Source organism: Oryza sativa, chromosome 12 (genome assembly GCF_034140825.1).
Source record: "Oryza sativa Japonica Group chromosome 12, ASM3414082v1".
In the NCBI taxonomy this organism is placed as follows: domain Eukaryota; kingdom Viridiplantae; phylum Streptophyta; class Magnoliopsida; order Poales; family Poaceae; genus Oryza; species Oryza sativa.
The window spans coordinates 26,542,912-26,676,344 of record NC_089046.1 but is presented as its reverse complement, the minus strand read 5'-3'; the positions used below and the strand labels follow the sequence as shown (position 1 = coordinate 26,676,344).

Here is a 133,433-nt window from a genome sequence, read left to right as displayed (position 1 = left end):
ATCCAGTTTTACATATCTTCTCCTTTCTCCTCTTACTCTAACGTAGGCACGTAGCACTGTAGCAGAAGAATTCGCATTGGTCACATTTAGGGGGGAATCGCGAGACGAATCTTCTGAGCCTAATTAGTCCATGATTAGTTATAAGTGCTATAGTAACCCATATATGCTAATGACGGATTAATTAGGCTCAAAATATTCGACTCGTGCTTTTCAGGCGAGTTATGAAATTAGTTTTTTCATTCGTATCCGAAAAGCCATTCCGATATACGGTCAAATATCCGATGTGACACCTAAAAATTCTCTTTTCGTGAACTAAACAGGCCATAAATGAAAAGGAGAAATTTGTGCTATTGGAATTTGGACCTGACGAGATCACGAGATGAAGAAACTGGACTTTTGTTGTGATAGCCTATTTGACCACATTTTCCTCTGATGTGCCGTAGCGTGGACCAAATTTTGTTATTGGGCCTCCAGGTTAGGTTTTGATCCTGCCGGGGCCTCAATGATGGGCCATACAGTTCATGGGCTCGTTATAATGGGCCAAGATGTTTGTAGACAGATGCTGAGCTTGAACTGTTCCTTTCTTCTTCTTTTTATTTTTTATTTTTTAAAAACAGCTTGAACTGTTTCAGGCTTGTGGTTTGTTTGATACTCTTTTTCTGGCAGAAGCTTTATTTCCAACTAGTTGTTTACCACTTTACCCACGCGCTTTGCGGCTGGTTAAATTGAAGATAGTCGCAATAATATTATGTTGCAGCTTTAATAATAATAATAATAATAATAATAATAATAATAATAATAATAATAATATTATTATTATTATTATTATTATTATTATTATTATTATTATTATTATTATTATTATTATTATTATTATTATTATTATTATTATGTTGCAAATCCTTGCATACCCTACTAGTAACAGATAACATAGAATGTGAGATACTTTTAGACAATAGAAACGTATTACATCCCCGACAGCATACCGCCAATAAGTTTATTTGACTGTAAATACAGGAAATATGATGACCGGGAACCCTTGTCATTGCATGCAATAAAATTAGCAAGAACCAATTCAAGGAATATAACTAGCTCAGTTTCTTTTTCATAATTCAGGTCCCATCGTATTGTAGAAATCTAATTTATATGTGGAAATCGAGGTTAACCAGACTCTCGGTCTGGATAAGAAAAAGACAGTGTTGGGTTAAATCCTCGTTCCTTTTTTCCCCCCTAAGAGAAGGCCCTTGCCCCCTTTTTTTTTTTAATATATTGATAGAGAAGGTCGTTCTCGTTCTTGGAATTCTATGGTGGATTGTTGGGTCACATAGTGCGTAGCTACTCTGCTGGAAGCTTGTGAGACTCTGTGTTGCGTGTAGTTAATGGTATGGTTTTGTAAAATTTTAGAACCGTGATACTCATATATCAAAAAATTTATGATTTTATACAACTTAGACTATAAATAGATCCAAATATTTACTAATCTCAGTTTATTTTTCACACATCCTACTATCCCACGCATACCAATAAAAAACAAAATACACATATTTTATCAAATCCCGATACAAATATTTCTCACTTTATGTACTCCCAGTAATTATTTTTTACTTTCACAAACCCCGATGCAATGATTGTGGTAAAATCTCCCTTTGTCCCATAATAAGTTCAGGCCTGGTTTAGTTTCCTAATTTTTTTTCCAAAAATATCCTATCGAATTTTTGGACACATGCATATAGCATTAATATATATTAAAAGAAACTAATTTCACAGTTGGGGGGGGGGGAAACCGCGAGACAAACCTTTTGAGCCTAATTAGTCCATGATTAGCATAAAATGCTACAGTAACCTACATGTACTAATGACGGATTAATTAGGCTCAAAAGATTCGTCTCGCGGTTTCCAGGCGAGTTATGAAATTAGTTTTTCATTCATGTCCAAAAACCCCTTTTGATATCCGGCCAAACATCCGATGTGACATCCAAAAAATTTCTTTTCACGAACTAAACAGGCCCTTAATTTATCTCCTTACATTTGTGCCGACACAAGTTCATTTTTAGAGTAATCATTGCATCAGAGTTTATAAAAATATGGAATATATTAAGAGTAGATAAAGTGAAAAATAGTTACATTGAGATTTGATAATTAAAGTATGTATTTTATATAGTCTTTTTGATTTTGTATTGGTATGTGTGAGATGTATGAAAAATAAATTTATTTTGAGACGGTGGCAGTACTCGCTCCATTCCATATTATAAGTTGTTTTGGTCTTTCTATCCCTCGTGTGGATTAACTATAAATTTAGACACATATATGAAGCACACACATAAATTAAATTCATGCATGAATCCATTAAAAATCCAAAACGTCTTGTAGTGTGAAACAAATAAAAAAAAGCATTGAATACTAAAACGATAAATATGACCAAAATTATACTCCCTTCGACTTATTTTAAGTGCGGTTGTGGAGGTTTTATGTCCAACGTTTAACTGCCGTCCCGTCTTATTTGAAAAAATTAAAAAGATAAGTTATACATAAAATACTATTAATGTTTTATTATCTAATAATAATATTATTATTATTAATCATAAAAAAAATCAAATAAGGCGGATCGTCAAACGTTGGATATAGAAACCCACAACTACACTTAGAATGAACGGGGAGTATAATTTACTTATATTATAATGATATAAATATATTTAGTAATAGTGAATTATGGGCCATTTTGACGGTTTCAAGTCATGAACAGTAGTAGTGACGTTAGGCAGGAGAGGGTGAGGTGTGCAAGAGGCCGGGAGAGACAGACACCTCGGCAGCCACACACGCGGATGCGCCCGGGCCCACCACTCCCAACGCGTGGGCCACATCCGGGCCATCCAATCCACCCCAGCCCATCCATCCGACGGCCCAGATCACGCGCGCTCCTCCGCTTTCCTTTTCCGAAACGAACCCAAAAGAAATAAAAACAAAAAAAAATAATTCCTCTCCTCTTCTCATCTCATCTCCCTCTCCTCTCCTCTCGCCGTCGCCGTCGCCGTCGCCGCCGCTCGCCGCCGGCGGGGATAGAGTTCGCCGGGATCGCCTCGCCGGGAGAGTTCCCTCACCATCCCGCACCTCCGCTCGCCTGGCCTCTTCCTCCCGGTCAGTAAGCCCGCCTTCTCCCTCTCGCTTTCTGTTCTGCTCTGCTCTGCTCCTTTTGCTTTTCTGGAGGGAGGAAGTTTGCGAGGAGAATTCCCGTTTCCCCCTCCGAATCCGTGAACCCACACTCGTTTCCCCACGGCGGCAAGAATTTCGGGTAGAATTCGACAAACAATATCTATCCCTGTGTTGTGCGGTTCTTGTTTGCGTTGGTGAGGTTTGGAAGGTGGGAGGTCAAAGGGCTAAGCAATCATCAGATAATCCTGTCTTGATATATCCGGTATTCGTTAATGATTTTCACACGAGTCTGAAAAAAATCTTCGCCTACCAATTGTCGCTGTACTTTTCACACCTACAATGAGACATTAATGTTAATGCAGTCTGAATAATTTTGTCGAAATTATAGATAATGGTGGAGGTTATGTGTCACTCATCACTGTGTTGCCTCAAGTCTCAAGACCTAGATATGCATGCACGATCCCTGCCTTTCTTAAAGGACTATTTTATCAGCTTTGTTGTAGTTTGAATGGAAGTTTTTTTTGTGTTTAGGATCAAATGATGCGGTTTATGTTGGTTCTTAGGATCACTGAAGCTTCAATTCAACTTTGTTCATTGGCAGGAAGTGTGGTGTGCTGCAAGCTCCTGTCTCTCCTACAAGGTTTCAAAACCAAAATATGCCTGAAGCACACGGAAAGCTGGGGTGATTAACGTCTGTTTCTTTTGACTACAATCATCCTGATTCTGCTTCTGTCTGCAAAAACAACCAAGCCATGACGTCTGTAGTTCATGATGTTTCAGGTATGTCTGTTTCATCCACCAATGTTTGCCTTGTATATTTACTCATGTTTAAATAGTGGGGTAGTGTCTGGTTATAAATTGTAATCACAACAATGATTGCTCAACTGTAAATTCCATTGGGAGTGTATTGAGCACGCATGACGGTTATGGATTTTTCCAAGCAAACAGTGGCATTTGTATTAGCAGACAGTGGCATTTACGTGGACAATTAGTAACCAGGTATAGAAGGCAATTTGAATTTATTAAGGTATATTATTATTCCAGATGCAGCCTGTCACACTGAATTTATAGCTGGTGGGATTATGGAAATATTAGTTGTTCCATTAAGTTGGCATACACTCTGCAGTGTTTAGATCAATTACTACATGTAAAAAGGACGTGCTGAAGTGTTGATGGAACATCCATCGATGCTTGCTAAGTGCTGGCAGATATAATTTCAGTTATTCCCCTTTTTAAAAATGGCAATACTTTAAGCCTTTTCATTTTTGTTTTCTTTCCTATGTAGGCAACCATGGAGCTGATGAGCGGCAAAAACAGCAAAGGCAAGGTGAACCTGAGGACCAGCAAGAAGCCTCAGTTACTAGTACAGATAGCCATACAATGGTAGCAACACCTTCAACAGATTATGCGACACCCTATGCCCATCACGATATGGCCCATGCAATGGTACATTACATGTATTTTTTCCCTTTTTTAGTTATGAGCAAGTAGTATAACTTCTGTTCTTTCAGTTTGAGCCCTAGTCTAAGGATATTTAGCCAACTGATCATAGTGAAATATGGGAGAAACATGGCAGGCTTGTAGAATCACTATGGAGATTCAAGTTTGAATTTGGATTTGGATTCTTGGGCTGATAACCACCTCTTCATACTAAAACTAACAGATATACAGAGAGAAAAACTCTTGCATAGTGGAGGACCAATTTACTTCCTTTTGAGGTGACCCTCTTATGAAAACCATGCATCACACCTTGATTGTCAAACAGGTGCACATGACTTCCATGACAGTTATACCATATCCCATTTATACTGCTATGCCACGTTTCCTTGATACGTTGTCAACAAATGTTCACCAGTCCATAACACAAGTCTCCACACGACCACAGATAGCCAAATTTCTTTGTTACTAACCTTAACCAAAGAGAGCGTTGGTGGTTGCACCATGAGTTGCTTCTTTGCTTGGATTTCCTGATCACAGTTCATGCATAACGCCAAATTCCATTTGTAATGTTTATTGTCTAATTCTGCATTTTTTTTCAGCAGGGCCAAATTGCTTACGCAAATATTGATCCATATTACGGAAGCCTTTATGCAGCTTATGGTGGACAGCCTATGGTAAGCTCTCATGTACAAATTATTATAGCTGCATGTACTTTGCGTGGGGAGGGTAGGCCAGTATCTCATAGCCTTTTATAACCTGATCCGTCGCATCCGGACAAAAAAAAACAATTACGTAATTCTGGGTCTTTGTATGCTACTTCCACTCTCTGTTAAAATGTTTTTGTGATGTTCCTTTTTTCAGATGCATCCACCATTGGTCGGGATGCATCCAGCTGGACTACCACTGCCTACCGATGCAATTGAAGAGCCTGTCTATGTTAATGCAAAACAGTACAATGCCATATTAAGGCGTCGACAATCTCGAGCCAAAGCTGAGTCTGAAAAGAAGCTTGTCAAGGGCCGTAAGGTAAATCTTATTAGCACCTTTTACGAAACCATATAACATGGAATATTAATTAGTTATCCTTTTCCTGATGCTTCATTATAGTTCGAGTTGGTCAGAAGCACAAGTGAACAACAACTTGCTTCAAGTAGTCGACTAAATTCTCCAATCTACATATCCCACTTCCATACTAAGATCAATCTGCTCTACTGTAAATCTTATGGTGAATATACATCCAATCTTTTATCATGTCTAGCATACCAAGTTTCCAATGTCTTCTGGCTATTGCTCATTGTAAAACATTAAGGATCTGGGAATTGGATACCACACAACAAGAAATTTGTGTCAAATATGGATGTGGGTTGATTTTGCTCTCTATTTCCATGTAAATTTGTAAGTTCAAGCTGTGCCTTTTTCACTTCTTTTTGTACCAAAATAATACAAACTCTTGTTACTTGGATCACTGCATTGGTTCTAATCTTGACAGAGTTTAAGGTTGGCACTTTCTGTCAGAAGTTAAGTTAGGACTTCCACAAAATTATACCATCTCTGGGTGTTCTTATAGGTGTTTCTCACTATCAGGAATGTACAGTTCTTGCAGCTGTCAAGTTCTTTGTACCTATGTTTCTGTATCTTCTAAAGATTTTGATTCGTCTGCACTGTGCAGCCATATCTCCATGAGTCACGGCATCAACATGCCCTGAAAAGGGCTAGGGGAGCTGGAGGCCGATTTCTTAATTCAAAATCGGATGACAAGGAAGAGCATTCTGATTCCAGTTCCAGAGATAAACAGGATGGAGTTGCACCCCGTGATAGTGGCCAACCGTCTACCTCTCCGTCTTCAAAGGGTGCATCATCAGCTAAACAAAATAAGAAGTCAAAAACCAGTAACTAAACGGGATTTAAGCACCTGGTGTGAAACATGGAAACAGTTTTGTACAGTACATGCTAGTGATCGACAAAGAATGGTGTCATTGGGTGTTGTAGGATAATGCTCCATAGAGAATATATAGACAGGGCAACAGATTTTGCAGCCTTTGGTTCGGTCTGCTCAGTTTCTTTACCTTCTTGTACAATGAGTAGTTTTCGTCAGTTGTGCTTTGTCATGGGGATAGCTGAATTTCTTCAGGAAGTCTTGTAGTTTTAAAGAGTTCATTAGCTTGCCAATTGTTTGCTTTGGATTGGATTGGTCTCTTACTGCCTTTGCATCATCATCTGCAGTGCACAGAATAAAACATTGGCTATGTGTATGTTCATGACAATAAACCTTAAATGTAGGACAAGCAGTGACTTCATCTGGAGCTTTATCTCTTCTGCACACACTCCAGATGCCAAATGATATTCCCATCTTTCTCTTGGAATATCATGTATTCATGTGATCTTAACAGCTGTTATGGCAATCCATGATCTTAGGTTATGTCTTCGCCTCTTTGGCTTGTTGATATGATGCTTGCATTGCATACCTGTAATGCATGTTCTCCATTGAGTTGCCTGATGATTATGTGAGACTAAGAACATATCTCTGAACCTGATTTTGATAGGCCTATTACAATCCAGGCATGTCTTCTCCATCATGTTGCCATTACATGAGCATATGCTTTTCTCGAGAAGATGGAAATTAGCAGCCATTACCAAGAAGAATATACTTTCTCGAGAACACTGAAACATTTTAATTTGTACCTTTTCTCGCACGAGCACATCTCGCTTTTTTGCTTAGAAAGACCACAAGGATAAAGGATAATACTGAGGAAGAAAGGATAATCTGAATCTCGACTTTCTTCAAAGGTTCTGAACTTACTTTGAATGGTAAGGGTTCTGAACTTAATGTGAACAATTCTGAACTTCTGAATCTCAACTTTCTTCAAAGGTTCTGAACTTCTTTGAATGGTAGGGTTCTGAACTTAATGTGAACAATTCTGAACTTCTGTTTGGCTTCTGGGAAGCTGGGCACAAAATTTCCTCTCGTTTTTCTAGAAAATAGTTTCTGAACTTTTTCTCTGAAGGATACAGTAGTTCTGAACTTCTTCTTTGACTGGTTGAGTTCTGAACTTTGTGTCATAAATCCAGCTAATCTCAAGCATGAGCTTTCTGAAAATCTGAACCAAAACTCGCATGCACACCCTCTCTGTAATTGAAAACTTTTGCAGACATTGGTGACCCACGTGATTATCTTAGGCAACACTCTGTGATTATGTCAGGTGCTTACCAAAGTCCAGACACAACACTGCCAAGTCACCATACTTCTTCTCCCTTAGCACACAAGTTACTAACAAAAGCATAGATCTCCTCATCCGAATCCTTAAACAAATCAGCTCACACATAAACATGGATATGAGATAGAGAGAGAGATGAACGAATTAATAATCAATTGAGGCAGAAAGCAAATGATAATGCTTGTTAATTGGGACCCTCTTCTGAAGAATTATGAGTGAGGCAGAGCAGGCATGCAGACAAGAACCCAGAGGGTATTTGCATATTTGCAGTTGCAGAATTGCCAGAATCCACACAGGTTCTGTGTGTACGTACCGAACATTAATCATGTATTCCTGCATGTAGTTATGGAATGCAAATTTAGGTCAATCTTATAATCATTTCTTGGCTAGATTGATCCATCTATTCAGATTTAAAAAGGGCACAAAAAAGGAACTTGATAAAGACTAGTTTTGGATGGCTAATTATTCCTCATGCATTAGTTTGAATCTGCCTGCACATGAAGCAGTTTTGGATGGCTAATTATTCTTCATCCATTAGCCTGAATCTGCCTGCACATGAAGCAATCTTTGTAACAATCTGTTCTTCAAAATGCAACTGACCAATCAGAAATTGGGTGATCAAGTGAAGTGAGCTTCAGTGTTGTTACTGAATCAAGATCTAGTTCATGTTAATCTTTTGATGGAACAGTGAGTGGGAGGATCAAGATGTTGATGACACCCCCCCTAAAAAGAACACAAAAAGGAGGAGGAGGCATGCATGAGCTACCTCCTCAGAGAACAGTGAAAGGGATGCTTGACATGCTTTGCTTGCACTACAAAGCCAGGCCCCATTCCTCCTCCATGGACAAGAATAGTTTTTATTTATACTACCATGCATCTCTCTACGGTGGGAAGCATATTTGTTGTTGTGAAGTTGTGCGTGCAGAGTTCAAATCTTGGTGCCCACAATTAAAAAGCTATCGTGCATCCGTAACCGGTGCAGAGGCTGGAAATTACTTTCATTATCTAAAAATGCGATCTATATGGTTCTCGGTATGATTCTATCACTTTGATGTAATCGGCTGAAATCAATAAAGCTTCATTTTATCTTAAAAATGCAATGTGACTTCTAACTGGTGCATTTTGTTTCCATTATCTAACTGGTGCATCTGTAAATTGTTGTGAAAGAACAAGCCATGCAAGAAGAAATTCAGGAGAGAAGGACATGGAGGGATGGCAAAAGTGACATGAGCTCTTATCATGCCATGGCAGGGGGACAGAAACACAACATTGGTGTAAGACAGACAGACAGGCCCTTTAGGCCCATTTGACCTCCCACACTTACCCAATATCCATCAGAATTTTTTTCGGTTTTAGATTTTTTTTTTTTAATATTTACAGAAATAATCTATCGACCAAAAAAATTGCAGAAATAGCCCCTGCCGCCCACCTCTGGGGCGGCAAGCTGACGTGGCAAACGGGGGAGGAACGGGTGGTGACGGCGGGAGGGTTTTTTTGCAGGAAAACCCTTGCCGCCCTCTGGTGGGGCGGCAAGGGGCCCGAATGCAAAAAAGCCAGTCGGGGCCGGCTATTTTGCAGGCGGCCCCTTGCCGCCCTCTGGCCGGGCGGCAGGCCTCGCTGCCTATAAAAGGCCTGCTGCCCAGCCCCCAGCCCTCATTCTTCTCTTCTCAATTCCAGTGAAAAAAAAAGAAGAGAGGGGAGGAGAAGAGAAGAAGGGGCGAAGCCCTGCCGGATTCAGACGCCGATTTCAGGTAATATTCATAGATCCTATATGTGACTATTGAGTTAAATAGTGTGTATTCTTTAAAAATTTGTTTGAATAAATGCATTATATTTTTAGGGTTTTAGTTGTACTAATCTAGAAGTGCGTATTGTTGATATCGGTAACTACGTAGATCTGCTAGTTTGGAATTAATACATTACCGTTGCATTGGCTTACACAAGAAGATATTACGTTGTAGATGTTTATTGCATGAAAGAGTAATATGATCTAGTTATTTCGTTGACAGATATGTCGAACAAACAAATATTCCAAGTTTACCATGGACCAAGAAACGTCCGTTACAGGCCAAGTGGGGTAGATCTGTCAGATTTTATTGTATCAGAAAGGGGAATTGATAGACCGGCTGAGAGGAGTGTACCTTCTATAAAAGGATGGTTAATGAGGGGCTTGAGAGTTGATCCACAGACAAGTGACATAACAATCAATGTTATAGTAAGTCGGGCAACTGAGGGTTTTTATTGGGAACTAATGCCAGTTCAAAACTCTCGAGTGTGGAGATGGTATTTGGAAAATGCATTGCAACGCGGGTGGCCTCTAGCTTTGGTTCCGTTTGTTCACCCGAAGGATCTAGGTGTGCAGACGAACATGGATGATGGCGAGGGACCAAGTGCTGAAGTAAACGAGACTTCTGTGGAGGAGGTCAACGCACGAGAGGACGGGGGCGTAGTAGCTCCAGTGGGCATTCAACCAGGTGGAGTGGCCGACGAGGGGGAGACTGTCGGTGCCATTGTGGATGAAATGGAGAGGGAGGATTCTGACAACGAACGTGTAGAAGAAGGTGATTCGTCAGATGATGAGACGGATATTAATCCAGCAGAATGGGCTAGTGAGGATTTTTCTGGGCTGATCGTCTCTGAAGAGGATAGTGTGAGATGGGAGTACAAAGAAAATGAGGTTATTCAGGGAGCGATTTATAGTAGAGCAGAAGATATGAAGGAGGCGGTAAAACATTTTGCAGTGTCACTTCATAGAGAGTTTTGGGTTGCCAAGTCGAACCGGTCGCAATATGAAGTTTGGTGTGTTAAGGAAAAAGATGGTTGTCCCTAGAGAGTGCACGCGTATAAGGGGAAATGGAAGGATTATTGGACAGTGTCAGTTGTTACCAAGCATACATGTTTTCTACCTGGTGTTCAGAAATACCATAGGAACATTACATGTGCATTTGTTGCATCTGAGATGTATGCGCATGTCATCGATAACCTCACATATGAACCAAGGTCAATAATCCGACACATTGAAGAGACATACAAGTATACTATTAGCTATGCCAAGGCCTGGAGGGCCAAACAGAAAATAATAGAGATGAGATTTGGAACTTACGAAGCCTCGTATGACAATTTGCCACGCCTGCTTGGTGTTATCGAGGAAAGAAACCCTGGGAGCTCTTACGAAGTGAAGAAATTCCCCTCAATTGAACATCCTGGCAAGAGTGTGCTGCAAAGGGCGTTCTTAGCTCTACATGCATGCAAGATGGCATTCGTAAACTGTCGTCCTGTTCTCTGCATTGATGGGACATTCTTGACAGGAAAGTATCGGGGCCAGATACTAACAGCAATAGGGGTAGATGGGAACAATCAGGTATTGCCCTTGGCATTTGCTTTTGTTGAGAGTGAGAATACCGACAGCTGGTACTGGTTCCTGAAATTGGTTAAAACAAAAGTTGTTGGTATGAGGCCAAATGTATGCCTGATACATGATAGGCACGCTGGCATTCTGCGAGCGATAGGAGAGTTGCAGTTTGGGAGTATGGAACGAGGATACCCCGGTGTTTGGGAAGATGTACAGAGTAGGTGGTGCATGCGTCATATGGGAGCTAATTTCTTCAAGCAATTCAAGAACAAGGAGCTCATGAACATGTTCAAGAGGCTGTGCAATCAGAACCAGGAGAAAAAATTCAATGAGCTTTGGAAGAGATTAGATGAGTTGACAGCCAAATGCAGTGATCAGCGTGCAGCAGCTCCATCGACCGCCGTTGCTGACCCTCCTCAAGCTCTTGGACCTCTCCCAACGGATAATCCAACATTGGTTAGAAGAACTGGATTGGAGATTCGGAAATTTTCTCAGTGGATTCTGCATGAACCAAAAGAGAAATGGGCCAAGGCGTATGACACAGGTGGTGCTAGATATGGAATAATGACAACAAATTTGGCAGAAGTTTACAACTGGGTGATGCGCGGTGCCCGTGGACTGCCACTAGTTGGCATAGTGGAGATCATTTTACATGGGACATGCAGGTATTTTAGGGATCGGTTCCAGGCAGTTCTTCCCTCTATGCCGAACAACAGCATTTTGTTTGGAGCTTTCATGCAGAAAAAGCTAGAGGAGTTGCGTAAAAAGGCCATGAAACATCGAGCTCTAGTGCAAGGTACCCAACAGCACAGGTTTGAGATACTATGTCAAGATAAGGCAGGCAGGGGTATCTACCACAAGAGAGTGAAGCAGGAGTGTGTTCTCAAAGCCGATGGCACATGTCATTGCTCTTGTGCAAAGCCGAAGCTGCTCCACAGGCCATGCACCCATGTCATTGCTGCCGCAGCGGAGTGTGGCATACCAGATGCAGTATATGTGTCACAGTACTTCAGTAAGCAAGCAATATATCATACATGGAGCGGCGAGATTTATGGGTTCGGCATAGCTGGGGAGTTCACAGAGACTAACGATGAAGTACTCAATATTCCTGACCCATCAAAGCTCCGAGGCAAGGCTGGAAGGAGGAGGACTCGTCACATCCGCAACGATATGGACGAGTCGGAGGCTGGCAGGGTGAAGCGTTGCAGCAAATGCGATGAACATGGGCACACCTACAAGCATTGTCCTAAAGACAAGGAGAAACCAAGTGCGGCGGAGGCAGGACTATCAGGATTAGCAGCAGATGGAGCTCGCCCTACGGGTGAAGGCACTACCTCCACTCGACCACGTCCTAGGCGTCGTCGTGCCACGTCTGGCTACGTGGTGTAGTTCTTATGTTCTATGTCGGCATGTGGATTTGCTTGTAATTCGTTTCGAACTTATCGATGTGTTTATGTTTCGTCGTGTAATGTCAGACTTCGGCATGTCATGTCTTTAGGTCTCGTGATGTAACGTCGGACTAAGGCGCCTAACGTCTTTAGGTATGCTGATGTATGTCGGACTTCGACACGTAATGTTATGTTATATTATTGAACTCTACATATATGTTAAATTGCACGTCATCGTTATGTACCATTAGTAACGTTTGCTATATTTAAATAGCCTGTACTCTTGTTGTACATAATTAATCTCATGATTTTATTACTATTTCATAATTTTGCAAGTTATCTTTTGTTTTACAGTACTATTTTTTGAATTGTTCTAACACGAAACACTATATTTTTCAGAGATGGCACGTCAGGATACACCTCAGTTGTTGGACCCGGCGATAGATCACCGACACCGGTCTCACCTTACTGCGGTGCAGGGGGCTCAGCTTGGGACGTTCCGGGCATGGACGTGCGGTGAGCTACTCACGGTTCACGACTCCTTTGTCGAGAGGTACGAACAGTATTTTACTATAAGTTAGTTGCACTGTAATATTTTTTATAATGACATATTAATTTGTTATTGCAGGCTACATAAGGCCGGCCTCCTACCGATGTGTCGGCTGGTGGAGGCTGCGGCTGGCGACGCGGACCCGGCCAGACGATGGACTGTGGACAGGTCCCTCCTAGCAGCTTTGGTCGATCGATGGAGGCCAGAGACGCACACTTTTCACTTGCCGTGCGGTGAGGTAGCCCCTACCCTACAGGACGTATCATACTTGTTGGGGCTACCGCTCGCGGGAGACGCTGTTGGGCCAGTGACCACGGCTGTGGACTGGCAGGACGATCTGACGGCACGTTTCGCACTAGTACAGCGCGCACCGCACCTCCCGCTCGAGCCGTTGGCACACCACCGCAACACCGGACCTACGAAGAGGTGGCTGCTTCAGTTCACCGTGAGTGTTTTTGTACCGAAATGACAATCGTATTACATATTTAGTCCGCAGTTAAGGTGCCTAACATTTTATCGACGGCTTGCAGGTTGAGCAGCTATAGGTGGAGGCCGACGAGTACTCCTACAGCCGATGTTTGGAGGCGTACTTGCTCTGGCTTTTTGGCTGGGTGATGTTCTGTGGCGGTCACGGGCACGCGGTCGACAAGGGACTCGTGCACTACGCCAGGAGCATCGCCGACGCCGCGGTAGGCGAGGTGCCTCAGTGGAGCTGGGGTTCCGCGTTGTTGGCGGCTCTGTACCGTGCACTTTGTGAGTCTTGCACGAAGACGGATCCCAGCGCGACCTTTGGTGGGTGCCCTCTCTTTCTTTCTATCTGGGCAGCTGAGAGGATTGCGATCGGCCGCCCTGAGGTGGACCAGCACGCGTACGAGGAGTCACTGTACGAGGAGCGACGAGAGGTCGACTACCCTACGATGGGTACTCTATGGTGCCGTCGTCAGGTACGTTGCATCGATCTTATCGTATTGTTAAGTTAATTGCTAAGTTCATTGTACATCACATCGATCGTCTCGTATTGCAGCGCCGATGGGCTCACGTCCAAGTTAGGCGGTCGTATCCTGAGTTTGTTATGGAGTTCGACCGCCTTCTGCCGACTGACGTCGTGTGGGAGCCCTACAGTGCAGCGGCTACCCAGGCTCGTGCGCCGTTGGGTCTGTCCACACTCTGCACCAGGGACCAGGCGTACTGGATGACTACGGTTCCGATGGTCTTCGACATCTGCGTTGAGCCTCACGCCCCTTTCCGCGTGATGCGGCAGTTCGGCTTCCGTCAGCCCTTTCCAGTACCGTTTCCGACCACCGTCCCAGCTGCTATTCACCGGTAAGATCTTGCACTATGCTTTCCGTTGTTGCATTAAAATCTGCCTGTTCACAATAATTTGTAACATCTGTCGTTTCACACTAATATTACACATTAATTCGCAGGTACTCGCGCAAGGGTCAGCAGTCAGCTGGCGACTGGCCCGCCAAGTTGGCGACTTTTGTTGAGGACTGGTTGCTCACAACCGAGGAGGTCGTGGACCACGAGGGAGAGCCACACACTGAGGAGTCGTACCAGGCCTACCTACGCTGGTACCAGCCACGCACCCGTACTAGGGTCACCTTCGCTCCCTTGGAGCAGCAGCCCCACGTTGCGAGCACTAGAGACCTCTATGCCAGGCACCGTGACCAGGACTTCGCTCGTGCTGTGAGTACCCTGCATCGCACCATTCCTTTATGTTTTCATGTCTTTCTCTTCGTCAAATTTTACGAATATTTACGAACAAATTAACCATGCAGGTCGACGACATCAACCGGGTCGTCGTTGACGGTTCAACGACGATCCAACGTTTAGGCGCGGGGATTCCGGTACCCGTAGAGGAGCACCTGACGACGTACACGCGGATGGTGGAGTCGATGCGCTCGATTCTCCGAGTTCTCACCTGTCGTGCAGACAACGTTGCTCGGGCAGACGCAGCTGTACAGCGGCCACCCGTACCGACTGGTCCCCGTCCAGCTGCGCACGTTCCTAGGCCGACTCCCCCTCCGCACGGAGGTAAGTATTTTTATTACTATTTCTGTACATGCCTCGCACATATAAGTGAGCCGTTTCACTTGCCGATTGCTTCAGGGTTTCGTGCACCGTTCAACACCCCGCCTTCCTCGGCTAGGCCTTCTGTTGTGCCCCTCACAGGTACTTAAAAAAACAACATTACTTCGACAATCAATTTACATACATTTTATGTCTTAGCTTACAAGGGTCCCGTTGTCGATGTGTAGGTTTCGCCCAGTTCGCTATGACGCAGGCCGCCCACTTCTCCCAGGCTGCAGGGTCAGCGTCTCAGGCAGCTGTGTCGACCTCGCACTCAGCGCAGTTCTGGCAGTACACCGGGACTTCGTCACAGGCAGCCGGCACGTCGAGTCAGGGTCCACCACTGGACCATGCTGGGACCTCGTCGGACCACTTGTTGCCTTCCACCTTCCTCTTCGACATCACTGACTTCGACTTCGCTTCAGGCTCGACAGAGGACGTCATCGGCCCCTCACAGCTGGGAGGCGCACCGCCGTTGCAGACGCAGGACCAGGCGCAGGCCACTCCTCCGCAGGACACTCGTGCTACCCGTGCTGTGCCACCGGATCGTTTCACCTACTCCCAGGACCACGTGCGAGCACAGGCCCGGAGGACCAAGCGTGGTCGCGGCGCGGGGCAGGGCCAGTAGAGCAGTCTTCTCTTTGTTTACTTGCTTCACTTTCCAGTACTGTATGCTTGTGTAATGACTACGTTGTTGTTATATGTGCACGATACCTTTCGGCGCATGCACTATACCTTTCGGCGCATGCACGACTACTTTCTGCCGCACCGATGCAGCCTCCTTTATTCGCGTGTGATACGAGTATTTGCCCACCATTTGGCGCATACGACCAATGTAACTTTCGGCGCCGATCATGCATGTATCTTTCGGCGCCAATCAGGCGTACCCACCATACCCCACCACGTTCACATGTCAGGGGTATCACTCGATTTTTTGCGCCTATATAAGTCGCCTTAACGAGTGAGGCCTCACAATCTTTCAGAACTCAATCACATTTAGTACTCTCTTCCCCACTTGCTTCATTACAAATCCGACCGGCTTTCGTCAATGGCTAGACGCCGAGGTGTTGAGGATCCAAACTGGCGTAGCGATCCTTGTGTATACCTACTACCAACTTGGTGCCAGCGTCCTCTCTGCCTATGCGGTGATCGATGCCAACTAATGGCTTCGAGGAATCCTGATATTCGAGGAAGGCGCTTTTTTAGGTGCCCTAACTATGACCGTGAGGTATTTTATTATCTGCATATGCTTATTCATTCCGTATGGGCAATCGCTTTATTCTTCGTAACACTACTCTATTCGGCAGACCCGCACTACGGCTTGCGCATACATCGAGTGGGTCGATACAGAAAATCCCGTTCTCGACCTAACCACTTGTTTACAAGAAGGTCGCTGGTATTTCACATCCGAAAGTACTGAGCAATACTTACAGAGAAAAGCGGCTTATGAACGACAATGTCGTGAACAACAGAGCGATTGGCGGGTGCTAACTACGGCACTCCCTCCATGGGAAGCCCGTCCAAGATGCAGGTGTAGTGATCGTTGTCAGGTTCTTCGTTCCATAAATCCTACAACATTGGGTCGAAGGTTCTTTGTTTGTCCAAATATTCTTGACGACGATTTCATGGTAAGAATATTTTGATTACATGAATCCTTATTTTCTCACAACATTTACTAACTTTGCTTGCTTTACATCTATTCTTTCCTCCCAGGAACCACCAAGCAGATGTCAATACAAAGAATGGATAGACACCAGAAGGGTTCTAACTCCACCTAGCCATGTTGTGCAGCTTGAACTACCAGAGCAATACAGGGTTACTAAAGCGCGGTTTGAGAGAGGAGAGGGATCCTCACGTAGGGGTTAGCTATTATCGGACAACTTGGCATATTGAAATTTCTACTGTCATGCTTCCTTGTCCCATTACTACATCGTCGTTGTGTTCAACTATTGCACTACCTCCTTCCTAGTTCGAATCTAATATCATCTATGTAACCGCAATGCAAATAGTTGTATCATGTTCAAATTGTACTACTATTTCTTCATGTTACATAATTCTCCTTGTTTAAGTCCATATAATGTTTCTACGACCCAGACTGCGATAGGCCTATATAAATTATCCGAGTACTAATACGTCGAATAAGGTACAAAATAATACATCACTTAACATATGAAATTGCGCAACAACCAACTTCAATACATTTTTATAACAATATTAACAAGTTTTACCAATAAATACTTCTTTATTTATTATTAACATAACATAGAAAAATCTTTTGGCCGTACTTTTTTCATCGGGCGGCAAGGGACCCAGATGAAAAAAGTACGGCCACAAGCTCTTTATGGGCGGCCAAAATTGCAATTAGCCCCTTGCCGCCCTCTGTACGGGCGGCAAGGGCCTAATCGCAATTTTGGCCGACGGCGGCAGACGGCGCGGTCGACCCACCGTCTGCCACGTCAGCTTGCCGCCCACCATTAGGGCGGCAGGGGCTATTTCTGCAATTTTTTTTTGTCGATAGATTATTTCTGTGAATATTAAAAAAAATCTAAAAACGAAAAAAATTCATATCCATCATGACCCATTAATTGTGTTGTTATGGTTGGTACTAGTTACCATTCTTGTTCTTTTCTTTCCTGCATCAATTAGATTAGTACTCCAAAGAGGCTCCTTTTTTTTTCTCCTCCCTTGTGCCTGCCATGTTCTTGCACTGCACTACTGCACCAGCACCTACAATTCCAACAGTGTCTCCATAGCCATCATTTAGTTTGACAACAATGAGACCAAACACCTTACAGTTAACTAATTAGTGAATATGTACAACACTCCTGTACCAATTAAAGTTGGTAGATTACAAATAAATTGTTAAACAATTTGACATGAAACATTTGTACTCCCTCTATTCCAAAAATAACTAACCTAGAACGGGAGGTAACATAATCTAGTACAATGAACCTGAATTGTAACATTTTATCCAGATTTACTGTACTAGTTTGTATTACATCCCCTCGTATGTAGGCATTAAAGCGGCTACAACATCTCTCTCAAGTCATGTCAATGCTAGTACCATTCTCCGGTGTTTATGTGGCTTTGGTCCTTCTCTGCTCCATGGTACTACTACACTCCATTGCAAGCAAACACATTTGTAAAAGCGACAAGACATGAGAGTATGTCTAGTACTGAGAAGAGCATGCATGATTGTCCCAACTATGGAAGAAAGAGGGGCAACAAAATACTGCAATTTTTTTTTTTTGGGGTTATGAAAGGCACAAAAAGCAAAGCCATGGTGTGCATGTCAACCTTAGAAAAGAAAAGAAAAAACTGAAAATGTTGCCCTCAAGCATGTATAGAAAGTATGGTGCTTTTCTTTCTCTCTCTAGTCCTATGTCCTTTTGATGAATGCATAAAGACAATGACAAGCTTGGGAGTGAAGGGAGATGGGTGGCCAACATCCTCACTTGTCACCCATGGAAGAGAAAAAATGAAAAAGAGATGGAAGATGAGAGTGAAAGAGAGGAGAAAGAAATTTATTGGAAAGTGAAGGTTGGTGCCTCACTCTCTTCATGCCAAGAAAGTGGCTTTCAGGACAAAGTAGGGGTCCTGCTAGGGTTTTTAGGGGTTAAGGCTGTTGATAGTACTCCATCACTAGCTTAGATCTGTGTGTGATCAACAAACACTGAAGAAATGTGATGTCCATTTGGCTGACTGCATGATCTTGACAAACTGCTTTTGCTCTGGATTTGAAAGGCTATGTTTGTAATGTAGTAGCAAGGTGCAGGAGTGCATGCTTTGCCTTTCTTTTTTTTCTCTTATTTTCATGCCACTCACTCAGCCAGCCAGTAGTCCCTCCTTTTTGTTACCCTCTAAGAAAAAGCTGACCACCCAAAAGCAACTCAATGAGTTCTCAAAAATAATAAAAAGACAGTGATATCTCTGAATGGGACTACACATGCCAATTGGTGGTTAACCAGTTGAAACTCAAGTCAATGAATAGCCTGCAACTCTTTGATCATGAATCTATCCTAAAACCCCAAAAAACATCAGGTGTTACTGTTTTGTTAGCATCATCTCAAAGTCTATAAAAAATTGCACATTTTCAACCCCTAGTACCCTGCATGTAGAGAGAGGAGTATATGCAGCAATGACAACCAATTGAATGCACTCTGTCACTCTGTCAGCCAGAAGCTTGCCATGCCATTTCAAACCCAGCAGAGGCACTTGAACTGCCTCACATCCATCTACACAATCTCATGAGTAATGCCATTAACTGCACCCAGGTGCTTAAATGCAGGATCTTGCACCCATCAGCTTTTACCACCCTTGCCTGCCATTCTGAAGCAACAAGAGCATGACACTTTCCATGGAAATTATTTCACCCTTAGCTCTTTTTATGTTCCAAGCAATCTCTTCTGTGAGGTACAGATGCAAAGAACAGATCTTTGGTCAATATAGATAATGCTTGTAGCATTTTGGAGAGCTGTTTCAATGCATATGCATCAACCTTTTGCAGAGATGAGCATTGCAAGTTTCTTCAGTGAGGAAACCTGATGAGGAGAAGATCTAAGAACAGTTTCCTGTTTTCTGTTCTTCCTAGATACTTCTTGATGCAATGCTAGATCTTGTCATCTTTGTAGTACAGCATAGAAATGTTTCTGTCTATTGTGCTGATGTAAATGCAAACAATTTTAAGATGGTGAAATCCACTGGCAACTGCATAATAGTATACTCCTTGTTTGTGTAGAAACAGCAAGAATTTCAGATCTGGATTGAATGTCCAAAGATTGCAGGAATCAGACAAGAGAGACAATTTTACGGCCACGGAGCATCAATTGTTCTGCTTGTGTAAAGATTTGAAAAAATTTTAGACAGGTTAATGATGTACAGGTACAGCAAGTCAGCAACAGTTATTACAGAAGTGTAAAAAATTTACTGTTCACAGTCATTTATCTTCAGGACAACGGTCAATTTCAGAGTAAAAATCTTCTACTACTGAATACATCACCAGAACAATTTTGACCTCACATTTCATTCCAACACTGAAAGAATAAACAGTGCAATTAAACTCATTCAACTGGCCAAAATCTTCTCCTTTAATTCCTTTTCCCATAAGCATATTTGGTGATCATGGGGTAAAGCCTGCATTTGTGGAGATAGTGGCATCACTTTGGATGCAAGGCACACCAGCAAAGCCCAATAGGAAGGTGCTAATGTATACTAATCTCTTTATTTAATCTCTCCCGATGAACATTATCTCACTAAACTCACTCATGTATCATGCATGCCATTGCCTTGCCCCTAACACCAGGGCAGTAGGCTGGGTGCTCCACTGACAACTGCAATGTGTGGATTAAAAACTATCATATCCCAAGAAGCACCCCACTAATTACCCCCATTTGGCACTTGAGGCTCTAATAAAAAGCTTGTTTTTTTTTCTCTCACCATTTCATCTTGGAATTTGTACAACTTTATGTATTCTAGTCTCATTTGCAATGCACACTGGATTTTGATAGGAAGACCAGAAGAACATCATCTCACTCAACGCTATAACAATTTGAGAAGTTTGGATGGTTTGTTTTTTTTTTCTCGAACACGTAGGAAAGCTACGCATCAATATAAGAAGTATGCTTTGTTGCTGAATGCTACCTAGATTGTAAGTTTGTAACTGAATAAATTGTGCACAAACAAGAGCAGGATGTGAGTAAAACAAAGAAAAAATGGATAGTAAAACAGAAACAGAAAATGACTGGGAGGAGCATGAAGGGAGGCAACCCCACAAGAAAGTATGCAAATATTCCTCTTGCCAAGTGGTCCTGAGCATGCCCATTCTGACATTCTGAAGTATTGCACATTTGCACCACACCACAGTCCACAAGAATAAAGGGATCAAAAGTCTGAAACCATATCGTCGCATACCACCAGCAAACACTATCTCTCTCTCTCTCTCTCTCTCTCTCTGAACTCTGGATAATCCATCCATACGGGCATTCACAGCCCCTCTCGCTGACACCATCAACAACAAGATCATATGCAGCAAAGGCACCGTTTCAAATGCAGGATTTATTTCCCGAAATTTGCTCTGAAACTGAACCAAAAATTTTCTGTTGAAGCTGAACTAAACTTTTTTCTGAGACTGAACTAAAAATTTCTGCTAAAATTGTACTAAAAATTTGTACTGAAACTGAACTAAGAATTTGTAGTGAAACTGAACTAGAAACTTGTGTTGAAACCTTAACTGAACTAAAATGTGTTCTGAAACTGAGTTACAAATTTCTGCTGATACTGAGCTGAAATCTTCTTAGGGCATCCACAATGTTAGGAAAAAGCAGGTATTAAGCAATATAATATTTCTATGATCTAGTAATAAGCATTGTGGAAGTGGGTAGTAACTAATGCTAGGTAGTAAGCTTATGACCCACTCATAAGAATAAAAAAACATTAAAATCTCTCTCACTCTCTCCTTCCAACACAAGATGTGCTACTACTGCATGCTGAGTTGGACAAAAAGCAACTAAAAAGCAGTATTTTTTTCCTCATGGGACCCACTTTCCAAAGACCTACTACTTAGCCCTGCTACTTATTACCTAGTTAAACAAGATACATTGGTGTTGCCCTTATGAAACTGAACTAAAATTTTCTGCTGAAACTGAACTTGCAGTAAAAAATCCTGCTGAAACTTCTGATGAGAATGAATTATCTTAACAAGGTAGTAACTACTACTCTATACTTCTGCTGAGAGTAGATTATTAGGTAGTACTACAAGAAATGGGCCGAGTTTAGTTCCAAACTTTTTCTTCAAACTCCCAACTTTTTCATCACATCAAAACTTTCCTACACACACAAACTTCTAACTTTTCCGTCACATCGTTTCAATTTCAATCAAATTTTCAATTTTACCGTGAACTAAACATACCCGTGGTATGAATCTCTTTTGCAAGATCCGAGCTGCAGAAATATGCAAAGTGGAAACAAAAACTGATGAGAGGAAGAAGAAGTGGATGGTGGGCGATGGATGGGACGTGGAGGGGGGAGATGCGGCGTGCGCTGCGACCTGTCGCCTGAGGCTGTAGCAAAGCCTGACCCCCGCCCGCCCGACGCACACACCTCTGCTCCAAAACCTCATCTCATCTGCATCTGGACCCTCTCGCCTCTCGATGCGCCTCTACTACATGCTGCTTGCTGCTACTGATCGATTCCAGCTACAGCTAGTACTACTAGCTTAAGCTAGCAGCAGTATCAGCTAGAGTTTCCCAAACCGCCGGAGCCGGGGTTACCGCGCCCCTGCGGTAAGCACGGTTACCGCGTGGTAACCGCGGTAACTGTGAAAAACCGTACAAAACCGTGCAAAATTCATCAAAAATTTAAATTATTTTTTAAATTTATTTAAATTTAAGGAGGTTACCGCGGTATTTACATTACCGTATCCCTGCGATAAGCCCGGTAACCGCAGTAACCGCGCGGATAACGGCGGTATGGCGAACCCTGGTATCAGCATCAGCAGCGAGCACGACACATGGTGGTGCTACCTCACCACTCCTCCCAACGCTAATGCTATAAAATGCCAAAGGGAGTCCAATTATCCAAGCATTGCCTGTAGCATCATCATCCTCTCTTCACTCTCTTTTCATTCTTCAGGCTACCATGGATTCTGTTTGGTGAACTTTACGATTTTAAGAAGCGGGTGATAGGTAGCCGGCTTTAGAAATCTGAAGAAGAAAGCATAACTCCTGACTTGTAGTTTATTTTTTGAAATTATGTAAGTCTAGCTTCTCGGAATATGAATAAAAAACCGAACTATTTTAGGCAGCTTTTGATTCTGGAAGAAACCGCATCTGCTAGAAACTCCCCAAACTTGCCTATAGCCGATTATAAACCGAAACAACTATTAGCGACTTAAAAAGGCAGTAATATAAATAAACTACGTTGAGCAAGAAACATCAGAATCAAATCTAAAATTAAGTTTTGAAATTTAAATTTTGGCTGTGGCGGATAAGCTGAAGAGCAAATGGAAAATTCAATTTTAGAATTTGGATTCTGGTTCATTGTCCAATTCAACCATGTCAAAAAAAAAAAGGTAATGACAATGAATGATGGTTCCATTTGCTTTGTTGCCAAAACAGGCTTTGCCAAAAATTTAGCAACCAAAACCAAGTAAAGCACACACATTTCAAAAATTTTGGCAAGAAATTAGAAATCAAATGATCAACCTTATCAATTTTTTGGCAGTGGCTAAACCTTTGCTATTGACAAAATTTTGGTATGGTTGAGTTTGGCAAAGAACAAAACACGCCCTTACTTACTGCTAATCACTGGTTACTGTCAGTATCATAGTGGAGAGAGACCAACAGTTAATTAGATTACCAAGCATGGAGTGAAATTTAGGTTGATGTTGTCTAGAGATGTGTAGAGTGAGATCTGTCTGTCTTTCTGTCTGTTGATGCATGTTCAGCTAAGCAGGAGCAGCACTGTAAAAATTAAGCTACGGAAAAGATCAATTAAGTGCTAGGGCACAGGCCGTGCATTGCTACTGCACGCTTAAGCATAGCCTAATTATGATGTAATGAGACCAACATGCAGGGATTATTGCTTGCTAGCTCTACATCCAAACAGCTAGCCCCGTCCTGACAGGCTTCTAATGCAGCAAAAAACTTTGTCACACTTTTTATGCATGTCGTATAGGAGTACCTCGTAACATTACCCAAAAAAATTACAGTACTTTGTATTACTATCTCCGTATTTAAATATATAATAATGCTGCTCACTTCATTTGGTCTATGGTGTGCAACTTCGATCACTATTTTCCTATTCGCATATAACGATAATATATAACAAAACTATTTGGTCTATTTAAGTACTAATATTCTATAATATTTTACAAGTACTTATGACTTCTGATTTAGATATACTGATGTTAAAGTTTCAAAAGTTCAACCGAATAGAGTTACCAGTTTCATGTACTTTCCTCTGTCCTAGAATATACTGGTAACCTATTGCAACTTTTGTTCAGAATTTTAAATTAATTTATTGTACTAGCTTATGTCTTACTAATACCTTTCATATTACTATAGTTTAGAATGGAGGGGTACTATTTTAATATAAGGGGAGTAGTATAATTCGGCCGAGTTTAGTTCCAAATTTTTTCTTCAAACTTCTAACTTTTTCATCACATCAAAACTTTCCTACACACACAAACTTCTAATTTTTCCGTCACATTGTTTCAATTTTAATCAAACTTTTAATTTTGGCGTGAACTAAACACACCCTTCAATGATCCAAACAGGACTTAATCTGTCGAGCAGTGTATATGCAGCTGCATGCTATACCAGCAATTGACCGATGAGTATAGCATACTGGAATGGCCCTGCAGCAGCGGGCTATGCATATGAATGCGTCGATCGTCCTCGATCAGGCCAGCCATTCAATGTGTACACAAGGATGAATCGATCACGAGACAGAAGCATATATTGATGGCATCGATCAGAATTCAGACAGCAGCAGAAGGGGGGGCAAAAGGGATGGAAGTTACAACGACGCAGGCACAAAAGCAGCTGCGAACAACAGAAGATTCAGATCAGAGCAGCCATGGCTCACTGCTATCATGCTATCCTATCTACTCCAACCTATCTATACGTCTGCATCGGAGTAGTAGCTGCATGAGCCAGCCATGGCTATGGCAGTGATCGAGCTCTTCGTCGTCGTCGTCGTCGTGTCTCCAGCCTGAAACAGATTGGCTCACGCGCGCATGCAGCTTAGCTATGGCTATGGCTATGGGTGGTGGTCAACATATCTGTTGCTACTTGTGAGTACGTTACTGTGCAGGCTTAACTCTGCTGCCTTTGCCTTGCCTTGCATGTAAGTAGTAGTAGTTACGCAGTGTTTAGTTCTAAAATTTTTCTTCAAACTTCCAATTTTTCCGTCACATCAAAATTTTCATACACACATAAACTTTCAACTTTTTCGTCACATCGTTCCAATTTCAACCAAACTTCTAATTTCGGTGTGAACTAAGGCTGTGTTTAGTTCACGCCAAAATTAAAAGTTTAGTTGAAATTGGAACGATATGACGGAAAAGTTGGAAGTTTATATGTGTAAAAAAGTTTTGATGTGATAGAAAAGTTAAAAGTTCGAAGAAAAACTTTGAAACTAAACACGGCCTAAACAAGTACTGTACAGTAAGTACTGTACAGTACTGACATGGAGCATCTCTCGAGTACCGTACAGTATATAGGAGTATTTCCTCAATTTTAAAATAAGATGCTGTTTGGAAAGCTTAATTTTTTTTGAGAAACAACCTCTTAAAACCGCTGTGAAAATCTGGGCTGTTTGGAGGAGTTTCTTAAAAACTGTGTGAAAATCTGGACTGTTTGGGGGAGTTTCTGGCAACGGTAGGTTTTAGAAGAATCTTCGGTTGTTGGAAACTCCCCCAAACAAGCTCTAAGTTAAGTTTTAACTTCGTCCGTTTATTTTAAAGTAAATCTATTTTTAAATAATTATTAATATCAGATTTAAAAAAGTAGATGATGAATGCAATGGAAGTAAATAAAACGAGGATTAATTGTATTATGATTGATAAAGTGGAAGTATTATGATTTTTTACTGTTATGTATAGGATGTATGGGTGAAAAATAAACTTTTTTTAACAGAAGGAGAACATTGGGCATGTTCACTTTGATGCCATTTTCAACCTTACCAAATTTTGGTTAAGTTACCAAAAAAGTGGCTACATTTAGTTTGCTGCCAAATTTTGGTAATTATATAAGAAATTCTGCCAAAATTTTTGGTAGTTGCCAAAATTTTAGCAACTATACTAAAATTTTGGCATTTGCCAAAATTTGGTAAAGTTTTTTTTTGCATCAAAGTGAACAGTCCCATTGTCTCTGACTTCAGTTCATGGAGAGGAGCAATAACTGAATATTGATGCTCCCTGTGATAATTCCTTCCTGTACATGGACTACCACAAGGTAGAGGCATGGCTCGCCCAATGTGTGGAGCCGAGGCACAAGGGGACCCCATAGAGCGATGCGCTCCCTCGTAAGGCCATGGTCCCGACTCGAAAAGGGGATCGGCTCCTACATGGAGAGCTAGGGACACTTCATATAGGAGAACTAAAGGAGAACTAAATTGGGTGCATAAGCCACATGTTTCATGCAAAAAAATTTCTATGCTAATTTTTCTCCGAATGTTTTTTCTAAAGCAACTTTCCTACTCATTTGTGCATATCCCCAGATTAATATTACTAGCTAACACAAAATCAGATTATCCATCAATGTCAGCTATATCAAACGGGACCTTGCTACATGAGGTCCCGTTTGATTATACTTATCAGCTGATAAATTAATACATGAATTTACTAAATATTATACTCCATGTTGTTGTTTTTTTGACGCTGGTTAGTTGAACATCTTAAAAAAAAGATAGAGGGAGTAGAATATAAAGTTAATTAATACAATTCTATAGACTATTGAGAAAATCATACGCATGTATGGCACAACAAATCCAAACATTCATTAGCAAAAAGAACGAATATTAACTACCATTATATCCTACGACATGTTTGATTGGCGCCCTGAGTAATGTCTGAGAAAAATGCAAGCCTGAGAATTCGATGATTTATGCCTAACCAGGCAAGCCTATGAGATCTGTGTTTGGTTGAAGTCCTGAGCCCGAGCAAAACATAAACTTTTCAACCGAGAAAACGTATTATCCATCAATTAATCTGCGATCTGATCTGAAGTTCTTTTGTATAGTACAATAGTAATATGCAGAATAAAAATGATGCTGTTGATTACTCGTGAGTGTAGATTAATCAGGGCTCACGGGCTATATATAGGTGGAGCACTACAATGCATATACATAGTAGGTTGACAAAACCGTACGATTATCATACGGTTACCACGTGCAGTAATATTTTCAATTTTTAGAACCATATCATATCTCGTGGTACCCATACGTTTTTTTTGGTAACCGCTTACCGTCAAACCGTGAGGTGATGGTAATCCCATCTAAAACGGTTTGGTGGAGTATATAAAATGAAATGTAGTATAGAGGACATACACTTGTAAACTTAAAATCTATCAAAGGATTAAAAAATTTAGATTTCTAAGATTTGTTAAGAGCACTCTTAATAATCTTAGATTTAATTATGAGTAGAAATTTTGCTAAGAGTAAAACCTAACAAAATTCTTAATTATAGTTACATGTGATATATACTTTTCATTATGTACATGGAGTACAGTCGTACTCCCTCCGTAAAAAAAAAAGACAAACCCTAGACTTTCGTGTCTAAAGTTTGACCGTCCATCTTATTTGAAAAAAAAATATAAAAAAAAGACAAGTCACGCATAAAGTATTAATCACGTATAAAATACTAATTATAAAAAATTTCATATAAGACGGACGTTCAAACGTTTGGACACGGAAAAACGCAGGTTTTGTTTTTTTACAGAGGGAGTACGAATCAAACCGCGAATCAGGATGGATGAGCCCACAGTAACAGTTCTCGTATACCCGAAATGATACGGCGGAGTGTGCAGTTGAATGTCACGTCAACAGACAGATGCAGTGCAATGCAAAAGCAGAGACGACATGGATACAGTGCTGTAATACTGTCTCTCATATGCTGCACAGTGCACTGCCACTGTACCAGTATTTCGCCGCTGCTACTTTTTATTTTGTTTTATTTCTTCATGTTCAACTTTGAAATTCATAGTACTATCAATCATCTGTTTCAAAGTATTTCATACAAAATTTCCTTGCAATATTAAATACTCCAAATTTCATACGCCTTATTTATAAATCAAAGAGAGCTTAAATGGATTAAAGAGGGAGTCAGGGAGAGAATAGAGACAAAGAGCCAAGTTATGTTGGTCTTTTTAATGGAGAACTAAAATGAAGTTGTATTTAGGTGACATGAAAGTATTTTTGATGATGTGATAAAAAAATAATAAAGTGTCATACCAGTATTTTTTTATGAAACCATGTTAACATTGTTTTCTTACAATTTATCTCTTACATGTACTACCTATGAAACAAAAAAAATGAAACAAGAAAGAAAAGATGACATTTTCAAAAATTTTCATATTCATATTCAAGTACCTATGAAAAATCATTTTCATATTAAATATCTTATTACCTAACACTTTTAAAAATATGAAAATGATTTCTTTCACTGGGCTACTCATGGAGCAAGAAAGAAAAGAAAAAAAAGAAATTTACTATGCATACGACCTAACTATCCAACTCACGTAGAATTGAATTTGATCAACGTTTGTAAACGGTTGCAGTGCATATGACATATTCTTCTTTAATTGATTTATGGTTTAGTACATATCTCTAATTATATATGGGTTATAAAATTGGATAGTACATACTATAACATTACTCCTACTTGAGAAAAAAAAATACTACTCCCTCCTAACTAATAATACTTGTCGTCTTAGATAAGAGTGATGTTAAACTTTAGAATCTTTGATTGTGAATCGTTTTTAAAATATTTATCTTTTAAATATTGTGACTACATGTATAGATTAGTCTTAAAAATACTTTAGTAAAATCATATATTTGTTAATATTATATATTTATTATAATAGAAAATAATGGTTAAAGTTATTTTTTAAAGAACGTATCGTTATTCAGAACGATAACAAGTATTATTAACAGGGGGAGTAGTGGGGAAAGGAAGAAAAGAGGAAAGCGACAGAGGAGATCCCGGCCGAGATCCGCCGTCGGGGAGGACGAATCGCGTCCCAGTTATTATTATCATATTAATTAATCCCCACACCAGGGCGGATCTGAACCGTCCATCCCTAACGGCCACGCTGATCCTGCGGCTCACGATCGGTCAATGCCCGATTGCCCGGTCCACGTAGCCCGTCTCTCTTCGACCGTACGGCGCACGCGCACTGCTGCCACTGTCACTGTTCTCCGGATCTTCTGTGGCTGCTCGGCAGCAGCAGCAACAGCTTCACATCCCAAAGACTTAAACCTTTTGCAAATATTCGACATTGTTTACTTTTGCGATGAATGGAAGCTTGATAGTTTGTCAAATTAGGCTGTGTTTGTATGTTGTGGATGGGAACTCATTCCCTTCGCACGAAAAACAGAGCGATCCATTAGCGCGTTATTAATTAAGTATTAACTATTTTTTTTAAAATGGATTAATTAGATTTTTTTAAGCAACTTTCGTGTAGAAACTTTTTGTAAAAAACATATTGTTTACAGTTTGAAAAGCGTGCGCGCGGAAAACAAGGGAGAGGGGGCTGAGAACAAGGGCATGCCAACAGACCCTTAGAATGTAGCAACACATTCTGATAAATGTTTTTTTTTGGCAAAAAGGTCACAAGTTGAAAGCGTTGTTTTTTGGACTGATCACCAGGGATTTTAGGAGTTAATTTCCACCTTATTTGATTGATATTAGGAGGGAAAATATAAGGTTCATTGATTTACGATAGAATTTCTTTATAGGAAGTAAACTACAATCCCGTCTGCTTATTTCGGACGCTACGGCTCATGTGTAGCATCATCTACATATTTGTTATTAGCCTTGTGGTCGACCGCTCCTACCGGTGGAAAACCATGTCATGACAATGAAATAGCCGTAGCGATGAGTATTTGCAGATGTACATTATAATGTGTTGGACAAACTTCAAATTTCTGATTTTATGTACGAAGCATATTTCATTTGTAAGGGCCCCTTTAAATCGTAGGAATAAAAAAAAGAGGAATAGAAAAAACACAGGATTCTGACAGGAATACAATTGTAAAACAGAGGATTGCAAAACACAGGAATAATCGTTTGATTGGATCACAGGAAAAACGCAGAAATCAGATGAGAGAGATAGACTCAGAGGAAATGTTCCAAGAGGTTAGATCTCTTGCTAATTTTCCTTCAAAATGTGCATAGGATTACCCATTCTATAGGAATTTTAAAGGATTGGATATGATTCAATCATTTGTTTCAAATGCTTTCATAGGATTTTCTTTTCCTAAATCATTCAAAATTTATATATTTTTCCTACAAATCAAGAGACCCTGAAAGAAAATGATATTGCAATGTTACTTCTACTACTAGTACGTACCAGTAGTAGGAGGAGTATATCTGATTGTAATGTTTGGATGCTTGTGTTTGGCAGCTTGGCTTGTGATGCTATCGACTTGGAGTATACTCCTGCTGCTGCTGCTACTCATTGCGGTGTATCAGACAGAACTCAGAAGATCTAGGTGAGCTGGTGAGGTGAGGCACAGTGAGAGAGAGAGAGAGAGACTGTTTGGATTTGCAAGCTGCACAGGAACAGTGACATGGACTAAAGTTGAGCTTGAGCGATCGGTGATGCAAGCTACCGCATCATTTGATTTTTCGTACTACCTCCGATTCGAAATAAATTCAGTCCATGTTTATTTGGTGAAAAGAAAATTTTTTGGTGTCACATCCGATATTTGACCGGATATCGGAAGGGGTTTTCGGATATGAATAAAAAACTAATTTCATAACTCGCCTGTAAACCACGAGACGAATTTATTAAGCCTAATTAATCCGTCATTAGCATACGTTGTTTTTACTGTAGCACTTATAGCTAATTATAAGACTAATTAGGCTCAAAAGATTCGTCTCGTGATTTCTATGCAAACTGTGCAATTAGTTTTTCTTTTTATCTATATTTAATGCTTTATGCATGTATCCAAAGATTCGTTATGATGTTTCTGGGAAAAAAAATAGAAACTACACAAGGCCTGATACGAAATATGATATATATCATATCAGCCTTTTGCTTTATTTTAAGATTGTTCGATTTATTTTGACATGGAGGACTTAGCTAGTGTGGTTTGCCTCTTCATCTTCAATGAGCCATTGTGCAAAAATGTTGTCTTAGTTGGCTTTATTATCTGCAGCCAAGGCTTAATTTTAAATAATTCAGACATAAAAAGGTTAAATATTATTTATTATCTGCAAACAGATTGCTTCATCGTTTGCTCTTCATCTTATCAACCATAACAAAATTAAAATTTAACTTAATTTTAGAGTTCATCATGGTAGTTTATTTTTAGCATTGGTTTTTAAGATGCTAAGAACGCTATGTCAAAGTTCTAGAGAAATTTTAAAAAATTGCTTTATCCTAAACGCTAATAAGTATTACTCTCTTCGTTTCACAATGTAAGTTATTCTAATATTTTTTACATTTATATTGATGTTAATGAATCTAGATGTGAGAAATGTTAGAATGATTTATATTGTGAAACGGATAAAGTACTATCTTCTCCAGCCTCTAGGGTGACACTGGACTGTATCCAGAGTATAATCGATCGTGGACGATGGGGTGACACTGGAGTGTACACAGAGTTTCATACACTATTCTACTACTAATATTCAAATATATCCTACTACTAATATTCAAATATTTTACCACCGACATCTTGTTCATTTACTGAGGGAGAAAATGACTGAAGATTGTGTAGATCTCTCTTTTTCAGTTATCTCTCAAGCTTTATTAGTCCGGAATTTTTGCAAACCAAGATAATTAAGTTTAGTTTGAAATGGCGATAAACTTTTCAACCACACGAGTACAGAGGAGCTGAGCTGAGCAGGTGGCAGGCCAGCTGCACCGCTGTATTTTCAGAGACAGTTCATGTAGGAGTATATCCAGCACTGAAAATAGTTTTTATAACAGAAAAAGCCACACACACAAACACTTGGAAAGAATAGAAACCATGCTTCAATCGAAAACTAAAAAAAAAAAATAACCTCACAGAGTTCTCAAAAGCAGCAGTACATTTCAGAGAAATAAAAAACTAATCTTGCATTGCCTCCACGCCTACAGTAGAATCTCTCTCTCTCTCGAGAGAGAGACAGCTTTACACTGTTCAAAGCTGCCACTTACCCCCAAAAAACCTTTCAGTTTTGGACAGCTCATCCCTGTTTTAAACCTAAAAAAGAGAGTGTGCATGCGCATTAGAAGTGCAGAAGTGATCTGTTCAAGATTAATGCAAAATCCTGCAAATTACTCAGTCAGTTCAAACTTGCTATAGCCAATTCTGAAAAAAAGTAGTACTATCATTTCAGAAAAGAGATTTGCTGTACCTTGCCAAGTCTGAAGAAAAAAAAAGAACTAAAAAAACAACCTTTTCTTTTTGCAAAGGGATTCAGAAAAAGAGACCGACCTCATTGTTTGACTTAATGCTTATACTTATATAAGTCAAAATTTAAATTTTACAGCTTAATCTGAATTTGACCTTTTGGTTTTCTGGTCGTAGTTTATTTTACCGTATCTGTCTTTTAGACACTAATGACACGTATATAAAAACTTCACCCACAAATAATCTTTTATATCGGGTGTGTTTAGTTCACGCAAAAATTGAAAGTTTGATTGAAATTGAAACAATGTGATGGAAAAGTTGAAAGTTTGTATGTGTAGGAAAGTTTTGATGTGATGGAAAAGTTGGAAATTTAAATAAAAAGTTTGAAACTAAGGCTGTGTTTAGATCCAAAGTTTTTCAGTCCTTTTTCCATCACAATGATCACATCAACCTGTCATACACACAATTTTTCAGTCACATCATCTCTAATTTTAAAAAAATCTAAACTTTACGCTGAATTAAACACAGCCTAAACTCGGCCATGATAATAAACGATTGGGATAAACATATAAATAAGAAACAACGAGACTCTTGATGTACCAAGCCGAGTCTGAAGAAGAGAAAAGAGAGAGAGTTCAGAAAAAGGAAACGACCCTATTCTGATCAGAAAAATTCAATCTTTCTCTCTCTTTCTCTCAGAAAAGGTCGAGAGAGAAAGTGGATGTCTTCATGTGAAGACCAGAGAGAAGACGAGAGGCGATCGCAGTGGAGTGGAGTGAAGTACTAGCAGTATTAAAACCAGCAGCAAGCGAGAGAGAGGCCACCAACCACTTCCTCCTCCAAGAAACCACCCCCACCACGAGCACGAGCACGAGCAACCATGGCGGTGGCAGAGGGAGCTGCGACTGCGAGCTACGGGCCATGACTGCGGCGAGTTCTTGCTGGGTTGTTGTTGTACAAGCAGCGACGAGGAGGAGGGGAGCAGAGGAGGAGGAGGCGGAGGGATGGCAGCGGCGGCGGTGGGGGGAAGGGGGGAGAGGCTGTCGTCCTCCTCCCCGACGGCGGCGGCGCCGCAGGTGGACGCCGGGAAGTACGTCCGGTACACGCCCGAGCAGGTGGAGGCGCTGGAGCGGGTGTACACCGAGTGCCCCAAGCCCAGCTCACTCCGCCGCCAGCAGCTCATCCGGGAGTGCCCCATCCTCAGCAACATCGAGCCCAAGCAGATCAAGGTCTGGTTTCAGAATCGCAGGTCAGTCTCATCTCCTTCTCTCTCTTCGATCTGTTTCTGCTCGGGTTTGTTCAGCAGCCATGGCGTGTGTTCTTCGGTTTCTTTTCTTGGTTTTGTGTAATGTGATGAGATTGATTGCTTTGTTGTTTGCAGTTTTTTTTCATGTTCTTGTGGGAATGGGGGATCCTTTGTGAGGAAGATTTGGGTTCTTGAGATGAGTTTTTTTTTTCTGTTTGATTTGTAGATGTCTGTAACTTTTTGGGTGTTGATTTTAGGGCTTGCAATGTGTTGGATTGGTGACGAGAAGGTTCATTTCTGGGATTTGCATCCTATATGATGGGTTTTGTTTTTTTAGTTCGTCTTGTGCAATAATGAAGCGCAATCTGTTTGCTTGAAATTTATCAGGATATTTTCTTTTATAAAACTTTGCGGCAATGATTTGAGTTCCTGTGCCCACACTGTTCTTCGCTGCATTATTCTGCTGGGTTGTGTGGTGGGTAGGGAGCGAAATGGCAGCATCATTCGTTGGTTTCCTCTTGGATTTTGTGGTGATGTGAATAGCCAAATATCCTGGATCTCTGTACAGACTTTACAGTTAATTTTGTTTGGTTTAAATTGTAAATATATGCTCTCTGATTGTTTTGTTGCTTGTGGTGACCAATGATTGGTTGGAGCAAAATTGCCTTAGGTCATTTCTTGTTTCCTGTGCTTGCCATTTTAAGGGCCATCTTTTTAACCCTGTGTTGTGGGCTGTGGTAGTGTTCATGTTTTCTTGCTATAGGCCTCCATAAGCATCACCTCCTGGTTATCATCTCGCTTTCTTTTTTCAGTGGATCACAAGTAGGGCAATAGTTTTGTCACTGGTGGTGTCACTGTGGAAGAATGTGAAGGGCAACATTTTGAGCAAGTTTGGTATATACTATTACTGTACTCATGAAGGCCAAATATAAATCAAGAATCCTTTTTAGGTAGAGGATGCTCTTGTTTAGAGTTGAGTTCACAGATGCAGACAGAAACATCACTGTCAATTAGGCAATGATTTTCACATATGGAATACTAACTGTTATTGCATAGTATATAGTCATTTGTCTCTTTTGCAAATGACCTTTTGCTTGTTCCTGTTCAATGATCCCCCTTTTAACCTTGGGGAATATTTGCTAAAATGCCTTTGCCTAACTTCCTTTGTGCTCATTTGGGCTGTGCCAATCAGTATCCATTAACAAGTATTGGAATCTTGTGTATTAGAAGACACCATCCTTTAGATAGTTTATTCATGTACTTTTGCCACTGAAATTGTGCCTTCCTTGTAATTGGCAGATGCCGGGAGAAGCAGCGCAAGGAGGCCTCCCGGCTGCAAACTGTGAACCGGAAGCTGAATGCGATGAACAAGCTGTTGATGGAGGAAAATGACCGGCTGCAGAAGCAGGTGTCCCGTCTCGTCTACGAGAACGGCTACATGCGGACTCAACTGCACAATGTGAGCTCCCTGTGCTTACAGGCTTTTGTTCTTACAATTGCTTCATATTTTGATCATCCTGTTTTCTTAATCAGTAATGTTTGTATGTACTTTGTAGCCTTCTGCAGCCACCACAGATACAAGCTGTGAGTCTGTGGTGACAAGTGGTCAGCACCATCAACAGCAAAACCCAGCAGTTCTGCATCCGCAAAGGGATGCGAACAACCCAGCAGGGTATCCACAAAACCTGGTCTATTTTCTTCTTTTGTTAGGCCGTGCTTTTTTGTATGAAAGATTGCTGAGATGATTTTATTTGCGCAGTCTTCTCGCTATTGCTGAGGAGACCTTGGCAGAGTTCATGTCGAAGGCGACAGGAACTGCTGTCGAATGGGTGCAAATGGTTGGGATGAAGGTAATGTATTCGTTGTACAAGAAAACTGTGCAGTATGTTGATTTTCTCTTTCCATTCATGTTTTTTTTGTTCAAATCAACTGAAATGAAAATTTGATTACAGCCTGGTCCGGATTCCATTGGAATCATCGCTGTTTCGCACAATTGCAGTGGCGTAGCAGCACGAGCTTGCGGCCTGGTGAGCCTTGAGCCCACAAAGGTATGATTTGTTTTCCTTGATATTGTGTTACATTTCCCATTAACTGGCATGCTACAGACCCTGATAAGCTTCATTTTAGGTTGCAGAGATCCTCAAGGATCGCCCCTCTTGGTACCGTGATTGCCGATGCGTAGATATCATCCATGTTATCCCTACGGGTAACGGCGGAACCATTGAGCTAATCTACATGCAGGTAAATATACCCAATCGTGACTCATGTGTTGCATTTTTCTCAAGCATCACTAGCTACTCTTTGTTTTTGGTAATAACCATTGCCCTTTTCAATTCCTTAGACATATGCACCGACAACTTTGGCGGCACCACGCGACTTTTGGACTCTCCGCTACACAAGTGGACTTGAAGATGGGAGTCTTGTGGTATTACTTTGATCTTTAATTGCATGCTGTCAGCTCATTAAACAAAATGCTTCCTTTCATTTTCTTGTATGGTCTATTCGTCATGTTATGATCGGACTTGTTCTGTTTGGATCATACCACATCATCATGGTTTTCAACTGAAGTGTAGTTTCTGTTGTATTAAATATTGTTTGACACCATTCCTGTTCTGTAGATCTGTGAAAGGTCATTGACTCAGTCCACTGGTGGCCCATCTGGGCCTAACACTCCGAATTTTATCAGAGCCGAGGTACTTCCCAGTGGTTATCTGATTCGACCATGTGAGGGAGGTGGCTCCATGATTTACATTGTTGATCATGTTGATTTGGATGTAAGTAACAATAGTGTTTTCACATTAACTAGTGTAATATTGAATAGTTTTGAGATACATATCTTATTAATCCTGTGTATTTTACAGGCTTGGAGTGTGCCTGAGGTTCTTCGACCGCTCTATGAATCTCCAAAGATCCTTGCACAGAAGATGACCATTGCAGTATGTGCACTGTTTTATTCTGTTGTTGAAGAGCACTTGGTCACCTCATGGTGATTGTGAGTGCATAACTTTTCTTATCACCAATGACATGGTTCATTCTGTTCAGGCATTGCGACACATTAGGCAAATTGCGCATGAGTCAAGCGGTGAAATCCCCTACGGTGCTGGTCGCCAGCCTGCTGTTTTCAGGACCTTCAGTCAAAGGCTCAGCAGGTCTGTAGCTATTTGAGGGTTCCCATGTATTAGAACCAATTGGCATACTGTCATATGACACAGTTCCATGCATGTCTCATTGCTCACGCATCTGAACTCCATACTCTAATTTGCAGAGGTTTCAATGATGCTGTTAGTGGATTTCCAGATGATGGGTGGTCTTTGTTGAGCAGTGATGGTAGTGAGGACATTACAATTTCAGTAAACTCGTCTCCAAACAAGCTTGTTGGATCCCATGTCAGCCCGAACCCTCTGTTTTCTACTGTTGGAGGTGGCATCTTGTGCGCAAAGGCATCAATGCTACTTCAGGTTGACATAGGCTCTATTTAGTTGCTCAGCTAATTATAGATTGTCTCTATCTTTGTTTCACTTTGACCAAAATTGTTCCAAATCAAAGAATTAAGCTTTACAAAATGTCATTTTTTTTATAATGTAGAATGTACCTCCTGCTCTACTTGTGCGATTTCTGAGGGAGCATCGTTCTGAATGGGCTGATCCTGGTGTTGATGCTTATTCTGCTGCTTCTTTGCGAGCCAGCCCATATGCAGTTCCAGGCTTAAGGACCAGCGGGTTTATGGGCAGTCAGGTTATACTACCCCTCGCTCATACCTTAGAGCATGAAGAGGTAATGTTGTAATTGAGTCCTTGTAGGCTTGTAGCTCCTTTTCCACAATGAATGGCAAATATTAATGCATCAACCTGGCATTCTGAATTGCAGTTCTTGGAGGTTATTAGGCTCGAAGGACATGGTTTCAGCCATGATGAGGTGCTTCTATCACGGGATATGTACCTTCTACAGGTATTGTGGACCATCCGAGTCAACTATTTATTCCTTTGCTGTTGGGCTGGACAAGTGGGCTTCGGTGGGAGGCATGCTGCTGTTCTTGGCCACCGTATGGGCCTAACCTTCTGCTCAGGGTTTCTGGTGGATCAGGTCCTCCTGCGCATGAATTATTTTTTATTTTTGTTCATAATAAAAGCTGAGATGTAAAAGGTTTAAGAGTCTTAGTTTAGGTTATGGTGCTTCGTTAAGTCTAGCAGGGTGTGCTGCAGCTCGAGGACGAGCTGCTCAAAAAGGGGGGAGTAATGTCATGGGCTTTGGGCCGGGCGTCCTAGGTCCATTGGATAGGATTAGGGTTTGTTAGGATTAGATAAGGTTTGTTAGGATTAGATTAAGGAGTCCTCCATCTATATAAGGAGGGATCCTATCTCAGGTCAATTAGGCATTAGATCAAGATTTATCTTAGTGCCCATCGGCCTGCCTTCTCAGTGCGACGGAGAGCGTCGCGCCGTTTAGGTTCAGGACCGTATTCCTTGTTATTTCATCTACTATAATCCAATCTATCCCCATTCATCCCGATTCTTCTCCACATAATCCTTGCTCATGACAATTGCCTTAAGTTGTACCTGTTTGTTGCATTTTCCTGGTTCTGAGAGATTGCTTTCTATGCAGCTTTGCAGCGGGGTTGATGAGAATGCTACTAGTGCATCTGCACAGCTTGTCTTTGCTCCTATTGACGAATCTTTTGCTGATGATGCACCACTTTTACCCTCAGGATTCCGTGTGATACCACTAGATACAAAAATGGTATGACTGGTCCATAATCTTATTCCAGAGGCCTTGTCTTTCCCATGTTGGCTCACCAATTAACCGTTATGCACTCAAACCTGCAGGATGGGCCATCTGCAACACGCACGCTCGACCTTGCATCCGCCCTTGAGGTTGGACCAGGTGGAGCTTCGCGTGCTTCAGTTGAAGCATCTGGCACATGTAACAGATCAGTCCTGACCATTGCTTTCCAATTCTCATACGAGAACCACCTTCGTGAGAGCGTGGCGGCAATGGCTAGGAGTTATGTCAGAGCTGTGATGGCATCCGTGCAGAGGGTGGCTGTGGCAATAGCTCCTTCTCGACTTGGACCCCAGATCGGAATGAAGCACCCTCCAGCCTCTCCTGAGGCGCTTACACTTGCTAGCTGGATTGGTAGGAGCTATAGGTAAGTAAAATACTTATTTTTAGCAAAAGTCTATCTCAGGTTCTTCATCATCAGAACCACCTACACATTGCCACATCTGAAGTTGTGATCAATGATGTTAATGCACTAGTTATTTCCGTGGATCTTTCAGGGCTCACACCGGAGCAGATATCCGTTGGTCTGATACCGAAGATGCCGATTCTCCCCTGGCGCTCCTGTGGAAGCACAGCGACGCAATACTGTGCTGTTCTCTGAAGGTTAGTAGTGCTGCCCACTAATTTTATGCTCATTTCATCACATGCATGTTCTGGAAACCTTGCTAATGGTCAGTTTGGTTATCTACTGGCAGCCTGCTCCTATGTTCACCTTCGCCAACAATGCCGGCCTCGACATCCTTGAGACGACGCTGGTCAACCTCCAGGACATCTCGCTCGAGATGATCCTGGATGACGAGGGCCGGAAGGCGCTGTGCTCGGAGTTCCCCAAGATCATGCAGCAGGTAAAACCACCGTGTCCCTGCCTCGCGACAATCGGTGACGCATCCATCAGAGTACTACCAGACCATGAGCAATGTTCCTGATCAAGCCTGTTTGGGGTCTGTCTATCTTCTTTCAGGGTTTCACCTATCTCCCTGGAGGCGTCTGCAAGTCGAGCATGGGGCGGCAGGCATCGTATGAGCAGGCGGTGGCGTGGAAGGTTCTTAGCGACGACGACGCGCCGCACTGCCTCGCCTTCATGCTCGTCAACTGGACCTTCATGTGATCCACCATCCATGGTTTCCAGCTTCCAGCTAGTGCTTTTGCTTTTGTGCCATTGTGGCAAACTGAACAAAGACCTGAATACCACCACCGTATTGTATTAAACATATGCGTCCATACATGCATGGTGCTTGCTTTATCCTAGCTAGTGCTAGCACCTGTGTGTATGGTCTCTCCATGTTTGAAGCTTAAAATTTTAGAACCCTGGTTTTTTTTTTTCTGCTGCTGTGTGGATGAACAAGTTTCAGGACCTATGTATCTCTATCTATCTATGCTAATGCTATGAATTGTGTGATGTGTGTATGCTTTGAGCAATCGGCATTGAGTTACCTTGGTTGGTTTATGCCGTGCTGAACCATTGTTGATGCATATGTAGCTGAAGGAAGTATTTGCTGAATGTGATTCGTATTCCTCCACCGTTAAACTAAAACAAAAGCGTTTCTACCTATCAAAACCGGCTCATTATGCTCTCAGCTTAAACCATTATCCTTTGCTGATTGTGGTACATAGTTGAGGGAGCCCAAATAGACTTTTCTCAGTGCTACGTCCTGCTCACTGATCTCGGCCACGAATAGAATCGTGTCTTGTTTGGGCCCAGTTGCAGCCCAACTCAGCCTATCACCGGCCCACGCACGTGCGCGGATGTCTGTCGATCCACCACCTCCTGCCTCGCAGCCGGCGCTGACGCCGACGCCGCGGGCCTCAAGTCGAGCGATCTCTTCTCCGGCGATCTCTGCCATGGACACAGATCAGCAGCTGGAGGAGGAAGAATGCCAAGAAGAAGACATGAGCAGCAGCGAGGAGGAGGAGAAGGTGGTGGAGCGCTTCGCCGAGGGCGTGGAGGCGGAGGCGGCAATTAATAGATAATCAATCGAAAATAATTTATGAGTACAATTTTATGTCGTGTTCTTAATAATTTAAAGCCAACGTTGAAAAACAAATTACAATGAGAAAAACAACTCTAAAATTAAGTTTCATATTTTAAAATTGGGCTGCAATTAATAAGCCAACGAGCAATGAAAATATGAGACATACTTTTCAGATAACAAAAGAATAGCTTTACGTTTCTCATTACAATCCAATCTCTATCTCTACTATTATAAAAATTGAATATGTTTTTGCTGGTATTTTCGTACGTCATCCGTATTTGAGTCGGTTTTTAATTTCGTTCGCTTTTTAAAATACAGATCCGTGTTTGAGTCGGATTTTAAATTCGTTTACTTTTGGAAATATAAAAATCTCTTTAAAAATACTGCTAACTTAAAATGAAAATCAGACTTAGTTCATCAAATATCTAGGCGAATTGCCAAAGTGAATTTCATTCTAGCTAAACCGTACAACAATAATAAAATTAAAATAGCATTCATCCATTGCAACGCACGGGCATTTTTATTGTAGTAATAATAAAAATAAATAAATAAATAAATAATCCATTTGCTTCGCCGAGCTGGGCTGCGAATAGGATCCAACGGTCGCGTCCTCCTTGGGGAATAAGTTCACTTCGTGACCCTCAAAAGTGATCGAAATCTAATCCGTAACCGTAAATCACAAAACCGGATATCTCGACCCCCTAACTCTCGAAACCGGTGCAATTTAACTCGCTTAGTGGTTTTGGAGGGCGGTTTCGCTGATAGCCTACGTGGTGGTATTGACTCGGACTTCTTTTCATGTGGCGTTGACGTGGCGCTTAGGTGGCATTAGAAATAAAAAAATATACGTGGAACTCATTTGTCATTCACCAAAAGTATGGGTGGAACCCACTGATATGTGGGGCCCACATAAATCATCCTCTCCCCCCTCTCTCTTCCGTTGGCGAGCTGCGGCCGTGGGACGGGGGTCAGCGGCGGAGATGTTCCGGCGAAACAGAAACGACGAGTAGGAGCGGTGTGGCGACGAGGAGCAGCCGCGGAGCATGATTCCGGCGGCGGCGGGCGGGTGCCTTTCTCTGAGCTGTGGCGCAGATACCGGAGAAATTCTATATCAGTTGATTCATCTCACCGATGATTGTCATGCAGGCGTCACCGCTGTATATCTCGGAGATGGCCAAGATCCTCTGTACATCTCGCTGATTATCAAATATTATCAAGCTTAGTTACTAACTAATGGCAGATTTAATTTAATTGTATAGTAAGAGCTGTACCTGGATGTTGGATTGGAGTTATGGCAGGCTGAGGCGGCGCGAGTCAGAAAAGCAGTAGCCGATGTCGGCGTGGACGGACACCCAAAGCAGCTCGTCGTGATAATTGATGCTGGTCGCTTCCTCCTGCGCCCCCGCACGCGTTCCACCTCTTCCTCCACCCGGTCCACCGTGTCCTCCACGCCTGCCTCACCCCGTGCGCCGCCACGGCGCGCTACCTCGAGGCCGACCGGCCTCCACCGCGTCATCGCCATCTCCGCCGCAGGAATCATGCTCCGCGGCTGCTCCTCGTCGCCACACCGCTTGAAGAAGGAAGGAGAGCAAGAGACAAGGGGTCGTCGTCGCAGCAGCTCCAGCGCCCGCCCTCCCGCCCGCCGCCGGGTGCGCTAGCAACGGCTCCGCGGGGAGGGGTGGGGGAGGCCGACGACAACCCGCGGGGGAGGGGCGTTGGTGATGCCGTCTGTGACGGCGGCCAAGGCGGTGGCCGGCGGCGAGTCGGCGCAGACTCCATCGTCCGTGGAGAGGAGAGAAGGGAGGAGGAAGACGGGGAGGAGAGGATTATGTGGGCTCCACATAACAGTGACTCCCACATTTTTCCTGTGTGTATGACAAATGGGTCCCAAATATTTTTTATTTCTAATGTCACGTAAGCGCCACGTGGAAAGAAGACCGAGCCAACACCGTTACGTAGGTGCCACGTCAGCGAAACCGCGCTCTAAAACCACCCAGGGAGTCAAATTGTACCGATTTCGAGAGTTAGGGGGTCGAGATATCCAGTTTTGTAGTTTGGGGTCACGGATTAGATTTCGACCACTTTTGAGGGTCAAAAATTGAACTTATTCCCCTCCTTGGGCCCAATTGCAGCCCAACTCGGCCTACGCACATGCGCGGATGTCATGTTATATCAACTCGGCCTATCGATCGAACAGTCCGAATCAACGACGAGGCAGAAGAGATCGCCGGCGAGCCATCGCGGCGGCGGATATGGCTCGCACGGCGGAGGAGAAGTCACGGGCTCGCGGCACGGCGCTGTGGCGGCTGCTCCGGCCGCTTGCCGTGCTGGGGCCGCGGATGCAGAGGAGGAGGGAAGCGGCGGTGCCGTTCCGCGGCCAGGTGCGGAACACGGCGGCGGCGTCGCTGCTGCTCCTGCTCTCGCTGAGCCACGTCCCGCTCTACGCCGGCGCCGGCGACGCCGACCCCGACCCGCTGTTCTGGGCGCGGCCCCTCCTCGCCGCGCCCCGCGGCACAGTGATGGAGCTCGGCGTCGCCCCCGTCGTCACGTCGTGGGTGGTGGTGCGCCTCCTCGCCGCCCTCCTCTTCGACTCCGACTCCTCAACCACCGTGGCCTCCTGTGAGTTACTAGCTCGATGCCTCGCTTACGTCACGTCACGTTCTCTCCGGCTTTACACACGTCACGGTCTCTCGTAGGAACGCGTCGCGGTTGGTGATCGGGATCGCGGCGGCGCTTGGGATGTGCGGGAGCGGCGGAGCGGGCAACGCGGCGCTCGTCGTGCTCCAGCTCTTCGCCGGCGGCGTGGTCGTCGTGCTGGCCGACCTCCTCCACGAGACGGGCTACGGCGTGGAGGGCGTCTCCGCCGCCTCCTTGCTCATCGCCACCAACGCCTGCGAGCGCGCGGTGTCGCACCTGTTCAGCCCCGTGAAGCTCCGCCTCGCCGGCGCCGGCCCGGAGTTCGAGGGGCCCGTGTTCGCCGTCACCCACCGCGTGGCCGCCGCGCCGCCGTCGTGGCGGCACAAGGCCGGGGCGCTCCTCTTCACGCTGCTCCGCCTGGACCTCCCCAACCTCTCCAACTACATGACCACCTGCGTTATGTTCGTCCTCGCCGTGCGCCTCGACGAGACCCACCTCCGGCGGCTGTACCGCTCCAGACCGCGCCGCGGCACCGACGAGTTCGTCCCAATCAAGCTGCTCTACACCTCCGCGATGCCCATCATGCTGCACGCCTCCGCCGTCTCGGCGTTCTGCGTCGTACGTCTCGCACCAGCTCCACCTCCACAGCAGCGGCGGCGGCGGCGGCGGTTTCGTCGTCAACCTGCTCGGCAGGTGGAAGGACGCCGGCGGCGGCGCCGCCTACCCGGTGGGCGGCCTCGTCTACTACGTCACGCCGCCGTCGAAGCTGCTGGTGGATCCCGGCCTGATCCACGAGCTGCTGATCCATAGCGTGTTCGTCGTCGCGTCGTGCACGCTCCTCTCCATGGCCTGGGCCGAGGCGTCGCGCTCGTCGGCGAGGGAGTTCAGGACGCGGGTGATCGGAACGGGATACTTCGTGTGGGACGAGACTAGCCGTCGGATCGACCGTGTCATCGCGGCGGCCGCCGCCGTCGGTGGCTTCGCCGTCGGTGGGCTCGCCGTCTACGCCGGCGCCGTTGGAGCTATTGGAGAAGCTGGTCCTGAACTTTTGTTCGCAGTTTTAGTCATCAAGAACCTGGCCGAAACCTTCTACGCTAAATCCAAGCTTACTACTACCTATAGCTAGATAAATTATTAAGCTTCGATCATTTTAATTTATACTACCTCCGTTTTTTAATAGATGACGCCATTGACTTTTTTTCACATGTTTGACCATTCGTCTTATTCAAAAATTTTATGCAAATGTATAAGATATAAATCACACTTAAAGTAATATGAGTGATAAAATAACTCATAACAAAATAAATTATAATTACGTAAATTTTTTGAATAAGACGAATGGTTAAACATGTGAGAAAAAGTCAACGGCGTCTTCTATTAAAAAACGGAGGGAGTACTAGTCTAGTTATTACTCTTTTTGGGTAATTACACAATAATTGTTCGGGAATGCTTTCTGTCGGACGTCGGGCCCGAGGTAAAAATCGGACGGAGAATGCCAGCCGCCGGGTTGCTGCCTCCAGGGGCCACCACGCCGCATACTGTATCGTCCACGTCTCTCCCACGCGCGCCTTCGTGCTGTCACGTGTCCGCACCACATATTCCGTTAAAACAAATCACCCACATATTTTGTAAACCCTAATCCATTTCATTTTTTCTTCCATTAAAAATATTTCACCTAGTGTATTCACAATGTTTTACTATGTATAAATTTAATGTTACAGTGAATTGAAACAATCTTTTGCAATAAATCACCCACATATTATGGAAACCCTTTTTTAAGGGAATTCGTTTCATTTTTTGTTCCACCAAAATGTTTCTCCTAGTATACTTTTAATGTTTCACTTTGTATGGATCAAACTTTGTATGGATCAAATGTTGCAGTGACTTGAAACATTTTTTCGCTATTTACTGAAACATTACTTTTATATAAGGTGAAATAACGCCTAATTTAAACGATTGAAACATTTTTTATCTACCTAGTGAAACAATTTCGATATACTCGGTGGAACAGCGTGCAACATTTAAAAATAATTCAATAATAAGCTGATTTGTTTTCTATCGGAATATATCCATGCGTGGTCTTGTTTTTAAGATTTAATTGCAACGAATTTAATGGTGTAATCGGATCATGATTTGGATAAATAATTTAAGATATGAAATAGTTTAAAATGGTTTTGCATACGTGCATGCTTGATGACGTCATGCTGACGTGGGAGTCCGATTTTTCACCCAAAAATCCGGCGTCCGATTCCTACTAGCCTCCCTATTCTTCATACGCAAATCTATATCTTCTATGGGAGTACCTATACATCTTTCGAAAGATTTTTATGATCGTATCACACAGATTTTTAATCTTTGGATTAAAATCCGATAGATATAATAAAAAGCAAAAAGCAATTAAGAAACACCATAATGGACACTAAATTACCATATCCTCAAGAAAAAGACCAAATCCAATACAAAATTTAAAATTTACATGCGAAGATTCAAAAATTACAGTGTAACTTACAAAAGTTACAGTGTAAGTTTCATTAATTACACTGTAACTTACAAGAAAATGCACTGTAAATTTGAGTGAGAAAATCGAGTGAGAGATAAGAAAAAATCTTTCGAGTGAGATATAGCAAAATCGATCTTCTATATAGGTATTAAAATTTATGCTCTTTGCTGAAGTACTCACTTTGCAGTTGGCCCCGGCCCATTTTGCTTCAAATGGAGGCCTATCTGTACTGCATTGGGCCGGCCCATTTCGTTCCAAATTGAGGCCCATCTATATTGCACATGGCGGCCACTCCTCACTGGCCGCCGCCATGCTCGCCTCCGCCGCCGCCGCCGTTGGCGTCGCCGCGTTGCTCCCGGGGCGGCTCAAGCCCAAGCCGACGCCCCGCCTTCTCAAGCGCCTCGCCACCGCCTCGTCCTCCGCGTCGACGCCGCCGAGCCCCCGGAGCGGCGGCGCGGGGGTGGAGGCGGAGGCGGACACCACGCCGCTCTTCCTCCGCCCGGCGGCGCACCCGGTCGCGGCGGCCTCCCTCGCCGCGTTCCGGCGCCGCGCGGCGGAGCTCGTGCCGGACTCCGCGCCGCACCTCCACCGCCACCTCCGCTGGCTCCTCGCCGACGCCGCCGCCCGCGACGCGGGCGCCGACCCGGCGCTCCTCCGCGCGCCGCTCGGCGACCTCGAGTCCCTCTGGCTCCGCCACGTCCGGGACCGCCGCCCGTTCCAGTACGTCGTCGGGAACGAGCACTGGAGGGACCTGGTGGTCGCCGTCCGGGAAGGCGTGCTCATCCCGCGCCCCGAGACGGAGGCGGTGGTGGACATGGTCGCGAAGGTGCAAGGGTTCGAGGCCGGGTGGTGGGCCGACCTCGGGACGGGCAGCGGCGCCATCGCCGTGGCCGTGGCGAGGATGCTCGGCCCGGAGGGGAGGGTGTTCGCCACTGATGTCAGCGAGGTCGCCATTGACGTAGCTCGGCTCAACGTTCAGAGATACGGGATGCAGGTGAGGAGCTTTGCAATTGAAACAGACAAAGTTTTCTTTTAAAAATAATTGAGTTGATAGTTTTCAATTTTTAAATGCAAAGACACTCATTGGTGATCTTGAGTTTGTCCATGTTTATAATTAGGATAAAGTTGAGATAAGGCATGGCTCATGGTTTGAGCCTCTAGAAGATCTGAAGGGAAAGCTCATGGGTGTGATTAGTAACCCTCCATATATACCAACTGAAGATCTACCTGGCCTGCAACCTGAAGTTGGGTGGCATGAACCAAAGCTGGCACTTGATGGAGGCAAAGATGGACTTGAGCATCTGCTTCATCTTTGTGAAGGATTGTCATCAGTACTTAAGCCTGGTGGTTTCTTTGTTTTTGAGGTAAAATATCTATTGATGGCATGTCTTAGATTTTGTGTTGTTAGTCTTTTATTGCTTATGTATATATGTTTGTTTACTGCTGGGTATTGTACCTTACCGCTGCAAATATCACTAGATAAATTCAAGATGTTTCGGTTACTTGAAACTTTAATTTTCTACCAAGATGCTTTCATCTTAAGCTGAAGGGAAAAATTTGTTTCTTATGACTCGCAATTGGTTACTCAGTACAAGTGTCTGGTACATTTTCTTAGAGAGAGTGGTGTTCATTATGATCTCACATGACATGAAACAGTAAAAGGATTGATCCTACATCTATTAAGATTCTTGTCTATCCCACCTGAGTGACCCCAGCGAGCCTTGACTAACATTCCTTCCATGGGACAGATGTACCTTGTTCCTTTTGCTTTGGTTGCTTTGCAAGTCCTGAAGGACTTGCATTGATGTTCAGTTTTTGACATGTTGCTCCAAAAGATGTAACATGACAAAGATCTCTTGTCTATGATGCAGACAAACGGCAACAAACAGTCAGAGTTTCTTGTCGATTTCATACAGACTAAGTGGGATTCTTCTTTTCGTGATGTTGAAGCAGTTTTAGACTTTGCAGACATCAAACGTTTTGTGACAGGATATCGCAGATGATCAGTAATACATGGATTCAAGACAATGTTGGATGCCAATTTTGTTCCCACAGTTTTTTGGGTAAGAATGATGCCATTTCTGGCCGAGGCCTCTAAGCTCGGCGAGTTCCTTAGAAAGTCGCTTACTCCAGTTGGGTAAGGTCAGTTCAAGTGAGTTGTGTTTGTGTAGCAATCTGCTGTTGTTGTTTGGGGGTGGAAGGCGCTTTAGCCACTCCCCTGTCATTTCTTCCTTCTTAATGAAATGATACACATACTCATGCATAAAAAAAAATCTGACTTAGTTGCAATGCAATAGTATTATGCCACCTCAGTTCATGTGTAAAATCTTGGATGTTCAATGATATTTGGATAAAATTCTTTTTAGCTCTGGTGTGACTTGCATATTAGGATGATATAATTCAGGTATATGTTATGTCTGCAAACTTGGCATTTGAAATATGTTCGATAATTAAGTTGGGAAATAAGCTTATCCCAACTCGCCTGGGAAAAAGGCTAATGTCCTTGTTGTTCTGTAATTACGTGGGGGGTAGGTTCTCTACTTTGTTCAAGAAAAGGCAAATGATGTAGAAGGAGAATTGAATGACTGAGCCTCTATCTGATCATTTGCTCTTGAGTCTTGAGTCATAATTTAGGTAATGAGCTGAATATGAATTCAATGCCTTGCTTGTCCTTGCAGTAATGATATTAAACATACTTGTGTTAGACATTTTCATGATCAATACCTAGAAATAGCCCCTAAACTTCTGTTAGACAATAATTCGCCCCATAAGTTATTTGTTGATTTTCACTATTGTTGCTGAATATCTTCGATAGAATTGTATGCACCACAAGTTTATTTGCAAGATGATAATTATGACACTATCCAGATAATCACGATGAAAATTTGAGGACAGTATAGTAGCAGTGACAATGATTCATTGGCAAAGTTCGCATGAACCTGCACCTAAACTACCCTTGTGTATACTGATCATAGGACCAAAATATATAGGATGTGCTGTACAGCAGTCATCCTATTATCAAGCATGGTTTTACATACAACTCCATTACTCTTTTCTACAGGTATTTCTAAATAGTTATCCAAAATTTCCAGGCAATGTACCATTGTTTGTCAGAACTGTGTTATGCAATCTCAATGCTTTCCTGTACCAGGTAAATCTGTGCTCACATTTGCAACATTTAACCGCGCTATTCACTTCCTTCTGCTTTTCAGATCCTTGCCATTTGGAGGAGACTAACATCCTGGTAATCCGGTCTGGCTTCAGAAACAAGCGAACCAACTCATTACAAAATTCCTCTGCACAGCAGCCAGAGCTTATCACTTGTGATTTAAGCCTCCTAGCTAGAGTCCTAGCTGGGAATTTTATAGTGCAAAGTCAATCATTTTCTGTGTGTTTGTGAGATGATAATTTTCGCCGAGTCCGCAACCGGTGGTGGTCCAGAGAAGCTCTACACGGTCGACATGAGTCTTTGTAGTAGTTTGTGTACAAAATTGTATCTTCTTTGGCCACTTGTGTTTTTGTGGCGTGTTGGGATATGATTGTGGTTCAAAGGGGAGGGCTTTTTGCAGCGTCCAAAATTATTCCGCCGTCCACACGCCACCTTGCTTGCTTAATTATTAGTGCTGTGGGCTGTGTTGCCCCCTGTGATTTTTTTGGTTGTCCTTGTCTCCGTCTGAATCCATCTCTATGTACAAATCATATGGAATTTGTGTACTCTTTCATCCCAAAATATAAGTATTTCTTGAGTTTTTTTGAAGATTAAGGAGACTGAAATTAAATGGGATATGATTGTTATTGGTTGAGATGCAGAAGTATATGGAGAAATGGCTATATTTTGGGACAAAATTTAACGTTCTTAGTCTCCCTATGAGTCCATCATCTCCATGTAAATTCTACGGAAAATGTCTCCTTACCAAGCTTTCTAGCAACTGGATTACTGTTTCTTTTTTTTTTTTGGTTACCAGAAAAAATCGAAACAGAGGAAAGATCTTTTCAGTACTGAAAAGTAATTTGTATTCACAAAAAGAAAAGGAAGGGTGTAGTGCTTCACTATGCTGACTGACATTTTTCATGAGAAACTATCACTACATGTTTCTGAAGGCTACTAATATTTCCCTCTATTTAGTCCCTTGGCTGTCTATGATGTAAATTTGATAGGCTGATGATTTTAATCAAAGCATTTTAGAAAACCGTGCTCTTGTTGATCCTCCATGATAAAAAGATGGTCAAGGTTAAAAATCATCAGATGTGACATGGAAGGATTAAAGTACACTTGTCACTGTAAAGGAATGTCGGAGTCACACTATAGATGCCATCTCATCTTCTCAAATCTATTGATGATGCAACTCAACAGTAGTAGACTCCTACACCTGCCAATTAGGCCAACTCCTTGACCACATGATCTAGAGAGATGTGATTATATGTGAATGAGAATTTTTAGTGCTTGATTAGGTAGTGTGTGTGGCCAAGCTGACAGCATGTGAAGTGGTTGTCTCTTTTCATCTACCCAACATTGTCCATCAAACTAAGCTGTTATGCTATGTTCTGGCTTTGTTTGTCCAACAATTTGAGACCTGGCAAAATGCTCATGTAATATTGTATACCACACATGATTACAAACAAAAGAGGATTTTTGGAGTTGATCTGCCAACTGTGGTTGCATTATTTGTAAGATGAATTTTTCGACATCGAAAACACGCGGTTTTGTGATGTTGATGATTGTGTATTATATCATAAGAGTGGGCAGTTGGGAGTATGGCTCGGCCAAGAATAGGAGAGGTTGTAATTAAGAAATATATTACTAGTTGAGAGTGATGTTTAATCTCTTGTCTAATCAAGTAACATCAAGCACAAGATCAAGAAAAGGAAAAACATTTCTACAAGTTGGAGGTCAATGTGGCATGGCTTGACCTTCTCCTTTTGAGATGATATAGAATGACAATATGAATTAAGGAAACCAAGTCAAGATAGGAACTTAACATTATGTTAGTTTGGTGAACTAATTCTTCCATTGCAGTCAAGGATTAAAAAACCCCTGCAAATCTGGATGCAAGAATATAAATGCCTAGTCAAGATCCCAACAACATCTCTGTTGCTAATACTGAGGCATGGTACATTGATGGCAATTGTTGAGAAGCAAAAGCAAAGAAAACCATATCCTAAATCTGATCTCAGATCCATGATGCAATCTCTGATGCATCACCCCCCTTCTCCATTGATGAGTATGCGGTGAAAAAAGAAAAGGAGAAGAAAAAGGAGGAAAAGAGGAAAAGAAAATGCCAATCTGCTTTGCTTGAGCCAAAAACAAACTCCAGCTAAGTGTCATGCAGGCGTTTCTTGACCTAGTAGTAGTAGCATCTCTAATCTCTCATCACAGGTCAACTAGGAGAGGCTGCTTCTCTTTTATCTTTGGACCATGCAGCACCTATAATTTGGTAGCACCTTGCCCAATAATTAGGCATGTGGTTAGCATGTGACAGAACCTCATTTAGCAAATTAGCAGACTGATCCTCCAGAAATGTCATTATTAGACAGCTAAATTCAGAATTAGTAAGAATTAAGGGAGGAGCAGTCTAAGAATGTTCTAAAAATGCAGGCTTGCAACAACGTGAGGAGGACAAGAAAGTGCAATATATCGCTGATTACCAATCTGGGATTTTCTGTATTACTAATGATGTAATAGTAGCTACTGACGTGTGGACCTGGACCCATATGTCAGTGACTGTTACTACACCAACAATACTGGAGAGGATGATATATGCCGCTAACTACTTTTAGGATACTTGCATGTCCCATTTGATAGATGAAGACAAGATGAAGAGCTTTTTTTCTTGTGATGTATATTAGCTATGGTGGTTCATCTCCCTCATGGGCACATTGGCAGTGGTTCAGACACCATTGCCTCCTTTGAGCCAGCACTTTCACACCAAACTGTAACAACCAAGAACATGAAGGTGAGCCTCCAGATCAGTGAAAAAGAACAAGAAGAAGTGAGTGCTAACCTCTGAAGTTTCTTTCCTAAATTTCCCCTTTTTGATCACTTGCAGGTTCTCTTCAAAGGTAGAAGCACCAAAATAGGCTTAGGAAAAACAAAGAAGATGGGAGAAACAAGCTGCATATATGTGTGGGGCCCACAAGCAAGAGAGAAAGAGAGAGTAGAAAAAGAAAAGGAAAGGAAGAAAAGGCTAATATGCTCATCTTTTTTCATAGATTATACTCCATATCAGTAGTATATTGTGTCATAAAGAATAAAAGAGATATCAGACTGCCCCCCCTCTCTCTCTCCCCTTTCTCTTGCACACAATATCATGATCACACTATATTTTTAGTCATAGGAAGAGATATTTGAGAATTTTGACAGCTTCCTGATCTTAGGTTTCTTTATTGAACTGATCTTCTTTTATCAGTGGGATAAAATGTTGCCCTATAGCTATATTTACAAGGACAAACCAAATGTTTTAGTATATACCAGAATCAAACATGCAACAATTAATTAAGTATTATAGAACTAAAACCACTTTGTTAAAAGCAAGGTCTAAATTATCTGGAGAAAGTAAGAAGCAACATGTGATATATTATAATATTGTCTAGTTTTTGTACTAAGGTGTGTGTTGCAATTGATGCAAGTGGGGTGTAGCATAATCCATACAAGTAAGATGCCAAGAATGGGGAGGAGAGACTGTGATTATGGCAGGAACATGCTCTTAATCAGTATACAGAAGTACTACTACTAACTACTTGCAATTACTCCAATCTCTCTCTTTTCTCATTAACTGCAATGCATAATCCGTACTATCCCGTGCAAGTAACTCAAAACTTAAGGCCTCGGTTAGGGCTACTAAATGAACTATCTGCAAATCCCGTTGTTCTCCCGTTGACAATCATATACTTAGCATATTACTCATTGCTTGTTTGTTAGCTTATCAAGCACATCAAAAAAATAAAATTTTTAAACTTAGTTTTAAGTTATCTTGAATCATCGTTTATTGTCAATATTATCTTTTTGAACCGTCAATAAAAAATATAAAAAATTATCTATGAACTTTCCTTTTTCTGCTTCATTCTTTTTTATGGCTTATCAGCCATAGTTCAAACGATCCACCGTAGCTCAAATATCCTACTACTAATTATTTTTCAGCTAAAAAAGTTAGCTTCCATTTTCCAACCTTACAATCAAGCTAACACAGTCACTGTCATATAAATAGTATACTCACCCTAATCAAGCTAAATCTTTTATTTTCCTAATGACTGAACTCCGAAATAATATTAAATTAGAAATCTAATGATCTAGAAGATGAAAACCACCTCTTTTCTAATCAAGCTCTCTTTTGTAACCACCCACCACCACAGCCATCAACACCACCAACAGTCCAACACTGCCCAATTGCCCATGCTCCAGACTTCTTTCTACTCCTACATTCCACATATCTCCATGGACAGTAACTCCTCCCAAGCTACCACTTCAACCCTAATCCCCTCTCTCTCTCTTCCGCAGAGGTAGAGTGAGAGAGATGGTCAGATAGCTAGATTGATATCCCTCTCTCTCTCTCACACACATCTCTTTTTGCAAGATCTCTTCTTGTTCATCATCTTCTTCTTTTTTTCTCCCCCTTTTGCTTCACCAATCCATCTTTTGTCACGAGATGTGGCCGAGCTGAAGCTAGTAGTAGTGGAGCAGCGAAAGCAAGTACGCCAAGAAAAAAAAAAGGAAGAAGAAAGAAGAAAGAAAGAAAGAAAAAAACGCCAGCTTGAGGGCAGAGGGCAAAAGCGGCGACGAGGAGCAGTGGCCAAAGCTCAGATTCTTCCCGTGGGCTATTTTTACCACCCGCATCCCCTCTCTTTGAGCCCCTTGGCCGATTCATTCACCGACGCAAAGATCCAACCCCTCTTCAGGTGTCGGCAGATGCCGCCTTTGTGAGGTTTCCAGTGGGGGGATTTCTCGTCGTTTCTTGCGTGCGGTTGCGTTCTTGATCCAGTGAGCGCACGGATATATCCGCCCTGGTTTAGTAGAGAGAGAGAGAGAGAGAGAGAGAGAGAGAGAGAGAGGTTCTTGATTGAGTTCCAAGTGTTGGATTGGGTTCTTGGAGCTGTTGGATTGGGTTTTTTTGGGAGAGAGATGGGGGTTTGGAGGTGTGTGGGTTGACCGAATTGGATCAAGATTATTGCGGGAGGGGGGGGGGGGGTTGCAATGGCGGATTTGGGGCTGTGGAAGCAAGGGTGGAGGTGGGTGGTGTCCCAGAAGCACATCCTGACATGGGCGCACATGGCGGCGAGCGGCGGCACCGAGAGGCTGGCCTTCCTGGTCGACCGGCATTGGCCCGCCGTGTCCCGGGCCTGCGTGAGCTCCGGCCGCCTCGCGCTCGCCGCGCTGCGGCAATGGCGCGGCTGCGCGGCGCGCGGGATCCTGGAGATGGCTAGCCTGGGCCCTGCGTCCGTGTTCGTCATCCTCTGGAGCTTCTTCGTGTGCATCACCTCGCCGGCGTGCGCCCTCTACGCGCTCCTGGGCATGGTACGGCATGCAAGTCTTGCTTGCTTTGCGCTTTCGCCTTGATGATGTAGTGGATTATGGATAACGATTTGTGCGCGTTCTAAATCTTGTCATGTGCTCGTCTTTCTTTTTTTCTTCTTTTTATCAAGGGTGGATTGCATGTTAGGTTACCTTTCTTTTCGAAAAGTATAGTTAAAGTGGTAATTGGTGGTACAAAAGTAGTATGTCATTACACTTTCATGAGATTGATCAGTTTGATGTGTTTCTAGATTCATTTATGCTTTAGTTATTGCAAGTTTATACTACACTTCAGTAATTCACACGTGCTGTTTCTAGATGTTATTTTGGAACCGTTCACAGTATTTTAAGCAGAGAAAGTTTTATCTAGTTTGTCTTGCTAGAGGAAGGAGCACATGGAAACTAACACTTGCATATTTAGGGATAAGCACTACTGGTTCTATTCCTATTTTGTGTATGTTAGCTAATGTGTTTCTTGCTGAGTGGTTCAGTTTCAGGTTCATTAGCAGATTATCTTATTGGTTGATTTATGTCAAAATACTTAAGGTCAATTCGTAGTTTGCACAGTGTACTTCAATAACATGAATGCAACTCGTTTCTTTGTTCAGCCTGATATTTATGAAAAATCTTATAATGTGATACTGTGTTTAATATGTATGAACCTGTCTAGAGAATTACTAGCTAGTGAAATTCTACTTGTTTCATTTCACACAAAGTCAACTATGGGTAGACTGGTTCATGACCATTTATTTAGGCTCTGGTACACCTGTAACTACTGCTGTAGTTGACTATATGACTTACTTCTGCTGGTTTTCTACTGTGGTATGAGTTTCTCCCTTTGGGATACCACCTGTGTTCAGTGGAATGTCAGGTAGTATCTGACCTTTTCAGCTAGATTGCACTGGATAAATTATACTGAAATAAGCAATAGGAATGAATTCCAGGACTATGTCTCCTCTTGTTCTCTCCTTGCAATTCCTCTTATTGCAATGCAGACTGAACCACTTGTTTTTACTATCATCTGGCATACTTGTTCAGTTAGTAACTTCTACTTGCGAGTAAGGATGCAAGATTTCCCATGTAAGATGGATACTATAAATATCATTTTGTCTAATTGCTTAATACCTTTCTTTTTTCAGGGAGCTGCTGGGGCAGTCATTCATTACATGGGCTATACGCCTGGTCTTTTCATTGTAGGATTATTTGGAATATTGATTATGTGGATGTATGGCTATTTCTGGATTACAGGAATGCTTCTGATTGCTGGAGGTTTGTTTTATCTTAATATTTAAGTCTGTTCATAATGATAATTTTGTGTTTTTGTTTGTCAAATCCATAAATTTTTCTTCCTCCCTAGTTGCATCCGTTTGATTCTTTTGACCTAAAGGAGGATCCTCTCTGGTAATGCAGGCTGTATGTGCTCTTTGAAACATGCACGATTTGTGATACCTGTGTTGGCTATGTATGCTGTTTATTGTGTGGCTGTTCGTGTTGGATCGCTTGGTGTCTTCTTGACATTGAATCTTTCTTTCCTGACAAATGATCTTCTGAATAAGTTGCTGCAAGGATACGAGGGAAGCACAGAAGAAAGACAGTTTGAAGAGCCAAAACATTCTGATCCTGTCATGGATGAGTTCTATCGCAGTTGTGAATTTCCCTCTGCTCCTGATAGTGAACCTGAGACTGTTTCTTCTGCAAAGCCCTTTTGCTCAACACCCGTCCAGGATGTGTTGCATGTACAGAAAGAGGCATCTCCTAGCAAAGTAGTGAAATCGGATTCTGTTTCATTGGATGAGATGAAGAGGATCATGGATGGTTTGACCCATTATGAAGTTTTGGGTATTCCTCGGAATAGAAGTATTGATCAAAAGATTCTGAAAAAGGAGTACCACAGAATGGTAATAAACCACGGCCTTCTATACAAGGGAAAATGAGAAATTCATGTTACAATTACTTCATTTTCATGGTACGTATGCTTTATTTGTCTAGGTCCTGCTTGTACATCCTGATAAAAATATGGGAAATCCACTGGCCTGTGAATCATTCAAAAAGCTTCAGTCAGCTTATGAGGTAAACTACAATGGAAGTTTATGTCTTTTCTCTTCCTTGATTATATTACAGTTAAATCTGGTTGAATATCTGCTCTTGATACCAACCATGGCTTCTATACCTGGATAAAGGGTAATCATTGTAGTTATGCTGCAGGTACTCTCAGATTTCACAAAGAAAAACACTTACGACGACCAACTGAGGAAAGAAGAATCACGTAAAATGACTCAGAGATCACGTGTTGTCTCTCAACAGGTGGGTTCTAGTTTTCACAAATTTAGAATCCACATGGTTGGATTATTTCTTTAACATATCTTATCAATTATCCAAGCATACGAATGCAGTTTATTCATGCTCTCATGTCCTTGACCTACTGACCTACTTGCTGTTTTCCTTTATGGGGCCCATTTGTAATTTGATAAACTCATCTTGCAGACTGGGGTAGAGTTTCTCTCCGAAGAGTCCAGGCGTATACAGTGCACAAAATGTGGTAATTTTCATCTGTGGATATGTACCAAGAAAAGCAAAGCAAAAGCAAGATGGTGTCAGGTTTGGAGGCCAGAATTTTTTTTTCAGGTACTTTTAATCGAGAGTGTTCTTACAGCTAATTTTGTGGGAACCATGTACTGTAGGATTGCTCTGATTTTCATCCAGCTAAGGATGGAGATGGATGGGTGGAAAATAAATTTTCGTCATCCTTCAAGGTAATGTTTTATAAGCACATCATATGAAGAGTTCACTTTATTTTACTTAATGCTTGCCTTCTACAGTACTCATAGACAGAGATCTAGTGTCAATAGAATTTTAACTACTAGAAAATGGAAATTGAGTACATGTTGATTTCGAACAAATGGAGAATGAGGTTTTATGAATGGAAGCACAATGTTCTGAATGTTTTGATACAAAATTACCGGGCGCTGTTTCCCACTGTCAAGCTTCAGTTCCTAGTACTTGTTATTGCCTGAAGTTAGTCATGTGTGTTCCGAGACCAACTTTGGACTTGAGCAAGCTCAGTTTTAGCTGTGTCAAGCTGATGATCTTTTATCTTCTAATTGTATTCCACCTAAAGAAAGCATCTCATTCCAAGTGTTAGGTACAGTCATTTTGTTCATTCCATAAGCAACTTATTCTGACTATAGGGTGAGATTCAGAAATTACTCAGCTTAAAAATGTGCACACATTTTGTAGTTTCCAACTATAATGTGTAAATTCTTCACTTCTCTTTATTGAACTATAATGTGTAAATTCTTCAGTACTCTTTGTTGAATCAAAGTGCATTGTTCACTTCAGGAAATACCTCGAGCTTTTGTTTGTGCGGAGAGTAAGGTATTTGATGTGTCTGAATGGGCTACTTGCCAGGTGAGTGTCTGACGATGTTTTATATGTTTGATTTAAGTTGACATGTATGTGCATTTGCAGCAGTGATTTTTGGATGTCTCAATTGATTTGATGTCATCTCCATATGCATATTTTTATACTCGGTTCTCTGCTGTTTTCGATGTCTTAACTGACTATAGATATGCCTTTGGTCAATTGACTTTGTTCAGTTTTGTATTTGATGCATATTCAAACGTCCAGATTGACTGTTTTACTTTAAAAATTGTTTCAGTTGGTAAATGAAAATTTGCTTACTTCATTGGAGATAGGATAATTCATGCATGCCATAGCCCATAGCCTTATTTTTCTGTGTCAAGTTTGTCATGGCTATAATAAACACAACATATTAATTGCACCTGCATGTCATCCCGACTGATATCTCAATTATTGACATACCTATCTAAGAGAAGAGCCAACAATGATGAAAGTAAAGGACTAATTTGGCTGTGCAAAATTGGACCATAAGTTTATTTTACATTTCATACTTGCTTCATTCAACATAAACATCAAAATCTGGTACGCCAATTTTCTGGCGATACATACAGGGTCTTGTGATAGGTTCATTTGCATACATTAAAAATGGGAGCCTTTCTAACTCTGTTTTCTTTGCTTGATTGTCTAGGGCATGGAGTGCAAACCTAACACTCACGGCCCATCTTTTATGGTAAACATGGTTGGCGCAGATAGGATGTCTCAGAGATCCTACAGTTCTCGCTATCCCTTTAGTTTGAATGCTGAGATGATCCCTGAAGATGAATTTGAGCTATGGCTTCAACAAGCATTGGCATCAGGTGTCTTCTCTGACAGCCCGAAACGCAGGAAAAGCTGGAGCCCCTTCAAACTACCTCAAAAAGGGATAAAAAGTTGGCGGCGATCCTCATAAGGGCATAGCATTGAACAGCATGGATCTCACCTGAGTACAACACTGAAAAAGGCTATACTCTTTGTGAATGTAAATAGACTGACCAACAATTTGCCTGGATGAGCAACTAATTTTGTCCAAAAAGAGACTGAAACAAGGGGGGTAAAAGGAACAAACGCTTAAGACATGACTGCAATAAATCTGACTGTTGAAATTAGTGTTCTCTGCAATGAGATCCCGCGAGTTTTATCCGAAAAGGTCAGACACTGGGATGGTGTGTCATTCATCAGTTCATCCTAAGCTCGGAAGGGTATCTCTGTAGCATGTTAACTTCAGTAGTTTTAGGGGATCGGCATCTGAGAGAATTTCAAAACTTCATACCTGGTTGCCAGCATAAGTTCTGCAGGTGTTGAAAAGTTGTTGATCAGAGTAGCAATTTAAGGTCTGATGTTTCTGGGGAACAGTAGGAGAGAAAAAAATGACAAAAAAAAGAGAGAGTAGGTTGTAAATACATGAAAAGTTTTCATCAGAAATTAGTGTTGTAACATTGTACACTGTGATTACATCCTGTGCAATACTCCCATAATTCAGATCTGTGTTGTAATACACTACATACATCCTACAATTTTCTGGTGATAATAGAGATCTAATTCTCACCTATTATCGTTATTTATGGTTAGTCAGTTACTGCTCTGTATCTTCTCGTGCTAAACATAGAGGTTACTTATCACCTGTGATATGGTTGCTGGTTTCTTACCACTTTTCGTTTGTTAACATGAATTTGTATGGTTGTATTGTCATATTATAAATTTGGTGGCTTGATTTCTGCAGTCAGCAAGTGATAACATATGCAGTCTACTGGTAATTTTGGTTGATTATAAAAAAGAACTGTTGACATTTATGAGATGAACTTTCTTTCCATTTGTGGGGCTGGATCATCAGGTGGTTATTTTCATAGCAGCAACTCCTGGGTTCTGAACTTCTGATACCATTCTTGAGTTTAGATTGATAGCCATTAGAGCATCTATGAGCAAACATTTGTTAAGTACACATGTTAATGAGTTATTATAGAAAATGAGTCAATGACACATACTTATGAACACTAGTATGTTTTTTCAGAATAAAATGAGAAAAAGGCCAATTTTGGATCTAATTCAGGAAAAGGGGAAAAAAGACAGTACTATATAGTCCACTCAATTTTATTTGTCATTTCCGGCACATGTTTTATCTTATTTTCTTTGCAATTTAGCACCATTTATCTTAAAATGTACTCCCTCCGTCGGAAATGTCACATCCCTCCAAAATCCCATATATTATTCCTTTATATTATTGAACGGAGGGAGTAGTAACTTACTAGTTGTGAGTTTTCGTGTCCAACGTTTGACTGTCCGTCTTATTTAAAAAATTTATAAAAATATTTTTAAAAAATAAGTCACGTATAAAGTATTATTCATATTTTATTATCTAATAGCAACAAAAATATTAATAATAAAAAAAATCAAATAAGACGAATAAAAAAAATCTACAATTACATTTAAAATGGGACGAAGGGTGTATAAGATTATACCCTCTCTCTAGATTTACAGTGCTAGGTACCAGGAGTACTGACTTGGTTGTCCTAAACATCAATTAATTTTGTCCACAGGAAGTACCTTTTTACGGTGAAATACTAAAAGTCACATTTATGAGTGTATACGAAATCGTACGACATACGGCGATTACATCAGAAATTGAAGATGAAAAAGATAGGATTAATAATGAATGGCACACGGAAAAGGAAAGGAAAGGGTCAGAACACGGCTCACTACTAATAACTGGATAGGAAACGACTGACCAGAATTCAATGGAGATCTACTGTATAACACCAAGAAAAGGACAGTGAATGGAAAAAAAAAAAGGCAAACATATTATATTTAGAGTAGTAGAATCTTATTGATTTCTTCTAAAAAAATATCCTTGTTATTATTTTTTTGCCTGTGGGGGTTAGAAGAGACAAACATGAACATCTGTATCGAGCCCAACATCATCAGTGCTTGAATAAATTAAGGTAAAGCACTAGAGTGCTTGACCTACTTAAAGTCTCTACTTAAATTACTAAGACTAACACTAACCATTCAGAATGAGCTTTAAATAATTATGGAGTAAGTAGGACTGTACTCACCCTGTTTCAAAATATATAAAACATAAGAAAATTTAAAATTCTTTGTGTACCTCTAAAAATTTATCTAATCCAACAATTGCTCTATATAATATTATTATTGTGTTCTAAATGTACAATAGCTGTGGATAATTTTCAGCTCTACTTAAGCTCAGAAGCTGAAGAATTTGACCTACTTGCTATTGATATACACTCTCATTATCTCTCTAAGCATAATAAGCTACTATTCAAAGTTGAAATAAACTCATCTGCAATTTCATAAAATAAATACTCGCTTCATTTCAAGATATACGACGCCGTTTACTTTTTCGCATAACATTTGACCATTCTTTTTTGAGTAAAGTCCATCACCGGTACCTAAACTTGTACCGATATGTCATCCCAGTCCCTAAACTCGCAAATCGACCGTTCAGGTCCTCAAACTTGTTCGACTGTGTCATCTCGGTCGCTAAACTTGCAGATCACTCGTTTAGATCCTCCAACTTGTTCAATTGTGTCACCCCGGTCTCTAAACTTGGATTTGAATATCATCTGGGTCAAATAGGACGGTCTAAAGACTTTATATTTAAAAATAATTCATAACTTTTTCATGTGAACTGTAATGAAGACAAACTTTATATCAAACTTGTAGTCCTCGACGCGATCTACAACTTTGTAGTTGATTTTTTTTTTATTTTAAGTCATTTTTGTCCCAAAATATAATTTTAAAATTAAAATTTTAAAATCTATAAACATGCAACAATATTTTGGGACCCTAAACAGTTTTAGTTCAAAAACTTTACAACTACAAAGTTGTAGGTCGCGTCGAGGGCTACAATTTTGATATAAAGTTTGTTCATTAGAGTTCACATGAAAAGTTATGAATTATTTTTTGATATAAAGTTTTAGACCGTCCTGTTTAGGAACCGGGTGACACAACTGAATAAGTTGGAGGACTTAAACGAGTGATCTGCAAGTTTAGGGACCGGGATGACACAGTCGAACAAGTTTGAGGATCTAAACGGTCGATTTGCGAGTTTAGGGACCGGGATGACACAGCGATACAAGTTTAGGGACTGGTGATGGACTTTACTCTTCTTTTTTTTCTTTCATAAAATGATATAAACATCATTTATTTAGTTATGACTTGTTTTATCATCAAATAAAATATAATCTTAACTTATACTTTTATATATTTATATTAAAATTTTAAATAAGACGAATAACCTATATACATTTTAAAAAGGACGTAGTACGATTATTTTCACATGACATCCTGCATGAGGAGCTGGGAGCGCAAAAATAACACAAGCGAGAAAAATAAAAATAAATAATAAAAAGTTGAGTTCCAGCAAGAAAAAGAAAAAAAAGTGGAAGCAGCACGAATCTCAAAGCAGTGGAGCGGGTGGCCCGTGACATCCCCGACAAAGCCCAAATGCAACTTTTTTTTTTATTTTTTAAGAGAAGGGTATTTTTTTACCCGGCCTCTACATCCAACCGGATATATACTGAAGTAGAGAACTTAGCCCTGCAAACAACCCAATCTAAAATTCGCTCCATAGGAGATTTGAATTCAGAATCTTGGGATACTACTCGGGTCATTGTAACCACTATTCTACAAGCCCTTTCAGCCCCAATGCAACTAATCCCCCCTCCCCTCGCTAATACGCTCTCTGTCCCTGCAAACACGCTTCCTGCCTCCTCTCATTATCACCCTCTCTCTCTATGCAGCAACCACCTCCATTGTTTCTCTCTCTCTCTCTCTCTCTCTCTCTCTACAGTTCTTGCCAACTTCCAATCTTCCATTCCCAACCGCTTCTCTCCAATCTCCACACAGATGTCACTGCAACCTCCTCTCTATCTCTCTCTCTCTCTCTCTTGGTTTTCCGCTAATTAACCGCAGGGAGCGTGCGAAATTTAGCGTGAGAAATTAAGTGATTGATTGAGAGATAGTAGTGGGGGTGGAAAAAGGAGGCGCCTTTAGTGGAAAAAGCTGCTCCTTTTTTCGCTTCTTCCTCCGCTCCCATTTCAATTTCGTGCGTGTGGCTTTCTCCTCTCCGCGTTTTGGTTTCCCGCGCGCGGAGGAGGGAAAGATTTTGCCGTGTTCTTGCCGGCGGCGAGCCGCCATGGAGGCGGCCGAATCCGTGAGTGTTCCTTCCTCGTGAACCCATTGGGAATATCGTGCATTTCTTCTTTATTCGTTTCTTGGTTCTTTCAGGTCGGTTGGTTGGTTTAAGTTTTGAATTTCTGGTTCAGTTCTGAGTCTGATACGGTGTAATTGATTCGATTCAGTTCAGTTATTTATAGCTGTAGTAGTTCTTAGTTTGTCTTCCTGCCAGGTGGTTGTCTTGCAGATATGCGTGTGCAGTTTTTTTTTCTTTTTCTTGAGCAGATTATGCAGTAGATATGAAGTTTTTAAACTTGGGGAAATTCGTTGAGTATGTACTATATGTAGATATATAGTCGACAAATTTGTAGACTTTTAGCGTGCAATTTACTTAAAGCAAAGAATAAAAGGTCAACTGAATCTCTGGTGAATATCAGTTGGCATCGTCAAATTTCTCCAATTCTCCTAGTTTTATGAGAAAATCTCATCTTTTAGTCAGTCTTTAAACAGTTTGGATGCACGTGCATTAGGTTTGATGCACGTGCTAAGAGAAGTTCTTGACTTTTATGCGCATTTTCTTCTGGAATTTGGAGTGTTGAATGGCAACATTTTGACTTCACTATAATTATCTCTTCGACATTATCTAAAAAAAAACTCTCTTGGAGTTTGCATTGTGGAAAACAATCCCATAAGTTAGACTAACTTTAATTTGTATGGTTTTGCAATCTTTCACCAGTTGGAGTATGAGCTGCAGAAGGAGGTCTCCAACATCATGATCCAGAGCTACATTACTAGCATGCGTCGAGAGTTCGAGACAAAGTTATGGGAGAATCAGAACTGCATTAGTACCTTGAACAAAAACTGGAAGGAAAAGATATCTAAGATTGCCGCACTGCGAGATGAACTCAGTACTATTTACAGTGTTGTATCAGCTTCAGAATCTGGTGTGTTTTCTTCTCATGGTAGTCACGAAAAGGTCGAAGAGCTCAACTTTTTGAAGATGAAGGATGATAACGAGTCATCAATCACAGAGAGAACTACAGATTCAGGTGAGCTCATGTTTGATATCCCGGACTTCTCACTCTTAAAGCACATGCCAAGTGAAGAAGTCACAAATTTTCTAAAATCAGAATGGCTGAAGTTGCGAAGACAGCACGAGTCTGAATTGCATGAGAAAACAGAAGAGTTGTTTAGGCTAAAAAGGGAATTTGCGAAAGATATAGCTTTGTTGCCTTCTAGGAAAGAGAGAGAACTTGAAATCATCAAATCAAAGTTGCTTCAAAGCATTTCAAAATTGGATGAAATCACCTTGAGAGAAGATAACCCTTATTGTGATAATTATGATGATGCCGAGGTTTGCGGATTTGAGGACAGAATCGGCTCTTTACTTCATGAAAATGAACAACTACAAGGTTTGCTAGCTGACAAAAAAATGGTGGCTAAACATCTGTCTTTACAAGTATTAGATGCAGAGAGGAAAATGGCACAGCACTCGTTGTCCGAGTTAAAACTTGTGAAACAAGTTGAGAAGCTTAGCCATGAACTTGAAGATTTAAAGATTGAGAGCCACATTAAAGATTTATTGGAGCTGTCGACATTAAGAGAAGTTTTTGATAATTATGAGAATCATATTGATGATGCTAATCAGGAGGAGACCTTCCTCAGAGAGTTGCTTATAGAAAAAGAAGAGCAGTTGAGTATTATGTATGAAGACAGACAGAAGCTAAAGTATGAAAACAATCAACTTGTAGCAATTGCAGGATCAACATTAATGCAGCACCATGAGCAAGTCAACTTGGTTAATGACCTTACCAATTTTAGGGAGAAGGTGTGCGAGCAAGAGTTGTTGATCTTAGAGTCCAAGAGTGAGTCTAATTCAATGAAGAGTAGCTTGTATGAGGCTTTGCAGCAAATTAATGTATGCAAGCAAGAGATACATGGTCTGACTGACAACTTAACTGCCATGTCTATTGCTTTGGAGGAAGCCAAAGAACAGAATGCCTCACTTGATGCCACCATCCAGGAAATGAAGAAAACATCGGCGCCAAGCATTAACAGTCATAAGGGACAAGCAGGGCACCTAGAATATGCCCTTGTTAGTATGGAGAAGTTATCTAAATCATACAGCGATTTTGAAAGCAGATTGGCTCAAAGTATGAAGAGAAATGAAATTAGGTATGTAAATTAATTAATATCCTTGAATATTTGTTATGGTCGTTTTTGTTTACTTAGAGCAATACTAGATAAGTTAGGCTCACTTGTCTGACTATTTGAACTCATCACTTAATGTATTGTAATATTCTGCATGTTAGTGAATGCTAGCTAAGTTAAATTGTCCACTTCATATTTTGGCATATATTATTCCCATGCAGGTTGACTAGTATAACTTGCCAATTATTGAGTTCTTTGTTTTTTATTCCCATGCAGGTTGACTAATATAATTTGCCAGTTTAACCCACTGGTGCAGCAAGTTGCTGTATTAAAGAAAAAAGAATTCTGGTATAAACAGATACTCGAGATTAAATGCTCTAATCTCCAGAAAGCAGAAGCTGAGGTTTAACCTTCTCTTTATGCTCTTTCTATTTTCTGTTCATTTCACTTTTAAACTTCTAAGAAACATTTTTTCCTTGAAAACTATAGTTGATTTTCATCTTCTAGGCACGAAGTAGTGATCACATGATGCTTGAATTTTATCGAAAATAATAAGCGAAGTATATAGAGACTAAAGCACAATAATATTTATTTTACAAAATAAAGTTTTATTCATGTGACAATAGCATTCATTCATTCAACCTTTTTACCATTGTGACCCAGGTTGATATACTTGGGGATGAAGTTGATGCTCTTCTTAGTATTCTTGGGAAGATCTACATAGCACTTGATCATTATTCTCCTGTATTGAAGCATTATCCTGGGGTAAGACAATTAATCCATAAATCTCCTGACAACAATTTAGCACTTTTTGTTGATGTCCTGAATATGCTTTTCTTTTCTGTCAAGATTCAATATAAAGACGTTTTTCCTTTCATATTGCTTTCAGGTTACAGAGATTTTGAATCTGGTTCAGAAAGCATTGAAAGGAGAAAGTATTTAGTAGGATCAGGAAAAACCTTAACACTATTCATGAAAAGGCTTGACATGGATAGAATTATGACTGAGATTTTTCAATACTTCAGTTACCTGATTGCCGTAGGCAAATTTTTTTTGCATTGTCTCACAGGGAAGAAAGATTAAGATCTTAACACACAAAGGCAAAGCATAGTAAACTAGCTAGCTACCATTGTTCCATTGATAGGGTTACCAACCGCATCTGTTGATTTATATGATTGTATCAGTGTTCAGTTAGTGGTGTTGTGAGTACAGTAGTACAGGCTTATAGGGTCTATTTGTATTGGTTGTAGTTTCAGGTTTCACTGTGAGTAGTTTACTTGTCTGCATGCAACAAAGTGCAGCTTGCTATAGTTATAGATGGTTTTGTCAGTGATCTTTTTTAGATGGCTTTGTAAAGATTCTTTGTGGAATGGAAGGCAGTAGGTAGGAGTTGTAATATCAGGTGGCTAATTAATGAAATCTGTGTATTCAGTTGATCCTTGCGTCTCCTGGTATTCTGAAATAAAACTGTGCAAATGCAAGTGTAAAGTGTGATATTACAAAGTCTCTCAACTGACCATGAAAATAATAAAAGAAAAAAAGGGAAATAACTGTCATTTATGGTAAATATCCCACAAAACATTTCTAGTTACAGGCATTTTCTGCACGGATCAATACAAAAGTGTAATAAATAAACAACTATTTTTTAATTAAAAAGTGAACAAAACCGTGAAGCCCATGTAGAATCAAGAAGCCAAGTACCAGTTTACCTCCGTTTCAGGCAGCTAGAACTAGTTAATGTCTCCCTGTCTGGGGTATGATTAGCACAAGTATCACATGTTGCTCAGGTTAGAGCAAGGCACTGAATAGATTAGCTATAAAATTACTCTAATTTTTCCCTCCTCTCTCTTTCTATTACTATGATTTTAATATATGTCTTCGAGTATGTATATAGTTAGCTCTTGCTTTAGAGTTAACGCTTCATATTTTTGTTTCTCTCTTTCTCGTATGGGCTTATAGTTAATTTATGGCTAACTATGCTCCTCTAAATCCAACTCAATGGATTGCATTTTTTTTTATCAAAAAGTCTCTCCCTTTGTGAAGCACGGGAGACTTCGATATCCTACAACCACTGAACGTATATGCCATCTCACATCGAGATTCTCTATATGCAGATGACCTAATGCTCTTTCTTTCTCCCTTGACACATGAAAGGCATTAAGATATTCTTGTTTGTTTTAGAGTTACATCAGAACTCTTCACTAACTTTGACAAGTGATTGAAATTACGCCGATCTACTGCATGGGGAGCGACCTGCTAGCAATACATGATGTCTTCCCCTTTATTATGGCCGAGTTCCCGTGCAAGTATCTGGGTATCCCTCTTTTCATCAAAAAGATTCTTTCAACAACTTATCGACAAGATCCACAATCATCTACTGATTTGGAAGGGCTATGTGTCTTTTTTACCATTCCGATGCATCCCTATATGACGATTTTGTTGCCTAATTGGGTTCTGAAGGCCATTGGGTTGCCACGGTTTCAAGCAGCCAAAAACTATCTTTATGGAATGTTTTTCAAAGAAATATTCTTTTAGAACGTTTCGACATATGACAAATTGATGTAGATGGATAGATGAGTTAAGGATGGTCTAAAGTGCTACCAGGGTAAATTTATTCAATTCAAAATGAAAATATTTGTTAAAGGGTAGTCCAAACAAAAAAAAAGTAATAAAATATGGTAAAAGTGAAATTTACTCGTGATTTAACAAGGCTTAAGATTTTCACCGCTGGGGAGCACTGTAGATAAGGCCGAAGAAGAGGAGAAGAGAGCGGCCGAGAGGGAGGCGTCCGCACGTTTCACGGTCTCTCTCTCCCTCCTCGACCAGCCGTCCACACGTCCACTTCCCCATCTCCTCCTCCTCCTCCTCCTCCCCCCTTCCTGCCCTTGGGTCAGACGACGACCGCGCGCACTCTGCCGCCGCCGATTCATTCTTGGTACCAATTCTTTACCCCAACCCTTCTTCTTGATCCGATGCAATTTCTTGGGTTCCTGTTCATGCATGTTTTTTTTTTTTACCTTTACCGCCGATTCTTGGTTTGGTGGTGTTTGGATTGGGCGAGATTGGTGGCGGATGTGGGAAAATTTTGGTATTGATTGGTCCAATCTGGATTTGTGGGGGGAAAGATTGGGTTTTGCACCGTGGTGTGGAGCAATCTGGTAGCTTCTACGGTTGTCACGTCCCAATTTTATTGGGTTAGAATTCTGATGATAGTGTGTGTTCAAAGGCTTCTGGTTTTACACACCTGATGCGGCAATACATGCAAAAGAAGGAAAAAAAATCTACCTTTGTGTTATACATACTCTAATTGCTATATTTTCCTCGATTGTTTTGAAGAATGTGCATAGGTGTCTACCTTTTTGGACAGTAATAAGAATTCTTCAGCGTTAGATATTATGTTGCATAAAGATATGTGAATATAATCCAATATACACGGTGATTTCAGAAGTCACTACCTTTACTTGAGACAAATTTATGTATTCCCCTCTTTGCTTACAAGTGTCCAGGTGTATTAGGAGACTGATCTGTTTGGAGTATCTCTACAGTGTTTTGGCATATGAATATAGTATATTTATGCGAATTCTTCATGCAACCATAGATCCACTCATGGATTGTTTTTCTTTTAATGCTCAAAACTCATTTTCAGATTGACTACTCCTTTTAAGTGCTCGATTTGATTCTGACTTCTATCATGTGCCAGATTGCCCTGTGAGGCTGCATAAAGGCTCCATCATAATCCAAGAACTTGTTGGAGGCTCCTAAAGAATAACCAAGTTGGTCTTGCTCAGGTGGTTAGCTGGTCCGGTAGGGCTGGCTTGAAAAGAGCAACCACGGCTCCAAAGAAAGGATCCCGTGTTGCACTAAGAAGGGGAACACAATGTGCCCATCGCTTTCCTAAGTTTCTTCTTGCGTCCCCTTCTTTCCACGGTGGTCGCGGTGCCCTCCCATCTGCAGGGGGGCATCCTTCTGATTTGACCTACCTTGCCGGTGGTGGTGCTGTTCAAGTCTGAATTAGGCTTTAGCATTGTAGATATTTTTTTAGTAGTAGTACAGATATTAAGCATTGTAAGTATGGTATCAACCACGGAGTTCAAAGGTGAATATTCGTTGCCAAGCAAGAAATCTCCTCTTGATCAATTTGAAGGTAAGCAATAATTGTCTATCTGATCCATGCTGTTCTTTACTCCTATATTCTGAGTTATATCTATTCCCTGCCAAAACGTTACCTGCTGGGAGTGCTCGCTACTCAAGTGTGACACTGAAAACACAGCAATATCACAATAGGATTAGCCTGTGTAAGCTGAATAATATTGCATTTGCAATAAAATTCTGTGTTACACGACATGAGTCAGATAAGCTAGCTGTTTTGCAGTTTTAATTCATGATAAATGCCTTCCTTCTACAAGGGTTAGTTTAGAATGAGAACACCAAAATAAGTTCTCAGAAGCACGTCGAATAAATTTAGAATAACAGCATAGGTTCAGTTAAGTTTTATCCTTAATATTGCAATAGTCATGAACTCTTTGGATTTTCAGGTGTGAAGACACATCTTTACCGTCTCGGTGCAGAACATGAAAATGGTACCCTCAAAAGCTTTGCATATACTGATCAGGGCAGCCCAAGTTTGCTTGATACAATCATTCTTTCTCAGGTTTGTATCATCCAGGATTCCACATCATTTTCAGAGTTCTCGTTGCCCCATTTGTAATACATGGATTTTCCTTTGTAACAGTGGGAGGATTATGCTTGGAAGGGCCATTTTGGATATGACGTAACTGCTTGCAATCTCAAGGTGCTTACTGGATCTTTTTGTTCATCCATCTCTTCCAAAGTTGGATGATAGAAAATTATTAAATTCCTTTTGTTTATAGTGGTTTATGATATGCAATCCATAAGTAAAATTGGCATGCTTAAGTTGCTTTTTGAACACGATATAATTAAACATTTTTCTTTTGGATATATAACCACCTCCCTACTATCCGTCCATCATTAATAGGCATTCAGAGGCTTTGCATGGCTGTGAAACCAATATTATTATTTCCATTATAAAAAAAAGGATGCCAGCCCAGTTAGCAATATCTCTAGGTCAATGTGATGCCCTTAGACATGAACTTGATTGTAACAATGTGTTTGCCTGTTTCTGCAGGTTGTTGAAGGTGGATGGAGTTTTGTTGTTCAGCTGAATGATAAGTGGAATTCATGTGTCCTCAAGGAACATGACAAGTTCCTTGAACCTGTTGGATGCCTGAAGCCAAACTGTATGAATAGTTATGATGAATTGCTTCTGTGCATTGCTCAAGGTGACAAGGATATACCTGAAGTTGTTCCTTCAACAAAACCACCAAAGGATGGACTACTGCTGATTGCAAATGTAAGTTGCAGGATGAGCTTCAAATAACTCGTGCCTTACCTTCCTCTATATAACTGCTAGTTGACACCTGCATTTTCTTGTTCTGAAGGCATATCCTGTTGAATATGGTCATATCTTCTTGGTCCCAAGCGCAACCAATCAGCTATCCTTCTTCTGGGACAAAAGGATGTTTAGTCTGATTGCAAGGATTGCCTCTGAAGTAAATAGTGCAGCATTCCGGGTTTTCTTTGATAGTTGCACATCCACGATGCCAGACCACATGTTTTTTCAGGTAATACTGTCTAGTTCTGATGCTCAAAGAACTTTCTATTACTTCAATCATGCGTTGTTCACTTAAGCATCCTGTATCCCTGTTTGATGGAAGCAACATTCAGTTTTTTAAGTAGAACACTCATGTTAAGCATTGAACTGCTATCCTGTACTTTTTGTTATAGTGTATCTCTAGTGTTTGCAGCATATATCAATATTTAATCTTTGCCTTTTGTTGTTTGTAATCTTCTACTTTAATTTGCTATGATATGTAAGATTGTAAACAGTACATTTGAATACAGCCATGATATCCTGTACCGTTTGCCTTTTGAATGGTTTAATGTTCGGTATGGAAACTAGTGAGTGAATAAGTTCTCTGTAATAATATGTAGCTGAGATACTGTAATTCTCTACTTGCAAAGGTTGTGTGAAGGAGAATTTATTTATTTATTTATTTATTTGCAAAATTATAAAAATCACAGGCTTGTTACTTCGCAAACCCGTTGCCAGTGGAGTCTGCATCAACTGTTGCAATTTACCACGGCAAAGCCACATCAGCCGTTCACCTGTATGAAATAATTGATTATCCTATGAAGGCTCTTGTGTTAACTGGCAAGGACGTAAACACGCTTGCCAATTTTGTCAGTGAAGTATCTTTAACTCTGCATGACAATAATACTGCGTACAGCCTGCTGATCTCCAACAATGGCACAAAGGTTTTCTTGTTTCCACAGGTGAAACTCGTTGATCTGCAGTGTTTCCTTTGCAAACTTTTTTTGTTTCAGCAACCAATAAGAGGATGAATACTGTTAATATCTTTGGCTTTAGGTGAAGAATCTGGCTACTGGATGTTGTCTTTCTGCCTGGGAGTGCAGTGGCTACTTCATTTATCGCGCCAAGTACGATTTTGACAGAGCTTCTGAGAATGAAATTTCCAACAGAATGGCGTCAGTCACACTCCAAGATGGCGCATTCGAGAACCTGAAGAATCTTTGCTGCGCTGTTGCTGATGATCTTGTTATGTAAAAGCTTGTGAAAGAATCAAAACCACAATAATAAAACCGTGTGAGGGTGGTCCACTTGTTATGTCTATAGCATTTTAATGCATGGATGATGGTAATTGAACCTATGTCTGAACATTTGGATTGATCAATGGAGCATGCTGTTCTTATGGTGAATCAATTGTGAAATGTGAATTATGTGTTGTCTTATTGTCCATATTTCTGGTCATTTTGAACATGATCTTATTTATCGAGGAGCAATTAATTAGTGTCTATTTTCTGTCCTACCTATATTAAATACCTTTTGAACTTGCCTTTTGAACTTGGCATTTCTCACTGGGAAGTAGAAACCACAGCAGCATTAACCAGGGACAAGGAGTAAAAATAAAACTACCATGACCAACCTCTCTACCAATTCTCTCCTTTAAACTCCCAATCCCTTTCTATAAGGTCGCCAATCTTTTATTTGGTAAAGGTAGTGCACATGACAAGGCATTTAGATGTTAGAGATTTGTTTAGGCACGTAAATAAGAAATTTCTTCCCAACTCTCGCCACCTACCTAGGTAGTTAAAAACACGAGTTCCTTCCACAATTTTCAATCCATACATGTCCCCTGATAAAAACCGTTAATAACCCTATCCCTCTAAGGCTTATTTGGTTTATAGGATTTCCAAATCAAAGGAATAGAAAAAAAACTAAGATGTCACATGCACTCCATTCCTTATGAATTTTTCCTAGAGGTTTTACCTCATTCTAAGAATCCTATGAAATTTGGAACTACAATTCTTAGGAATTTGGTATGATCCATTCCTATGGAATGAATGATGCGTATGAGAAAAGAACTCCTAATGTTTCAATTCGTACAATAATCCTATGAAAATCCTCTGAACTGAATGAGCCCTAAACTTTCAATCCCTCCTTAAAAACTTCACCCAACCAAACTCACCTCAGTAGTATACTCATATGAAAAATTAATTAATATATTCGACAAGTGAAATTTTCATTGGGTCCACAGGAAATTTGGACTCGTCTAAAATGTTCATTAATTTATCGAACGACAGAAATTTTCATTCTACCCACAAAATTTCTTCAACGACATGAAATTTGGAACTGGAGGGAGTAGCACCTTTTTTTTTTTTTGTATACGGCCTTATCTTTTCGCTAATGCTAATGCTTATCAGTCAACTTTTGAATTTTCAACTTTAAATTTAGAGCTGATTTTGTTTTTTTTTTCATCGAAGTTTATTTTTCAGTCCTTACTTTTAGATCGCTAAGAACACATAGATAAGAGTTTTATTCACAAATTATTATTCGTTTGAAAATGTGCCGTTTGGCTTATTACACGAATAAGAGAAATCCCCGGTCAAGTTTAACAGCCGTTGGAATGTTGGATCAGGCGCTTACGGCATGGATCAATGAAGTGTGCTCTTTTGCAATAGAGCCCCTCAGAAAACCCGAATTGTGGTACATGGGGGTTCGTAGCCAAATTCTCCGAACCCCCTCGCTGCCAATGACATGAGACCACCATTTTTTTAGCTGAAAATTCATCTCCGAGATACCGACCAGCTTAATTCTAGATAGCTTAATTCTAGATTTGTTGTATTAGGATGAGTCACATCCAATACTATATTAGTTTTTTATAGGACGGAGGAAGTAGGTAGCTGAATGCGCCACCGGCCGGTACTCCGGTGATCACCGGCAATCGGCCGGCCAGCTTAAAGGGGATAATATATTTTTCGTCCTGACCACAGAAGAATCTATCTCAAGTTCAACATCCTGTCATTGCACGCATTACCATAATTTCTCCTCTTCCTGATCTTTTTTATTTACAATCAACTGAAACATCAGTTATCATCATCACCAGCAGCAGCAGGAGGAGGATGAGGAGGATCCACTATTTTGAGCTGCATTTCTCGTTGCAGATGCAGCGGACGAAGAGGTAGAAGAAGATGCAATAGCCACCATCGGCGCCCTCGTTGTCGCAGTGCTCCCTGCACGGCCCTTTCCTGCAGAACAGCGACTTGTACGTCCTGCTGAAGAAGGTGTCGCCGCAGCCTTCTGTCCTCACTGTCCCTGCAAACACACCTGCAATGCAAACCAAAAAAAAGTTTTCTTCTTTTTTCAGTGCCCAGATGATTCAGTTTCAGACTTTTAGTGCTGTGAATCCCATAAAGAACAATTATCAGGGATTGTTTTTAGATAACGGAAGCTTTTATTGAACTCAGACGATTACACATCAAGGTGGTAGAGCCATACTGAATAATTATTAGGGGTGTGTCGATGAAATCTCGATTCTATCGCAGTGTTGGAAATTTCGGACCGAAATTTCGGACCGACCGATATGATATTAGTTTGGCCGAATTTTTTCAATTTTTCAAAGTTTTCATGAATTTGGATAATATTTGTTCAAATTCAATTAAATTTTGCTCAAAATTTCGGAAATTTCGGACCGAAATTTCCGAAATTTCGGTGACCCCCAATCAAAAGTCCCAAACAGAGAAAGTGAACCCTGTTCTATCGTACGGATTTTACAACTTTGAGATCTTAATTAAGGGGGTCTGGTTCTACGATTCTAGTAGGTATAGAATCTATGATTTTTACGATTATATGATTGCGATCCTACTTTAGAGACCTCCGATTCCGATTGGGGATCTTGATCGTGATTTTAATCAACCTTGATTATCGTGATGCGTTGGCAAAGTTCCTGCAGAGAAAAAGCTAGAGAACCCAATCCTACACTTGTTCTTCACTGAATGTCTGAATCAATGGAATCTTTGATGCTTTTTCAGATGAAATGAACCTTATGCAGGAGTGGCATCATCAGCAGGAGTTGCATAGGTTATGAGTTTGTGAATGTTATTACCTGAAGTTAACAGGAGTGGCATGATCAGCAGGAAGCACAAGCTTGACACCTTGAGGACCCCCATTTTCTTCTCCAGAATAACGTTGAAGGAAGCAGAGCAGTTCAGAGGATATTATACAGAACAGAACACAATTTGTGAGCATCTTCTCTTCTTATAGCCACCGAGGATGAGAGAGATCTCAGGAAAAATGGAGAGTATGACAAATATGGGATGATGTAATTCTAGCTGAGTGATGCAATTCCAGCTGGATGATGCAATGCATTTTTATTGTACAATTCAAAGGCTCAAACTTCATGCAGACCAGACTGTCCTGTTTAATTGATAACTAAATGAGGAGATGAGCACCATAAATTTGTACCAATTAACGCTCATATGAACAGTGCAACAGATGGCACAGTTCATCGAGGACATTTTGCATTTCTCAATAGCCAACAAACAATCCCCAACTGTTTGCGAAAATGGCCACAGTGAACCAAGAATGAGGCAATTTCTTGTTGCCATTCAGCCATTCTACCTTTAATATTTCTTCCTGTAAATTCTAGTGTTGAGTTGCTCATCACTACAAATACAAGGTGAAAACTCACTTACTGCCTACAACATCAAAATCCTACCACGCTATCTAAAAGTATTGTGTCATCAACAAAATTCGTCTGTTTCAGCAGAAGCAACAGTATCACGTCTAAAAGTTGTACTGTTGGCTAGCAAAGTTAAAGACCATCTCTGATTTAGCCTGGTCTCAAGCATCCACCAGGGAGCAAGAATCTGAACTTGTCTGCGTTCTTGATCAAATAGGAAGGCAGATGAACAGCAGATCCTGACTTTGGTATGGGTCCCATCTTCTTGAAGAGATCCTTGAATGTGTACTCTTCAGGCAGCATGTCAAACAGGTCCTCCCCATTACATATGACCCTCTGGATTCTGTCTGGATTTAGGAAGCTGTCCTGCTTCACCCGGTCTGCGTGGCTATATGCCTTCATCTTGAAAGCAAACTCCTTGATGTCCTTGAAGCAGAAGCTACAATGCCAGCCTGCATCAGCCAGCAGAAGGTTGCTCTGACGGGAGTGGCGGTACAATGTATGCTCAGTGAACACATGTGCTGTGGCCCTCCAGCTGTTGTAGTCTATAGGAAATTCAAAGGAGTACATATAGTTCTTCAGCTCGAGATGCATGACTTGCGGTATTCCATCACACCACTTGAGCAACTGCACCGTCTCAGGGCTAGGGATCTCATCAGCATCAGCCATGATCAATACATCCCCCACAGCAATGCCTGATCTTCGCAGCAGCATATTAAGCGCACGACGGTGGCCGGCCTCAACATGGAAGGGCTGACGGTGAGAACCGGGATCCATTTCCATGACAGGAAGCATGTCATACACAATCTTGGAGCCAGCGAATGCAAAGCGATTGATATTTTCCAAGAAAGAGAGTGACTTCGGGATGCCAGTGAATGTGGCATTAGCTTCAAGGATGACAAACCTGTCAACATACGGAAGGAGCTCACCGTAGCGAATTTCTAGAATATCAAGTTCATTACTGAAGAGGACGGCGTCAAAGACACGGCGAGGGGTGGGGAGGATACCCCAACCATGGAGCTGACAGAGCTGCGGCATGGAGATGTTGGGGGCATAGTAGTGTGGGATGCGGATAAATGGCTTAGGTGGTGTGTCCCACAGTGGCCGCAGAAGGTAAGAGATATTATGGAAATACTGCGTAACAACAATAACAGCCACTGAAAGAACTAGAACACATGGTATCAGCAACTTGAGGGAAGCGATTTTCCGTCTAGTTAGAGGTGGAAAAGGAGAGGTTCTAGCCATGAGAATATCTGTCTATGACAAAGACAGGAAATAGATGAGACTCTGATAAGCATAGATGAGAGGTGTCTCGGATATTCTCTACTCCTGGGAAGTGTAGCAAACTTCGGAATGTGAAAGTAAATCTGTATTATGCAAGAGACAGAAGAAAGTAAGCAAACAGAAAAAATAAGTGGCAGAACAAGCAATGTGATGCAAGTATCAATTAGAGAAAGTACTAATTTCAAAATAAGAAGAAAGAGATGAATTGCAGGTACACCCTTTATCTTCTAAATTTGTAATGCAACAGCCATGGATAGAAATGTTAGTAGGACAGATATACTATTATTGAATCATTTCAATAAAAAAGGGTCTTAAACATCATGTTCACGTATTCATGTGTTACTGAAGGAAGCAACTTCTATCAGCACCTCATTTCTAACAATCCCCAACATGAAACATTTTCTATTTTAGAGGACAACAAACAATTAAAGATGATACAGTCATTACTAATTTCAGAATTCAGACCTGTGTAGACCACACAAATCAGCATTCAGGCCTAGTTCGTTGGATCGCAACATTGGAAGACCATAACAAATCAGCCTTCTCTACAAATGAAGATCTAATCTCTATGCCCAGTTCGTTGAATGTATGCCCAAAAATGCAATTCCATTTCAGCAACACAAACAAAATAAGAAAGCCCCTATTTGCCCCCCAAAATCAAATCAAAACAGCACCTCTACTACCCTTTTATTCATTTGTTCATCAATACTAACAAACTGCAGTCTGCAGGCTAAGCATTACAACATTCCTAAAGATTAGAAACTGCCGCCAACCCTAAAGATATTGGCATCAAACATAACCAATCAGACAAGCACCGCCAATAGTAGATCCATCCAAGATTTGCATAGCGAGATGTTTGGAGCACTGGGATGGCCAAAGAACAAGAATCACCTCACCGCGAGGACGAAGAAGAAGAAGAAGATGAAGATGAAGCCTTCGCCGTCTCTGCTCCACCACCACCGCCACCACCGCCGCCGCCGCCGCCGCCGCGGCCTCCTCTACATCGCCCGGCCGGTGCCCCGCCACCTCCTTCTTCTTCCTCCTGCTCGCATGTAAACCAACCTCTCCCTACTTCTCCTCCGACAATCTCTCCCTATCCTCCGCCTATTCCTGTCGCCCCGCCATCCGCCATGGGAGGGGAATCCGAGCTTTGCTGCTGCTAAAATTAGGCGCTAACAAATCTCCTCCTCTCTTCTTTTTTGCTTGCAGTGCTCTCACTCTTTTCCGTACTGGAAGAAGTGGAGGTGAAGAAAAAGAAACTCACAAAAAGGAAAAGAACTGTGGATGCGGCAATCAATCGAATCAATCACACTCGCGCCACCAGGAGCAGCAGCAGCAGATTTCGCTTTGGGTTTGGGAGGGGATCGTGGTGGGATATGCGATGATTGCTCAGCTTTGGGCGGCGCGGCACACTGGAGACTGGACTACTGCTAGTGTTGATTCTGATTCTCTGCATGGATCATCTGTGTAGGTAAGAGCAGTTACAATAGCAGGCTATGAGCCAGCTACAAACATATTTTAAATAGATGGATAACAGCGGGCTACAGATTTATAGTCAGCTGTAGCACGAACTCAAAGACACACTGTGTGTATGATAAGTGGGACCAGGTATTAATAGTGTAGTATGTAACTATTGTATGAATGAGCTATTAGGTTGGTTATAAATGAATTGTAGCTAGTAGTTGGCTATACTATTAAACTTGCTCTAAGTGCAAGGATAATAGTAAAACTCACTATCTATTATTAGCCCGTCTTAGAGCCAATACATATAATAGATTAGGTATAAGGTTGGCTATAATTTTCTTCTTCTATCTCTATCTCTCACTTACACATTTATTATTTCTGTCTTGGAGCTTGTGTTAAGCTAACTCTTGCATGAGAGCCAACATCTTTGATGTTTCGCTACATCTCTCCTCCACATAAGCTTATAAGCTTATATAGCTCACTATTATACTTGCTCTAAGAGCAGGTTCAATAGTATCGGAGCAGGTTCAATAGTATCGCCGGCTGCTGGCTCCATCCATCTTTGCAGCTATTACTAGAGCCAACTTATACAATAGAGTAGCTCCTGTGTTGATCATATATCACTAATCAATAATTAATTCTGTACATATATTAATGTACATGATCCAAGCTGAAGTCAATTCCTGTGGCCGTGTCTGTGCTAAATTAACGAGTCACGACAATCACGGGCCTTAGCAACTCATTGCCAGCATGTCGGCCACCCGCATCACCATGAAGGCATTTCAACAGAGGAGAACAAGAAAAAGGGAAAAAGGGAAGAGTCGAATAGATTAGACGATGACAAACTCAAATTAGTTTTTAAAAGAAAACAACTCAAATTAAACAAAGCTGCATAGCATATCGCATGCTCTCGTCGGTGATTAGACCAGGAGAGCGAGCGAACGGTGCTCACCACGCGCTCAACGATGGTGATTGAGCTTTTGCTTCCGCAGAACCCCCTGCTCGCGACACTCGACAGGTCTCGGCCAATTCGAACTTCATTTGCAGCTGCGCAATTTGCAGATCCATCTGCGGGCGCCCGGCAGCGGGACGTACAACCGCCGGCGTCTATAAAATGTTAGGAGGATATTTGGTTGGGGGAAGACGAAGACGAGGCGACAAAGATGCAACTAGATGGGCCGCGCTGAAGAGGAAAACCACATAAGATCCGATGGGCACGTCAGTGGACCCACAAAAATTGTTTTTAATCGCTAACAACAGCTCCCCCGCGTTGAAAGAAGCGTTAGCACCCGGCGATACATTTGTCGCGCCCGTTTGTTTCTCTTTCCTCACTTCTCTCTCCTCTCCTATATAATGATATAAACACACGTGATGGCCTAGGTTTGCGAGCCAAAAACAAACTGCTCGCGAGTCAGCTCGGCTCGGCTCATTTCAGGCTTGGGCTTGGCTCGAGCTTAGTTAGCCAAGCCCAAGCTGAGCTCCCAAGCTCTAGCTTTTCCACCCTTAAATATGGCCGCCCAAAATTTTAAGGTGTTTGGATGATATGGCTACCACTTAGGCTCTGTTCGGTAGCGAGGGTTAGGAACCCTCACTCCCCGACACACAAAACGAAACAGCGTTTTAGTGCGTGATTAATTAAGTTTTAGCTATTTTTTTTCAAAAATAGATTAATATGATTTTTTTAAGCAACTTTCGTATAGAAACTTTTTGCAAAAAAACCCACCGTTTAGCAGTTTGAAAAGCGTGCGCGTGGAAAACGAGAAGGAGGAGTTGGAAACTCAAATGGAGCCTTAGAGCAGGTACAATAGCAGGCTATAAGCCAGCTGCAAACATATTTTAAGGAGATAAATGAGAAGAGAGAAGGGCAGCGGGCTACATATTTGTAGCCAGCTGTAGCACGGACTCCAAGACACAGTGTATGTATGACAGGTGGGACCATGTATTAATAGTGTAGTATATAATTATTGTATGAATGAATTATTAGATTGACTATAGATAAATTAGATAAATTGGAGTTAGTAGTTGGCTATACTATTGAATTTGCTCTTAGGATATTCCCTTGAGATGGCCGGATGGGGGCGGCCCAGGTACCGCGCGACTCGTTTTTTTTTTCCCCTCTCTTCTCACCGCTTCACCTGTGCCAAAACCCTTGAGCTCTCCACCCTCCTCTGTACGCATCTTCCGGCGGCGCACCAGGCGGCGTCGAGGGCGGAGTGGGAGACAGCGCCAGGGACGTGGTTCGGGCGGCGAGGGCGGTGCAGCTCCTGGCGGCGCAGTCGGCAAGGACCTAGGGGGGGGGGGGGGGGGCAGCGAGCAGACCAACACCCATTTTTGTCCTTCCATTCCTCTCCAAATCAAGGTATACTACAAATCTGAGCATACTACTACTTGTATTTTGGGGATTGATTTGTTCAGATCTGAGTGCTATAGTAGTTTCTAAGCATGGCCATGAATGGGTTATATAGTGCTATAGTTGCCATTTTTTTGATATTTTGTTCAGATCTGAGTGCTATATGTTGTATGTCTCAATATATGTGTGTATGAATGTTCAGATATACTAGTCATTAAGTCAGCGCAATGAGTAGCGCATCTATGATTATTTTTTTTCTATATCTCATGATATATATCTATTTTTTTGTTTTATACAAGTGAAGTGTTTGCAATTTGATTATTACACTCGGTGTAGCTTGGTCAAAATTATACATAGCTTCAACTTACCCATATGGATAGAAGTGAAAAACTACTGAAATATATCTCCACTTTTTAATATAAGGAAAAAATTATCACGATTATTGTTTGCAAGAGTTGATATCATAAGTAGAAACTGAAAATTAGATAGTGGAACTATAATAAAACACTGGTAGGTCTGGTGTCATCCCATCCCAATATTGACAATATAGGCTAAGTACGCATAGAAGAAAAAACAAAGACATCCTTCTACATTTTTATATTGGCATTTCTTAAACAAATTCTGAAACCAATTAAAAAATAGAAGGCACGTCACACCTACAGTTTTTCTTGCATTCAGTAAATACATTGGATAAAAACTTTTGCAGGATCAGTAATTTTGCCTCATGAAAGTATGTCCTATAATTCAAGAGGCTAACAATAATTTCCTATGGTGAACCGTGTCCTATCATTTACTTAGTAGGAGCTGCAGAGAGTGACCATGAGTATCCACCAGTAAAAAATTACTTTTGTATAAACCTGTACTAGCCACCTGTGATTACTCTTTTTATCATAATATACATTGCATTTTATTTATAAATAGAAGATTATAAAACTTGATGGAAGCGTTAACCACAGCACCAAAGCTGGTCTCCAAAGCATGCACAGAGAAGCTAGCAAAGCTATTTAGGTTGCAGGTAAAATGACTTGCTTTGATTCTTCAGCATCATTGATACTTCTAGTTAAAAAAGTGGTCATTAATGCATCACCTAATTATGTTCTGAACTCAGAATTTCTTTACTATCTTGTTGGAATAAACTACTCCCTCCATTTTTATTTACATGACATTAAAAAAACAGAGGTAGTTTTTCCAAACAGCCATACTATCATTGTCTTCATCATATTTCAGACATTCTTAGATTGCTATTCATGAAAAACCAGAGCATGATAGAAACACAACCATTAAAATCTAGAAATGTGAAAGGATTACCTTTCCACCTTGTTAAAATCTGGAAATGAGAAGGGATTACCTTTCCACCGTGTTCTTCAGTTCAACACGCATTCAAGCTATCCTATATTTCAGTTCTCAATCCACATGGAACAACAAATATGTGCTTCTTATAGATACAGTATAACCATTTTCGTAAAAAAAATCGATCTTCAATTGACATGGTTCATAAATCATGTTTGATTACTTTATTATTTGCTTCGTATATCCTCACAATTCATTCTTCAGTCAGTGAACACACCCTTTTTTAAGTCTATTAGGCAAAGCAACCACCAAATCCTAGAGAACTTATGGCTCACAGCAAAGCAGAGGCTAAATGGCTAATTATAGAGTAAAATACATTTGATCTTTAGTATTCAAATTCTATTCCCGGTTAAGCAAGTTCCTACTCCTCTATGTGCTGTTATTACACACATATACATCTAGAAATACATTAGTTTGGTCTCTTCAATTGATAATAGTGTTTAAGGGCACTGATAGGTGTAATGCTGAAGTTATTCATTGGACATAGAAAAGGAAGCTATTGATTCCTTGCTGTACAAAAGATCGCTGAATTTATGATATGATCAACATATAAAAATGAATAATACAGTACAAATACGTCAGCATAACAATATCAAATACTATCATGTGTTTAATGTATAAAGTACTACAGCTACTAATTATAGGATATTTCTAAATTATAGAATAGTTGTCCCTTAAGTCATTTATATATGACGTTAGGACCAATTTTTTTTTCTAAATACATAAATAGTTAGCATTACCTCTTACAGATATTTGGGGAATTATTAGTACTATTTCTGACGAATATAGTGTACTCCTGATGAGCTGCTATGATTTAGCAAGTTGGACTTTGGGCATCTGTAGGAGAGGGAAGAAAGGGGAGGGGCTGGTGGCATCTCAATGATAGATGGGGGTATGGGGCACCGGCTTGGATTTGGTCTGGAGGCTTTCTTCCCCAACTTGGATCTGTAGTGGTGGTGAGTCCCCAAGACCCCTCCTCATCCCTGTGCCCTACTGCCCTCTTCCGTCGCCTTCACTCTCAACACCACTCCATGCTCGCTCTTATGGATGCGTCGCGACAGCGAGGGAGGAGAGGAGGCGGCGATTGGATGGGGAGGAGGTGCAACCCCTAGGGTGGGAAGAAAGGGGATGGCGAGGCGAGTGGGGGTTGGGAAGACAGGTTGATAAGGTGAAAGGTAATGAAGGCGTGATGGCGGAGGAGGTGGCAAGGAGTAGCGGCGCCTCAACCTCGCGGCACGGCGGCAGGCACAACGCGTGTGAGACCACAGTCGGTGACTGCAGCCCGTAGGGGAGGAGGAAGGGGCAAAATGAAAGAAGTGGAATTATAGGGACGTGGAAGCACCCGAAATTGATAGAAGTTTCTTGAAGGGTTGTTTTAAAAGTTTTTCTGATCCTACGCCTACAATAAACTGTAATGGTTCATCGGACAATTGATGATTTTTAGATGACGTGGCCCAATAAGAAAGCAAGAAAGATTATTTCTTTCATTACTTTAGATATGGTTTGCTGATGTAGCATCAGGACTAAACTAGTGTTTGTCTTTTAATCACAAGATAACTAAAAGTGGGAATTTGTAATACAACTTTCGATGATACTAGAAAACACTCGAGCTAGTCAGTGTTAGAATATCAATCCTGGATAGAACCCATCTAAAACAAGTGCAGCCGACAATGACAACTTTGAGAGCATAACATAAGTTACTTAGCGGTGGAGATTGAGCAATAGCAGAACATAGGCTAGTGTTATGGGTTAGGGTTCATAGGGGATAAACACCGTCGGGAGGATAGCCGGGTGGCGACGACTGCTAGGGATGAGAGGGGGACTTAGGTTGGGGAAGACTAATTCTGATTCATTGCTTAATTAGAATGACGATACAATCCATCCTTATATAGATGGGGGGAGGACCCAATCTAATCCTATCCAACCGACTCTATCCTTATCCCTAGGGCCTCGACCCCTCGGCCCACTACCTATGACACCTAGATTGATTTGGACATAGAAAAGAAAAAGACTTACCTCACAATAGTAATTTTTGAGAGATTAATCATTTTAGACCAAAGAAAGATTAGAGATTTAAACTAGGTTTGAGGGTTAGAGTTTGGCTAGACTAGTAATTTAGGGTGTTTACTGTTTAGGGAGAGTATTTGATCTCCCTAAAATAAAAGCTCTCATATTCAGAGCGAAGGGTCTTAAGCGTAGAAATTCATCATCACCTCTTTCAGCTACTGATGTTAGTACACTAAAATCATAAATATCTCGGAGCTCCTTTTATATTGGATGTATAGTGGTACCCAAAAACCAAAGGTAGTTTTGTGTAGCAAGAAAAGATTTTTCATATTATTGGCACAACCAGCTCTCTATTGTTTTTCTTCAAATTCAGTTTGTTTGAGTCTCTCGCTCTACTATTTAATACTGTATAATGTAATTAGGGGTGGACAGAAAGCTCGTGGCTCGTTAGCTCGCTCGGCTCGTGACAAGCTCGGCTTGGCTCGGCTCGGCTCGTTTCATTTTTCTAACGAGCCGAGCTAGGATTTGAGCTCGTTAGAGATAACGAGCCGGCTCGAGCTGGCTCGCGAGCCGCTCACGAGCCTTAACGAGCTAAGCCTTGGTAAGTTAGCAGGTTGCAGCCCACAACCGAAGGCCACAGCCCATTAGGCCCACAACATGAAAACCCTAGCTTCCTAGCCTCCCACAGGACAGCATCTTCTTTCTTCACGCGTGCGCGTCTCTCCACTCTCCACGCCGCTCCGCCGTCACTCGCCAAGTCGTCGTCCATCGCTCGCATCGATGTTCCCCCTCGCAGGCTAGCCGCTCACGTCACTCGCCACCCGCCGCCGCCTCTATGGCAGCGCCGTGCGTCCTCGTCCGCGTCGGCAGTGGGCTCCAAGCATGATGTCGTCTGCATCGGCAGCGGCAATGGCACAATCCGCACGAGCAGGAGCATGCAAATCCACTGTTGGCGCCACGAGATCCAAATCGAGAGCAAAAGTTCAAGCTTGTCCTCATCGCCGTCAGCAAGTTGATATGTTTAATTTTGGTTGGTCCTAATTCACTAGGAATCTAGGTCTGCTTGGTTTTTGGTTTGGTTCCAATGAAACGAGGCTTTCAGATCTACGAGCTTGGTTCTGTTGATGGGTACAATATTTCAAATTGATGTGTACAAAAATTTTGTGCAAGACTTTGTGATTTGTCGAATGTTTGTGTTGAATAGTCACACATTGGTTGTGGAAGTGCAAAGGACCTAAGATATAAGTGGGGGAGCCCCTCACCTCAATGGCTAGCTTTTGGGGTGGGAAAGGCCCTTTACGATCCTACAGTTTGATCTGTTATGCAATTGAAAAATTATTGTTGGCAGCCACAATCTTCGATTTTTCTTTGAAGCGAAAGATTTTTGATGGGTCACTGGTGTATTGACTCGCGAGCTAAACGAGCTAGCTCGAGCTGCCAACCGAGCCGAGCTAGCTCGGTATCCACCCCTAAATGTCATAGGCAGAGTAGGAAATTGACGGATGTAAGTAAGCAAACAGACGGATGTAAAGCAGTAAGCAAGCATCAGATCCATAATAATAAACTTTGGCCCACACCATACATGAGAATGAGATGTAGAAATCTCCAAAAGATAGATAACGATGAGCAAGTCTCTAGATGAGTTTACCTTTGGCGTGGAGGAGGGAGAGCTGTTAGGGGGGTGCGTGGCGATGGCGGATGAGTCTGGAGTAGAGGAGGAAGAAGGATCAACGTCCTCTGTTCCTCCCACTCCCACTCCTAGTGGGCCAACGTCACCAATAGGCCGTGCTGGGCTAGACTCAACTGTAAGCCGGCCCGATGAACAAGGGCGATGAGGAATCTTCTGGAAGGTGTGGTGCCACTCCGGCAGTCGCAGCCTCCTCAACATGGGAATGGCGACAGTTGGGTTGAGGAGGCTAGAGGTTTCCGCTCTTCATCGATGGCTGTCTGTCCTTGCCTCCTCGGCCCTCGCTGCCGATGAAGAACAAGAAGTTATCCGGCGGCGAGGGCCGAGGAGGTGAGGACGGACGTCCATCGATGAAGAGCGAAAACCTCCAGCCTCCTCAACTCAATTGCCGACATTCCCATGTTGAGGAGGCTGCCACTGCCGGAGTGGCACCGCACCTTCCAAAAGATTCCTCATCGCCCTTGTTCATCGGGCCGGCTTACAGTTGAGCCCAGCATGGCCCATTGGTGACGTTGGCCCACTAGGAGTGGGAGTGGTAGTGGGAGGAACAGAGGACGCTGATCCTTCTTCCTCCACGGCGGCGAGGGCCGAGGAGGCGAGGATGGACGGCCATCGATGAAGAACAAAAACCTCCAGCCTCCTCAATTCAACTGCCGCCATTCCCATGTTGAGGAGGCTGCGACTGCCGGAGTGGCACCGCACCTTCCAGAAGATTCCTCATCGCCCTTGTTCATCGGGCCGGCTTACAGTTGAGTCTAGCCCAGCATAGCCCATTGGTGACGTTGGCTCACTAGGAGTGGGAGTGGGAGGAACAGAGGACGCTGATCCTTCTTCCTCCTTCACTCCAGACTCCTCCACCACCGCCGCGCACCCCCCAACAACTCTCCCTCCACGCCAAAGGTAAACTTATCTGGAGACTTGCTCATCGTTATCTATCTTTTGGAGATTTCTACATCTCATTCTCATTCTCATGTATGGTGTGAGCTAAAGTTTATTATTATGGATCTGATGTTTGCTTACTGCTTTGCATCCGTCAATTTCCTACTCTGCCTATTATATTATACAATATTAGACAGTAGAGCGAGAGACTCAAACCAACTCTGAATCTAAAGAAAAACAATAGAGAGCTGGTTGTGTCAATAATATGAAAAATCTTTTCTTGCTACATAGAACTACCTTTGGTTTTTGGGTACCACTGTACATCTAGTATAAAAGGAGCTCTGAGATATTTATGATTTTAGTGTACTAACATCAGTAACTAAAAGAGGTGATGATGAATTTCTACGCTTAAGGCCCTTCGCTCTGAATATGAGAGCTTTTATTTTAGGGAGATTAAATACTCTCCCTAAACAGTAAACCCTCAAACCTAGTTTAAATCTCTAATCTTTCTTTGGTCTAAAATGATTAATCTCTCAAAAATTACTGCTGTGAGGTAAGTCTTTTCCTTTTCCATGTCCAAATCAATCTAGGCTATGTTCTGCTATTGTTCAATCTCCACTGCTAAGTAACCTATGTTATGCTCTCAAAGTGGATTGATATTCTAACACTGACTAGCTAGTATCATCGAAAGTTGTATTACAAATTCTCACTTTTAGTTATGCTGTGATTTAAAAGACAAACACTAGTTTAGTCCTGAGGCTACATCAGCAAACCATATATATCTTCAGTTCAAATTCGTATATCCCATATAGCTCTGTGCCTTGGCTAAGGTCAACTGACATCAGTGTGGCACCACTTCTTCCTGTTGCTGTAACATTCTCTTCTTCAGTTTCTGCAGCAACCGGTGCAAACTAAAGATGGCGGGATTCGGCAGCCTGGCACCCAAGACCAAGAACATAGTGGTGGCTGGAGGACTCTCTGCTTTCGTCCTTGGCGTGTATTACTACACCATGAGAGCGGTGGGAGGCACAGATGAGCTGCAGGTCGCCATTGATAAGTTTGAAGGCATGAAGAAAAAGGATGCTGGGAACTCATCCGCCGCGGGATCCTAAGAACAGGGTTTAGAATTGGCTCCATATCCGCCTCTATACTGAACTGTGGTTTTGTACAATAATGGCTCAATACTAGGTTGTGCTTATGCTTTGACGTTAAGCTGGAATAATTTTTGACTGAATCGACTATATTAAAACCTCCCCGGAGTTGCTGGGCTGAGAGCGTTTTGGACTGGTGCTCGCACGCGGCGCTATCCATTTTTATTCACATGACATTAAGAAAGAGCTTTCTGTGATTGAACTTTAACTAGGTTTTTTTTGCCTTTTGTATTTAGTATTGTTTCAATGGTAGTTATCCTCTGGAAATAGCTGTTTCAAGTATATTTAGCTATGCCTTTTTCTTCACGGTGTTGATTTGGTGAGTAGAGAATCTGCTATGTTTGCTACTAATATTATAGTTCTGCCCTTCAATGAAATGTAAACAATGTGAATTGAGGTTAATGTACGATAGTTGGCATGTGACTAGGTGAGATTTTCTTTGTGTATCCTGAGATATCTACAATACATCAATAAATTGTGCATTGTACACATGGTCTTCAGATTGACATTATATTTTTAAACTACATTATGGTTACTTTTATGTTGTTTCAGGGGGAACCAAAATCAGGTACGCACCCAGTCATTAGTTTCACTATGTTTCTTAGTAATTTTTGTTTTAGATTTGTGTTGTAAATGGCTTAGAATTTTTTTTGGTGGTGGTGGGGGGGGGGGGGGGTGGGTTGGTCAAACTTCACATTTGAGAAAAATATAATGTTGTTTAGTGCATTGGTCGGCATGCGTGTATGGTAATCAATGCACATCAGCCTAGCAAATCTGACACGTCATCCTTCGAGTTTGGCATTGGAGTTCCTGTAAATGCCCTTTTGGATATATCTATACTTCTATATTAAGTATAAAAAGGAGGAGTTCTCCGATTTCAATCCTACCGGTGAAATCAACAGTTGAAATCTTACCGTCCATCCGCGGCACTTTCAGCCTCCCTACCGTCCACCGCAAAGACAGAAGTGGCTGGCTAAGTCTTTGCGATGCGACGGTGAAATCACCGAATCCCCATCCGTACCAAGTGGACGCACGATTCCATCGCAATAACACCGTGCGCTTACCTCGCCGCCGCAAGCTCCGCTCCGCCATAAGAGCAATGGTCTTTATTAGCGGTCTCTCTTCATTGTCATGCAAGTATATTTGGTGACGTGGAAGAGAGAGAAAGAAGGAAAGAGAAAGATAGTTGCTATGGAGACGTGGAAGAGAGAGAAAGAAGGAAATGTCTCTCTTTATTGTCATGTAAGTATATTTGGTGACGTGGAAGAGAGAGAAAGAAGGAAAGAGAAAGATAATTGCTATGGTGACGTGGAAGAGAGAGATTGAAGGAAAGAGAAAGATAGTTGCTACGCATGACAACGACATAGAGTCGACTCTTAGCATTTATTAGGAAATTTTTTGTTGCATTGAGTCTAATAAAGGAAAGATGACTAGTAAGAAAGTATTTTGGCACATTAATGGTTAGAGACTGTATTGTCTTAACTATTGTAACGCGATAGTCTCTAATTAACGTATCGGTCTCTACCTTTGTACTTGCCGTAACGCCGCTGCCGCGACCTCCCGGATGATGCCTCTAGAGTGCAGCTGCGAGCAAATCGACTCCCCGGCCACCGCTTGAACACCGGGACATCTCCTCACAGCACCCTTGTTGACCCGTCGTCCATATCCTCTCTAGCGGCCTCCTCCAACAAGCCCAGGTGTGCTTGATCTGCGTGTTAACACTCTGGGATTTTGGTGTATTGTTTGATATTGTTCAACTCAGGAACACCTACGCTTTCTCAAGCAACCAATTATAATTCAGCTTTGTTACTGCTTCCAGTATCATTCATTGCAAGCAGTTGTCCACCAATAATCCCAAAGTAGGTTGTCCTTCTCCCATTGTGCCATCCTCGATTTCTGTTTCCATCGGCCGCCCTGCGATATGTACCGGAGGTGTACTTGCTATAGCAGTGTGCTGGTGTCCAGTTGATGCACCCAAGGAGGCTCAAATCCAAGTTGTGATGTGGCGATGATGAGCAAGTCAGACAAGAACCTATATCAGGTTAGTCTTCTCGAGAATTTGCATATCAACTTTTAACATTTTGCTTCACCTTGTGAATTTGATGTGTGATTGAGCTTCCAGGGTCATCAGCTGATATACTACGGCTCCCATCGGTTGCCATTTTACCTAAAATGGCTTATTTGGCTTATTAGAAAATTAAAATTAGTTTATAAGTAAAACTTTTGTAGATTTATTCGTAGCGACTTAAAAGCCAAAATTAACAAAAATTACGTTAAAAGCATTTCAAAATCAACTTCAAAATTAAATTCAAAAATTCAAATTTTGGCTTATTCTTTGGCTGTTTAGGCCAAACGATAGGGCTGTACATAATGATATTCTGCGGACTAAAGACATGATATTCTTTCATCATACAATTTTTTGAGCTTCATGTATTTGGCTAATATTTCTTATGGAACACACATGTTGATTTCAGTCTTTCAAATTTGTTCTGCCCTTTTTGGTATGGAATTTCTGTTACCTTGGAACACCTGGTATGTTCTTTCCTATATACTATATGGCACCTTAAAGTGCTACTTATTAAACAGCGCGTGATAAACACTGCACGTCCCCACCCATAGTGTAACTGCACTCCACCCACACTGATCCCGGCTCAACACATCCCCAAATTTTGGCAGTCAAAATTTTACTACTTAGACAAACACAAAAACTCACCATATAAGACAGCGTCGTTTAGTATTTTTTTAACTAATCATATATACATGCAGTTAACAAATCTTGAACAACGGGATATGTTAGGGCAGTAATTTTTTAACCGAAAGCAAGTTAGGTTCCTTTTTTTTTCATCGAATGATGACATGATCTAGAGTTATTTTTTTTTACTAGACATGCCATTAAATTATTAATTTTTGATTCTTTGTTTCCAGTTTTTTGAAATAATTGTTTTAGAATAATTCTAGGAACTATCATTTTTGTACATAATGCTGAACGAGTAATTTTTTAACTGACAGTAATATAGCTTCTCACTCACCCAACGGTGTCAGTATATAGAGTTATTTTTTTACTCGATACGTCATGAATTTTATTTTTTTGTTGACCGATGCAATTAGTAATTTATTTACTCATAGAACCATATGTATATATACAGATGCGGTCCAACCTTACCGTGTGTATGAACCACACACTTTTCCATCTCTCTCCGTTTCTTCAGGATCTGAGCAGACCGGGCGTCCACCCGATGATTGTGTTATGTATCGAGTTACTGTAGTTGCCAATTGTTGTCATTTCTCTTTTGTGGTCTCACTGAGTCAAGTGTATGTCTAGACCTGGTGAGTGTGAGTCGCGACGTGCCGTGCTGGTCTGGCGGACGCGTCGGGTGTGTGTTTGACTTGTACATATAAAAAGGGAACTCTCCTGTCTGAGAGGGCATCGAAATTGAAATAGAAAAATCACTACCAACTCCTTCCCAAATTGCTCTGTTCTCTCTCTCAATCCCAAATCCTTCTGAGAACTCTAGATCAAATCCTGGCGAGACGCCACGGAAAACCTCGGTTCGTGACAATTTGGTATCAGAGCCTAGGTCTCGCTAGCGAGGAAGAAGGGTCCCAATCTCATGGAGAGGATGGCCGCGGCGGAAACTGAGCTGGGGGATCTGAACCAGAGGGTGGTGGATCTCACAAGCAACCTCAACAACATCCTTGGATCGCTCACCAAGCTGGAGACATGGATTTCGACGGTTGATGCGGGAATCCAAGGCTTGAACAAGGTGGTGGAGGAGATCTTGGCAAGGGTGACGAAGCTGGAGAGCTCACCAGCGACGGCGACGTTCGTGGCGACCTAAATGCCTGTAGGGCCCGACAATGTCGAGGAGCACCAAGGTGATGCATCCAAAGCCCTTGCGGCTCAGGAGCGACCCCTGGTCAAGGGTAAGTCCCGATTGCCGATTTTCCCCATTAATTTCGAATTGGGTGAAACCTCTGTGCAGAGTTAATTTAGCAGTCGGTCCAATAGCCCTAGATTGCCAAAAACAGATTTCCCAAAGTTTGATGGAGATAACCCAAAATTGTGGAAGAAGAACTCTGAAAAGTACTTTGATATGTACCAAGTTCCCTATGAAAGTTGGGCAAATTTTGCTACTCTGCATATTGTGGGGAATGCTGCTCTGTGGCTGCAAACCTTGAGGCTCTGCATAGCGTTGAGACTTGGCCAGAACTTTGTGTAGTAGTTCATAGTAAATTTGGGAAGGATAAATACTAGGAGCATTTAGAGGAGTTAGAGAGTCTTAGGCAAACCAGTGGAGTTAAGGATTACTATAGCAAATTTGAGGAATTTATGCATTTGAGGATAAATACCAGGAGCATTATTGATGTGAATTATTTGCTCTATACTTCTAAAAATACAGGCTCAAACAATGTTCTTCTAGTACATTGCCTAGACAAACTTATACTACATTCCGCTACATTTCTCCCTCTGCACACATGAGTAGCTGATTCGACCTATTTTCTTTTGATGTGTATTTGTATCCGACCATATCATGCAAGTCAGGCTATTCCAGCGCAGCTATGAGGTGAGTTTGACTCGAGCTTGTTCTTAGGCTATTTCCCAACTCTAGGTTGGGTGAAAGACTTGTTTGGTGCGAGATGGAAGTAACACTAATCTTTGGCTAAGAATAAGATTGAGTTGGACTTATCACATGGTCACGCTAGATGAGCTTGGTCTAGCTTGGGAATAGGCAGTTTTCAATGTGACAATGTTGTGTAGGTTGTTTTTTTTTATAATAAAAATGGGTTATGAGGTAGAACCTCAAAACAAGGATGACAAGTTGAGGCAGTTTATGTAATTTTGCGATAAATAAAAAGAACATGGGAGGGACTAAAAAAACGTAGTGGCAGAGTCGTAAATAAATTGAGAATAGAGGGAACAGAGAAAATGGGTATTATACTGTCTACATGGGAAACCGAATTATACTACTACAAGTCCAACAAGAGGTGACCGTCTCTGATGAGAATAATGAGAGATTGAGATCTCCCCTTCGCCTCCCTTCCCCCGTTAATAAGTAGTAGGAGTAATTTTCATATTTTATTCTATTAGGGAAGTAGTAGTACGAAAATAAACTCGATCGAGAGGTTTTAATCTGTCCTCCCTCTCACCGACCTCGTCTCCTCTTCCCCCGTCGTTGCCACTGCCGCCTCTAGATTAAAGCAGAGCTATAGCCGGGAGGAACGCGCGCCACCATGTGCTTGGCAACGTCGCCATCCTCATCGAACACGTCATAAGACGGTGGCGGTCTTCGCATCTTGATCGTCGGAAGATGAGTTATTATATTTGTCTTATTGGATTTTGCAGCGGCTGGTTTTCTTCAATAAAATCAAGATGAGAAAGATGAGCTTGGTGCAAAACTGTGTCGCTGAGAAAGGTATGAGCTTGTAACCAGATGAGCTTGGTTGTATGAGCGTGGTCAAAGTTTAATTTTTCAACCTTTTCTTTTAAATCGCTAAGAACACGTACATAAAAGTTTTATTCATAAATTATTCTTCGTTTGCAAATATGTTGCTTCGAAACAATGGGGCCGTACATCATGTGTTATTAACAACTTAACATACAAAAACGAGCTGGGAATAGTTTGCTTGCCCCCAGATTTCAGGAGCAACAGAAAAGCTGAGATTAAGAAGAGGGGGGGGGGGGGGGGGATGCTGCACATTCAATGTACAAGTATCATCACTCAGTTTCTGGACCTTGAATGTCCATCTGAACAACTGGTCCATGTAAGAATTTTTTTATCCACTACCAGCCCATTTCGTTGAGGAAAAAGTCCACTTTGACTCTCTTAAAAGTCATCCGAATCTAATCCGTGACCCTCAACCGTAAAACCGGATAGGATGACTCCCTGAACTATTCAAACTAGTGCAATTTGACTCCCTCAACGGTTTTGGATGACGGTTTTACTGACGTGGCGGTGTTGACCCGGTCTTCATCCCACGTGGCGCTTATGTGGCATTACAATTAAAAATATTTTGTGGAACCCACGTGTCATCCTTTCTCTCTCCAACCCTTCTTCCTCCCCTCTCTCTCCCTTCTCTCTCTTTTCTCCTGCAGCCGCACCCGCTGAACATGCCGGTGCAGTTGAACCCGTACGCCACCTCGCCGGTGCCGGACACCGCGATGAGCCCGATGAACCCTTCGTCCAGCCGTTCCTTGACGCAGTAGTCGATGGCCTCCTGCAGCCCGGCGGCGACGTCGCGCGCCAGCGTGGAGCGTATGATGGCGTTGCCTTCCCCGATCCGATCAACGGCGAGTCGCCAATGCGCCCGGTCATCTTGTTCGTCAGCCCGCCCGTGGACATGGCCGCCGCGGTGTGGCCGTTTGAGTCCACCACTGCGCAACCCACCGTCTCCGGCGCGGGATACGGCAATCAAACTGCTTGTACCAATTAATCACAGGATGTCACGGTTAGATGTTAGCAATTTTCATAGGCGAATTGGTAACATGAGTCAATGCGCTGATCGATGAACCAAGATGCTGTTGGCCTCCTTGGCTCCTCGGTGATGAAGTAGCTATTGGCTCCCTCTCGTTCGTCCCACCCTGGCGCGGCACCATCGTGGGGGACGCCCCTGCCTTCTCCGGTGAGCTGAGGCCGTCGCCGCCGAAGCCGCCGCTCGACCCGCTCAAGTTCCTTCCTCTGCGCCGGCCCTCACCCTGCCGCCGCCGCCGCTCCAGATTCCGCACCGAATCTGGAGGAAGAGAAACATACAGAGAAGGGAGAGGGGGGGGGGGTTAAGAGGATAGATAGAGGATGACATGTGGGCCTCGTAATTTTTTTTTCATGTGAATGACGAATGGAGCCCATATAGTTTTTTATTTTAATGCATATAAGCGTCACATCAACAATACAGATCAGGTCAACATCGTCACGTCAGCAAAACCGCTGAGGGAGTCAAATTGCACTGGTTTGAATAGTTCGGAGAGTCATCCTATCCGGTTTTACGGTTGAGGGTTACGGATTAGATTCGGGTCACTTTTAAGGGAATCAAAGTGGACTTATTCCTTTCGTTGATCTCTCTACTTCGACCAAGAACATTGGGCCTGGCCCATCAAGAACAATTTTAGTAGGCCCTGAAAAATTGATAGCAAATCCATTCCCCTGCCAATCTGGCATCGCAGTGCTATCAAACAAATAGTACTACTTTATCCTCCTCATTTCAGTTTGTCAAGCTAAATCATACACTGTCACTAACACACTGACATTAAGTTGGGCGCTCCTTGAAAAGTGAACCTTTATTATTTTCCCTTATTTCAGTAACAACTCATGCTGCAGAATTTCTTGCAGTTGTTTCTTGTGAGGTGTAGCAGTAATGTCACTCTTCTGAAGAATGACAGTTTGTAACTACAGAAAGTAATTAATCAGATGCTGCAGAATTTCCTGCATTGTTTCTTGTGGTGTGTAGGAGTAGTATCAATTTTCTGAAGATTGGCAGTTTGCAAGTTCAGATTTCAGAAGTTAACCGATGCTAGTAGTACTCCCTGTGGTTGCCAACAAGTTCACAGCTGCTACTCACCATCCTGACACTGCAATTCAACTTCAATACTACTCCCTCCATCTAAAAAAAAGACAAAACCTGGTTTCCGTACCCAATGTTTGACCGTTCGTCTTATTTGAAAAAATTATGAAAAAAATTAAAAAGACAAGTCACGCACAAAGTATTAATCATGTTTTATCATCTAACAATAATAAACATACGAATTATAAAAAAATTTCATATAAGACGAACAGTCAAAGTTGGACACGCAAACCCAGAGTTTGCCTTTTTTGGGATGGAGGGAGTACAATTCAAGTACTGAGATTTAGATAGATGTTCCATGGACATAAATATATGCTCCAACCTGAGAGTCATTTCTGATCAACTGTCTGTCTCGCTCTCACCTCCCACACAGACAGGAACATGAAATGAATGCAATGCAGCATGACATCCTTTTCTCACATCATCACACCCCTAACCACCAAAACATCAAGATCAAAGGACAACAAAATTACACAAAGACCCTGCATGCCCTCTTTTGCAGATGACTACTCCTAGATGAGACAGATAGTAAAGCCAATTAACCATATACTAGTACTTCTGTATTTCTGTTGTCCTTTCTGTATTTCTGTATTTTTGTTGTCCTTTGATCTTGATGTCTTGGTTTTTTTTTGTATTTAATCCTAGAAGAAATTGTGAGCGTGTTGAAAATTAAACACGGGACCTCAGAGTTAGAAACCACATACCCCTTACCATTTCACTATCAAGTGAATCTCAGTACTAATATAAATCACAGAAGGGTTTTGTCTCAGGTGGCTCCTACCTAAGTGATCATCTGGTTGTGCATCTCACCATTCACATGTCTCTAGCTTTGCATAGAAAAGGGTTTGATTTTTTGGGGATCCACAATAATTGGTTGCCTAGAGACATTCTACCAAACAATGCATACATACCCCTATATCCTCCTTCCACCTCAGTTAGTGGGAGGGACATGGAGATCATCACAAATATTATAATCAAAATTGCACCATTAATTAGTGTGTGAGTGCTACTAAAAGACTACTACTACCTAAGTGTGTACAGATGTGGGCTCAGGAATTATGAGGATTATGACCAGCATTAGGGAGACATATATAATCAACTACATATGTACCTTGATAGGGTATAATTCATGAGGTATAGCTGAAATTTTATACATTTGTTTGTACATGCACATCATGGACAAGTATGTGTACTTAATGAGGATTGAATATTATGATATAGACTGAAAATGAAGCCATATCTACATATTGTACAAAGAAAAATCAGCAACATCAACTCGCCCACATATAACTACATAATAAATCAAAGATTCTAGACAAATATAAATACATAAGATGGATGGGAAGCAACAATTATTGAGCTGCATGAAAATTAAGCCAAACATTATTCAAATCTATCCGTGGAAGTTGACCGTTTGATATGACTTTTTGAAACAAGCTAGGGAATTTCATGCATGACTAGGGATCAAACTCATCATATGTAAAAAAGAAAGGACGAGAGAAAACAAGTAAACTATAGTAAACGTCCCATGTCTAAAAAGGATAAGCATTATTTTTTCTCATGGTCTACTGACCATAAGTCCATGATATGGTAACAAAATTCAATCGATTACCAGGAATTTGTTGTTATCCGTCTCTTTAAACATGTGTTGAGCTTGGAGCACATTCATAGGTGTGTGTGCTGTGTATATGTATGCACTTGTGGAGATTATGGGTACCCCATACCCACACGGCATAGTTATCCGACTAGTTATAGGGGATAACTTATATATATGGAATATGTAACAGATTATGACTTGGGTATTACGTTTCCTTGTATATTACGGAACGGCCTAAAGTCCTGGTTTGATAAGATTGTAAAGTAGATCTAGGAAACCGATACTGTATTGGATAAGGTTTCTATCTTGTAATCCTGCCCCCCATCCTATATAAGGTGGGCAGGAGGCCCTCTAGAAGGCATGAGACAACTAGATCGTCAGATCTATAATTCACCCGGCGGATTCAAATCCCCAAACAGGAGTAGGGTATTACCTCTCATTGAGAGGGCCTGAACCTGTCTAAATCCTTTGTCTCCGCATCCATCCACTTTTAGGTCTCGTGTGCTACCCCCTTTTATTATTGCCGAATTCATGTTTCGACAGTTGGCGCGCCAGATAGGGGTGCGCTGAGTTTTCTATTGACAAGTGTGATGGAATATATCATCGCCGCTGTTGGCGCCATCTTCTGATCAAATCAATCTTCGACCCCACGAGTTTGTCGCTCCAATCTGCTTTTATTATTTGGTTGATTCCTAATTGCTGATTGATGTACGTGTTGTTATTTCTGATTTTCATGTTCCAACGATATGGCTGGATCTCGCAATGCGAATTCGTCGAGATGCTACGGCGCGGCTGCTCATTGTGCATGCAGAGCCGCATGTTGGGACACCGTGCTACAGATCGCGTCGTGCACCCTCCCGGCAGCCCTTAAACCACGTCTGCAAATCACCTGATCTGGATCATTGGTGTTAACCATGATTTTGTTTGCATACGTACTACTCCCGGAGCTGCACAGTCCAAACATGGGACCGATCTTCATGCATACATACGTGCATCAATTAATATCCATAATCATCTACACTTTTTTATTTGTTTCTGCTACTAATCTCTATTCGATCTGTGGTTTCTTATTTTGCATGTACCTGGCTGCCCCGAGTCTGATTCTCTCCGACTTGGATTCGACCCGGACTCGGACCTGCGATCTATGTGCAGGACCACGGATCAGTCTAACGATGTGCATGTGTGAATGCATCTACCACGGGAGATTAATTGGCTAATTAACAATATATGCATGTGGCATATATGCGTTGGTATGTGCAGACATATATCCGCAAGATTAGTTTTCTTGATTCTAATTAGAGATTTCTTCTGTCTCTTTACATGTACCGCCGGCCGCCTTCGTCGCTGCTGACTGGTTTCTTCGCCTCCACGGTCGGTGTGTGCCGCTACCATTGCTGATGGAGATAACATCTTCACCGACTGGCCTGCCTCCGTTGCTGCTGACTAGTGTCTCCGTCTATACGGTTGGTTGGTCACACCACCGTTCATGGGAGTCATCGTCTTCACCGACCGGTTGGCCTTCGCCGCCGCCGACTGGTGGTTCCGCCTGCACGGCTGGCCTATTATGCCGCCGCTGTTGGGAGTCTACGACTTCACCGCCGGCCTGCCTCCGTCGCCGCCGACTGGTGTCCTCGCCTATACGGTTGGTTGGTCACACCACCGTTCATGGGCGTCCACGTCTTCACCGACCGGCTGGCCTTCGCCACCGCCGACTGGTGTTTTCGCCTGCACGGCTGGCCTATTATGCCGCCATTGTTGGGCATCTACGACTTCACCACCGGCCTGCCTTCGCCGCCGCCGACTGGTGTCTCCGCCTACACGGCTGGCCTATTATGCCGCCGTTGTTGGGCATCCACGTCTTCACCGACCGGCTTGCCTTCATCGCCGCCGACTGGTGTCTTCGCCTGCACGGCTGGCCTATTATGCCGCCGCTGTTGGGCATCTACGACTTCACCGCCAGCCTGCCTTCGCCGTCGCCGACTGGTGTCTCCGCCTACACGGCTGGCCTATTATGCCGCCGTTGTTGGGCATCCACGTCTTCACCGACCGGCTTGCCTTCGTTGCCGCCGACTGGTGTTTCCGCCTGCACGGCTGGCCTATTATATGCTGCCGTTGTTGGGCGTCCTTCGACTATTGTCCTCACCTATACGGTTGGTTGGTCACACCACCGTACATGGGCGTCTACGTCTTCACCGACCGGCTGGCCTTCGCCGCCGCCGACTGGTGTTTCTGCTTGCACGGCTGGCCTATTATGCCGCCGTTGTTGGGCGTCTACGACTTTATCACCGGCCTGCCTCTGCCGCCACTGACTGGTGTTTTCGCCTATACGGTTGGCGGACTTCGCCACCGTTAATGGGCTTCATCGTCTACACCACTGGCTTGGTTCCACTGGCGCCGACTGGTGTTTTTGTCACCATTGATGGACTACTTCGTTCCCACATCGGCTACTTTTGCTGTCACCGAGGGAATACGACAAAGCTAAGTCATCATTTATTTTATTCTTTATATAATATTTTGCCTTTTCCTTTGCCTCACTACATCAACTGGTTCGCCGTTGACTAGTGAGTCGAGGGCTACAGATGTTATATCATATTTTTTAAACAATTTTCATAATATTTATCTTGATTGCTTGCGACATATTCTGAGTACAAAAGTGCCTATCGAGTTATGGAGTTCCATCTTCCTATGCTTTCCGTTTGGTTTGCCAATGGATAGTTGCCTTTGGGCCGATTCCTAGCACCCGGGGGCTTGTTGGATGGACCGAATAATGCAAGGTGCTAAGTATTATTCGGAATAAATCAAAAGCATAGAGATAAGATAATTTATTTTCTGCTCTTAATAATTGCAAAAGTACCCGAGTAGTAAACTCCGACCCGTGAAACTTTGTTCCATTAATGACGAACTCATGTCACTCATATGCATGTTTGGGAAGTGCTTAGGCCGACTCCCGGTGCTTGGTGGCTATGACTAGTCGGGCAGAGTGTTTAAACGTAATGAGTCATCTGCTCGGGGAAATCAAAATTGACAAGAGAAAAAATACATATTTATAAATATTTTAAAATACTTGAATTTTTCTCGAGTATTATATTTATATCAGATACTACTCATCCTATATATTTGTTCTGCAGGATCCAGATCCATATATGCATAAAAGGGATTCATGGCTTTAAGCTTATCTCTTACGCTCTAGGAATGGATCAGTCAGAACATCACCACCGGCTTGCCTCGTCCGCCGCCGACTGGTGTTTCCGCCTGCACGGCTGGCCTATTATGTCACCGTTGTTGGGCGTCTACGTCTTCACCGACCGGCCGCCTCATCCGCCGCCAACTAGTGTTGATTGGCCTTATCGTCTTCATCGCCGGTCGTCTCGTTTGCTGCTGACTAGTGCCCTCGCCTCTACGTCTGGTTTATACAGCTACCACTACTGATGGACATCATCGTCTTTCGTCGCCGACTGGTTATGCCGCCGCCGACCGGTGCTTTTATCTTCACAACTACGCGTCTTCACTACCGGTTTGCTTCTGTTGCCACCGACTCGTGTTCACTTCATCACGGCTATGCAATTTTGTCACCATGGTGGAGCAACTTCATTTTTATTATCTTCGGCATCGACAAACTCTATTGCCTCTACTTCACCAACCATGACGACTACAAGAGTTTCGACACCTCGGCATACGTCACCAAATATGATGCCGTGTTATTTTATTACAACAAGTGGTGTTCCAATCTTCAATATTTATCTTCACTCAAGCAATGACTACTCGACGACAAGAAGTTACAGTTCTCGACTCTATATTCAGTTGTTTCCCAACTAACCAAAGAGTCGGGGGCTACACAAATACAAGACTCTTAAAATTCGACAAGCTGAAGCAATCAATTAATCAGCCAACGAGTCAATTCCAGGAGTCATTATCTTCGTCTTTGCTTTAGAGCAGAGTTATCAACCAATCAGCTCAGTTTCGACGAGTTGGACAACATCATCTACTTTCCTCCAAGTGAAGCATCTGCAACAGATATAACACCAATTTGATGGATTATTGTCACTGACATCATCACCAGCACCTCTGCTTCATCGGCCTTGACATCAACTCTGTTGCTAATGGATGACTATGTCTTCGCCGACTTATTATTTCACTTTCACGGTTGCTATCGACTGGATCACCGACATCGTTATCTTCATCAACATCCTGTCAAGCCTCTTCAACATAGCCCACTCTACTGCTATTGATGGGCAACTTCGTCATTATATTTGATCATCTATGATTGCTGCTTATCATCATTACTGTCGGTTGCGTTTGTCGTCGCCGATTATTTTCTTCATCTTCATGATTGGTGGATTTCGTCATCGCTTTTGATGCGTGTCTACATCTTCACCGTCGGCTTGCTTTCGTCACCACCGACCGGTATCCTCGCCTTCATGGATGGCTTATTATGTCGCCACTAATGGGCATCTTCATCTTCTTCACCAGCTGCATCGTCTGTCACCGACTAATTATTTCGCTGCCATGGCTACACAACTTTATCGCTGGGCGCCTTCATATTCATTGCTGGCTGACCTGACTGTTGCCGACTGGTTTCTTCGCCTCCACGGCTATGCAACTTCATCACTTTTGATTGGTATCACTATCTTCACTACTAACAATATTTTTGCCACCTCTGGTGGGCAATATTATCTCTATATTGGTCGTCTTGTCTCTATGCCAACTGCGTCAGCTACCATCAATGGACAATTGTGACTACGACAGAAGGACAAGCTATATACTCAGAGGCTTACTACCTCAAACACCAGTATCATACCTTCAATTTGGACTTGTTCCGGATACATGCAACATGAATTTGATAATCATGGGTCTATTTTCTATGCTCAAAGACTGGACTATTTATTATTCCCCGTATGGGTTATCAACTGAATACTTGCGCCAGTCGGAATTCAATTGTTATATCTATTTTGGAGTATCCCATAAAGGATAATCACTCAGATCAGAAGCTATTCATATGAGCTACACTTGGTCTATATCACCCGAAAGATTTATTACTCGGGAGCATGTTACATGCGTCATCCTTTAAAGGGTGTCGAATGCATATTTTTTGGCCTAGGCCTAATATGTCTGCAGCCCATATTTTCAGGTGTGGCCTGTCACGTTCTTTTAGGGACTTAGGCATCTTTTTGCTTAGGCAAAAGTGCGCGTGATTATGTGCCCAATACCTTAAAATTCTTTTATACCGCAGTTACTTAACTTTTTAGGAGTTGGTACAATACATTTTAAAAGGTGCCAAACAGTAATGCTTTATATAGCTCCCCGCTGACTTTTTTATATAAGTCAAGGCGTTGTTTGGGTTCATAAAGCAATTGATTGGATACAATATCATTGCTTTTTGCCACGTAAGTGTGCACTTTTATTGACCAATATTATGGCTTAGGCTGATTATATATTTTGGTCATTTTCCACGCGGTTGGTAAATCCTTTATGAGTTTATTTACTCGGATTTTATACCACATATGCCATATATTTCCAGGTGTGGTGGAACCATGTGTCTTCTAGGGACTTAAGCACATCTGTTAAAACAGTGTGCGCATGATGTATGCCCAATACTTTGGAAATTTCTTTATTCACAACATACAAGCTTCTTTATAGCTGGTTTGCTATGTGAATTTTCAATGATGTAGTCAACTTTAGGTTACACTCATCATATTTTACAAAGCAGTCGGTATATCACTCGGATCATGTTATTCAGGGATTCACACCGCATATGCTACATATTAATATCAAGTCACTTGGTTGACTATAATTATCGAAGCCACTCGGTTGGTTGGATTATTTATTCCTTGACTATATGCTTAGTTTGTTCAATTAACCACATAGTCGAGGGCTACACCTATTAGGTGCATCTAGTCGATGCACCTGACTTTATTTTTCAGCCCTCCATAGTCTTTAGATTTGGTAAAAGTACTCGGGAGACCATGGCAAAGATGATTGAAGCACTCGGCTGTGGAGTAATCTAGTTCGAAAGAAGATTATCTTTTCGACTGTGAAGGTCTCAGGGGCTACTGTGGAGATTATGGGTACCCCATACCCACACGGCATGGTTATCCGACTAGTTATAGGGGATAACTTATATATATGGAATATGTAACAGATTATGACTTGGGTATTATGTTTCCTTGTATATTACAGAACGGCCTAAAGTCCTGGTTTGATAAGATTGTAAAGTAGATTTAGGAAACCAATACCGTATTGGATAAGGTTTCTATCTTGTAATCCTGCCCCCCATCCTATATAAGGTAGGCAGGAGGCCCTCTAGGGTGCATGAGACAACTAGATCGTCAGATCTATAATTCACCCGGCTGATTCAAATCCCCAAACAGGAGTAGGGTATTACCTCTCATTGAGAGGGTCTGAACCTGTCTAAATCCTTTGTCTCCGCATCCATCCACTTTTAGGTCTCGTGCGCTACCCTCTTTTATTATTGCCGAATTCATGTTTCGACAGCACTGTTCGTGTAAAAAAAAATAAATAAAGAAATAAAGATTTTCTGTTCTGAAAGTATGTACTACAATTAAAAGATTCTACAATTAAGTAGTACAACATTATTGCTGGTCGCATACATATTGATCCCATTCACGCATGTGGCGATATCTAACTAGAGGCAGGTAGACTATTTTAGAATTATTATAGTACGAAAAAATAGTTTCCCCATATGTTTCTATTAACTCATAAAATTCCTTGTCATTTCAACAACAATAATCGAATAATCATCATCTAATGTGTATGTTAACAACTCCAAGTGTCACTACCACCCTCAACAACTTTCTATGCTTGCCCACGTTGGACGATGTACTACATATATACACCATAGGAAGTGTCCAGGAAACATCAGCTAATTATTTATTTATGCTAATTAATTAATTACATTCACACAAATTACATGAGGTCGATGGTTGATGTGGTTGTAATTATGTACAATTCGTGGCGTGTTATACACAACAAGCTAGGTTGTCGTTAGTAATTGAACCACGTCTTTATATACGATCGAATTCTCCGGGCCTGTCACTATTATTCTACGCTTAATTAATATTAAGGCTGTGTTCTTTTTTTATTCTAGAATTCTGATTTTCATTTACACGCTTCTCAATCTTCTAACCATATAGTGTGCTTGTAAAAAAGAAACTACTGTGAAACAATATTTTATCTTCATAATAATTAATTTATTATATTCCCTTAAACACTAGAAAACAAAATTATTCATCGATCCATCAATTTCAGCTATCTCAAAACTGAGTATAGTTTCAAGTAATATATACCGCATTACATTTATACAAGATTATTAAAGAAAATCTTATATTTATCGTGTGTTACTTAAAACTAAGCGTAAATTATGTATATATAAGACTAGCAATTAGTACACGAGTCGTTGTCAGATGCATGTTTGCATTGTTCAGAGATCGAATATGCACACGTTGCATTGTTCAGACTTCAGACACCGTCACCGTCTTGCGCCTAGCTACCTCCCAACACAAGGTCCAAATTGGCAGGTTAATTAATTGCTATGACTAATTAAGCTGTGATTAATTACGATGAGAAGAATGCTACACTGCCCACGACCATTAAAGACAGGAACCACACCATCATGACTTCATGATCAGGTTGTTGCCTTTGCCTGTGAAAAGTAATCAGTATAAATCTTTTCTCTTTTTTTTCCTTCAGAATTTTATTTATTTTTGGCTTTTTACAACTTAATTTGTAATTAATTACCACACAGAAGTACAGAACATACACACCCTTTTATATACACGTACCTAGCCTAGCTATCTTCTGCAACAAACAAATGTTAGTATTTCTTACAAAAATTAATTAACACCAGATGGTCCAGACTAATTAATTAAAGTACCCCCTCCTCTCAAAATTTTAAAACTAAGCCTTTTTAGATAATTAAAAATTAAGCCTAGTTAATCAACTGATCATTATACCTCCTCCTACAGCTAATGGATGACATTGTAATTTAGCGCACGTACATACATACATACATTATCCAACATGATTAATTAGTGGGGGAAAAGTTGATTGATTAGTGCCCAAAAAGCAGCGGGTTACACGGCGAAGCTCTGCTAATACGACAGAATCCGGTGTTAAACCCTTGCACGATCAATGGCCTGTCTTTGGACTAGCTTACATGCCAGAAAGCTCTTGTCTGCTAATGCAGGCAACTGTCCGGGTCCGGAAGTTAATGACTATACTTAATTAACCAAACCATATAATTATCCATAATTAATTAAACTCAGATCTATATGATTAATACTATATCGAACCATGCGCATATGTCGCCCTAAAAATCTAGCTAGGGTGCCGTCTTTTCACTTATTCTTATACTTATCAGCCAAACTTTAAATTTTCAATCTTAAATTTGGAGCTGATTTTGAGGTTTTTTTCATTGAAGTTTAGTTTTTAGCCTTTGCTTTTAGATCGCTATGTAAAAGTTTTACTCACAAATTACTTTTCGTTTGTAAATATGACGTTTGTCTTATTTCGTGAATAAGCGAAACGATGGGTCCGCTAGAATGTATGCAGTTGAAGTAGCTCGGAACAATAAATAATTACTTAACATAAAAACATTAGGACTAATTAATTTCACATAGAAAAAAATTAATATGTTGGTAGATTATTCGTATGTAGGTAGCTAATATATGTTAGGATGTGATATAGAAATAAATAATATGTTAGTGTGTACGCGTCAACCAACCACAAGCACATCTGTCTATATAGTATATGCAGCCAATAATGAATGAATTAGCAGATGTGGTTAGCAGTAGCTAACACAACTACTTTTCGTGCGAGAGGTGTTGTCGCACACTAATGGGAATGAATAGGACTGGATATATAGAGTATGGTATGATGGTTAATTGGTCGATCAATTAATTATGACGCATCAGTGTGATAGCTATATATATGTAGCTAGGGTAAATACAAATATATGTTACTGATCCCAACCTTGCTAATTAATTTAATTATCAGAGACCCAACACTTCAATTAATTACGTGTACGTACGATATATAAGGCCAGCCCAGCTAGCAACTTAGAGCTCATCGCTTGCTCATATTCCCCACTAATAAACCGTTTTCATTTATTGAAGAATAAAAATTAATTTATAAAAATTAATTTATATATATATATATATATATATATATATATATATATATATATATATATATATATATATATATATATATATATATATATATATATATATATATATATATATATATATATATATATATATCCGTGGCGCGTCTCTGAGTGCGGAGCTTCTCCGGAATTTCCGTTTTTCTCCCACCGAGCAAGACTTTTTTTCCCGGTAGGGTCACGCCCTCTAGCGGCAGGACGACCTCCAAGTCCCTTTTTAATTGGTGTATCAGTAAAATAGTTCCCGAGTAAAATCAGGCCTATGCTCGACACGTAGTAAAATATTTACTCCTGTTTGTTTGGGGCTTGATAAAAATCATCGGTCAGTAATTTTTTCACTCATCGTATTTCACTGCCTTGTTGGAGTACAAAAAATTTTCACTCCTCGTATTTTTCACTCGTATTTCACTGCTGATTCCATTCGGAGTAAAAAAAATCACTGCCTAGATTAGGTCTCAGTGAGAAAAATACCATGTCTTATCTCATGTAGTCTCATCGAACTGTAGTAAAAAAATTACTCATCAGCTAGGTTATTTACTAATTAAGATGCCCAATAAGGAAGGGTAGTAAAAAAATTTCTTTTAATATAATTACATAGATAGTAATTTTTTACTGCACATGTTTTTACGTACCTTTCCCACCTCTACCGTCACAAGTAAAAAAATTACTGATTCATCTCTAAATTTTAATTTTCCTTTCTTGCCCACCTCGTATCAACACTGAGTAAAGAAATTCATCTACCCTAATTTGTACGTGGAGTAAAAAAATCACTTCGTCGTCTCTACTTTAATTTGCTTGCACAAATCATCCTATTAGACAGCAAGTAAAATATTGATCATTTTGGATCCGTTAATAGTAATATTTTTACTCCTATAATTTTTATCACTTTTCGGTATGTTGATATTAATATTTTTACTCACGTCTATTTAAGGTGCACAAAAATCACACCCAATCAGGATTATTCAATCGTGATCATACTATCCACATTAAAAAAAATTACAGATCGAAAGAGGAAGAAAAACAGAAATGCATCTCCGCTTTCTCCTGTTATATATGATCCAGTTTTTCCGTTCCTCCGTTCCTATCCAAATTCCACCTTTTCCGTTATTTCCATTTTTTCGCTTTCTCCTTTTCCGTTCCTATCCATGTAGTAATTCCCATTCCTAACCACGTAAGTAATTTTCTTAAGAAAAATCTTTGAAGTATTTTTTTTACTGATAGTATTTCCAAAAGGTCATAATATGATATTATCATATGAACACTACGTCGTCTCTGTCTCTGTGGAAAAACTACAATATCATCAATCCTTTAGTAACAATTCTTCCCACGCGCCGTCGACGGAGCCGCTGGGAGATGAGGATAGGGCCGGCGCGGTCGATAGCCCCTCCGTGCCTCCTCACCGGTGGAAGGGAAGGAATGCAGGTGATTGGAACGCCTCCACCGTAATCGCAGCACGCCGTTTCTCCTCGCTGATGCCAACCATCCCACCGCTGCTCTCCTCGTACCGTCCACAGATTCGTATAAATCGGATGGAAAGAAAAAGTTGGATTAGAAAATGGCCATAGCGGCCATAGCGGCCTCCCAGCAGCTGCGCGCACGGCCCATCCGTCTCCGCGTCAAGCCAGAGTAAGGGCAGCAGCCGCCACGGGGTTGGCCGCCGGGTCAGCCACCATGCTGCCTCCCTCCCATGGCTGCTGCAGGTGAACTAGGACGCGAAGAAGATGAGGAGATCGTCGCCGCTTGCCGACTCCACGCCAGATCTTGCCACCTACCACCTCATACCCTGACGCCGACGGACGCCTCTCTGCCTCTCCAGATCCGAAGAAATCGGTGGAGGTGGGTGAAATGTTCTGGGAACATAAACCCCATATATATATATATATATATATATATATATATATATATATATATATATATATATATATATATATATATATATATATATATATATATATATATATATATATATATATATATATATATATATATATATATATATATATATATATATATATATATATATATATAGACACACACACATTAGAGTAAAAAAATTACTACAGTAGAGAGAGTGGGGGCAGGGGTGTGGAACGAGAGTAAAATAATTACTGGTATAGAGGGTGGTGGGAGATGGAGTGCAGGATCGCTGTGAAACGTGCTACTTAGTTTCGTTTCGTAGCACCCTACGTGCTGTCTAGTAGTTCTATATATATATATATATATCTATATCCAAAAACAGCCGGCGCTTGATTTAGAAATTTTAAAGTCCTACTCGGTACTAGCCGTATGCCTCACTTATCTGCCTATTTAAGCAACCAACTTCAGGTATCCCTAGTCATATTTGAACTAGCTAAGCGTTTACCATCTCCCCAGGCAGTTCCACCCGAGGGGAACACTTCTCTACGGATACTGGTTCTCCAGACGCCTATGCAAGATGCAGGCTAAAAACGAGAACATCCGAGAGGTTTCTCCTATAGGGTCCCTAGCATAAACGCTTATCTAGAGCAAACAAATAGGGAAACTTAAAGAAAATTACTTCATATTAATCAAATAGGCTTACATACGGTTTTCCCTTTCGGGAACCCCGAAGGTAGATACAAACAAGTTTTTCTCACCTTACAAACCTTTATATTACAACTCCTTGCTTCAATATATATTATGCAAGGTAGGCTAGAGGAACTACTACTAAGAAAGATGGAATGGAGGGTGAGAGCGCGCTTGGAAGCTTTGCTCTGAATGGTGTCTTCGTGGTTGTGTGTCTCCGGAGTGAAGGCCAACGTCTCCTTTTATAGAGGCCAGGGATGGCGTCGCCTGTGCCTCCTGCTTATCTCTTCGCTACTGTATCTTCACGGGAGCTGGCTAAAGTCGAGGCCTTTCCACCGAAAGTTTTACTCTTCACAGTGATATGTCATTCAACGCACCCTATATTGTCCCCTTATCCTTTATAGGGTGTCCTTCTGGATTCTTTCTTGGGTAATCTTCTGAATTTCTTTTATTCTTTTATTCTTCATTCTTTTATTCTTCTTCCACGCCCAAATTGTTGATATTCTATTATCAATATATATTGAAAAACATATTTAGCTTATATTAATTTATTCATCTGGTTGCCCATGGCCACCAAGATCCATTGTGTCCAAATCAGAAAAAGAAACTTCTAATTTCTCATCTACTGCCTTTTTTATTTGCTCAAATTTCTGATCCATTTCTTGTTTTAATTCTTTAAGTATTTCTTCCTTCAATTCCTTCTTTAACTGTGGGGAGGCTTCTTCAAATTTTTCTATTATCTTCCAATCAATATATTCCCCATCTAATGGATCCACTCCTTTTGTTAAGCATTCCTTGTATGTGGGTTTTTTAAAAAACCCTTCTTCTTTTATAGTCATCTTAACGGGTATTTCTGAAGTCTTCTTTCCTTTAGCTTTTTTGCATTTTTGAATATATTCTTTTGCAGCAGGCTCTAGATAATAATTTATTCCTAATATTTTTCTAGCTTGGCTTAATGCTTCATCAATATCCTTATATTTCTTCCAAGATATTCCTCCCATTAATTTAGCATCTATTTTTTGAGCCACAATTTCTTCAAAAGAAATGTAGACCCCAGGGAGCTTTCCATCAAATACTACATATATAGGCTTTTGTTGGATTACTTCATGATCTTCATTGGCAGGCATTAATGACCCATTTATTAGGTGAAAATATTCAGAGAGGCTATTCAATATTGATAACAAATACCCTTTTTCTTCCCTTTTATTATTGTATTGGTACCAGAAATTATCCAAGATGCACTCTTGAACTTCATCTAGGATTATATGGTCCTTTGGCTTAAATTTATATGAATTTGGTGGGAATATTCTGAGTTTGTTGTCATCTCCAAATGTGAAGCACTCGACTCCGGCGTAATTCATTGATCTTTTCATACCTGAAATATGGTTAAACGAGAAAGCATGTCAGGTAAACTATTATCTTTCCCCTTAATATGTTCAAATATAACTCTATAACCATTTCCTGTAATAATATCTTCAAATAAAATCCATCTTCTAGTTGAGCTTTTCTTGCTATTAAGCTGGTTATAATATCTACAGATGGCTTCACAATCAGTTCTAACCGTGAATTCTTTAAACCCTAGGTATAACCTAAAGGCATTAATTGCATTGATAATTGCCATGATCTCTCTATCTGTATTATTGACAGTTTTTAATTTATAACTTCCAGAAGCATACCTACATATTTTTTCTTCTGATTTAGCGGAAAATTTAGTAGGTCTTTGCTTTAATATAGCACCCCAACCTTGTTGTGATGCATCGGTTTCAATGATAAAGTAACTTTCTTCTAATGGTAATTCTAGAGGTTTTAGTTCTTTCACTTTTTCTTTTATTAATCTTACTAATTTAATGTCTTCAGAATTAAAATATTTCTGACCATTTTTTCTTAATTTAGCATATAAAGGTCCTGCTAGCTTTGCTAAATTGTTGATGTGATTTCTAGCATAATTTACAAGTCCTAGGAATTGCTGTAATTTCTTTTTGTCATTCATAGCATCAGGAAATTGTAAAATTTTCTTAGCAATATGTTCTTGCAAATGAATTTTGCCTTCTCCTATTTCATGTCCAAGGAAGTTAACTTTTTCTTTGTATATCTCCATCTTCTTTTTTGATAGGATTAAACCATTTTGCTCAACCTTTCTAAAAAATAATTCTAGGTGAGCAATATGATCCTTATAAGTTTTTGAAAATATTAACAAGTCATCTATATATACTAACACAAATTCTTGATTATCGTTAAAAATGTTTTGCATTTTTCTTTGAAATAGGGCAGGTGCATTTTTTAATCCTAGTGGCATTACTAGCCATTCATAGTGTCCCTGGGGACAGGTGAATGCAGTCCATTCTATAGACTCTTCTGCCATTTTTACTTGCCAAAACCCAGTTTTTAAGTCAAATTTCGAGAAATATTTGCTACCTTGTATCCTATTAATCCATTCTTGCTTATTTGGGATATTATAGGCATCTTCTATAGTATTATCATTTAGCCTTTTATAATTTATGACCATCCTAGATTTACCTCTAACTTCTTCCGCATGATTTCTTACTATAAATGCTGCAGACCTATGTGGACTTCTACTCTCTCTTATTGCTCCTAGTTTCAGCAGTTCTTCTATATGCATCTTAAATTCTTCTATATCTTTCGGAGTTGCTTCTATTGGGCTGGTCTTAATAATATATTCTGGGTTTATTATATTAATTTTACACTCGATAGCATTTTTCTCCCAATATTTCATAGGAATTTCTCCTATAATTTGGATATCCTCTAATCTTTGAACAATTTTTTCTATATCCTTTTTAGACTTAATATCCCTATACCAATTTGGTGCAAATGCTTGTAATCCTATGCACTCTATATTGGAATTTGATATATAATAGATGTCTATATTCTCACTAAGTTCATATTCATTAATTCTTTCGAAAGACTCAAGGTTGAGTGCTTCAAGGTTGTCGGGTTTGATTTGATTCTGGCTCCACCACGCTTTCGTACCTCTGAGATATATGGCACATTGTTTTGATATGGGATAAAAGTAATTCCTTGCTCATGTATTACTGTGGTTTGATTTGATTCTGGCTCCACCACGCTTTCGTACCTCTGAGATATATGGCACATTGTTTTGATATGGGATAAAAGTAATTCCTTGCTCATGTATTACTGTGGTTTGTACCGATTGTTGTAAAAACCTTAGGCCAATTATCATGTCATCACTTATCATGGATAAGTTTCTTATTGTAATCTCATCTATTATATATTTAGTTCCATTAATGTATACTTCAACATTATGAGCTAGCTGATTATGAATTTTCTTTATTCCGGACATGTCTGTAGAGACTTCTGCCTTATTATCATCAATTGTATGAACTATTTCTGGACATTTTATGAAGTACTTATCATGAATAATATTTTTTGTACACCCAGTGTCTACTAGTGCTAGAATTTTATATGATACCTTGGGTGATAGTTTTACTTTTACCGGTATTCTTATTCCCAAAATTTCTTTGAAAGGCAGTTTTACTATATATTTATTTCCGAAATTAGTTATGGCATCTTTTAGTTGAATTATTTTAGCAGTATTACTGTCTTTTAATGTTATCACTTGCTCTTTAAATTCGGTATTTTGTATATCCTTATTTTCTGGTAATGCCTTAATATCATAGTTAATTTTTAGATTCTCTAGTTCCACTTCTAGTTTATTTATTCTGTTTTCTAAAACTCGTACTCTACTAGATAATATCCTTTCATCTGATTCTAATTCTATCTCTTTTCTCCATTTTTGTTTATTTGCTTTTATACATTCAGCACAAGCTTGTTTTAAGCATATACTACAGGTTACTCTATTATCTTGGCTTGGGTAATAGATGCAAAAAGCACATTTAATGTTATAATCTCCTTTTCCTCTAATCCAATCATGTTCACAATTTAACTGATCCATCAATTCTATTTTTAAACCGGCTAGTTCGTCAATTAAATCTAACTCTTCATCGGTTGATTCATACTCTTCATTGGTGTTTTCAATTTCATCTGTTTCTATGATAGAATATATTGATTCGTCATCTTTTATTTCATCATCACATACTAATATATTTTTATTTACGCTATCTATAATTAAAACTCTCTCTTGTTCTTCATATTTACTAGAATATCTTTTTTGATCTTTATTTGGGCAAGTTCTACTTAAATGATCTGGTGAATTACATATGAAACATCTGCATGTCTTATCATAAGTTTTCTTTGGGTTATATCTTCTTACATTTCGTTTATGTAAGAAAGGTGCTCTATTATCTGATCTTCTTAAGAAGTACCTTTTCTTTGTCTTTATATTATTGCTATTTCTACTTTGATATCTATGGTTTCTTTTATTTCTAGGCCTATCTTCTCCATATGATAAAGGTATTTGTATTATTTTATTGCAAAAATTATAATCAGAATGTTTCATTGACCTTTGGGCTTGTATTCCTGTGCATATTTTTCTTAATTGTTTGAACACGAAGGTTATGGCTTGGGAAATATTAATTTCAGCTCCTTCAGTTTCCTTTTTATATTCCTCAAAAATCATACTACCTAATGGGTCAGGTAGTTTATTAAAATATCGCTCAACTATTCCCTTATTGTATCCTTGCTTAACAGTTGTTGCATTATATAGATAATGTTGACAAAATTCCTTTATACCTTTCCAGCTTGTTAAAGTTAATTTTTCTATTTCTTTTAATCTTTCATTTTGCAGGGTTGTATATCCTAATTCTGGGTCTTCAGCTATGATAATATTAGATACTATATTTGCAAAGTTGTGAGGATTACTTCCTGCTCTTTTTAGCTCTTCGTAGTTATTAGGATTCTTTTCAACCCATTGTTCCCATAGGACTTTAGCAGATTCACCCAAAAATGTTTCTAAATAAGTTATCATATCCTCCACCTTATTCCCTATATTATGCTGATTTTGTATGTATTTTTGAACTATTAACCCCTTCCAAATACTAATGATATTTGGCCAGTCTATGGGATCATGTGCTGCTAGATTTAGTATAGCCCCATCACTTTTTTGATTTTGAAATTTTATTGGTTTCTCAAAATCTCTTCTTTTAGTGCCCATGTGCCTATACTGTCCTGGGATATAATGATATGAATATTCTTCTTTTTCTGGAGGCCATCTTCCTGCTGCCCTGGCTGGTCTTTCTCTTTCTCCTTCATTTTTTACAGAACCCTCTCCGTATCTTTTCCTTTTTCCTGTTCCCAAATCTTCTTCCATAGCTTCCATTGCATTATCTAGATTATGCAAACCTTCCTCATCCAATGAGTCTATAAAATCATTATATTGTTCTGCATTATCTTCTTCTTCTATATTCTCTATTTCCTCTATCAGGTTGTTTTCTTCTTCATAACTCTCTAGTAATAATTTCTCATTTACTTCCCATTGCTCTTCCTCACTTAATACCTTATCTAACTTTTGGATTTCTTCTCTTGGTTCTTCTGACTTTATTTGTTCTATTTTAATTTCCTGGGTTCTGGGGGTTTCTATGGCCAAGCTTTTCTCTTTTTTTTTGTTTCTTAATCCTGGATAGTTCTCTATAGAAATAAAGTTCCTTGTCTCTAATTTTAGGCCACTCACTTTTCATAGAGTTATTATATTCATCTGCTATATCTCTTAATTTATCTTCATAATATTTTATTTCACTTTCATGGTCTAATTTTTCCATCAATTCAGATATACTATGTCTTCTGTTATCTATAATATCTCTGTCAGATGATTCTGCATCCAAATCATCCGAAGCTCTGGTTTTATAATTTGTAAATCTAATACTAACATTCCCTTTGCTGTCTTGGTAACTTATGAAGTTTTCAGGCTGACTCAAGGTTTTATTTTTTATAAATTCACTAATTGGCCATTTTTCTCCTGCTCTTTCTTCAGAGTCTATTATTAAAGGGCTCATGAATTTTATTCCTTTAGAATGCATTTTTTCTATCACATCATTTACATTGATTTTGTATTTGGAGGCACTTCTATTAGTCAATCTTCCTATAAATTCTATACTTATTAATAAATTTGTTCCCTTAAACTCTTCGTATCCTTTTGTTTGGAAACCAAAACTCATTTTATCTATGAATTCATTTACAGGCATCATTAAATCAGGCGCTATATAGGTTATCAACATATTTTCATTCATATCTCCTTCTAGATAGCCTAAAGATGCTTTGTTTATTGTGTCCCATCTTTTATCTAATAAGGTTATTAGCACTTTAGCTCCTAATTTCTTTCTTGTCATTCCTTTGATTCCTATTATGTACATACCTTGGTGAATATACTTATATCCTGAATATTTTAAACTATTTTCAAATTCTTTAGCTACTATTTTTAATTCTACTGGCTTTGTTAGAACACTTAATTCTACTTCTCTAGATATTCTATAAAGCCCATTCTTATTCTCAAAAAATCCCATGCAGTATACTTGTTGAGGCCTTATTGCCCTTAAAGTATCTCGTTGATATCTTTCGAGCTGCTTATCTACTTGTGCAACATCTTTCAGCTCATCTATGTCATCATATTTGCCTTTTTGTTTATCAGAACAGTTATCATCTCTGCTTGCTATTCTTCTAAAGAGACTCCTAGATATGTCCATTTTTCAGAATTAATGGCTTGTGAAGATGAGATTATGCCAGATGAAGCCAAAACTATTTCCTTACCTTTACTAGAGTTGATTTTGTCTAGTAATTCTTTAATATAATCACTATTCTGTGAAATTTTATTTTGCCTTATCTTATAATCTTCTAATAATTCTAATGTAGTATTTAGCTTATTATTAAGAAAAGAATATTGTTCTACAAATTGCTTTTGTTCTTTATATATATCTTCTAACTTTTGCTCTAAATCTTCTTGTCTCTTACTCCAATTTATATAGAAATTATATATTAAATCTACAATTAAATTTAGTTGGCTATTATTAGAGTGCCAACTATGTTCTTCAGTATGGCTTAGTCTACACCTTATGTTGATATTATCTTTGGTATTTATTAACTTTCCAATATTAGCTTCTAAATTTAGCTTCTCTATGATTACCAGGCTCTAATACCACTTTATAATTAATTCACAACTATTCACTACTATTCTTAGTGCTGAATTCACTTATTATGAGTACAGAATTACTGTTCACTACTGTTCACAGGTTACTGTTCACTCGAAAACTTTCTTTAAATTTTTAGGATCTTTGCAGGGTGGCGAATCCAAAAACAGCCGGCGCTTGATTTAGAAATTTTAAAGTCCTACTCGGTACTAGCCGTATGCCTCACTTATCTGCCTATTTAAGCAACCAACTTCAGGTATATATATATGTATATGTATATATATATATATATATATATATATATATATATATATATATATATATATATATATATATATATATATATATATATATATATATATATATATATACGCGTATATGTATAGGCTTATTTGGGATATTATAGGCATCTTCTATAGTATTATCATTTAGCCTTTTATAATTTATGACCATCCTAGATTTACCTCTAACTTCTTCCGCATGATTTCTTACTATAAATGCTGCAGACCTATGTGGACTTCTACTCTCTCTTATTGCTCCTAGTTTCAGCAGTTCTTCTATATGCATCTTAAATTCTTCTATATCTTTCGGAGTTGCTTCTATTGGGCTGGTCTTAATAATATATTCTGGGTTTATTATATTAATTTTACACTCGATAGCATTTTTCTCCCAATATTTCATAGGAATTTCTCCTATAATTTGGATATCCTCTAATCTTTGAACAATTTTTTCTATATCCTTTTTAGACTTAATATCCCTATACCAATTTGGTGCAAATGCTTGTAATCCTATGCACTCTATATTGGAATTTGATATATAATAGATGTCTATATTCTCACTAAGTTCATATTCATTAATTCTTTCGAAGAAGTGACTCTGGGTAAGCAAATAGGCTTACCCAGACTAATAGTCTGGGTAATATAATATATATATATATATATATATATATATATATATATATGTGTGTGTGTGTGTGTGTGTGTGTGTGTGTGTTTATAGCGACTTAAAAACCAACATAAAAAAATCACGTTGAAAATATCTTAAAATCAACTTCAAAACAAAGGTCGAAAATTCAAATTTTGCTTTTGCATTAACGTCTTATTAGGCCAACTGATGGGGCTCTTATTATCAAGAGAGTGAGAGATATACCGAGATTAATCCATGGAAAGCTTAGGTACCTTCGCTTACATTTCAGTGAACACACCCACACCGGCACATATAAAATGTTCCCTTAACCTGTAAGGAAGAGTGTTTATTAATCGATCTTAAAAATACTTGTATTTTAAACCGTATTTTTTTCTCGAATAACTGACACTGTTGACAACTGCTGTCTTACTTGAACTACAAATTACATTTAAATGATTATATTATATTATATATATGATGAATGAAACTTGTAGGGTTATATTCATTTACACTACACACTTTGATAATTGTTGTTCAAATTTGGCCGTTAACAATAATATAGCGTATTTTTAAGTATTATAGCTTTTTCGTCAAAGTTTAAACTTGAATAGTATACCAATGTTAGTGTTTGTTCATCTTCTTGTTGTTTTCAACCTTTTTCAAAGTTTGGTATTACTCAAAATTTAGTAAGATAACAAACTAAATATATCCTTATCAACATTGTATTTTAATAATTTCAGAACTTTCTACACTCAAAACTCATACCAGAATTTGGTAATAAGGTATATAAAACACCAATCCTGACCTTACCTTACTAATCATTAGTAATTTGGTGGAATATTATCAAAGGTTGACCAGGTTTCTTTGGGCAATGAAGTAAATAAGCACTCACTTCATCCATTCCAAAATATAAAGAACACATCATATTACTACGAATTAGACAGACTTATTGTTTAGATTTGTAGTATTAAGATATGTTACATGCGATCAAAGTAACTTATATTTTAGGACAGGGAGTAATTATTTGATAACTGAGGAAGTACAGACTACTAGAAAACGATGTTTCTTGGTTTCTTATCGGGTGACACAAGATCCTTGCTGTGGTAGTCCACAGTACACAGTCCACATGATACACACAGGAGTCCATATTGATTGTGTCACCACTGGCTTGTTGCATTGCAATGCACATTTGCACCGCATATATTGCATCTGTCACTTGACAGGGCATGCATACATATATTGCAATATTGCATTGCAAGCAGAGGCAGCCGGCAGAGCCAGGTACTCGATCTATGCATACATGCACTTACTCCTACAGTGCCAGTGTGCTGCAGGCCAGCACTCACCAGGTCAGCATACAGCAGTATATATACTCCCTCCGTCCTAAAAAGAGACAAACCCTAAGCCGTGTCCAACGTTTGACCGTCCATCTTATTTGAAAAAATATAAAAAAAATTAAAAAGACAAGTCACGCATAAAGTATTAATCATGTTTTATCATCTTGCAACAATGAAAATACCAATTATAAAAAAATTTTATATAAGACGGACAGTCAAACGTTGGACACGGAAGCCCAAGGTTTGCTTTTTTTTTTTTTTGACGGAAGGAGTATATATGCTCCTACAGTGACGCCTTAATTTCAAGTCGAGGCTAGCTATTGCATGCTCTGCATGCCACTCCATATCTCTGAGACTCTGAATCAATTCGATCATAATTCAGAGCTGGTAGCTATGCATTTTTTTGCAGCGACTTCGCAGTGTGTCTTGTTCACGCATGGATCGAGAAAGCCAGTAAAAAAAAAGGAAATTTAAGTTTTTTTTTAAGAAAAAGACACGGTACAAAGACAAAGGTTGACGCACGTAGTCAAGCACACCTACTACTACTGTATGAGCATCTTCGAAAAACTGTCCGACCAGCATATCTTAGTGTTAAGACTTGAGAGTGATAAAATCACTACAGATATGAGCATATCTTAAGAGATTAACGAAGTCAGCATAGGTGCTTCATGTTGACGCGATCACCTAGCTACCATCGAAAGAACAATTAGCAATAGAATACGAGTACTGGGATAGGATGGTTGCTAGGAACACTTAATTTGTCGTAATCTGCCATGTAGGTTAGACGAGTTTAACCAAGAAAATTTGACCAGTTGTGATAATATTTGATTCCAACAAATTAGCTCCTACAAGTCATTGACTTAAAAAAATGTGACAATATTTTCTTATCCTTGATAAGGTGTGGCACATATTTAAATCAATTTTAGTAGGCAAATGACATAGTAAAGTGTAGATGAGTAGCGTAGATGAGTTTGAAGACAGTTTGTTGCCACCTTAGAAGAGTATTTGCTGGCAAAGGACGATAAACTATGGCTGTACAATGGAACCGTCAATTCGAGTATACCTAGTTGCCCTAAGTCGATTCCAACATTTGCCAACCAAACTTGAACTATATGACTTGGCAGACAAATTCGGACGGACGGTTAGAGTGACACTCAGTTTGTGAATCTAAGTTTATATCACTTATATATATATATGATTAATCTACATGTGCAGCCTGCAGTTACGGCACAAATTAATAAATTGTTGCTGAATTTAATTCAAAGCCACGATCGAATTTAATTTGGAACGAAGGTGATTTAAATGCTGGGCACATGTACAGTACCAAACTGCAGTGTACGTAGAACGTACTAGGTACTGTACGCACGCACACAGTACAGTTGGCACTTCCATGATCTCGATCGCGGTGAGCTCAATCGCCCGTCCGTACATCGATCATGGTCATGGATTATTATTGGGTGATGCATGATCAATTAATGGCTAATTAACCACAAATAAATATATGCATGATTGGATATATGGGGGATCGAGCGAGATTGATATACATTGTGCATGCATCCTTTAATTTTGTTAGGAGGGAAGAACCCTACTAGGGCACGCCCACTCTACTAGTGTAGTGTGCACCCCAAGTTAGAACACAATAATAATGCGGTAGAAATTAGATATATTATGTCGCAATTATAACACATATTAATGGATTTTCAACTAATTCTGCTGCTAAATTATGAATAATGGATCGACAGGCAGAATACATGCATTGATGCATATAGAACATGGATCTACTGGTTGTTAAAATATCATATCATCATATAGGGAGTATTTCGAAGCGCTTGGACAATAGAACATGTAGCCACAAGAAAAATCATCAGGGTGAGATTGATATTGTGTTTTTTATTAATAGGAAAAAACATCATTTATTTATCTAACAAATTATATGTCTTTGTCTTAAAATATAAGAAATTTTATCCATATATATTTTTTACATTCCAAGATAAAGGTTATAGTATATGTCAGTTTTACATAAGTGGACCAATACTAAAGAAAGCCAATAACTATCTCATACTACATTTACTCTGACAACAAACTCAATGTATATATAATCCTTACTATTTTCTAGCTAATAACAAATTAGCAAGACATTGCATGTTGGTTGTAAAGAGTTTTGTGCATGGATGTATACACTTGTCCATTACTCTTATGCACAAATAATAAATAGACATGGAGAATGAATATTGATATAACGATAATTTAAAAATAGCATAAAAATGTTATATGATGATCAATTGAAAATAAAAATATTATATGATGACCAATTGAAAATAAAAGGAGTATAACTCAAGTGAATGGGCACTGCAGGACAATCGTAGGAGTACCATTCACCATGCCTTTCCTGCATAAATGCAACAACCATCAACTCAAAAGCAGACAACAAATTACTGCCAGGTCACCCCAACCCCTTGGCCCCACTGTCAGTGACTAACCCCCCTCCATCGTCCTGGCCCACTGACCCCGTGGCCCCACCCACCATCTTCTACTCCCTCCATAAAAAAAAAGACAAACTCTGGTTTCCGTGTCCAACGATTGACCGTCGGTCTTATTTGAAAAAATTATTAAAAAAATTAAAAAAACAAATCACGCATAAAATATTAATCATGTTTTATCATTTTATCATCTAACAACAATGAAAATACGAATTATGAAAATTTTTCATATAAGACGGACAGTCAAAGTTGGACACGGAAACTCAGGGTTTGTCTTTTTTTTTACGGACAGAGGGAGTACCCATGATCTGCCTGTCCATCCGGCCCCACCACTCCACAGGTCAGCCACTGTCCTCTCTCCCCCCGACACACCTGCCCCGCACGTGCGCTCCACTGACACGCGGGCCCCATACCTCCCCACCACGTGTCCACCTCCCGATCCGCATCCGACGGCGAAGGGAGGCTGCTCTCACGGCGTGCGTGTATACGAGTACGACAAGCGGCGTCTCGAGCCACGTGGCGGTGAAGGCGTATTCTACCGGAATACGCCTTCGCGAGCTGGGACGCGTACTTGCCGCCGTTTATAAGCTTAGGCCGTCGTCCTCTCCGCGAGGGAGAAAGGTGAGCAGTAGTAAATTGGACACCGCACCACCACCGAAAAGCTCGCACTCTCCTAACCATGGCGTCGCCGCCGACGCCGCAGCCGCCGCCGCCGGTCGACGTCGACCTCGGCAAGCTCAGCTACGAGATATTCTCCCTCCTCGAGAGCAACTTCCTCTTCGGCGCCGGCGCCGGCGGCGGCGGAGGTGTTTGCTCGCTGCCTGGGACGCCCGGGAGGGCGCTTCTTGGAGGGAAGGTGAGGGTGCTCGCGATCGATGGGTGTGGTCCGGGACCAGGTGATGCTCTGCTGGCGGCGGCGGCGCTGGTGAGGCTGGAGACGGCGTTGCGGGAGAAGTCCGGCGATGGCGATGCGAGGGTGGCGGATTTCTTCGACGCGGCGGCGGGGGCCGGGGCGGGGGGTGTGTTGGCGGCGATGCTGTTCTTGAAGGGGGCGGATGGGCGGCCGCGGTACACGGCGGCGGACGCGCTGGCGTTCGTGGCGGCGAGCCTCGGGAAGGGCGGGTGGCGCGGCGGCGGCGGCGGCGGCGGGGGGAGGAGGTGGTGGGGGGTGGCGGCGCTGTTCCGGCGCGGGTCGTCGGCGGAGAGGTCGTCGCTGCGGCGGGTGTTCGGGGACGCCACGCTGCGCGACACCGTCGCGCCGCTGCTCGTCCCGTGCTACGACCTCGCCACCGCGGCGCCGTTCCTCTTCTCCCGCGCCGACGCCGTCGAGAGCGGCAGCTTCGACTTCCGCCTCCGCGACGTCTGCGCCGCGACGTGCGCCGGCGGGGCCGCCGCCACGGCCGTCCGCTCCGTCGACGGCCGCACCGCCATCGCCGCGGCGTCGGGCGGCGTCGCGGCCATGGGCAACCCCACCGCCGCCGCCATCACCCACGTCCTCCACAACAAGCAGGAGTTCCCCCTCGCCGCCGGCGTCGACGACCTCCTCGTCGTCTCCATCGGCTCCGGCTCCTCCTCCGCCGCCACCCCTTCCACCGCCGCCGGGTGGCGAACGCCTCTCCCCTCCCGCTCGCCGTCGCCCGCCGAGATGGTCCGCCTCACCGCCGAGGGCGTCGCCGACATGGTAAAAAAAACACACACCCACACCCAATCCCAACCCTCCATCTCGAATCCGACGGCTCCCATCGAACCACGTCACTAACTCACCATGGGTAAAACCGTAAATTCCCAGGTCGACCAAGCGGTGGCCATGGCTTTCGGACACACGTGTGGGCGCAACTACGTCCGCATCCAGGTCAGACCCGAAAAATCTAATTACCGAATTACCCCTCCATTTTTACCATTTTACCCCTCATTTTTACTGACCTCGTCGGCGATGTGTGTTCACTGACCAGGCGGCGTCGCCGGCGTGCAAGACGAAGGCGCTGAGCTCGGTGGACGCGAAGAAGGCGGCGGCGATCGCCGACGGGATGCTGACGCAGCGGAACGTGGAGGCGGAGCTGTTCCGGGGGCGGCGGCTGTCGGAGAAGTCAAACCGGGAGAAGCTGGACGCGTTCGCGGCGGAGCTTGTGAAGGAGCACGAGCGGCGGCGGGCCTCGCCGGGGCTCCCCAACGTGGTCATCAAGCAGGTGGCCGCCGCCGCCGCCGCCGTGACGCCGGCGCGCCTCTCGTCGGCGACCACCACGTCGTCCGCCACCGCCACCACCGCCAGGACCACCGTCTCCAGCATGCCGTCGCCGGCGGCGTCGCTGGACTCCGGCCGCCACTAGCAGCGGCGGCGGCGATCGCCGGCGACGTCGTACGTGTAGAAGTTTTGTACATTTGCCATCCATGGACAGACCGATCGAGGAGATGGTTATTTAATTTTTTTTTTATTTACGTCTTCCGATGAGTCACTGACATGCGGGCCCAACCAAGATGGAAATGAGGTGAAATATTTATAAACTTAAGTTATATAAATATTTATGTAACTTATATCCATCAAGCAAGGATATGAATGTTATTTATTCGGTTAGTTAGTTTCGTGCTCGAATGGTTTCGAATTCTTCTATAAAAATGGGTTATTAAGATATGCAAGAAACTTGTGCAAGTTGCAAAGCAAAAGCAGATGATGCCTTGACAAAGTCTCCTCCTCATCATCATCCATTCATCCTCCTCCCAAAATTTTTCAATTCATTTTCCCTCCCATCAGATTGAAATTGACAGGATTCGGATCATCACTGTCCTAATCAGCGATTAGTTCCTGATGTTAATAGACTACTAATCCTACTGCCATGGATTGCAATGTTTAAACTCCCATTTAATCAAATTCATTAGCCTCCTTTTCCGTATCAGTGTAGTACATTTTTTGTCCAGCATGAATGCTGCACAGTGGCAGCTAAACTAGCTATATAGCTCCACTACAACACTGAATCAACGATGAACATATAGTGATAAAAATAATTAATATCCCCTTGACGATTTTAATTCAATTCTTGTAGTAGCTTGCTTTCAAGTGAGAAAAATAGGCTGGGGAAGATGAGACTTGAAGTCTGCATAAAGTTGCTGATAACTTCTACGTACTCTTCAGCTGCATCATTGCCTGCCATGGACACTGTAGTAGCTTCAGATTGTTGTAATCCTTTCCTGTACTCCATTTCTTGTAGCCTTATACCGTATAGGCGTATATACACAGTATATACAAATAGTTTTACAATGGTCTCTCTACTAAGTAGAAGTAATCTAGACCATTCATATTTTGTAACATAATCGATTTATTTATACTTCCACCTCAACTAAACTTTCAATGGTCTCTATTTATACCATTATCTCAACAACTGATGGTAGAATAAGTATTTTTTTCTATTAGTAGTATAACTCATAAATTAACGGTTGATATCGTTTTTATTGGTGATAATACCAATAGTAAAATATTGCCATTATATACAATCGTAAAGATATCGTATACGGAGTATATACGTAGCTGAAGAAGTAGGTACTGTGTGTAGGCAGCAAGCCCCTTTCTGACACTTTAGTTTGATCCAATCCAATCCTGAAAACTTTAATACTGTAGTATAGTAGACTAGTAGTAGACCAGTAGTAGTTTGATTTTGGTAGTCCACTAGTATCAAGCAAGGATATATGTTGTTTTCAAGCCTATTTATTTTTGTTTCTCACCAATCATATATACATTTCCCCATAAGGTTGGAAAAAGAAACATGGAAATCATTCTTGAGTGAGGACATAACTATATCTGAGCTAATAATATGTACAAACTCGGTTCGAATTAGTTGGCCTTCTCAACCAGAGTTTATGCTTTTGATTTTGGCGAAAATTTTGGTAGGACCAAAATTTTGTGATTTTTAGCACTTTTCAAACCAAAAATTTTTGAGATTTCGACTTAATTTGAATAAACGTTGACCAACTTTAAAAAAAAAAGAGAAAACCTGAAAATTTCGGTTGATAGATTTGCCGGTGGGGTCCAAAATTACCAAAATTTTGTTCTCAACATTACTGAGGATTCATCTGGAACATAGGATCTCACATAAAGCTCTACAAATTACATATGATTTTTTCCAATTTTATATCGGGACGCGGAAAAATATCCGTGTCCCGGACGAACTTGAAACTGGAACTGAAACTGACAAAAGTGGACGCTGATGGGCAAGCTACGATCCTCCAACCCAATAGCTGCCATTTGAACTACCAGCTGGGTTACTTACATGGACTTTTTCTTCAGATCACACGGATGGAGAAGACTAGCAGAAACAGCACATACCAAACTCTTTCTGTTCTTGTGCTCAAAAACAGTGGCTGCTGCAGCATCTGAATTCTGCATGTACCACTACTCACCAAATTCACCAGCTGCATGCACAGATGCTACTGAGATTTTTCACAGGCAACTCGAAGACAAGAAAAAAAGATGAGCATCTCTTCAGTTCAGTACAGTACTGCTGCAAATCTGGGAGATTCCTGTACTTGTGTTTGATATCTTAAAAGATTGCAAATTGCAATTTGTTCAGGGCTCCATGCATCTCACGGCGCTGCATTTGGCCCAATGCTCTTAGCTAGCTTCAACCGCGGTTAATTCCTGAACTAATTTAGTATCTGCACACGATCTAGTAATCTACAAAGGCTGAAAAAACTGCATCATTTTTTTTTCAGAATGGAGGTAAATAAATAAATTACAGTCTTAGAGAGAGTGTAGGTAAGTTTTTTTTTCCCAAGAGATAAACTAACTAACCAACGCCATAGATCTCACGTCGCCCAATTACCAACGCCTGATCTGAGTGATCACCTCGTTAACCATCATCTCTCCTACCTCTAAGTGCGATTTTTTCACCGCCTCCGAGCAGTTGAAAGTTGTTGTCACTGCGATCCTCGGATGCTGTGGCCTGAGGATTTCTTTTTCTCAGTGGCCTCTTAATTGCTCGAGCATTTGGGAATTTGGGAGCAGAGAGATTCAGAGATCAGAGAGCTTCACTGGAACCTTCCATGTGGTGGGCAAATCCAGCAAGATTAACAGCTTTGTTTAACCATTCAGGTAACGTGATCGAGTCAGACTTTTGTCGTCGAGTTTTCGCGGCAAATTTCGCTTGCAATTTGTAGCATGTCGAGACGAATCTGCAGCTTTAGTTTTTAGTTTCAGTGTCTGAATATTTTAGTTTCAGTGAAGAAACACATTGATCTAGGAGAGCTTTGCTTGATTCTTATTTTTTTTTACCTCTGCTGTTTTCAACCAAAGGTCAGCGTTGAAATGTTAGGTTAACAAATTACTACTAGGGTCAGCTACACATAATGTGGTTAGTTATTGTTAATTACTGCATGGTCCATGGCCATGGGTTTAGAGGGCAGTAAAAAAAATGTAAAATTAACACTGCTAGCTTGTATGGCATATTTAACTAGAATTAACCAGCTCAAGATCTTATGAGGGTCTCTTCCCTAGTCATATATGGTTGAAACGACATGACCGAGATCTCTGAATGAGTAGTTAATTCAGGTTACCTGCTACTGCTAGTTAATTAGCTCGTGAAGCACATTTTTTTTCCTGTCATGTTTTTCCCTTTCAGAAGTTCAGAGACTTGAGCAAGCCCAGGTTGTACTAAACTAGTAATGCAGCCAAAATCACTCAGAAAAAACTACTAATTTGGAGGATTTTGCTGAAGTTCATTGTGATTATTGGCACATGCAAAAGGCTTGAGAACCTGTTCTTGCAGTCTTTTGTCCTTGATCAATTGGCTTCAGAGAAAATGTACTTGTGCTGTTATGCACTTATGCTGATGAAGTGAAAGGAATTTAGGCCGTGTTTAGTTCACACCAAACTTTCCCCAAACTCCCAACTTTCCATCACATCACATTACATCCAAAACTTTCCTACTCACATAAACTCCTAACTTTTTTTCCAAACTACCAACTTTCCCTAAACTTCTCCCTAATTTCAGGAACTAAACACAGCCTTACAAAGAAATGTAAAACACCGTCATCGACGCATGTAAAATGGTCGGTCACCGAAAAACGCTATTAGTTGCCCGAACTCCACAGCACCGCAGGCTCCACCACTGGTGAAACAATTTTGGTTATGGAGTGTGTCAGTTTGAGTGAGATCCCGCCTTGTCATGAAACGCATGGATACTTCCATTGTCCCTCAAAAAGACAGTGGGTAGTAGTAAAGGTGAAAGCATGGCTAATTTATAGGTGAACACCAAAGCAAAAGTGCAGATGTGAGTAGTTACACTTGTCCCCATGAAAGTGGTAGGAGCTCAAAAGGAGAAAAAAAAAAGAGAGCAGGGGTCATTCTTCCATTGCCTTTTTCACCATTGGTAATCTAACCTAAACATGATGCAAAAGTTTGTTCACATGTTGACACAAAAATAAACTATCCTTATGCAAAGCCATTTACCCCTTTTCCTGCTACATGTTCAGCTCATGTATGTACTGATAGTACACTATACTTTGATGTTCTTCTATCATTTGGGGGCATGCATAGTTGAGTGGTCCAAAAATCACAATGGGCTTTATGGCATATTGGCATCCTCATTAATACCTTTTCTCACTGAAATTCAGAGGCATCCATCCATCAATCAATCAATCATCATCCAAGGGACCCAACGCCAAGCAGAGATAAATTCGAGATCAATTCTATGCTCTGTTTCAGACAGTCCTTTTTTATGGTGTAGTAGTACTTGTACCAGTATCAGCTTCCATGCTGCATTAAACCAAAGCAACTTCTGCTCATCAACTAAAGCTTCAGTCTTTCAGAAAAAGAAAACTTCATAATTTGTTTTGCCTAATTTGCAGAATACGTACTTTCTTACTAACTCATATATAATCCATAACCTTGTTAACTCATTCATAGATATAATTATATAAACTTTGAACAAGAGAAGAAATGAAAGAAAGAGAGCAAGGAATAGCATATAGTAGCAGACAGCAGGAAAAGCAGAGCCAAGCTCAAGTCACGAGCAAGATCTTGCTGCTAGTAGTATAACTTTGCATTTGAAATTTGCTCCTAATTCGTTCGAATTAAAGTTGACAGCAGTCACCATCAGCCAATGATTGGATCATTGAAGATTTTGGGAAATGGAGACTGGAGAGTGCAGAAATGCAGCAAAGTCTGAAGAAGAAGAAGAACTGAAGAAGGGTTTCCTTTCTGATCTCGCACGCCATCTCGAGGAAATTTTGCATGACCAAAGTCAGAAATTGCGAAGCTAACTATACCTAAGTACGTATGTACGAGCATCCTTTATTCTGTTAGTCTCAAACGAATTTGAAACGGATTGGCAAACTTGGGTGATGACCATTGTGAGAGTCCTTGCGTTTCATCAAGAGTGTACGCTTGGGTTTGTGACAAAATTTCATGCTAAATGCATGCTTGCTTGGGTTCGCAGCCTACATGAGCCAAAGTTTTGTCATTTGAAGACACCATTTTTATCCTGATGTCAAAATTTTGGTAAAATCATCTTCGCTGTAAGTTCACCTTTTTAATCTGCAGACGATGTCAAAAGTTCTTTGATTAACTTTTCACCTACAGCTTCAATCCACCGAGGCCTTTGTTTGGATAGGCCCCGAAATATACATCCAAGTTTGTGGGCCAGGATTTTAGCCCAAGTATCTAGCCCACATATGGATGGGCTAGAACTGAGGCCCATATAAGCAAGGCCCTGAGACTGTTAACCAAAACAGGCCACAAGCCCACTCAACGGCCCAAGAGGACAACCAAGCCCACCTCCAAGCACTGAATAGGCTGAGTTTGAGGCCCAACCAAACGAGGCCTGAGGCTCACAACCAAACAGGCCAACAAGCCCATCATCATCAACACAAAGGCCCATCAGGCCCACTCCACGGCCCAATAAGACAGTCCGGCCCACCTCCCAAACCGCCATAACTTTTCCTCCAAGCAATACATCCCAACCAAACCGTCCCGACCCCTTACGCCACTGACACCACGACCCCACACCTCCCGTACCCCACATGTCATCCTCCTCTGACCCCGCGACTCCACGCCTCCCCACATCTACCTCCACCCATCGACCTCTTCTCCCACCGACACGTGGGCCCAATGCACGCGTGGATCGGTGGGTCCCACGTGTCAGCCACTGCCCTCCCGGGGAAAATATCTCACGTCCTGTGCCTTTTAACCCCATTCGCCTCTCCCTTCTTTTTCACTTCGTCTCCTCTCCCCTCCAAAACCCTAAACCCCCCAAACCCTAGCCGCCGCCGCCGCCGCCGCAGTCGTCGCCGTCGTCGCAGCAGCAGCGGCAGCGTCACCACCGCGACCGGCGGCTGCAGCGATGTACTCTATCCTTCGCCGCGCGGCGCCGCTCCGGCGGCGCGCCGTTTCCGCCCTGGCCGCCGCGGTTCTCCGGCGGGAGGAGGCGGCGGCGGAGGTGGTCGTGTCGCGGCGGGCGACGATCCCGGCGGCGTGGTTCCACTCCTCCCCGGCGTGGCTGGGGTTCCGGGAGACGGGGGCCGCGGGGGCGGCGGCGAGGCCGCAGTACGCGGCGGATGAGGGGTTGTTCTACGAGGAGGATAAGAGGGGGGCGAAGGCGGGTGGAGTTGCTGCGGGCGGCGCGGAGGAGGGGTTGGAGGTGGCCAAGCTCGGGATCTCGCCCAAGATCGTCAGCCAGCTCGCCTCGCGCGGCATAACCAAGCTGTTCCCAATCCAGGTATCAGGAGCCGGCAGTCCCCCCATCTTCTGTTCCATTTCCAATTGAATCGTGAACAATTTGTTCCTTGAATCATACTTTCGTAGCGAAAGTTTCATCCTCTTTTACAAATTGTGGCACTCATATGCCAAGCTGCATCATGATCGCTTGAGCTAAGATTTGGGTCATGTAGTCAAGATTGAAGTGTGATCAATAGGTGCAGAGATATTCAGTGCTTAAGAAAATTAGTCAGAGTATCTGTGAGGGGGTTAATTCTTTATCTGCCCTAAATTATGCTTCTTTTTGTGTGCTGTACACTGCTTGATGCTGAATTACCAGCACTTGTTATGGGATTTCTATATTCAGACATTTAAGTTATACATTGAAATATTTGCTGTGATTATTGTGATATCCACTTTATATAACTGCACAAGTAGACAAATGCCTGGTTCAGATATTTTGGTTTGTTTAGGAGTCACGGGGAAGCTGTTTTTGGATAAATATGTGCGTTTGTGTGTAAATAGGTGTAAATAGATTAATAGACATAACACAGTGCGGCAATTCAATCATTTATATTTTTTTATTCTCGAGCTTATAGTGGCTCATTTATAGTGGCTTCTCCATGTATGCTGTGGCCAAGTTTCAATGTTTTCCTGGCAATAGCATAGGACATTCAAGTTACTTTCATATATTAAGTCAACGGTTCATTTTGTTCAGTAATAATCATGGACTTATGTTTTGCTGCTCTGCGCAGAGAGCTGTCCTTGAACCAGCAATGCAAGGAAAGGACATGGTTGGTCGTGCCAAAACAGGTACAGGAAAGACTTTGGCTTTTGGAATCCCCATACTGGACGCAATTATTCGGCACAATGAAAAGAATAGGTAAGTTTTGGTCCTATTGTCTTCATATATTTTTTTCTTTACTACTATTGGTTTGTTCCTCTTTGTTTTTTGGGTAACCTTTGAGCCTTTGGATGCAACAGCCCTGGTAAATTTCCCTTGGCTATTGTTTTGGCCCCAACAAGAGAACTCGCGAAACAAGTTGAGAGGGAATTTTCTGATTCTTCCAATGTGGAAACGATCTGTGTATATGGTGGAACTCCAATTAGCCAGCAAATAAGACAACTCAATTATGGAGTTGATGTTGTTATTGGGACACCAGGACGAGTAATTGACCTGCTTAAAAGAGGTGCTCTGAATCTGTCAGAGGTCCGGTTTGTTGTTCTTGATGAAGCAGACCAGATGTTGTCAGTGGGTTTTGATGAAGATGTTGAGACAATTTTGGATAGAGTACCTCCAAAACGTCAAACCTTGATGTTCTCTGCGACTATGCCAACTTGGATTCAGAGACTCACCCAGAAATACCTTAAGAATCCTGTTACAATTGACCTTGTGAGTTTTATACTTGCTAAACTCCTTTGCTCTTGGTTTTACACATAATCCATTGCATAGATTGTGGAACTATATCTGTTTTTATTTAAAATGCACTCTCCTCTTGCTGTGTTTCAATGCATTAGTGGCATTGTCAGATTGTAAACTAAATTGCCATGATAACTGTAGTTCTGTTGTATTTATATTTTGTTTTGCTAGATGCCTGATCCTTCAAACCTTAAATGCTACTCTTGAATTCTGTTGAATCTTTTATATTCTAATTAATATATATTTCATTGGTGCAAAAGACCAATGCAGTATAAGAACTTGAGGTATTAGCATTAATTATTTCCAGCAAGGTATAAAATTTACCTTGAAGTACATTTTTTTTGGTTCGTTTCATTCACTATCTTCAGTAGTATAACTGCCAAATGAAAACTATTGAGGCAAATATGGTCCAGTTTAATCTATTTTGAATTATACAGTTAAAATTGTTCTTATGTCTTTCCATTAAGAAGTCATTGGCACAATATCTGGTACTACTTTATGATATTATTCCTTTTATAGGTGGGTGAAGATGATCAGAAGCTAGCAGAAGGAATCAGTCTTTATTCTATCGCTTCAGAGGGCCATGCCAAACCTGCTGTCCTTGGAGAATTGATTAAGGTGAATGTAGTTTACTGTCATTTTTTATGTTTGACCATATCGACCTTAAATACTAATTTTTACTATAAAATGCTTTAAATTAATTGTTCATTCATTTCAGGAGCATGCAAAAGGTGGTAAATGCATTGTATTTACACAAACAAAAAGAGATGCTGATCGATTGTCCTACACCATGGGTCGGAGTTTCCAGTGCCAGGCCCTTCATGGGGACATCACACAAGCCCAAAGAGAGAGAACATTAAAAGGATTCCGTGAAGGCCATTTTAATATTTTGATTGCCACTGATGTTGCTGCTCGTGGTTTGGATATCCCAAATGTAGACTTGGTTAGTGTTTTCCTTGATTATTCTGCTCTTCTAATTTTGTATGAAATAGCTGTTTCTAGGTTGGTTTTCTTTCGCTGTGTTTTAGGTTGTTTTTTTTTAAATAAAAATAGCAACTACACTTTGTGTTGAACAGTGCTTGAGTGACTTCCCTTCCTTTTACAGGTGATACATTTTGAATTGCCAAACTCCTCGGAATTGTTTGTTCACAGGTCTGGCCGAACTGGCCGTGCTGGAAAGAAGGGTAAGGCAATTGTTATGCACAGCTATCAACAAAGTAGAGCTATCAGGATGGTTGAGAATGATGTTGGCTGCAAATTTACAGAGGTAAGACTTGATTGTATGCAAATGCAAAGCTGAGAGCCAATGTATCTTAGCATATACAGCTTTCTATGCAAGTTAATTTTCAAACCATTTCTCATACATGATTCTAAAAGAGCTATCCAATTTGATCCAGCTTCCAAAGATTAATGTTGAAGGTTCTGACTTGATGAGTGGTGGCTTTGATTCCTTCGGTGGTGGTGGATTTGGTCGTGAAGGGGGTGGGTCCTATGGGCGTCGTGGTAGTTTTGGCAGCTCTTCAAGCCGAGGCGGTGGGTTTGGTGATTCAGGGTTTGGTCGTTCAGGTGGTGGATTTGGCCGTTCTGGTGGTGGAGGATTTGGCCGTTCCAGTGGTGGTGGCTTCGGTGATTCTGGGTTTGGCCGTTCAGGTGGTGGTGGTTTCGGAGACTCAGGATTTGGTCGCTCAGGTGGTGGCGGTTACGGTGATTCAGGATTTGGTAGTTCCGGCGGTGGCTCAGGCCGTTCTGGTTTTGGCCGGTCAGGTGGATTTGGAGATTCTGGCTCAGGTAGGTTTGGTGGGGGATTTGGTAACTCTGGCTCAGGCAGTTTTGGCAACTTTGGCGGCAACAATTCTGGACAATCCGGTGGGTTTGGCTCCTCTTAGATTGGCAGCTTCTATACTAGGGCAAAAGTAACTACAGTTTTTTATCTATGCTATGGGTGCCTGCTACAAATTTAGATGGACGGTTTTCAGATATTGTCCACCACCACAGAAGGGAATTCCTGACCAATTGTTTGTTTTCCGGAATCACTACAAGACTGGATATCTAGTGCAAATAGCATATGCTTATCGTTATTATGGGTGAAGGGAATATGAAGGCAGCAGAAAATAATCACGAGTCTTATTTTGTTTTTCTTAGTTATTCCTCCTGCAGGCATTCATGTTTGCAGGAGGACTTTAGTTTCTGGTGCTCGATCTAGCTCATACCTGTAAAATATGGCAGAGGATCTTCTGCAGATGATATATTATAAGTATCTTTTTTTGGTAGTAGTTCTGTATTGTATTTACCGGTGCCTTTCTAGACTATAATAACCTAGATACCTAATGATCAGAATTGCGGCTTCAATTCTGTAGTAGTGTTCATCTGCAATGGAAGGATGGCGGCTAAGATGTGACCATTGTCTGAAGTTTCTCGTGCTTCTTGCACTGGTTGATGCACATGCCAGAACCAAAAGAAATGGGATGCTTTCTTTAGATTTTTTTTTTCTTTTCCACTTTGACGAGGCTGCATTCTTTCAAAGAATTTCTTTGATATCCTGGAAAAGCATTTTCGCTGAAGAAAATGCTGGACAAGCTGTAATGCTGTCCCCCTCCTGATGAGGCAGAATTTATGTTAATCTCAAAGAAAATGTGTATGCCGGTTAGCAAAGGCACAGCTTCAGTGCAGAATTAATTAATTAATGCGAGCATGAATTGTTAGTGTATGTACTGCTGCTACTCCGTGGACCATCAGAAACGTACATGAGACTAAAATGTCAAGAGTGTATTACTTGAATGGCCAAACAGTCAGAAAGCCGAGTTATTCAAAGCGTATTGCTTAGTACAAGTCAGTGGCCATGCGTGCACAATGGCCAGTACTTCAAAGTTCTAACTACTTCTAAGTAGCTTATCAAATAACACAATAGTGTTAACCGAACCAGCAAGATTGTGTGTGTCACCAGGATCATGTGCAGCTTTCAAGTCATATTACTTCTCTGTCGGTTGATTGGTCATACACTCTAGCTTCATTTGTTCCTTGCTTTTCTTACTCACAAGGATAGGGATGAACATGGAGCTTCATTTGGTTCTTGGCTTCTTGCTCTTCTACTCACAAGGATATGGATGAACATGTAAATTTAAAGCTGGAAATTTGGAATGCAAAATTGCATTGTCACAACTCACAGTCCCATTACTGATAAAAAAAAAGGTATACATATGTATAGTCATGGATATATACAAGGCCAACACTGCATCGACAAGGATAAGGGAGCAACTTGATAGGAGTGAATTTCACATTGTGTTATTTGAGGGACTAAGCTCCCAATTCAAAAAGCCTGCATATATTTGATTGGATGTAGAGACGGGTAAAAAAATACCTCTCTAGAAAAAAAGGAGCAACTTGATTAGATTGTGACAAATTTCCACATGCTGTTACTATTAGTGACAGTATGCCTAATCTGTTTGACCAGTACTTGCCTGAACTTTTATTTCTTGAGAGCTGTACTTTTCTGAACTGGATAGCATTATAAACCCCTTGTCATTTTCTTATCATTTGTATTTGGCTTGCCTGTTCCTGTCAGCAAATAGGGCTCCATGTCTACAGCTATGGACCTATCCACAGTGTCTTTTCTATTTTTCGATGATGGAATTTAACTTGGCCTCTAAATCCACATTATGACAAAAGGCTTCGCTTGGCATGACATCAGTTTGGGTCATTTTCCTTCCATGGCTAGTGGACAATGAATTATTTTTGGGAGGTTTTGCTTTCTTTTTCACCTCATCCAGAAGCAAGGATGAATAAAATGTCCTCATCATGTTTAACCAAGTTGCTGCCAAAAGACAATTTGGTCAGAGTATTACAAATATTCTCTCTCAAAGAGTGTAAAATATTTGCTTTTTCAAAAA

At 41.2% G+C, this 133,433-nt stretch overlaps 10 protein-coding genes and 1 long non-coding RNA gene across 22 annotated transcripts; 10 read left to right on the top strand and 1 right to left on the bottom strand.

Annotated features, from left to right (window-relative positions):
• The first annotated feature begins 2,950 nt into the window (after window positions 1-2,950).
• On the top strand, window positions 2,951-6,858 carry LOC4352778 (nuclear transcription factor Y subunit A-7). 7 transcript variants are annotated; one of them, XM_066306461.1, is made up of 8 exons: window positions 2,951-3,135; window positions 3,752-3,930; window positions 4,436-4,596; window positions 5,190-5,264; window positions 5,452-5,616; window positions 5,698-5,815; window positions 5,900-5,985; window positions 6,080-6,759. In XM_066306461.1, the coding sequence occupies exons 2-7, from the start codon at window positions 3,903-3,905 to the stop codon at window positions 5,956-5,958; spliced, it is 606 nt and encodes a 201-aa protein (XP_066162558.1). In that variant the 5' UTR covers window positions 2,951-3,135; window positions 3,752-3,902; the 3' UTR covers window positions 5,959-5,985; window positions 6,080-6,759. The 7 variants fall into 7 exon arrangements, with proteins under 7 accessions (XP_066162558.1, XP_066162560.1, XP_015618408.1 ...); XM_066306463.1 differs by lacking the exon at window positions 5,900-5,985 and having other exon boundaries at window positions 5,193-5,264; window positions 6,260-6,858; XM_015762922.3 differs by lacking the exon at window positions 5,900-5,985 and having other exon boundaries at window positions 6,260-6,858.
• Window positions 6,859-32,961: 26,103 nt separating this feature from the next.
• On the top strand, window positions 32,962-39,676 carry LOC4352777 (homeobox-leucine zipper protein HOX33-like). Its single transcript, NM_001423622.1, has 18 exons — window positions 32,962-33,481; window positions 34,778-34,937; window positions 35,035-35,150; window positions 35,238-35,328; window positions 35,431-35,526; window positions 35,606-35,719; window positions 35,820-35,903; window positions 36,097-36,252; window positions 36,340-36,414; window positions 36,521-36,627; window positions 36,744-36,936; window positions 37,064-37,252; window positions 37,346-37,426; window positions 38,081-38,215; window positions 38,302-38,624; window positions 38,755-38,860; window positions 38,953-39,102; window positions 39,219-39,676. The coding sequence occupies exons 1-18, from the start codon at window positions 33,237-33,239 to the stop codon at window positions 39,363-39,365; spliced, it is 2,568 nt and encodes an 855-aa protein (NP_001410551.1). The 5' UTR covers window positions 32,962-33,236; the 3' UTR covers window positions 39,366-39,676.
• Window positions 39,677-40,730: 1,054 nt separating this feature from the next.
• On the top strand, window positions 40,731-44,169 carry LOC107276600 (protein transport protein SEC61 subunit alpha). Its single transcript, XM_026021936.2, has 2 exons — window positions 40,731-41,416; window positions 41,529-44,169. Exon 2 carries the CDS (start codon window positions 42,970-42,972, stop codon window positions 43,675-43,677), a length of 708 nt encoding a protein of 235 aa, XP_025877721.1. The 5' UTR covers window positions 40,731-41,416; window positions 41,529-42,969; the 3' UTR covers window positions 43,678-44,169.
• A 1,498-nt stretch (window positions 44,170-45,667) lies between these two features.
• Window positions 45,668-49,151, top strand: LOC4352776 (uncharacterized). Of its 4 annotated transcripts, none has more exons than XM_015763047.3 (4): window positions 45,668-46,361; window positions 46,486-46,731; window positions 47,239-47,430; window positions 48,580-49,151. In XM_015763047.3, exons 1-3 carry the CDS (start codon window positions 45,678-45,680, stop codon window positions 47,368-47,370), a joined length of 1,062 nt encoding a protein of 353 aa, XP_015618533.2. In that variant the 5' UTR covers window positions 45,668-45,677; the 3' UTR covers window positions 47,371-47,430; window positions 48,580-49,151. The 4 variants fall into 4 exon arrangements, with proteins under 4 accessions (XP_015618533.2, XP_015618534.2, XP_066162691.1 ...); XM_015763048.3 differs by having other exon boundaries at window positions 47,239-47,509; XM_066306594.1 differs by having other exon boundaries at window positions 47,239-48,001.
• A 3,602-nt stretch (window positions 49,152-52,753) lies between these two features.
• Window positions 52,754-58,819, top strand: LOC4352775 (uncharacterized). Its single transcript, XM_015764874.3, has 9 exons — window positions 52,754-53,876; window positions 55,013-55,142; window positions 55,284-55,771; window positions 55,863-55,943; window positions 56,079-56,177; window positions 56,358-56,471; window positions 56,555-56,626; window positions 57,213-57,281; window positions 57,922-58,819. Exons 1-9 carry the CDS (start codon window positions 53,556-53,558, stop codon window positions 58,180-58,182), a joined length of 1,635 nt encoding a protein of 544 aa, XP_015620360.1. The 5' UTR covers window positions 52,754-53,555; the 3' UTR covers window positions 58,183-58,819.
• Window positions 58,820-61,973: 3,154 nt separating this feature from the next.
• On the top strand, window positions 61,974-65,992 carry LOC4352774 (WPP domain-associated protein). Its single transcript, XM_015763029.3, has 5 exons — window positions 61,974-62,442; window positions 63,142-64,580; window positions 64,833-64,959; window positions 65,220-65,321; window positions 65,446-65,992. The coding sequence occupies exons 1-5, from the start codon at window positions 62,425-62,427 to the stop codon at window positions 65,497-65,499; spliced, it is 1,740 nt and encodes a 579-aa protein (XP_015618515.1). The 5' UTR covers window positions 61,974-62,424; the 3' UTR covers window positions 65,500-65,992.
• A 1,335-nt stretch (window positions 65,993-67,327) lies between these two features.
• On the top strand, window positions 67,328-71,354 carry LOC4352773 (GDP-L-galactose phosphorylase 2). The gene is made up of 8 exons (XM_015765173.3): window positions 67,328-67,491; window positions 68,257-68,700; window positions 69,092-69,207; window positions 69,289-69,348; window positions 69,703-69,927; window positions 70,016-70,198; window positions 70,659-70,910; window positions 71,005-71,354. The coding sequence occupies exons 2-8, from the start codon at window positions 68,628-68,630 to the stop codon at window positions 71,200-71,202; spliced, it is 1,107 nt and encodes a 368-aa protein (XP_015620659.1). The 5' UTR covers window positions 67,328-67,491; window positions 68,257-68,627; the 3' UTR covers window positions 71,203-71,354.
• Window positions 71,355-74,510: 3,156 nt separating this feature from the next.
• Window positions 74,511-77,165, bottom strand: LOC4352772 (uncharacterized). 2 transcript variants are annotated; one of them, XM_015762910.3, is made up of 2 exons: window positions 76,793-77,165; window positions 74,511-75,984 (listed from the first exon to the last, which is right to left on the bottom strand). In XM_015762910.3, the coding sequence occupies exon 2, from the start codon at window positions 75,860-75,862 to the stop codon at window positions 74,768-74,770; it is 1,095 nt and encodes a 364-aa protein (XP_015618396.1). In that variant the 5' UTR covers window positions 75,863-75,984; window positions 76,793-77,165; the 3' UTR covers window positions 74,511-74,767. The 2 variants fall into 2 exon arrangements, with proteins under 2 accessions (XP_015618396.1, XP_015618395.1); XM_015762909.3 differs by having other exon boundaries at window positions 76,798-77,129.
• A 2,337-nt stretch (window positions 77,166-79,502) lies between these two features.
• On the top strand, window positions 79,503-90,249 carry LOC4352771 (uncharacterized). Of its 2 annotated transcripts, none has more exons than XR_010738521.1 (3): window positions 79,503-79,724; window positions 86,528-88,830; window positions 89,936-90,249. It is a non-coding gene; the product is annotated as an uncharacterized lncRNA (long non-coding RNA). The 2 variants fall into 2 exon arrangements; XR_001542359.3 differs by lacking the exon at window positions 89,936-90,249 and having other exon boundaries at window positions 86,528-88,486; window positions 88,609-88,623.
• Window positions 90,250-120,056: 29,807 nt separating this feature from the next.
• LOC4352770 (patatin-like protein 3) lies at window positions 120,057-122,018 on the top strand. Its single transcript, XM_015763419.3, has 3 exons — window positions 120,057-121,127; window positions 121,236-121,298; window positions 121,399-122,018. The coding sequence occupies exons 1-3, from the start codon at window positions 120,126-120,128 to the stop codon at window positions 121,771-121,773; spliced, it is 1,440 nt and encodes a 479-aa protein (XP_015618905.2). The 5' UTR covers window positions 120,057-120,125; the 3' UTR covers window positions 121,774-122,018.
• A 5,628-nt stretch (window positions 122,019-127,646) lies between these two features.
• LOC4352769 (DEAD-box ATP-dependent RNA helicase 9-like) lies at window positions 127,647-131,881 on the top strand. The gene is made up of 7 exons (NM_001423621.1): window positions 127,647-128,148; window positions 128,882-129,009; window positions 129,111-129,519; window positions 130,066-130,164; window positions 130,265-130,489; window positions 130,652-130,813; window positions 130,944-131,881. Exons 1-7 carry the CDS (start codon window positions 127,774-127,776, stop codon window positions 131,430-131,432), a joined length of 1,887 nt encoding a protein of 628 aa, NP_001410550.1. The 5' UTR covers window positions 127,647-127,773; the 3' UTR covers window positions 131,433-131,881.
• Window positions 131,882-133,433: the final 1,552 nt, after the last annotated feature.

Excerpts from the sequence above, each read along its gene's own strand:
- LOC4352776 (XM_015763047.3), top strand. The coding sequence starts at position 45,678 with ATGCTCGCCTCCGCCGCCGCCGCCGTTGGCGTCGCCGCGTTGCTCCCG. Across the intron at positions 46,362-46,485 it reads TTCAGAGATACGGGATGCAG|GATAAAGTTGAGATAAGGCA; the intron begins GTGAGGAGCTTT and ends GTTTATAATTAG. Across the intron at positions 46,732-47,238 it reads GTGGTTTCTTTGTTTTTGAG|ACAAACGGCAACAAACAGTC; the intron begins GTAAAATATCTA and ends TCTATGATGCAG.
- LOC107276600 (XM_026021936.2), top strand. The coding sequence starts at position 42,970 with ATGTGCGGGAGCGGCGGAGCGGGCAACGCGGCGCTCGTCGTGCTCCAG.
- LOC4352773 (XM_015765173.3), top strand. The coding sequence starts at position 68,628 with ATGGTATCAACCACGGAGTTCAAAGGTGAATATTCGTTGCCAAGCAAG. Across the intron at positions 69,349-69,702 it reads TAACTGCTTGCAATCTCAAG|GTTGTTGAAGGTGGATGGAG; the intron begins GTGCTTACTGGA and ends CTGTTTCTGCAG. Across the intron at positions 69,928-70,015 it reads GACTACTGCTGATTGCAAAT|GCATATCCTGTTGAATATGG; the intron begins GTAAGTTGCAGG and ends CTTGTTCTGAAG.
- LOC4352775 (XM_015764874.3), top strand. The coding sequence starts at position 53,556 with ATGGCGGATTTGGGGCTGTGGAAGCAAGGGTGGAGGTGGGTGGTGTCC. Across the intron at positions 53,877-55,012 it reads TCTACGCGCTCCTGGGCATG|GGAGCTGCTGGGGCAGTCAT; the intron begins GTACGGCATGCA and ends TTCTTTTTTCAG. Across the intron at positions 57,282-57,921 it reads CTGAATGGGCTACTTGCCAG|GGCATGGAGTGCAAACCTAA; the intron begins GTGAGTGTCTGA and ends TTGATTGTCTAG.
- LOC4352770 (XM_015763419.3), top strand. The coding sequence starts at position 120,126 with ATGGCGTCGCCGCCGACGCCGCAGCCGCCGCCGCCGGTCGACGTCGAC. Across the intron at positions 121,128-121,235 it reads CCGAGGGCGTCGCCGACATG|GTCGACCAAGCGGTGGCCAT; the intron begins GTAAAAAAAACA and ends GTAAATTCCCAG. Across the intron at positions 121,299-121,398 it reads GCAACTACGTCCGCATCCAG|GCGGCGTCGCCGGCGTGCAA; the intron begins GTCAGACCCGAA and ends TTCACTGACCAG.
- LOC4352777 (NM_001423622.1), top strand. The coding sequence starts at position 33,237 with ATGGCAGCGGCGGCGGTGGGGGGAAGGGGGGAGAGGCTGTCGTCCTCC. Across the intron at positions 38,625-38,754 it reads TGGATTGGTAGGAGCTATAG|GGCTCACACCGGAGCAGATA; the intron begins GTAAGTAAAATA and ends TGGATCTTTCAG. Across the intron at positions 38,861-38,952 it reads TACTGTGCTGTTCTCTGAAG|CCTGCTCCTATGTTCACCTT; the intron begins GTTAGTAGTGCT and ends ATCTACTGGCAG.
- LOC4352772 (XM_015762910.3), bottom strand. The coding sequence starts at position 75,862 with ATGGCTAGAACCTCTCCTTTTCCACCTCTAACTAGACGGAAAATCGCT.
- LOC4352778 (XM_015762918.3), top strand. The coding sequence starts at position 3,903 with ATGACGTCTGTAGTTCATGATGTTTCAG. Across the intron at positions 4,597-5,189 it reads ACGATATGGCCCATGCAATG|CAGGGCCAAATTGCTTACGC; the intron begins GTACATTACATG and ends ATTTTTTTTCAG. Across the intron at positions 5,617-6,259 it reads AGCTTGTCAAGGGCCGTAAG|CCATATCTCCATGAGTCACG; the intron begins GTAAATCTTATT and ends TGCACTGTGCAG.
- LOC4352769 (NM_001423621.1), top strand. The coding sequence starts at position 127,774 with ATGTACTCTATCCTTCGCCGCGCGGCGCCGCTCCGGCGGCGCGCCGTT. Across the intron at positions 128,149-128,881 it reads CCAAGCTGTTCCCAATCCAG|AGAGCTGTCCTTGAACCAGC; the intron begins GTATCAGGAGCC and ends TGCTCTGCGCAG. Across the intron at positions 130,490-130,651 it reads ATATCCCAAATGTAGACTTG|GTGATACATTTTGAATTGCC; the intron begins GTTAGTGTTTTC and ends TTCCTTTTACAG.
- LOC4352774 (XM_015763029.3), top strand. Across the intron at positions 64,960-65,219 it reads TCCAGAAAGCAGAAGCTGAG|GTTGATATACTTGGGGATGA; the intron begins GTTTAACCTTCT and ends ATTGTGACCCAG. Across the intron at positions 65,322-65,445 it reads TATTGAAGCATTATCCTGGG|GTTACAGAGATTTTGAATCT; the intron begins GTAAGACAATTA and ends TATTGCTTTCAG.